This window comes from Chlorocebus sabaeus, chromosome 26 (genome assembly GCF_047675955.1).
Source record: "Chlorocebus sabaeus isolate Y175 chromosome 26, mChlSab1.0.hap1, whole genome shotgun sequence".
NCBI lineage: Eukaryota > Metazoa > Chordata > Mammalia > Primates > Cercopithecidae > Chlorocebus > Chlorocebus sabaeus.
In genome coordinates, this window is record NC_132929.1 from 33149033 (window position 1) to 33293211 (window position 144179).

The following is a 144179-nucleotide window of genomic DNA, read 5'->3' on the forward strand; positions in this document are numbered from 1 at the left end:
AATGGGCAGGCGGACCTCAACTCTGCGGGGGACAGAGAGAGTGTGGGGGTCCAGGCTGTCCAGGGCTCCTTCTTGCCCTGGGACTGACCCTGGGAGGGCGCAGCACCTTGGGAGAGGATGGTGCTCAACTTTAACCGGGTCGGCGCCCTCGGAAGAAAATGCAGCCTGACTGGTCGGGTGAGCGCGCTCGGCCCCGCCCCACCCCGGCCCGGCCCCGCCCCCGGCCCCACCCCCGGGTCTTCCCGGTGCAGCTGGAGCTGCAAGTAGCCGGCGCCGTCCCGCGTCGCCCCCGCGCAGGGCGGGCCCCGCACGCTTATTCGGCCCGCGAGGAACGCCGGCGTCCAGCCCGCTACCGACCGCCGCTGCGGGATGCTGCGCTCCACGTCCACGGTCACCCTGCTCTCGGGCGGCGCCGCCAGGACGCCCGGGGCGCCCAGCAGGAGGGTGAGTAGCTGGGGGCGGGAGCCGCCGCCGTCCAGTTCCCCCATCCCGGCCGCCCTCTCTAGAGGGGACTAGGGATGGGAAAACTCGGGAGCCAGCATCTGGCCCTGACGCCCCACCCTGGGCTCAACTCCCCGGTCCTGTGCCGGCTCTGGCAGTGACCTTCCCTGTTGAGGTTTCAGGGGGCCCACCAGCTGGTAGGAGACGGCTTAGGGGACTTTATGGAATTCCCAGAGATTTCCTCTCCTTCCTGCCTCTCTGTCAAGCCGAGTTTATTGGTGGCACCAGTTTAAAAATCAAGGAAGGCATTTGTGCAGTGTCCCTACCTTAAGACCGAAAATAAAGAATGTATTTAAAACTCAAACTTTCCTTCTTCCATTAATTAAAAGAAAGACGGCATCACTTGTGTCCACTAGTGACAGGGTAATTCTGGAGTGGGATTAGCCAAGCCGGGCACCACTGTGCAAACCAGAACAGCAGCCGGCCGTCCAGGAGCCCAACTGTGTGGCACTCTGGTTTATGTAAACCACTTCTTTCTGATTTAAATATTAGTACAGTGACAACAATGGCAGCACTGAAAGCCCGGGACAGCATCTCCAGGGAATGTTTCCCTTTGGAAGTGCTGTTTCTTTTTTATCTTTGTGCCATCTTTTCCCATCTCTCCAGATGCTCTATAAAAGAAATGCTCCATCTTTCTAACAGGGTCAACGCCTTCGAGCAACTGCCAGGGGCTTGGCTGGTGGCTTTTTAGTTCTTCCATTTATCATGATCTTCAGTACTTATCACTTGGTACCTCTTTACTCTGAGACTTCTGTAATCGTGTTTCCTCAAGATTTAAACAGGTAGTTAAGTCCAAAGCAAAACCCCCACTGGTCCTCCTGTCTGCGTGCAGGTCTTGGACCTGCTTATTTGCTTTTACATGTCTTAAGCGAGTGATGGTGGTCACCTTATAAACTGTCTTTCTTTAGCTCTAGAAGAAAGATGTGTTACTCTTGGGCATAGGCCAACTGATGGATTCTGAGGTGTGTGTGTGTGTGCACTCACCAGACACTTAGGTTGTGTACACACATGCATGCACGTGCACACACACACACACCCCTCAGAATCCATCAGTTGGCTCACGCCCAAGATTGACAGAACTCCAGTTGTCCAATCATTAGCATCATAGAATAAGATCCACATTGGGTCCAAGGGGTTTTCCAACCACAGTCCTGGCCTTACTCTAAGTTGGGTGTTTGTATTTTTCTATGGAAATCTTTCTCAATTTGAACACAATTGCAACTGAGAAAGAATGAAGTCACTGAAAAGCTAACCCTGAGCCCTGAGAGGATCATATGTGTAACCAGACTGCATGAATTGCATGAGATTCTCTGTAACTTCCCTTCCAGAGCTGGGGATTAGTTGGGGTACCTAACCTAATATGGTGGATTGATGCAAAAGTGACTAGTATACCAGATCACATTTCTGAAGATTTTTGGTCAAACGTTTCCTTTGGAGTATTTCTTTGGTGTCGGGCACATTGTGACACTCTTGAAAAGACTTTGCCTTTTGAATAAGATGGCAGACATATTTTGGACTGGAGAACTCAGGGCTCAGGTTCAGGCCATGCAGGGCTGTCCTGAGTACACTGGTACTTGTTTCTGGAAAGAAGCTATCTAAAGGGTGTAGGGTTCCCCCCAACTTTACGGTTTCTAGCTCTGCTCATGATTTGCAGATGTTACAGGTACTATCTGTGTGTGTGCTGGGGATTGTGTGTGTGATGGGAAGCTGTGAGATGTTGATTAATTGATTTATTGAACATTCATAAACCTTTTTCTATGTGGTAAAGGGCTGGCATTGGGGTCCACTCTACCTGTAGAGGCAGACATTGTCCCAAACTAACATCAAACAAAGTGGTGATGGTTATAGTGAGATGAAGAGTTTACAAAGTTCTGTAGAAGCTAAAATAAAGGTTCTTCCTGAGACATGTGGAGAAGGCTCTCACTACAGGTATGTTTTTTTGAGATGGAGTCTCACTCTGTCACCCAGGCTGGAGTGCAGTGGTGTGATCTCAGCTCACTGCAGCCTCTACCTCCCAGGTTCAAGCAGTCCTCTTGCCTCAGCTTCCTGAGTAGCTGGGACTACAGGTGCACACCACCATGCTCGGCTAATTTTTGTATTTTTAGTGGAGATGGGGTTTTGTCATGTTGGCCAGCCTGGTCTTGAACTCCTGACCTCAAGTGATCCAGCTGCGTCAGCCTCCCAAAGTGCTGGGATTACAGGCATGAGCCACCCCGCCCCGCCTACAGGTGATGTTTGAGTTTAATCTTGCAGGATGAGTAGAATTTGTAGGGGAATTGAAGTTATTGGGATACTGAAAGGAGGAAATAACCATCTCACTGGAATACTTGGCATTTATAGTAATGTACTGCATAACCACATTTCGGTCAACAACAGTCAGCATATATGATGGTGTTGGAATGGCAGGCTATATCATATCTCCTAGGTGTGTGGTAGGCTATACCATCTAGGTTTATATAAGTGCACTCTATGATGTTTATGCCACGACAAAAATCACATGATGCATTTCTCAGAATGCATCTCCATGGTTAAATGACACATGACTACTTTATGATGATGGCAAATTGGACCTGCTTTGGGACGAAATGCCTATTGTTTAGAAAAGCAGCAACAGGATGTCCTGAAAATAAAATTGTAGACCAAATAATAATTGGAAGTGTACCTGAAGTTGAAAGTTGTTCAGTAAATACTGTATTGTTCTGTTATTCCTCTCTGATGGTGGACAAGTGATGGACTTGAACATGTTAGCCATTAAAATTGTGTTTCTGGTTCATCCAAAGAGCTCATCAAGTTTGGGACCGCAGGGGAAACCAGCCTATGTGCGTCCAGATATTCAAGCCAACCAGAAGTGGTGGTGACAGCTGACACTGAGCAGGGACTCCTGCGAGCCAGCTGCCAAGGGTTATGTGGCTGACTGGACTGTCACCAGCTAGCCTTTGTTCAATGGCTGCCACCTGCAATTTGTATTTCCTTCTTATCTGAAATCATCTCTCAAGGAAAAAAAAACCAAACAGGTGGCGAGAGTAATTTCTGTCAGCTGATAAACAAAGCTGTGAAAGGCATTTATGGATGCCAACCAGCAGAAGTTGTGAAATTAAAAAAACTCCCTTCAAACCAGTTGTGCACTAAAAATAGTTTTATCTATGGCAACAGCAGGAAGACAAATTGACTGGAGAATAACCACAGCCGGAAGATGACCTTGGGGAATGGGGGGAAACAATTTTAAAAATATTGACTTTGCTTCATGCTTTTGAAAGGAATTTTATAAATTCCAGTTAGTCTTGCTAAATGGGCCTTTGAAATGGAAGGTTCGTTGTGTGGCTAGGTTGTGTGCTTTGTGGGGAAGGCATGTGTTGCTTTGTGGCTTCCCCGCAAAGCACACAACCCAGCCGCACAACCGACCTTTCGGCACGATACTTAGTGCTGAGTATTTTTGGCTAAGCTGTTCCGCTCCTGGGCGTGGAATGATAGACCTGTCAAGGATCTTCTCCAGCACCTTGCTCTCTTGATAATAAGAGACTTTTGACTGGTGTTGCTGGTATCATGACCCCTCACTGGCACAGAAAAAAACAAAACAAAACCCAACAAGGTCACAGGATAGGACTCTCTCCTAGCCTGCCCTTGCTGATATTTCTTTCTATTTGGCAAAGGCTTCCTCTGTTAAACACTGGAATGGGCCTGCTAGTCATTGTTCCTTGGCTAATGTGCCCCTCTCCTATGTCCCATTGCTGCCTGACTGGCTGAAAGTAAAGAATTCTCCTTAGCTGACTTCTGAATGATCAGACAGGTGTTTACCGCACTCCCCTTTCTCAGGAGACAGGAATGTCTGTGCACACAAGCTCTCTATCATCCCACAGGTTCTGAGGAAGGAACCCAGATGTTGTGGGACCCTTGGCATCTGGTGGAAGGAAGTTGGCTGCAGCATTCATTGGGGAAGGGGAGGTGGATCCTGCTGCACCCAGAAAACAGACTGGCTGCACACAGGGCCCTCCTGAGCCAGCCCCTGATGGGCTAAGTTGTGAGGGTTTGGAACCATGGCGTCCTCTGGGCTAAGGGCAGGGCTTAAACCTCTGCTGGTCAAAAATGACAGTTGTAGGCTCAGAAAAAAAGGTGCCCAGCTCTATGCTTTTTTTCTTTCACCTCGCCTTGTTTGATATAGGATGAACAGACGTGAATTCTGGAGACTCGTAAGGAAACTTGATTTCTCCTAGACATTTATGGAGATCCCATGGCTTTTCCACAAAAGATGTGGAATGTGATTTTGACCCATTTGTCTCTGGGGCGCTGATGAAGTGCTGTGTATGAGGTCCCTGTTGTAGTTTACCTATGCCGTGCATCCGTACGTGAACAAGAGACCTGGAGGCTGGTGTCACCAAGCCCTGGTCACTGGGGAAGCTTTCAAGTCAATTAGCCTCAAATGTTCTTGTCTAATTGAGTTCAAGGAGCTGTGGGCGCAGGGCTGACTAACTAGAGACCATGTTAAATATTTCAACCCAAGATACTTCTCAGCACTCATCATGCCTTATGGTCTTACGGAGTTCCAGTGCTTCTCCAGCACACAAAAGAGCAATACACTGGTGTCTACCTCTTTCCCTCTTTGGCGAGTGATAGTTCCTAAGTGTCAGCCACACTCCTGGCTCTTTTTCACTCTTAAAGGCCAGGGTGATCTTTCTAAGATGCTAAATCTAGTCTCCTGAGTCCTCTGCTTCAAGAGCCTCCTCGGTACTGCAAGGAAAAAGTTCACACTCCTTAGGGTAGCATCCAGGCCCTCTGGTTGGGCCCGTGCCTGTCCTGTTTCCCCTCCCTGTATGTACTCTTCTCAGATATTCCCAATTGTTTGCCATTCCCCCAAACTTTCGATGCTGTTGCTTGCCTCTTTGCTTTTCTTCATGTTTCTCCTCTGATAAGGGTTGTCTCCTCCAGGAAGCCTGCCCTGAACCCTGAACCCTCCTTCTTGTGTTCCTCTAGAGGCCTGTGCATGCCACCATTACTTGTGTCACCTATGATTACCTACTGGAAGACAGGGCTTAGGAACCACCCCTCCCCAGAGCTGGTGGAATAGGCACTTAAAAACAGAAATCTCACCAGGTCCTGCAGGAGCCACGGTTAACGTTGAATGGGCAAATGGAAAAACAGGAAGAGAAGCTTTGGGTTAAAGCCATCCCATCACCTCTGACCCACCTGGGCAGGAAATGGGTGACAAATACGTGGGAATGCTGGCCCAGGTGAGGAGTTTGACAGTTCTGGGAAGTCCTCCAAATATTCGAGTTGCCTCATCCTGCTGCACAGTTGGAGCTTCATCCCTTTGATTCAGTCAGTGGTTCTCAACTGGTTATACACAGAATCACTGGCAGGCTTAAAATAACCATGTCGAGACCTCATCCCAAACCAATTAACTGGGAACCTCTGGAAGTACAGAAAAGCTAGGAAGCTTCCCAGGCGATTCTAATATGCAGCAAGCTAAGAATATTTCTTCAAGCATTACTCTCTTCTATAGCTTTCTTGGAAATGCAGACACTCCTGGGACCGTGTTGCAGAAAGGACCCTTGGGCCTTGTGGGATGAAGGGCAGGGTGGTGGTGGGGCAGGGCGGGGGAGTCCTCACACTGCCAAGTCACACTGGTGTCTTTGTGTGCCTTCATCCACCTGTGTTTTCTCTCTGGATCTTGGCGTTTGGGGCACATTGTGTGCCTGATACAGGACACAGCTACAGAGAGCAGGAATGTTTTGTATGCCTCTGAGCTAAGAATGGTTTTTACAGGGGCCTGCAAAACCTAAATATTTACTGTCTGGCTCTCTACAGCAAAAGTTCGCCCCACCCTGATGTAGATAACTGGGCTGCAAGTTCAGGGCCACAGCAGAGCCAAGAGGTCTAATCTAGATGGAGCATGCTCCGTTCCGCATGCAGCCTGCTGCAGGCTCCTGGGATTTGCTACTTGTGCTGAGCAGAGAGGCTGGGGTCTGTTCCCCGCAGCCACACTTACAAGGGCCCCACCTTTTGTCATTAGGGGGAGCTGGGCAGGGATCCACAGTCACAAAGTGGAACAGGCCTGAGAGAAATGTAAATACACTCGGCTAATTTCCTCAGGGAAATCCATCACCGTAAACTGTTTAGCAAACCCCTGTCACCTCCCGGAGTCATCTTCTCCACCCCCTTTTTATTTGAGATGGATATTTTTCCCCTCGGTGAACCCAGGTGCCCGAAGTTGAGAGCATGATGATACTGGATCTGCAGAGTACCCCCTAAGTGAGACCCAGGCCATCCATTCTCCACAAAAGGGTCAGAAACAAGGCCCAAGGGGACCCATGTCCCTGGGGCACTGATGGAGCGCCCCCAGAGGCCCTGAGTTGCCAAAAAGGGTTTTGTTGTGCTTTTTCTTGTGGAGGAAACCTGAATGCTACCTGTCCCTCCCTTGCTATCCCTCCCAGGGGGGTTGGTTTCAAGAAAGTGCAAGGCACTCCAGGGAGTTTCAGCTATATTCTCACTTTGTTTTAGTTCAACCTAAAAAAACTACAAAACCCAGTGCTGAGCGAGTGCCCATCATGTGTAGATACTATGCTAAGCACGGTAGGGGCTATAAAAGTGGTGATGGTACAAAGCTTGCTTGATCACTCCCCCTGTGTTTTCCCTTCCATCCATTTTGTAGTGCATGGAACACAGGAGGCACTGAAAATGACCAGTTGGATTATTGAATGAACTCAGATATGAATATTAATCTCTTCCTCCAAAGATTTGAATGGCTCCTTATTGTCTTCTGACTACAGCCAGTGCTTCTCTATCATGCATTTGTAGATTGATAGCTCAGCCCCTACCTATTTGTTCATTTTCCTGTCCTACCCAGGCTTAGGTTCTTATTCTTGGAACTTGCCAGCTTCTGTGCACTTGCCACAGACTGGAACGCTTTGCCTGATAGCTGTTGTTGTTATGATGGTGGGTTCTCCAAACCTCACTGACCTGAGAAGTTCTTCCTGTCCTTCTATACCCAGCTCAAATGGTATCCCAAGGGACTTTCCCATGTACTCCCACCTCCCATTAAGATTAGTGTTCTTCTTCCTATATTCCTATATTCCCGTGATAATAAACAATGCTGACACAGTGCTTAATGCGTGCCAGAAATTGTCCTAAGCTCTTTACACACATTAGCTAATTTAATCCTCACAACTTTCCTAAGAGGGTGCAGTATTGTTAGCTCTGTTTTACAACTAGGGTAATGGAAGTACTGAAGACTAAGTGGCTTTCCAAAGGTCTCAAAGCTAGTAGGTGTCAGAACCAATATTGGAAGCCAGGAAGTGCATTTTCACTGTGCTTTAACCACAAAGCTATCCTGTCTCCATACACCTTGTATTGGTTATTCCAAGTGTTCTTGATTGCCTTGTTTGGGTATATTTCTAGATTATGTACTCCTTGGGGGCACAGCTATTTTTTTGCCATCGTGGTACCCTCATAGTCCCTAAAAAGTATTTTGCAAGTAGTGGGTGCTCATTAACTGAGTAATAAAGTACACTGAGCCCAGCTTCCTGCTTCGATTCCCTGGAAGAGACCCTTGCCCCCAGGGACAGCTGGTCAGGTAGCAGTGGTGTTCAAGGTAGGATGCAGTTCTTTGCATTGTTCATAACACAAGCCCTGAACCAGCTGCTTTGGGAACCCCTGGGAATAAAGTGCCCTACCTGCCCTTCAGGCACTGCCAAGCCTGGGGCAGCTCTGGAGATTGTGTATATGAGTTTCAGGAGACCATGGATATCAGCCTCGTAAAATGCTCGGAGGTAAGGAATGTTGCCTTGATGTTACTCAGGGGAAGATTTTCCCATGGGGAGATTGCTAAAAGTGAATGAATGGAGGGAGGTAGATTGTACTCAGTCAACTTTATGGGTGGTTCAGGGGTTACTGTCCTTAGTGCTTCTGTTAGGGATTCAGCATACCTTTTAGACCTTTAGAATGTGCCTCTTGCCGCTCCTGAAGCAGTCTTGTGGAAGGATTAGTCTCTTTCTGGATCTGTCTCTTTCTGACATATTTTCTCCCAGTCTTTATTATTACTATTACTACTATTAATATTTTAATTAAAAACTTACATATACTTAACATTGTTGCCACCAACACAGAAATGTGTTTCCTTAAGAATATTTTCCCCCTACATCTACACAAATTATCAGAGAATATTTAAAAAATAAAAATAGGATTATTCTTAATGTTTTGTTCTGCAACTTTCTTTTTTCCCCATGACCATACATTTGGCTGTCTTGTAAGGAGTATGTGTGATCCTGTTCTAAGCTGGGTTTAAATTGCTCCTGAACAGCCAGTCCGTCAGTGGGTCAGTATTTATTAAAGAAAAACCCGTTGTGCTCCTTAATGTTTTGATAAAGCACCTCTGTTGACAAGAGTAAACTTTAAACAGGGTGCTGCAGTAGCCTCAAGCACCTGCTGTAACTGCCAAGTGTCTTTGAAGTCGTGTGTTTTATTTTACAAGTTCATTTTATTTTATGCATTCTGTTTACCTTGTGGCTTTGTATACCTCAGGGTATTGCGCAGTGTGAGAGCTTCATATAAGGGTTGCCCAGCCCATCATAGGAAGCATGTTGAGGAATATAGATGGGCAGATGAAGAATGGGCTCAAGCCAGGGGAGGGACCATCTCACTTTGGAGTGATTGGACCCATGGGGTCCTCTTTCTGAAAATTATGGCCGTTAAGGACCCTAAATAATCAACCAACTGAAAGTCATCACTTACAGTGTTAATGTCTCTGATTCATTGACCAAATTGTTATTTTCATGGAAACAGGGCTGTGAGGCTAAGCAGGTCTGTTTCATTTTGAAGCATATAGTATGATGATAACATCTAGATAATAGTAAAAATATCTGGCTGTGTGCAGAGGCTCATGCCTGTAATCCCAACACATTTGGAGGCCGAGACAGGAGGATTGCTTGAGCCCAGGAGTCTGAGACCCACGTGGGCAACATAGTAAGACTCGTTATCTACCAAAATAAAAAATTAGCCAGGCATGGTGACGCATGCCTGTGGTCCCAGCTATTTGTGGGGCTGAGGTTGGAGAATCACTTGAGCCCAGGAAACTGAGGCTGCAGTGCTATGATTGCGCCACTGCACTCCAGCCTGGGCAACAGAGCAAGACCCAGTCTCAAAATAAATAAATAATCAAATCAAAATAAAAATATCTAATATTCATAGAGGCTTACTATGTGACACTCTCCTTTTATCCCATTTTACTCTTGAGATTCAGAGAGATTAAGTAACTTTCCCATAGACACACAGATAGTAGATGTTGGTGCCTGTGTATGTGTGTGTGTGTGTGTACATAGGATATATGTACATGTGTGCATACTTGTGTGTGTGTGTATGGGATGTGGTGCAGGAGAAAAGGACTTCCTTTTCCTTGCAGAATTATGCATGGACTAGACCCAGCCTAAGAGGAGATTGTTGAGCACCACATGTTTGGACTGTCTATATGGTCTGAGTTACACTTTGATGCTTGTGCAAATGGTTGAAACCAGTCTGAGGGGCCTGGAGCCAGAGGGTTGCCTTTCTCTGGAGAGATTCAAGATTCCCATCAGTGTTGTTGCCTATCAGGAAAGAGAGCTACCTGGTAGTATGGCTTGGTTTTTTTTGGCCAACATGACCGACGGTGAGCTTTGAAGGTTGCTTGCAAAGTTGGCCGCACAAGAGGCAATGATAACCGTGGGGGTCAGGCCACATCTGATTCCGGGGTCCCCTGGGGGATGATGCTTGCCAAAAGGAGGATGAGGATGGAGAGGGATCTTGAAACCAAGTCATGTGATTTAAAGAACTGGGGTTGTTTCATCCAGAAGAAAGGAGGTTCAAGGGACAGGAGGACTGTCTAGAGAAAGGGGAATTATTTTGTAGTCCAAGGACAACCCTGGGTCCATTAGGTAGAAATTCTGGTGTAAGCTCAGATCAGGAAGTTAGAGGTGCCTGGTAGCAAAGTGCAATGCCTTGGAGGGCGGCAATGGTATATGTGGAAGTGCTAACATGGGTCCCAAACCTGGGATCCCTAACCTGTTCATGGAAAATGAACAGGCTGGTGCCACCTGTCAGGTACATTTTTGGGTGTTGGGTTTCTTCATAGGTGGGCAGGTTGAACTCAAGAGGTGTTTCATGTTCCTGTAGCTCTGGGCTTCTAGGCTGCAGGTTAGTTTTGCTCAGAGGCCATCCTGTGGACCAGTGCAGATCTGTGACCCTGCCAACCAGACTGGGGCGGGGGTGGAAAGGGTTTGTTTGCTAGGGCTGCTGTGAAAACTACCACAACGCCAGTGGCTTAAATAACAGAAATTTCTTGTCTCACAGTTCTGGAGGTTAGTGGCCCAAAATTAAGGTATTGGCAAGGTTGGTTTCTTCTGAGGTCTATGAAGGAACTATCTATTCCAGGCCCTTCTCCTTGGCTGTTGACAGGTCATCTTAATGTTTATATGACGTTCACCCTGTATGTGTATCTGTCCCCAGATTTTGCGCTCTTATAAGGACACCAGTCATTTTGATTTAGGGCCACCGTTATGATCTCATTTTTACTTGATTACCTCTGTAAAGACCCTGTCTCTGAATAAGGTCACATTCTGAGATGCCAAGAAAGTGGTTAGGACTTTAATGGATGAATTTTAGGGGGATGCAATTCAATCCATACTAGGGCGCAAACAGCACTCCCATGGATCGAGCCCATATGGCATTTCAGGCATGTGATGGGGGCCATGAGTATAAGAGCTAAGAATGCAAGCCCCAGAGACTGCCTGGGTTCAAATCTCAGTTCTGCCATTTCCCAGTCATGTAACCCTTCAGAGGCTTAGCTTACTCATCTATAAAATGGGGCAGGTAAGAGAATCTATTACCATAGGTTTGTGGTGAGGGTTAAATGAATAAATACCTGTAAAGCACTTAGAAGGTTCCTATACATGGTTAGCTATTACTATTATTACTGTTATTGTCCCCTTGTACTACAGATTATAGTAGTCCATTTTTCATGCTGTTGAGTAGGGATATGACTTTGCTCCTAGTCACCCTTTGTCAACAGAATATGATAAATCACACAAGTTGTAGCTTCTCTCACTGAATGATGTAATGCTTTTTTATTTTTAACAGAAATGGTACAACTTAGACTTTAAAAAATCATTTAGGAACCTTTGTGCAATATTTCTGTGAACTTTGTTGGCAACCTTTAATAAACTGACATGAGGATCTCAGTGACTAGTGGCAAATGTTCATGCTGGTACAGCTAATTAAGGAGTCAGATGTCTTACCAACTCGTAAGCATTACATTTTCTTCTCCTATGCCTTTCCAGCTAACTGTCTTAATTTTAGTCTGTATTAAGCAAACAGGGACAGCTTTTTTTAAATTTTTAATTGTAGCAACGTACTTGTGAGATTTACCCATTTTGACCCTTTTTAAGTGTATAGTCCAGTAGCATTAAGTGCATCCACACTGTTGTGCAAATGGCACCACCATCTATCTCTAGGATTTTTTTCATCTTCCCAAACTGGGATTCCATGCGCTTTAAATACTAACTTTCCCTGTATTTTTACCCGCTGGCCACCACAGCTCCACTTTCTGTCTGTATGATTTTGAGTACTCCTGGTATCTCATCTAAGTAGAACCATACAGTATTTGTCTTTTTGCCACTGGCTTATTTCACTTAGCAAAGTGTCTTCAAGGGTTATCCATGTTATAGCATGTGTCAGAATTTCCTTCCTTTTTAATATTGGGTAATATTCCATTGTATGTATAAATCACATTTTGTTTATCCATTCATCTGTCAACAGACATTTGGGTTGCTCCCACCTTTTAGCTATTGTGAATAATGCTGCTATGAACATGGGTATGTGGACTTTTTTGAAAAAAAGTTGTGATTAAACATGTACATGTATAGTATAGAAAAATTAAATATATAGGCAAGTAGAAAGCACCCTCCCATCCCAATAGAGATATCCGCTGTGCATATTTTGGCTTCTGTCCCTCTAGCTATATTTTTGCCTATACTTGTGAAATGAGATCATTCTACACATATCGTTATGGAACCTGAGCCATTGGTAAAGAAATGTTTGAAATGGATCAAGTGATGTGGTAGTTTCCTTCTTTAAGCCCCAGGGTGGTGGTTACCTGTGCTGTACCAAGCTGGCCTGGTACTGTGAAGATAAGGCTGGCCTTATCTCCTGTATGGCTCCTGTATGATCAGGGCAATGATCCCCATTGGAAGTAGGGGAAACAGGCTGTGAGAAGCCCAAGGTCATCTGGCTCTTTCTGCCTCACATGCTGACTCCTAACTGGCTTCTCCTTTCCCTCTCTTCTAGGCAAATGTTTGCAGACTACGGCTGACCGTACCTCCTGAGAGTCCAGTTCCTGAGCAAAGTGAAAAGAAGATTGAGAGAAAAGAGCAGGTAAGGTATCTCTGAGGCAAAGCCCCGAAAAGTTCCAGTCTCTACCCTTAACCCACTCTCCCATCTCCTAACCAGGCCATTCCCAGAGGCTGAGTGTTTGCTCCAAGACCCTCTCAACCTTCCCACCTCATCTCCTGTCTTCCCAGAAGACAGAGAGCTCTCCCCAGCTGGCTCTGCCAGCGACGTGCCCTGCTCTTGTTTCTTGGTGAACACTGTGGCTTTGTGTTGCCTTGAAGCTGCAGGGACACTGGCCTTAGTGACAGGTGCTATGGCAGGGAATGTGGGTTTTTCTGAAACAGCCCAATCTAGTTGCGTCAAAGGGCCTATTGTGAGCTGCTGGCGGGGCTGGAACCTTTCTCAGCAGCTTGGAGCAGCAGCCGGGGGCCGTGCTCCCGCAGAAGAGAGGAAGGCCTGGCAGGCAGCATGGTGCAGGGAAAGGGCACTTTCTTGGCTGGGGGTAGGAGGCATTCCGCAAACATTTTTGTGCCAGCTCCTGTGCTAAGTCCTGAGGCCAAGAAGATAAGTATGTTCTTGCCTTGGAGGAATTTGCCGTTTTCTGGGTGAGACAATGATGATGCGATATTTCAGGTGTTAGGATCCATTCCTGTAAGATGGAATCTGGGAACACAGAGAAGGAAATAACTGACTGCTTCGGAGGTGACCGTGAAGTAGGAGGCTTGAAGGATAAAGAGGAGGTCCTGCGACCTCTAGGCCTGTGGTTCTGGCCAACCCATTGTACTCATTCATAATTATGGGGCACCTACTGCATTCCAGGCACTGTTCTAGACAGTAGGAGTATAGTAGTGAACAAAGCAGTCAACCAAATCTGTCATCCAGGGAACTTACATTCTAGTGGGACAAGAATGAAAGTAAACAAAATAATGAAGTACATTTTATAGAGGTTAGGAGGTGGTAAGTGCTGATGGAGACAAAGTAAAAGAAGGGGATGGGGTGTCAGGAAGTAGGCAGTACTTTTTTTTGTGCATGTATTTTATATGATTATAAAATAAAATAAAATGATATGATATAAATGTCATAAATGGAGTCATGACGTAGTGACCTCTTGAAATATAAGCCTTGCTTTGGGGTTAACCATGAATGTGGTCAACTATAAAAAAGAAAGCTTCTCATTGACGGCCAAGTGTTTGATACTGTCCCTAAGTTTACCGTAGGCCTCTGTCTGTCCTTGCCGTCTCCTCCCCACTTTCTACCAAGGACAGAGAGCTGCCTGTGTTGATGCAACTGATGAATGCCAGGGAAAGGAAGTAGGGAGAAAGGAAAATGAAGTTCTGACTAGAGAAAGTGAGAAGAAGTAAAATTGCTGATCTGCCTACAAAGAGTGGATGAGTTCTACTAAAAAGATCCGGAAAAACAGCTAGTTCTGGGTTGCAGCAGGGAAAAGATGAGGGGGATATGGGACCTCTGGAAAACAAGGTGCCACTCAGAGACAAATGGGGTCCTAGTATCCTAGTAAAGGACGAGCAGCCAGTTTGAACGGGCTTTCACTGGCCAAAAATGGGAACAACTGGAGCATCAAACAGAATAATGATAGTCATGGGTTATAACACAATGGATATTTTAAAAAATCCTTATGTTTATAGTAATAATTGGAGAAGAGGAGTAGAGGCACAAGATGAGAGGATAAAAAAGGGAAGCCCCCTTTTTTTAATAGAACACTAGCTAATCAGTTCAGAAAATCTCTGTTTTGTAACCTCCAGGTATACTCATCAATAGATGCAAAAATAAGTTGGTGAAAGATTATTGTAGGATACTCTCAAAGTATCACCCCAATGGATTACTGATTCTAAAGGGACAGTACCTTCACAGTGGAGTAGGCAGGCAACCAGCATTTCAACTGAGTGATTCAACCTAACTTCACCAATAGTGGGACGAGCTGATGTTACATGACTTCTGAGGTGATTCAGCTAAGAGGTGCACAACATCACATACGTAATATTCATGCCAAACTTGCTTAACTAATAATAAGGAAACAGAAAACCAGAATGTGGGACATTCTACAAAACAATTGGCCTGAATCCCTCAATAAATTCAATGTTATTTTTAAAAAAGATGAGAATTTGTTACAGATAACAGACTAAAGGGACTTAACATTAAATGTAACGAGTGAACCTGGATTAGATCTTGGCAAAAAAAAAAAAAAAAAATCCTATAGAAGATATGCTGGGATGGCTATACAATTTTGTATATGCACTGTATATTACATATTATTAAATAAATGTTAATTTTCTTGTGATAATGGTACTATGGTTATGTAGCTGAGTGGCTCTTTCAGCTTCTGTGTAGCTTCGAACATTCTCCAAAGACAAAGTTTGGGAGTAAAAGTCCTAAGCAGAGAGTAGAAGTGGTCAGGCTTCAGCCACTGCACGCCTGCTGATGAACAGGACTGAGTGGGGCCATCTGTCACTAGGCAGTGTCCCCTTCTGTCCTCACTGCTCCTCTCCCTGCCTATCCCTTTTAGAGCTGATGACTTGGTCCAAGACATGGGCCTGGGCTGTGTCCAGCTGCTCAGAGCTGCTTAGAACACTTTTTGAAGAAGTGGCCTAAGCTGGAGTGAGGGACAGGACAAGGGCCTGGTGGCTGTGCCTGTTGGTACGGATGGTAGAGGAACAGGGGAATATAGTCTTTTGGAGTTAGACCCAAGCTTCGTGCCTTGGGAGATGTTTGTGAAAGGTTTCTGAGTGCCAAAACTGGGGTATTAGGTGCTGGAGGACCCTGGAGGGTCTGTAACCACTGAGGAAGAATCAAGTAATGCCACGGAAGGAGCCTCGTGTGTTTAGCTGTGTTGAGTGGAGTCAACAAATTGTGTGCCAGTTTGCCTGTTTGTCTTGAATAGTGCTTTTCAAACTTGTCAATAGGACCCTCTTTGAAAAAAAAAAATCAAAATGTTTTACTGAACCCTCATATGCAAACCGAGCAAAAGTGGTGCTAATGGGGGCCCAAGTCCTCCCAGTCTCCCTTTACCCCTCAGCCCCCAGAAACCCTCCTGTGGATGCTTGAGAACTCCAAGGCCCTGAGGAGCACAGGACAGGCACTGCTGGGATAGCGTATGCACTAGGATACTTCTTACACCAGGTGGACCAGGCGTGTAGTCTAAGTGCCTGTGTGTGACACATTGGTGACTCATTGCAGAAGAACTGGGGTAGAGGGGAGGAGGGTGGGGTTGTTGTTTCCCTAGGGATGAAGTCCTTGGGTGGTGTCTGCCCTTGAAGTTTCTAGGGGTAACTGGGAGGTTGCTCTGAGTGATTTCATCACCATGTCCTGGCCAGGTTCCTGGCATGAGTCACTGAGGGCCAGGGCCATGCACTGGCGAGGAGACTCTGTAGGGACCACTTCCTTGGATGTGGTTTCGACATGGCTTTCCCTCCTTGGAACCCATGGAATTGCAAGATGCCAAAACTCTGGATGACCCTACGTGGTCACATGACTTTGGTTCCTTTGAAGAGGGATCGTCTGTGTGCAAAGGCCAGGGGATTGGAGCTGGCTCAGATATGTGAATAGAAAGTTGTAAATGGCCCGATTGACTTCTGTTGAAGTGAGACTTCTCAAGGATTTCCAGGGTCCTGTTAGAGCTGCAAATGACGTGGGCAGCCTGGGCCTTCCTCAGATTTTCACACTGTTGTGGGAGGTGTTTAATATTGCAGGGATGCCACAGTGTCATGAGACAGCTGGCCATGCATAGAGGCTGCTGCCATTTGGGCCATTCTTCCATCTGCTGTTCTTCAGTCATTGGAGAGAGGAATTACTCCCAATGTAGGTGTGTTGTGGATGGCGTATTTTGCCCATTTCCACAAAGGTGTGTTTGGAGGCTGTCAGATGCAATTACAACAGGGTCAGCACCTTCCGATGGAGTCAAGGGTTTGTGGGGGTGTATTTGGAGGTTTCCTACCCCTAAGGCAGATCCCCTGGCTGCCTGTTCCTTTTAGTCCTTCAGGAGACATCACCTGCCCCGAGACTGCTTTCTGCTGACCACAGATGAGCTCCCAAATGCACAGCTTCCTCATCCTTAAAGTAGACACAACGATGCCTGGTTTCAAAGAGTAAATGAGCTAATATATGCAAAATACTCACCACAGTGTCTGGTCTGTCTTATGGATTAAAGAGGTAATGACTAAACGCTGAATCTCTTCCCTTTGAATGCCAAACCCAGTGGCCCTGGGTCTTTGTTTTTACCCCCTTAGACCTTCTGGAGTTATTCTCCTGCCTGAAGCTGCCTGTCCTGCCTCTCCTCCTTCCTGACTTTATTTTCCATACACATAGCATCTCTTCCCTCCTCTTAACCCTTGCTGAGGCCCTAGCCATGCTTGGAGTCCCTTCCCTGCCATGTCTCAGTTTATCCAAGTCTTCCCTGTCCTTCAAGGCTCAGCTAAAGGCCCACTTCCCTTCTGGTAACTTCCCTGACTTCCATGTGCTGTGGTCACTCTTCCGTTAACCTACAGGACACCCAGGCTGCCCCTTTCATTTGGCACCTAGCTATGTACTGCTAAGAACTCCACGTAGGCATACATATATATTTTTTGCAAAATTTTTGTATAACGTATATGTAGGCACATACACACAGAGAAATTAGGTTGAGTCTTTTTATTCTCTCTTCCCAAAACCTAGGTCTCTGCCTTGCACATAGTCGGTGCTTAATGAATGCTTGTTGGTTATGATGGTTGAGTTTTATATTAGCTTCCTAGGGCTGCCACAACAAAGCATGAAAAACGAGATGGCTTCAGTAACCGAATGTATTCTGTCACAGTTCTGGAGTTCAGACGTCTGGGATCAGGGTGCTGGTGGTGCCCCCTCTGAAGGCTCTAGGGGGAGAGTTCTTCTTTGCCTCTTCCAGCTGCTGTTAGCTCTTGGTGATCCTTGGCTTGTGGCAGTATCACTCCAATCTTCACATGACATTTTCATGTTTCTGTGTCCAGATTTTCCCCTTTTTATAGGGACATCAATAGGGCCCAGTCTAATGGCTTTATCTTAACTTGACCTGCTCTCCATATAAGGTCAAATTCCTGGGTACTGGGGGTTAGGACTCCAACATATCTTTTGGGGGGACGCTATTCAACCCATAACTAGGTTCTTTGAGGAAATCACCTTGAATGATATTAACAACTCACATGAATTAGCCGTGGGCTTTTATTCGAATATTGAACATTAAAAATCATTAATAATATGGGAGGGTGCTGATTAGTTTATGGGCACAAATTACATGTTGAGAAATTGATAAATGTAGAACGTAATGTTTATAAACATGCCGAACCTTCAAATTAAAATTGGTAATAAATAGTTTTGAAATTAAGTACCTATTGTTTTCAAAAAACTCTGAATTTATGTATCCATATTCTTCTCCATAGTCATGTGCAACAGATTCCTGTGTGTATATGCAGGGACACACACCTGTACACACAGAGACAGAACCCACACCAGCTATTGCAGACTTAGCATATTGAATCAGGGCCTCACTGCACAGTTGAATTTTAGGGAATCTGATTTGAGTCGCTTCTGAGTCTTTATGATGGTAAAGTCCTGTGCGAATAGATAAAATAGCTTGAGGCAGATACTGTTTTAAATAGCTATTGACATCCTCGCTTTGGAGGTGTCCTTCAGTGACCTGTTGTTTTTAAAGAAGCTGTTTTCTCTCTAGACCTTTGAGAATGCTGAGTGAGAGAGAGCAGATGCATGAGTATGGATGTAGAATTGGGAATTTTCATAACCCAATAAAATGTTGAAAAGGAGGAAGTCTTTGCCAGTAGGTTTTATAGTCTTCTTTCCTTTAAAAGCCTTGGATGAATAAGCCTGCTGAGTTCTCGTCCTTGGTGTGACTGTTTATACAACCTCGCGGGTTGTTGCCAAGTGAGCGAGTGTGCTGCCATGATTCAGAGCTTCAGGTGGGGGCCGGGCTGCCCTTTGTGACAGCACACCAGGGACTCTGCGTGCCCCTCAGAGATAACAGCCCCTGGAGGATGGGGAGAGACCTAGGGTTTGAGTCCCGGCTTCCTCATGAACCCCTGTGGTGGTTGGGCCAGTCAGGTTATCTCTAGGGGTCTTCATTGCTTCTTCTAGCAAATAGAAGTGTTAGTCTAGAGCCAGTGTTTTTCCGCACATTCCTTTATTCACGTTGGTAAATGTGGAAGTGTTCTTGGTAAAGCAGTCAAGGTGCAGCGGGTGGAGCTGAAAAAAGATCAGGGCTATGTTGGCTGCCTCCAGCAGGCCCCCAACTCTTCACCTGACAACCTTGACAGACACGGAGGAGGAGCTGGGAATAGTGTCTGAAAACCCACTGGTCTCTACAACTCTTTTCCATTTTTTGTAACCTTCTGAGACTTTGTGATTCACTCCCCATGAGGAGAAACCAAGGACAGTTTGGGGGTGACTATTGCGCTGTCAAAGCCAATTTGACAACTGTGATGAGAATAGCAAAAAGACCAAGAAAAGGGTGGACAGACAAACAGACTCACTTAGATAGACATGTAGAGTTGAGTAGGAACCCAGATACTAAAAACTCACACCACTGATACTAGAAACTCCCGGTATCTACTAGTATGCTATCAGCACACTAGGTGTTTTGTGTATTTTATTCTGTATATTCCTTAGACTGCCCACTGAAATTGGTGGTATGATCCCCATTTTACTGTTAAGGACCCTGAAGCTCTTTAAAGTACAGAAAATAACTTTCTTAGGGGCACACAGCTAGTAGACAGTGGATTGGCAATTCCAGCTCAGGTCTGTGATGGGCCGTATTGCCATGGGAATATTGACTTGCATGCTTTCTCCTATCAGAGAAACTCTATTTAGGATATTTACATTGTATCAGTCAAGGTTACCTAAGGTGTGTACTATACCCATGGGTTCCAGAAAAGCAGTTCCTGATTTTTTTTTTTCTCCCATGTATTCTTCCCTTTTCTGCTGGGGTTATTAGGCCTAAGCAACTACTGTCTGCATTGAAGCTGTACACTAGCTGCACACTAGTCTGCATTGAAGCTGTACACTAGCTGTACACTAGCACTCCTGTCAGGGTGCTGTCATTACAAATGCCACTCTCTTTGGGACTTCTGCTTGGCTAGAAGCTTTCCTTTTCCTTCTCATCTTAAGCTTTGAAAGTGATCTTTTCTCCTGAGTTAACTTAGGAAGTGAGCACTATTCAGTCTTTGAGACTGTCAGAATTATCTAAATTAGTTTCATTTTTTAGAAACAGGGTCTCACTATGTCATCCAGGCTGGAGCGCAGTGGCTGTTCCCAGGTGCAATCATAGCACACGGTTGCCTTGAACACCTGGGCTCGAGTATTCCTCCTGTCTCAGCCTCTCGAGTAGCTGGGACTACAAGCATACACCACTGTGCCTGGTCAAGTATTTGATAAGCCGAAGGTTTCAGTTTTTCTGAGAATACGGGCCTGCCCATTTCTCCCTGTTTCTTTCCCAGGCTCTGGAAAGGCCCTTCAGGCTCAGAGGTGATATTTATTTTTGTCCAAGAAAGCAGAACAGTGTCAAGTATGAGTAATGAACTGGGCCAAATAATTTGCTGAGATAGATACACAGGTTGGACAAGTCAGAGCACATTCCTGAAGTGCCAGCCTCTGCCTGCAAGTTGGGCAGGGAACCCAGTGGCTCTGTGCTCAGCAGTCCTGGGTTAGCTGCTGCCCTCTGGCTGGAGAAAAGAGGTCTGAAGTCAGAAGTTTTGGAAATAACTTGGCTTCCAGTCTGGAAGTCACACGAGTCACGTTATGGCCCTTCTCAATCATTTTGGCAGCCAGGATGTGTGACCAGCTGCCCATCCTGGCCGGTGGGGCGGGGCAGGGAACTGGCTGTGTTAGTCTGCTCTTGTCAGTTTGATGTACGTTGAGCGGCGTTTCCGTTCTTATTTCCCCTAAGAACCCTGATTGACCAAGGGATTTTCTTGTTTTGCACAGATTAATCCTCAGTGTCAAGGATGACTATACTCCAAATATTTCATCTTTCTTTTTCGCCTCAAAATGTATTTATGAAGCATCTGTTTATGCTGGGTACCAGAGATAGAGCAGTGAATAAGGCAGATGTAGTCCCTGCCTTTGTGGAGCTTGTTGCATTGTAGGATCCTATATTCTCATTTAAGATTTGGACAATATCGTTGGCCTTGTTAACCCAGACTCTTCGATGGCCAGTAAATCCCTTAGAAGAGGAATTTAGGCTGAGTTAGTTTTCTGTAGCTGATCTTTCTTTCTAAGGCACTGGCTGCCAGATGTATCTTTAGGGAGGTCAGCCATAGTGTGGGTAGATTTTAAGCTGTGAACACTCACGGGGAACAGCTTAATCCAGAGATTTTGTGTATGTGTTGAGAGTAAGGAATGCCCTTTCAGTCAATTTTCCTTCTTTGTAATAACTTTCTTTTTATTCTACATATTTATTTGGCCTTTTATTTTCTTTTGTTTTTTGAGACAGAGTCTCGCTCTGTTGCCCAGGCTGGAGTGCAGTGGCATGATCTCAGCTCACTGCAAGCTCCGCCTCCTGGGTTCACACCATTCTCCTGCCTCAGCCTCCAGAGTAGCTGGGACTACAGATGCCCGCTACCACGCCTGGCTAATTTTTTTGTATTTTTAGTAGAGATGGGGTTTCACTGTATTAGCCAGGATGGTCTTGATCTCCTAACCTCGTGATCCACCCGCCTCGGCCTCCCAAAGTGCTGGGATTATAGGCATGAGCCACCGTGCCCGTCCAGGCCTTTTATTTTCAAGCAGATTTTATCTAGTATTGTTTCATGCCCAGGAGGCTTTTAATAGGTCTAGAGTACATTTTTAAAAATTTGATTTTTTAATACCAAGTAGAATTATAAGGAGGCTTTTGATTTTTAATTTAAATTAAATTAAATTAAATTTTCTTGAGATAGGGTCTTGCTCTGTCGCCCAGGCTGGAGTGTAGTGGTGTGATCATGGCTTACTGTAGCCTCAACCTCCTGGGCTCAAGCAATCTTCCCACCTTAGCCTCCCAAGTAGCTGGGACTACAGGCACACACCACCACATTCAGCTAATTTTTGCATTTTTTGCAGAGATGGATTTTCACCATGTTGCCCAGGCTGGTCTCAAAATGCTTGGGCTCAAGCAATCTGCCTGCCTTGGCCTCCCAAAGTGCTGGGATTGTAAGTATGAGCCACTGTGCCTGGCCATAAGGAGGTTTTAAAAAACGTAATTTGGGAGAGTTTCAAACATACAAAATGAGACTGGATCGTGTAATGAGTCACTAGCCCTTTCCCCAGCACCACCTACCTCAATACATGGCCAATCCTGCCTCATCTACATCCATGCTGTATAAGGAAATAAATATACATCATCTGTATCTCAGCATGTTTCTCTAAAAGAGACTGTTTCTTAATATCATCATAATGCTCTTCTGCCTAAAACGTAATACTTTTCTTATTGGGAGGTATTTTAAAGGATACAAGAGGAGAGAAATTTAGCCCCAAACATCTTGCGCAGCATATCAGCTTTTTTCTTTTTTTCCTATGTTCAGTTTTTGACCAAAAGCACGCTGACATTTTATAGAAATGATAGCCATCTCCGCTCCTAGCAGCTTTTCTTGGTATACATGTTGTGACTGGGGTAAACATCAACTGTCTGTTCCTCCATCTAAGAAGAATAACAGGTATTCACTTCATTTGGACCATATTTATGTACCCTGAGTAATTCCCAGACCTCTCTCAACTTCTAAAGTTCCCTATTCATTCAGCAAATAGTTATTGAGAGACCATTGCATGTCAGTCACTGTTAGATCTGGGAATTACAGTGGAAAAGAAGACAAACTGGGCCCTGGACTTGCTGGAATTTACAGTTGATGGGGAAGCAGGCCTTCCCCACACAAGGATACTGACATATCCCAGCAGTCGCTGGGCTGCAGCTGTGGCGAGTGTCATGGGGAAGCGCTGTGAGAGTGGACCGAGAAGACCTCAGGGGTCCGAAGGGTCAGGGAAGGCATTCTTGTTTCTTGAGGAAGCGACATTTCAGCCCAGCAGTGCAGATCGAGGGAACAGCACGTGTGATTACCTTGAAACAAGAAGGAGGTTGGCTCCTAAAGGAACAGAAGGGAGACAGTGAGGCAGGTGTGGGATTGGGGAAGGGTGGGGGAAGTGGAAAGAGCCCCCCACCCTGGACCTGCCTCTTCCAAATGGCCCTGAGACCTGAAGGCAGGCTCTTGGCTTCCCTATGACTGGAGACCCTGGGATGCCACGTGGAGACGTGAGTTCCAGTTGCTCTCCTGACTGTAGCACTGTAGTGAAAAAAGAGCTCCAATTTGGAAAGACATAGGCAGGAACTCGCAGGCTGTTACCCTGGAAGAAGAGAAGTCATACTATTTACACAGTAGGGTCACTGTGAGGATTAAAGAAAATATTATATATTGTATATAATGTAATATATGTTATATTATATACAATATGTTATATAACATATATGTTACAATGTATGTTATATGTTATATATAATAAAGTCACCTGACCACAAATTTCTTCCCCCTCCTCTTTCTTCAGTAACGTTCTTCTTCACTTTTCCTGTCAGGGCCCATCAGCTCCTTGGGCTGCCTCAGGAGTCCCCTCCCCTGGCGTGGAGAGGACTCCATCTCCACTGCGGGTAGAGTCCTGGGGCCGTGCCCTTCCCGGGGCCCTTTTATTTAGACCCTGACCTTTACACAAATGATCAATTCAAACATAATGCTTTTATCTTTTTGCCAAAAAACATTCAAAGTCCACAAAAGAACATGAAGGAAAAAGTGAAATCTCATTTTCCTGAGGAAACTGTCGTTAGAGATCTGGATTCCATCTTTCTAGAAGTGTTACATACACAAACACACAGTCTTAAAAAACAAAAATTTGAAATTTATGATTTTTCACTCAGTGTATCTTGATCTCTTTCTGTGTGTACAACTTTGAGACCTGGGCCGCTCAGGAGTGTTCTACAGACCTCAGTGTTCCTGGCATTGCTTGTGTTTTCCCCTCTCCGTGGCGGCCTCATCTCCCTGCCTAGGCCAGGGGCGGGATCCTCTGTGTCCAGCCACCTGAGTTTTCCTGCAAGCCAGTTCACCTCTGAAAGCCTTTGCTTTGCAGAAATGCGTTTCACCAAAGCTCTGTGTCGTAATCGGCTTGTTTTTGAGGAACTGCGTGGAGTCTGTGACTGAAAGATCTTGCTTTTGTTTCCTGGTATTTGGGGAGTTTCATTAGAGCTTTTCCTCTTCCTGGTTATATGTCCGGTAAACTGGGGATAACTTAATGCCAGCTCGTGACTCTGCTGCAAACTATTTAACAGCTCAGTTACCCAAACTTAAAGCACAAATGTCAGGGTAGCATCAGTGCTTTTGGGACCCAGCTGTAAGGGACTCAGGGGGAAGCGTTTACCAGAAGCAAGTACAAGGAATCACAGCCCCTTGCATCCATCTCTTTCCAAGTGTGGGAAGAAGGGCGAGAAGCAATGGTTGTTGTATTGTCTTACTTTTTAAAAAGCTTACATTGAAACGAAGCAAAACAAAACAAAAAACAAGCAAGATAGAAAGGTATAAAGCAAATGACAAAAGTCCATCCTGATCTCTAGCGCCACCACCCCATCCAAGGTTCCCTCCTTAGAGACCTGTAAGATTCATCATCATCACGTAGCTTTCTAGACCTTTCTTTGATTTTGCAAACTTTGAATGAATGGGATCATAAAGTACTTAGTGTCCTGCCACAATGAATGATTTCCAAATGCAAATTAAAGTTTTGTGTGTTAAAAAATATTTTGTGGGCCAGGTGCGGTGGCTTATGCTTGTAATCCCAGCACTTTGGGAGGCCAAAGCAGGCAGATCACTTGAGATCAGGAATTTGAGACCAATCTGGTCAAGATGGTGAAACCTTGTCTCTACTAAAAATATAAAAATTGGCCGGGTGCAGTGGCTTACGCCTGTAATCCCAGCACTTTGTGGGGCTGATGTGGGCGGATCACAAGGTCAAGAGATCAAGACCATCCTGGCCAACACGGTGAAACCCTGTCTCTACTGAAAATACAAAAATTAGTTGGGCGTGGTGGCACACACCTGTAGTCCCAGCTGCGCAGGAGGCTGAGGCAGGAGAATTGGTTGAACCCAGGAGGTGGAAGCTGCAGTGAGCGGAGATTGCGCCACTGCACTCCAGCCTGGCAACAGAGTGAGACTCTGTCTCAAAAACAAACAAACAAAATACAAAAATTAGCTAGTGTGGTGGTACACACTTGTAATTCCAGCTACTTGAAAGACTGCGGCAGGAGAATCACTTGAACCTGGGAGGTGGAGGTTGCAGTGAGCCAAGATCACGCCACTACACTCCAGCCTGGGTGACAGAGTGAGACTCCGTCTCAAAAAAAAAAAGCGTTTTTTTTTTGGTTTGTTTTTGTTTTTTTTTCAAGTACATGGCAAGAATCTCTGTGTAAAGGCAGTTGAAAAGTTAGCAGGGGAGCAGAATTACCCTTATGGAATTTGGGTTTCTGTGCTGTGGGATTGTCGAGGTACCTGGGTCCGCCCCAGGGAAAATTGAGAGAAGATCAGTTTGTCTGAAGTCTCAGTCCTTGATCTTGGATTTTTTCTTACTTCTCTCCCTTCCGTGTTGTGAAGACCCCTACTCTGTCCCCTGCATCTAAACATAACCTGCGGTATGGGGAGGTGCTTAATGTCAGACAGAATCACAGAGCCAGGCTTGAATGTAGATGTGTGTCTATAAGCAAGTTGCCTAACCTCTTTGAACTTCAGTTTTCTCAGCTATGAAGTGGAAAGTACAGAAAGGACAATTGCTGTGTCACAGAGTGGTTGCGAACATTAAATGTGCTTAGGAATATTTCTAGCTTATAGTAGGCGCTCAACAAATCTTAATATACCCCTTTCCTGCTTGCTAAGCCTTCATTCTATAAAAGTGTGTTAAGGCTTGGACGTGTTACTGTTTCTCAAGGGTATTTGCATTTCACCAATGACCAAAACTTTAACTGAAAGAATTAAGGACCAGCCAACAGGACCGGGAGGATCCTTTTGGGCTGCAGTCGCACCACCTCTTCCTGGCTTTTCAGAAATATTTCATGAATGATCACAACAGGTTACGTACTAACACTACCCCCTTTTCTCAGAACTTGGCCCCAGGACCAGCCCTATCCTCAGAGGACAGTTTGGCTGCTAGATGACCGCCAGCCTCAACCTTGTGCGTTGAAGGCCATGTATTTAGTGATGAGGTTGGAGTCATATGGAGAAGCTGGGAAAAGGGGAAAGATAGCATTATTAAGAGCATGAGGTTTCACATGCTTGCTTTTGTTACTAGGACAACACAAGTCCATCTGGTATCTTTGTGGGAATTACTGCTAAGTGAGTGGACGGGCCCTTATAGACATTAGCAAAGGGTGCTCTTCCTCCGGGATACATGCAGCCCAAGCCTTTGCCAAATCAACTTGGTGAACAGAGACCAGGTGGGATTTTTGCTCCCTCCATCTCCACTGCCAGGCAATGAGTGCTGGGCACAATTTGCATAATCATACACAGTGGGCCCATTATGACAACTGTTTGCATGAGGCTTAAAGAGTCATTATTCTTGTTCTCTTTTCCTACTTTCTTTTAGCATCTTGACCTGAGCAATGGAGAACCTACCAGGAAACTTCCTCAGGGTGTTGTTTATGGTGTGGTGCGAAGATCAGATCAAAATCAGCAGAAAGAAATGGTGGTGTATGGGTGGTCCACGAGTCAACTGAAAGAAGAGATGAACTACATCAAAGATGTGAGCCATTTAAGGGTTTTTGCCCCCATCTGCTTTCTTTTTGTAGCATGCAGGAGGATGGAGTTGGAAGCATTGAAGTGAATGTAATAAGGTATTTTGAAAGAATTCTTAATGTTATCATTTTGGCTGGAAATGTTTCTGTGTTTGGTTTCTGGAAATGGTAATGTTAAAGTACAGATGTAAATCTGCAAGGAAGGAAAGGTTGAACTTCTGCTGGATGGATGTTACTAGGTAAGTATACTTAGGAGAGCAGATGGCTTCCTCCTTCCGTGTAGGGTTTGGAGGCTCTTGAGTGGTTTTTCTTTATCACACTTACCAGTCCCAAATCCATCCCTGGCAAAAGGAATAGGAAGACTGTGGCTGACTCAGATCAATCAGTTGGGTTGAAACAAATGCTAGGAAGTCAACCACAATAGACTTTGTCCAACCAAGCCAATCAATGCCATTCACTTCCTTGTATTTAATAGTTTATTTCCTATCTTTTAAATTACATGTTCTTTTGAGAAAATTTGGGAAATACAAATGTGTATGAAGAAGAAAATAAAATCACTCATAATCTCACCATTCAACCAGAGCAACTGTTAACATTTTGGAGTATTTTCTTCTCTCTCTCCATTTCTTTTCATTCCATCCTGTGTTCCCCTAGATTGACTGATTCCCCTCTTGACCAAACCACCCAGCTTGTATGGAAGAGGAGATGGGCTGTTCTGACACTGATGGGCTCACATTATAGACCAGTGGCTTAGAAAGTGCTTGTAAGAGGCAGTGTGGGGCCAGGGAGTCACCCAGGCCTGTGAGCTCATAGTCCTTGCTTCGAGCTCCAGCTCTGTGTCTGGCCCAGCAAGTCACTTTTACTCTGTGCATACTTCAGTCCTCAGGCTGAGATTGTGGGGGTTGGCTGGGCTTTGATACCTAAGGTTAAAAACACAGCTCTGTGAGCCCTATTTTATTTTGTGGGTTTTCAGATAAGATGCAAACTCACGATGTCTTAGCTTTTGTGTGAGTTTTTAAAAGGAACAATTGTTGAATTTAAAAAATAATAAATGCTTAGCAGAAAGTATGAGGAAAAGCCAGAAAAATTAACATGCATATACATAATGTGTATGACAGCCACCAACCTCAAACTCCTAGTTATCCCAGCTTTCAAACATAATTTTAAAACTTTATTTTATTATATATTTTTGAGACAAGGTCTCACTCTGTCATCCAGGCTGGAGTGCAGTGGCACAATCACAGCTTACTGCAGCTTCTACCTCCCCAGCCTCAAGTGATCCTCTTGCCTCAGCTTCCCAAGCAGCTGGGACTGCAGGTGCGTGCTACTACCCCTAGATAATTTTTTGTAGAGTCGGGATTTTGCCATGATGCCCAGGCTGGTCTCAAACTCCTGGACTCCAGTGAACCTCCCACCTCAGCTTCCCAAAATGCTGGGATTACAGGTGTAAGCCACTGTGCCCGGCCTCCAGACATAATGTTTAACCTTTCAGAATATTCAATTCCTGAATTTCCTGTTAAGAATAGCTCAGACATTTTAACTTTCTTGTATTTTTTTCTCAAGGAAATATATAGACCTTCCTCATTTAAATGCTCCAGAGGCATGACTCCTCTCTTAATAACCTTCTAAACAGAGTCCTGAGTCCCAGATTGCCCAAGACAAAGACAGGAGGAGATGTTGGCTAATCCTGAGTCGTGGATGACTTGTGCCAAAGTCACATGACCTGGAATTACCACCCTCCACTGTGATCTGCAACTTAAAACTAACTTTCAGGTCCTTCCTGCCACAGGTGGCTTCGGTATCATCCCTGGCCTGGTCGTTGCAGTATTTGCCTTTAGTTCAAGATTCTACCCACTCAGCACTGGGAGCAGCGCAAGAGCCAGCTCAGGGCCACACATGAAAGCCGTTCTGCCTGCCTAGAATGAAAAGTTGTACTTTTAACCTCATTTTCCCAAAATGTTTGTAGTTAATGGCAAGAAAGTAGACTCTATTTTTAGAATTCATATCGGGAAGTCTTCGGGTCTTGACTCTCCTTTCCCCCAAATCTCCACCAATATCTAGTAACCCCTAATAAACATGTTGTCTAATTTAAAACAATGTGCTTCAAAATTAAACCTTCCAATACTATGTCCTAAACACTTCCATTCTAACCAAACTGCTGCCTTTAGGCCCTTCGTAAAAGAGAAATTCTGGAGTGTGCTGGAGAAAACTGCCTTGAGACTTCCTGCCCTATTTGAGGATTCCTGGTATTTCCCCCATCCTAGGGACACCAGAAGAAGAGAGGAGTCAGGGACTGTTTGTAAGGTCTTTTGTTGTGTTTTTAAAGTTTTTGAGGTCCTGCTAGGCCTCTGAAAGTAGTACTGTAGAGAAACTTGAACAGCGTTTGTGTAAACAAGTATTTTGGGGATCACTTGAACTTTTGTTATGTTTACTGCCTTGTGTGTTATTGGTGATTATTGAGGAACTGACTTTCCAATTTGTGGGCTCTCCAGGGTTCATATTTTACTTCCTTCCATTCCAGATATTTAATTGCTCTTTGGCAGTCAGAGCAGAGAGAGGGAAAATTAGAGGTTGCTTTTTGGTTTCTTTGGTCCTCTTAGCCATGAGTCTGTTAAAACACATTGTACTTGTAAAAATACCTGATGGGAAAAGGGCAAAACCTTGTCCAAATGTAATTTGAGGGTGATAGGTGAATTTCAACAAACTATTTTTTCTTCAGAGTTCATTTGGCTAATTAATATTTATTATTACATTTATGTGCAATTATATAGAATTATATGTAATTAATATATCATATTAACATATATTTTAATATATTCTATATTAATATAGGTCTATGTATTTTATTATGTATATAAATATAATACAATTATATATATAAATTATTTGAATAATTCCTTTCTAGTTTCTAACTAATTATTGGGGGTGACCTTCTCCCTTAATTTCCTGACTGTCTTGTTCTTAAGAGTATTTTTATGTGGGTTCCTTCTTTCTTTAGAGTTTCTTAAAAGTTTTGGAAAGCTTGTATGAAAATGTTATAGCTTGATCTCTCACTAGTATCTCTGTGGGCTACAGGTGAGAGCCACTTTGGAAAAAGTGAGAAAGCGAATGTATGGAGACTATGGTGAGATGAGGCAGAAGATTCGACAGCTCACCCAGGAACTATCAGTAAGTCACTATTTCAGTTGCTTGGAGATAGGGAGGCATGGCAGAGCTCAGAGTGGTCTCTCAGTTGCTAGTGTCTAAAGATATCAGAGTATCTAGTGTTCTTTATCAATAGAATTATATTTTAAATAAACTGAGGAAATTTTTATCACAGAATGAATTGTATTACCTAAAGGGACATTTTTGTGGCAAGAATAATCTTCTTCATGTTCAACGCATTCCCACCAAAGTCAGGAGCAAAACAAGGAAGCCAACTATCACTATTATTATTTAACATTGTTCTTGACATACTAGCCAAACAAGAGAAATAAACATATAGGTTTAAAAATGGCACAGATAGATGGAAAACTATCACTGTTTACAAACCATATGACTGTATACCTGGAAAGCCCAAGTGAACATGAGCTGATGAAAGAAAAATTACTATGAACAAATAAGGAATTCGTTATTTGTAGCAGGGTATAAAATTTTATATATACACACACACACAGAGGATATAGAATTAATATATACAAACAGGTTTCAATGTACAACAAATTTCCAAAATATCATCAACAGAAAAATACTACATACCTATGAGTCAACTATAATAAGTGGAAAGAAACACCAGGTGCTTAGAAAGGAAGACTCAGCATCATAAGATCCACGTTACTGTACCAATTTGATATGACCCAATAAAAAGACCAACAGGTTTTTTTTTTTTATAAGTGGAGTAGGTGATTCTAAGGTTTATATAGAAAATAAATAAAAAGTTGTGAAAATAATGAGAAAAAAGAGCAATGAGAGGGAGTAGCCTTATTAAATGTTGAAAGAAAGTGAAAAAGCCTCAGAGAGTGAAACAGTATCATAGTGGCACATAAATAGACAAACATCAATTAAAAATACTCCAGAAATGTACCCCAATATGTGATAAATGTAGCATCTCAAAAAAGGAAGGAAAATGGACTAGTCAATATGTGCTCTTAGGAAAACTTACGTGCTGTTGGAAGTCCTATACCTGGATAAATTCCAAATGTATCAAAGATTTAAATGTGAAAAATAAAATCCAAAAGTGCTAGAAGAAAAATATGTGTGAATTCATTTATACCCTTGGGGTAAGGGAATGCCTTTTCTTATTATGACATAAAATTTCAAAACCATGAAAGGAAAGGCTGATAACTTTGACAACTTTAAAATGAGAAACTCCTGCTGGTAAAAATGTCAAAGTCAAATGACCAGGAAAAATTATTTGTTCTTCATGTCATAGATAATAGGCTCATTTTCTGAATATTTTAAGATCCCCCAAGAATCAAGAAGAAAAAGGCTACAACTCATAAAAATAGACAGAAGATTTGTAACAGGTAATTATACTAAAGGAAAGATGGAGAGCTCTTACATGTATGACAGGATGCTCTGCCTCACCTGTCATTTAATGCAGGTTAAAACCATCCCATGATATAATTTTTATCTATTAGACCTGCCAAAGTACAAGAGGTGGGCAGGACATTGTTCACAGGCCTATGCGCAAACAAGCAAGTTGCTGATGAAAATGCAATTTGCTATTACTCTTATAGAGAACAATTCAGCATTATTGATCAAAATTACAGATGCTTAGATCCTTTGACCCAGAAATTCTATTCCTCTCACATATGAGGAAAGACATAAGGATAGACTTATTTATTGCAGCATTGTTTGTAATAGTAAAATCATTGGAAACCTAAATGTCTATCAAGAAGGGGAAAGTGGCCAGGCACGGTGGCTCATGCTTATGATCCCAGCACTTTGGGAGGCCAAGGCAGGTGGATCATTTGAGGTCAGGAGTTCGAGACCAGCCTGGCCAACATGGTGAAACCCTGTCTCTACCAAAAATGCAAAAATTAGCTGGGCGTGGTGGTGCAGGTAGTAATCCTAGCTCCTTGGTAGGCTGAGGCAGGAGAATCGCTTGAGCCTGGGAGGCGGAGGTTGCAGTGAGCCAAGATTGTGCCACTGCACTCCAGTCTGGGTGACAGAGTAAGACCCTGTTTCAAAAAAAAAAAAAAAAAAAAAAAGGGAAAGTAAGATAAATTATGTATCTCTACAATAGAATATATGCAGTTGTAAAAGAAAAAAGAAAAAAATACAAGTAAGCCCTTGAAGGGGAGATACAGAGAGAGATGTAGATGGTGAATAAAAGCAAGATGCAAGAAAATATGTAGGAAAATTTTGCTACCATTTGTATAAAACAGGAAGAGAAGATAAACATATCAGGATTGTTCTGTGTGTGCACAAAAAGTTACTAAAAGGATAATCCAGAAAGTAATGAACTACTGTTTCTAATTGGGAGGCAGGAAGGGGCAGGTGGTAACTGAGGAGGGTGGTAATTTTTTATAAAAATATAAAAGTAACTTTATACTTTTTAAATGTTTACACCATGTGAGTGTATTACCTACTCAAAAATTTAAGAAAAATAACCTTCCTCTAGTTTTGCCAAGCTAATGCTTGTGGACATTTTAAAAAATTTGTTATTAATATTCTCAAAGATAAAAGTCCCTGTCTATATGACATACTTTCCATAAGAGTTAATATCTGTGGGGAAGAAGGGCAGTTACAACAGTCATGCATTAGAGTTCAATTTATGACTGGGCTGTGAGATTAAGTGCTTAAGTAATACCTACTACCTTGATGATAGGAGTGGAGCTATGTAAATTTATCCACCCAGCTCATTCCCACTGGCATGTGGGAGGACATTTGTGAAATTCTCACCTGCTTGTGGAAAGTCATTCTGCCATGACTGTTGGACACCAATGACTGTCATCAAAGCCAAAGAATTGGATTTGCAATAGATGCGTAAACAAGACTCTGCTCTTCGCTTTCCATCACCGCCTCCTACACACCCTCATTTTCTCATGCTAGAATTGTCCCAGAAACCCTGTCTCTCTGCCTGCAGGTCTCCTCCTTCTCCAAGCCATCCTACATATTAGCCAGATTAAGGTTGCTAAATGATTGCCATTGAAACACACTGCTGAACACAAAGCTGCCACGTGCTCCTGGGCCTGGTCTGCTGCTTCAATTCTGTCTCCACTCTCCAGGGTGCACCTCCTGCTCTGCTGGGCCAGGGCTGCTTCCTGCAGCTCCCAGAGGACACATGGGGGGCCTTTCTGGAGACTTCTACCCTCAGTCCTAACTATATCTAGCCTCTTGCCAATATCTAGGTCAAGACTGGCCTCTGACTCAGACATGTTAAACACACACACCCAACAAAGACAGCAGCAACAACAGCAGCAACAGAACAACTCTTTTTTTGTTTGTTTGTTTTTTAAATGAGACAGAGTTTTGCTGTTGTCGCCCAGGCTGGAGTGCAATGGTGCCATCTCGGCTCACTGCAACCTTGGCTCACTGCAACCTCAGCCTCCAGGGTTCAAGCGATTCTCCTGCCTCAGCCTTCCACGTAGCTGGGATTACAAATGTGCACCACCACGCCTGGCTAATTTTTGTATTCTTAGTAGAGATGGAGTTTCACCACATTGGCCAGGCTGGTCTCGAACTCTTGACCTCAGGTGATCCGACTGCCTCGGCCTCCCAAAGTGCTGGGATTACAAAAACAACTCTTGAGAATTGAGTGAGACCAAAGCATATTCTCTCCAGGGTGACTACAAACAGCAAAGTGGCTGCAGAAGTTATTTCAACTGGGTTCTAGTTCTAGGAGTGCCGCTTCTGAGCTTTTTGACAATGAGCAAATCACATAACCTCTCTGATTATTTTCTTCCTTGCAAAAGACAATGTTGTGACTACTGCACAGTGTTGTTGAGAGGGCTCAGTGAGGGTCTGTGAGTAAACACTCTCCAAAGGAAGATGATTCTTGCCCTTCTACTCTCTGGGTCATGCAGATGTTGACTTTTAATTTAAAGCTTTACTTCAGATGTTGTTGAAGTAGATGTGGCTTCTAACTGAAGAAAGTTCCAGCCTAACTGAAGATTGTCATGAACGTGTAGGGATTGATTTTGTGTGACTGTCTCCTTGATCTGTCCAGGTTTCCCACGCCCAGCAGGAGTATCTGGAGAATCACGTCCAAACCCAGTCGTCTGCCCTGGATAGTTTTAATGCCATGAACTCAGCCTTGGCGTCGGATTCCATTGGCCTGCAGGTACTCATCTGGTTACTGCTATGACAGGGCAACCCAGCTGAATCAAGAGTGGGGCCTGTGCCTTTGTGGAAAAATAAGTCACAGAACATCCTCAGCTCATCATTCAGAATTCTTTAAGCAGAACCACTGTGAAGACTTATGTCCAGAAGACAGTGAAGGAAATTGAATGAAGCATTTCCAATCTGAGACTTTAAGGCTTTGCTTTTGCTCTCACTGAAAAGGGAATTTAGACCCTGAGTTTAGTGTGAGAGATGTCGCTTGCTCCACCAGATACCCGAGTAGTCCTCAGCATCAGTACCTAACCCCGCACATCAGCCCTCTTCCTCCAGCCCCAGTGCCACAAGAAGCACCACCTAATCACAGAATAACACAGACTTCACCAAAGACAATCTGTACTCTTTCATGGCAAGCAGTATAAAAAAGGCTTGTAAACACTTTTTTATAATTAGAAATTATTTTGTATCAGAAAGAATCATGGATATTCCACGTCTTGTTGTAGCAGACAGGGAAAGAGAAAGACCCAGTATCTTATATTTGTGAAAATGCATGTTGTTATCTCACTGTGAGGGATTCTTTTCTTGGCTGATTTGGTTTACTAGGAGCCAACCATTCAAGTGCTTCCCATTCTTACTCTTACAAATCCCTTAACATGCAAATTAACTTGAAAATGTTCAAAGCAAAGCATTATATGTGTTTGAAATAGCTTCCCTTGGTCTTCATTTCCAAATATGTGAACAATAGTTTTTACTTCTCCTCCAATTTTATTTGGCTCTTTTCTTTTTACCCTCCTCTCAGAAGTTCCAACAACTATTTCAAATCCTTTCTGGTTCTATATAAGTAATTTATCAGATAAACAAATTTTCATGTTGGGATTCTCCACTTCCCCTAATTCTCTGATAACAGTTGGTATGGGCAGCAGTGACAACAGCAAGGCTCAGCCACTGTCCTGGAGTGGGTCTGGGTGGCCTCGTGTTTGGGTTCGTCTGGGATGCCCATTTCTGGTGGGGCCTCTGAGTCCCACCCTTTTCCTGGCTCTCTTGAGTGTATGCCAGCTTTCCCCTGGCCTCAGGCCAAGCCCCACTGGTTCTGGTTTGCTCAGTAGCCTTTGTTTTCCCTTCCTCCTGTGATCAGGGGGCTTGCCAAGGCTCCCTTTCCTCCCCTGTCGGACGCCGTCTTATTCCCAGTCCACCAGCAAGGGCTTTATCTCACCTGAGTTCAGACTTAGTTGGTATTTTTACTACATCTCTGGTTTTTCTTCCCAGAAAAAAAAAAAAAAAAATATATATATATATGTATTTGCTAGTCTTTTCTGGCAATTCTTCTGCTTTGCCATCTGGCCAACACTCTGGCGTTTACTGCAGAGGCCAGCAGTTTGACTCTGACCCAGGCACCTTGACTGATTCCTAGTTATCGTGCAGGCTCTTAGTCCTGGACAGCCAAAGGAGCCTTATAGCTAAAACTGCTGAGAGAAAGTGACAGACAGAGAGACAGACAGACAGAGAGAGAGAAAGAGAAGGAGAAGGAGAAGGAGAAAGAGGTGCCATCTCACAGCAGAAAACTCAACCTGCTGGAGGAAGAGGGCTGATGTACGGTGTACTCCCACTGATGCTGAGGACCACTCAGGTACCTGGTGAACCAAGTCTGAAGGTAGCTGGCTTCTTCCTTATGCAAGATCCCAGCCTCTCCCACTGGCCCACTCTACCCACTTTCATTATTATTGACAGGGAGGCCAGACCCTTGGTTTGATTCCATAGAATGTCAGAGCTAGAAAGAACTGAGAGGATCTCTAATCCCTTTGTTTTATGAGTAAACAAACTGAGGCCAACAGAGAGAAATGACACGAGCAAGATGCCTACCTAGTGACAGAGCCAGGATTAGAAGAATCCTGGTCTCTTGGGCCAGAGTGTAGGTTTTTTTATGGATACAAGAGTAGCATCTGTGAAGCCAGTGGGGCTGGGGGAGTGGGTAGCTGGCCTAGGTGGTTTCTAAAGCCCCTTGAAGCTCAAATGTTCTGTGACTCCATGCTTCCAAATGGCTTCAGTATTTCCTTTAGTATCTAATCACCTCCTTCAGAAATTCTTTTTCTCGATTCAAGTAGGTTTAGGAGCGAAAGGCTTATATTGCCCAAAGTAGAGGCTGAGGAATTGAGGAAGCTTCAGAGACTGATCATCTAGACAAGAGCACAGAGGTGTTAGAAATAGTGCCCAACACCAGGGTTTTCACATCTTCTAATGTGAAGTTGTAGATGACTGGGGACATAGTACAAGATGCCTTTCCAATGGCAGGGATTCTATGGAGGTCATTTATCTCTAAGGAGAGTTAACCAAGTAGAAACCAAAGCAGTAAATAGCAACACCATTTTTTTTTTTCTTTTTCTTTTTTAATTATTTTTTTAGAGATGGGGTGTTGCTCTGTTGCCCAGGCTGGCATGCAGTGGTGTGATCATAGTTCACTGCAGCCCCCACCTCCTAGGCTCAAGTGATCTTCATGCCTCAGCCTCCTGGGTAGCTGGGGCTACAGGTACACACAACCATGTCTAGCTGGTTTTAAATTTTTTTTTGTAGTTGCCCAGTCTTGAACTCCCACCTCGGCCTCCCGAAGTGCTGGGATTATGGTCATAAGCTATCACGCATGGCCAACACTATTGATTTAAACATCCTTGCTTCAGTGTGGCCTGGAGCAAAAATCACTTGTCTGCATTACCAAATTCTGTTCCTTAGTACTTCTTTATTGCTACCCCTCCCTGCCTAAGGGAGGAAGGTGAAACGTTTGCAGGTATGCGAGTATTCTCAGTCATGTTGTCACTATCCTGGCAGGCAGTCTAGAAGCACAGAAGGGATAGCTCTTTTAAGAAAAAGAGGAGGCCGGGCGTGGTGGCTCACACCTGTAATCCCAGCACTTTGGGAGGCCGAGTCAGGTGGATCACAAGGTCAGGAGTTCGAGACCAGCCTGGCCAATATGGTGAAACCCCATCTCTACTAAAAATACAAAAATTAGCCAGGTGTGGTGGCAGGCACCTGTAGTCCCAGCTATTCAGGAGGCTGAGGCAGGAGAATCGCTTGAACCTAGGAGGCGGGGGTTGCAGTGAACGGAGATCACGCCATTGCACTCCAGTCTGGGTGACAGAGTGAGACTCTGTCTCAAAAACAAACAAGAAAGAAAAAAAAAAAGAGGGATGTCTCTATTCTGTAAAGCTCATATTTTGTTTTCTGATTTCATTGTGGCAATTTGGGAAATACAGAAAAAATAAATAAGAAAATAGATATCCATAGCCCTATCACATAGTGAAAACTATCATTCAGAGTTCTTCCTAGTCTTTTTCCCCCCAGTGCGTAAACATGTATTTGAACCAATGCTTATACATAGTTTTCAAAATGGGATTGTACTATACTATTTTCAAAAGCTGGTTTTTATTTTCCCATGTGAAATGATGTATTATAACACTTTTCCTTGGAAGGGCTCCATTTTAATCCATTTCCATCCATCCTAAGCAGTGGCAAGTCGTGTTGGCAGCAGCTATGGGATGGTATGGGAGAGGCTTTCAGTCCTACCAAGCTACAGGGGCAGACCTCTTGGCCACCATGGGAGACCCGCAGTCTCTCACAGCACAGGGTCCCAGACTGGCAGCTGCTGTAGCCTAGCACAGCTACCCCAGTGGTTAATGATAAGGGGATTTCCCAGAGCATGGTGCAGCCCATGTGTTTTCACGCCACCGGATCTGGTTTTGTTTTTGTTTTGATCCTCACAGAAAACCCTTGTGGATGTGACTTTGGAAAACAGCAACATTAAGGATCAAATCAGAAATCTGCAGCAGACGTATGAAGCATCGATGGACAAGTTGAGGGAAAAGCAGAGGCAGTTGGAGGTAGCGCAAGTTGAAAACCAGCTGCTGAAAATGAAGGTGGAGTATAAAAGCCTAGATTTATTTTCTATGCACCTTTCTCCTCTTCTCCCTTTTCTCTTCCCATCTTCAACTTTTCCATTTACTTTTTCCATTCTCTTCTTCATTGGATTTTTTTTTTTGAGACAGAGTCTTGCTCTGTCACCCAGGCTGGAGTACAGTGGCACAATCATGGCTCACTGCAACCTCTGCCTCCCCAGTTCAAGCAATTCTTGTGCCTCAGCCTCCCAAGTAGCTGGAATTACAGGTGTGTGCCACCATGCCCAGCTAATTTTTGTATTTTTAGTAGAGAAGGGGTTTCACCATGTTGGCCAGGCTGGTCTCGAACTCCTGACCTCAGGTGATCCACCTGCCTTGGCCTCCCAGAGTGCTGGGATTACAGGCATGAGCCACCATGCTTGGCCCAGATTGGGGGTGCTTCATAAATGTCCCCACTGGGCATGCCTTTCTTGGCCTCCAGTGGCCTCAAGGGCTATTTAGACACTCACCATGGTGCTGCTGTTATGTTACTGAGAAGACGCTTGGGATGCCCACAGATCTGGGACGTCAGAAGCCTTGGAGATCTCTCCCTTCACTGTTTAGATTTTCTTTGAGGTCCCAAGGCCTTTCTGTTTGGCTTGACAATAAAGAGCTGAGGGACACACAATTAGCTGGTACTTGGGCTGTGACCCCTTCTCAAGAAGAAACCTGGTGGGTGACTAGGGACACTGGGGGAGTGTCCCATTTGGCCCCCTGGGCTGGGAGCATTCCTTAGCTGGACTTCTAGTGCCCTAGAGGCATTAGTGCCCCTCCCAAATTTAAACCGTGGATAGACTTCCTACCCAGTGACAGGAGCAGATCCGTGAATGGCTTCTGGAGGGCACTTAATAAATTATGTCTTGGATGAATTCCTTTGTATGTAAGTCTGTGGTTTTAAAATTTTGCTCAGCACAGACTCAGGCTATAGTATGGGTAGTGTATCCACATTGTTTGTTGCTCAAAGTAGAATATGTGAGGGAGTGAAAGGTGGTACTATTGGTAATTTAGTTCACTTCACAGGGGTGGGCTGGGTGGGGAGGAGGGGCTGCTGGTGCGCCGCCCGGTCTCTGTATTGCCACCCTCAGGATCTGCTGCCAGTTCCTCTGGCCTGCCACAGCCATGGGGCAGATCATCTTCTCTCTATGTTCACTTCTAACAGGGCAGCTCTTCTTTTCCATATATTGCCTTTCTCAGTAAGAGTTAGTTTGCGGGGGTGGGGGGTTGTGGGGGGAGCTTATATTGCTAAAAAAGCCTGAAATTACTGATTTAAGTATTTTTTTTCAGCTGAGGGGATTTATTCAATCATTCACTCTACAAATACTTATTGAGTGTCTACTCTATGTGTGTGTCCTGTTCAGTCCTGTTGGTTCCAGAGGTGGCCTGTCACCAGGCATCTGGGGACATCATTAGGCTGCTTGGCAATCTGGCTGCTTCCCTGGAGTCCAGGCCTTTCACTCCAGCCCACAGTTGCCTGTTTTAGAGACTGATGCTTGTTTTCATCTTGACAGTGGAGTTAAAAAGGTTTTTCCTACTCCTCCTATTTTACTCCCCAAATTGGAAAAAAAAAAAAAAAAGGCTTCAGGAACTCATGGTATGTTACATGACCTGGAGGCAGAGTGAATGGGCCTCCAGGGACAGAGCCCTTCCAGCGAGCTGTGCGCGCACTGCAAATGGAGCACACAGCACACAGGGTCTCTTTCAGCTGGTGATAAGCTCTGTTCAGGATTTTCCACTTTGGGACTTTGTGGTGCCAACACTTGCCCAGTGATGAGAAGGGAGAAGTCAAGGGCATCAAGAGAGACTTGTCACATCTTGGAAATAAACATCATGTCACCTATTGAGGTTGTAGAATGCCTCCCTTTTCCAGAGTTTACGTATGCAGCAAACTCAGCTGTCTGCAATAGGCAATAACCTGGAAGGAGGGGATGAGAGCAAACCTTCTGCAGCATAAAATCAATGGCGGGAAGTCTGTGTGTGAGGACGTGGCCTGGCAAACGGGAGGCACCAGCCACCACCAACCTACACCCTGCCCACCTGCAACTCCACTGACTTTTTCTTACCTCCTAAGCCAGGCCTGCTTTAGCACTAGGGGTGCCAGCTTAGTGTTCCGCACGCTAGGCTGGAATGTTTCCAAAAGCAACATTTAGGAAAGCACAAAGGTGTGGAAAGGGTGAGTCCAGATTTCTCCTTTGAGCTTAGCTGGTCTTACCTAGAAACTGGCTTGGCCAATGCAACTAATGAGATTGCTTGGAGTTTCTACCTTTTGTAAGAGTCACTCATGTGGAGCATACCTTTGTCCTGAGCATGCCCCCAAAGTTCATGTGAAATGCCACTTTTTATTTTTCTGTGACTCTGCTCACCCCTCTTCCTCCCTTTCCCTGTTAGGTCTTGCTGCGTCTCTGCTGTCGAACTCAGTGGATGGGCTCATTGCCTCTGTGAGTCCCCACACGAAATGCACAGAGTGGAAGCCGCCGACTCCCCTGGGCCCTGCCAAAGCTGTCATTCTGAAATGAGTGTCTTTGTAGGTGGAATCGTCCCAAGAAGCCAATGCCGAGGTGATGCGAGAGATGACCAAGAAGCTGTACAGCCAGTATGAAGAGAAGCTGCAGGAAGAACAGAGGAAGCACAGTGCCGAGAAGGAGGCTCTTCTGGTGTGTGTGTTGTCGCTGCCGATGTAAACTAACCGGGAATTGTTGGTTCATTATTGGTGGTGATGTTTACTTAGTAGTGTTTATTCTTAGAGGTGGGTTAGTGGGCTCGTCCATGGGTAAGGGATCAAGGAATTATTCATCGGCTCATTCACTCCCCTCCCCTGTTCCCCTCTGCCTTTATTCATCCCTGTCCCTGCTCAGAATAGCCCCTTGTCTCTGTCTCTAAATACACACCTTTTTCTAGCTCATCTGACAATTTGCCAGCATCTGAGCAGATCCTGGGCTTGCCTGCAGCTGTGCCCGCCCGCCCTCCCTCCCTCCATCCCTCCATCCCTCCATCCCTCCATCCCTCCATTTGCTTCTCTCTACCTGAAATTTCCTCCTTCCCTGTCCTTGATCTTGCCTAAGTTCCCTAAAAGCCTTAAATGCCACCCTCTCCATGCATGGAGTCTCTCCCAGTCACGGAGCCAGAAGTGTTATCTGTCCTTAGGAAGCTCACTCTCTCTCTCTCTCTCTGCCTTCCACACAATTCTCTGTGGAATTCTTTTATACCTGCCATTAGAGTGGGGCTGTTTATCTCACATCTTGGCTTTTCCAGGAGATTTTAAGTTCCTGAAGGCAGGGACCCCATGTCTGGCTCATCTGTGTCCTAGAGGCTTAATACATGTTCTGATGATTCACTGGGTTTTCTTGTTAGTAATGAGCAGATGCATTGCATTATGGGAGAAGGATCTGGGAATTCTGCATTCAATTCCAGATCTGGTTCTAATTCCCTTTACACTTCTGGCAAATACAATGACATTCTGAGTACCTACTCAATGTTATTAAACATTTATAGGCCTTTTTCACACCTGTTGGACATAAAGACTCAAGTGAAAAAAGGGGGAAAAAAGTAGTGAGGCTCATTAACCAGCCACACCATATATCTTTATTCATAGGTAAGAACCAGAACCAGGAGGTTGGGTTCATGATCTGTGAGACACTTTCAGGTTCCAAGGTCATGTTTTAAAGAGAAATCATGATCTAGAAGGCCAGAGCTGCTTGGATTCTGATGAGTAGCCTCGGTACTCCATGCCTGTACTTAGGAGAGTGTATTTCTTTTGCAGGAAGAAACCAATAGTTTTCTGAAAGCGATTGAAGAAGCCAATAAAAAGATGCAAGCGGCAGAGATCAGCCTAGAGGAGAAAGACCAGAGGATCGGAGAGCTGGACAGGCTGATTGAGCGCATGGAAAAGGTAGGACACAGCGTTGGGCCTATTGCCTACTTGCCCAGACTTTTCCCTGCAGGTCCATCTGAGATACGAGAAGTCCTGGATATGGATTCCTCTCACCTCCCAAATTTGCGGATTTAAAAAAAAAAAAAAAAAAAGACAAAGCTATAAAATAAAGTATAAGAAAGTCCAACAAAGTTCTAATTTTTCGGCTGGGCGCGGTGGCTCATGCCTGTAATCCCAGCACTTTGGGAGGCCGAGGTGGGTGGATCACGAGGTCAGGAGTTCAAGACCAGCCTGGCCAAGATGGTGAAATCCCATCTCTACTAAAAAAATACAAAAAAATTAGCCGGGCTTGGCGGCAGGTGCCTGTAATCCCAGCTGCTCTGGAGGCTGAGGCAGAGAATTGCTTAAACCTGGAGGGGCGGAGGTTGCAGTGAGCCGAGATCACGCCACTGCACTCCAGCCTGGGCGACAGAGCAAGACAACGTCCGTCTCAAAAAAAAAAAAAGTCCTAATTTTTCACATGGTAACTATTTTGATGCTTTTAAAAAATTTTACTTGTGAAATTCTTTAGAAAAATTAATATTTTAGCAGCCTCATTTTGCTGTTGCCCCAGGCGTGAACTTAGTTTATCCATTGAATTATCAAGCCCTATTTAGGTGTTACATCAACATAGCAACCCTGTTGTTTCTGGGGCATGTGTCTCAAGGGTTGGCTTTTCCTTGACACGCTGGGGACTTGAGGGAGTGGGGAGGCCCCATTTCTCTAGGCATGGTCAGTAGGCTGATGAGTGGGGTGGGGGGACCTGAGGAAGGCGTGAGTTCAGCTGGGATAATGAAGCCTGTCTAGAGAAAGGGAGGAAGCCAGGAATTAAGCAGGAAGTGGAGGACAAGGAGGAAGTGGTGGGAGAAAGGAAAGAGGAAAGGAAGGAAGAGAAAGGATGGGCGACCTTTAGCAGGTGATGACTGACTTCTGGACCCAGGAGTTCAGGGCCGAGGCTGTGGCTGGTTTCTGGGAATGGCTCCCTGGCTGCTTATAAGCTTGCAGAGAGCAGTGACCTGCCAAGACCCTGACATTATTAGCACCCTGTGACTCATTTGGGATGCGAAGAATCTCCAATCTGATGATGGAGACAGAGGAGGGGCAGCAAGAGCAAGGTCACTGTCAGGCTTCATGTGATTCTGAGAAGAGGTCGCCTGACCTCATGGTGTTTGCAGCATAAGCCCCTCTACTGTTCCCTATCAAGGCGAGGTGTCGCCAGTATGGGAACTGCATTAAGTTCAGGACTTTGGAGCTTCAGAGCTCACTGGGTGCTTCTATTTAGCTCTTTAGCTTTTTACTTGGGAGAGACGGGCAAACTAAAGAGTCAATCACAAGCTTACTTTTACCCCCTGGGAAAACAGAATCCCATCTTTTATTGAAGAGTAGATGATTGGCTTAGTCAGGACTAACATTAGTATTGACCAGAGCGGGTAGTGGTGAAGATTGGGCAACAAGGGGGCTTTCTAGAACTTGGGTGAGCTTCCTCCCACATTACTGTCCTCCTACAACAGCAGAAGATGTCAGTTAACTCGGATGCTCTCTCTCTGGGTGGCAGGTTTTTCTGCAGCATAAAGAAGCAAGGTGAGCAGGCGGCATAGCTGGGTAGTCTGGGGAGAAGCTGTTATACAGAGAGACCACAGGTAGTGGTTATGAACATAGGTTTTAGAATCAGACAGCCTGGAGGTTTGAATCTTTCTAGTTTTTTTCTTTCTAGTTGTTTGCAGTTACTTGATTTTTCCAAACTCAGTCTCCATTTCTGTAAAATGCTGATAATGGTACTTCTTATTCTTAGGGCTTTTGTGAGCAACACATGGAAAAATCCACGCCAAGTGCTAAGCATGGTTCCTTGTCTATAGTAAGGGTTCAATCATTTGTGGCTGTGATTTTTACTTTGTTACAAGGTTGCCTAAGTGTCTGCCCACAGAGTCAGGTTGTTTTTAGCTCGACCCATTTTATGCTTATCTTCATCGTACTCTTGAGGTTCTGCAAGTTTCTTGCCTTTCCCCACTGATTTTCGCATGGAGCCCTCATGTGGGGTGAATGGGTAGAGCCAGGAAGCTGTTCAGGCCAGCCCTCCCTGCCAGCATTTAGGAAACACAAAACCTTCCTCAAGTGGTGTTGGCTTCTTCTTTAGTGACTGGAAATTTATTGTCCTTTCTCTAAATCTTCCTTTCCATTTAGGCCAGAGAAATGCTGTATTTATTGAGCTGAGATTAGATAGGCGAATTTATGCTGTTTCCTTTCCAGGGATAAATCTTTGAGAGCAGGAATCTGGCCAAATCCCTGTCTCACACTATGTGAACGGCATGTCCCTAGGCAGGGCTGTGGCAGTGTATGTATCCTGCTCTTGGTTTTGGATTTTGCTCAAGGACAAACCATGTGCTTTTGAATGGCTTCTCTGCCATATACCTTAGTTTACTGTTTCTCTTGTTGAGCATTGTATTTCAAACACCTTTTTTTCCTGATCAGTAAAAATCCTTTAAGGAGTGTTCTCTACCAGGGACCCTTCTGGGGAAGTGATAGTCTGGGCAGTGGTTTCACAGATGTTTACAAATGTAAGAAATAATTGTGCAGTGCACACTTAAGATTTGTTGTGCCTCAATTAAAAAAAAAACTGAATGTTGTAAGTGCGCTGTAAGTTAGACCTTGCTCTACTTTACGACAGCTTTTTTTTTTTTTTTTTTTTTTTTGGAGGGAGGCATTCACTTGTGAAAGCTTTTATCACTGTTATTTCAGGGCTAATGTAAAACTTCCAGCCACATGGGGGCAGGAGGAACGTTCTGCTCAGGTCAGGCCATAAGAATGTGCATTTGCTGTAGAGATTTAAAAACAGTAACAAAACCCCAGTCAAAGTTGATCTACCTTTGTTATTTTAAATATTTCAGTGATATACTCTTCCTGTTTGAGGTGGACTGTTTCCCCACCCCTTTGGCCTACCTCTTTGTATACCACTGCTTAGCTTCAAAGTTGTGGCAGTTAAATTTTCAAAGATTTGTGTTTAATAATTTGGTAGAAAAGAGGTTTGGAATTTATGTAACTAGTAAGAATTTGCAGGGTAGAATTTCTGAACATCAAGATGAGGACCATTAGTTCTCAGAGAAGGACCTAAAGTAAAATAATCTCCCAGTTAGTGAGTGGGATTTGATAAACTTCCATTTTAAGGACATTTGTTACACTAACATCTGTAATGTATTTTTAGTGCGATTTCAGTTATGACGGGCACCATGTCTTTATGAACATTTTTCAGCTTTGTCCAAAGAAATGACTCTAGACTCCTTTTTCTGGGCAAACTTCTAAATATACATAGATATAGCAAAGTGTACAAAGTGCACAGCATGGTGCATGTATGTTTCCTATTGCTACCATAGCAAATTTCCACAAGGTTAGTGGCTTAAAACAACACAAATGTATTATGTTACATTCCTAGAGGTCAGAAGTCCTAAAATCCAGGTGTTGGCAGAGCTGAATTCCTTTTGGAAGCTCTAGAAGGGAGTGCACTTCCCTGCCTTCTCTAACTTCTGGAGGCCACCTGTACTCCTCAGCTTGTGGCCCCCTCCTGCAGCTTCAGAGGCAGTAGCAGAGCATCTTCCAGGCTCCTTCCCTCTGATTCCAACCCTGCTGCCTCCTCCTTAGAAGGGCCCAACTGGATAACCCAGGATCTCCCCATTTTAAGATCCTTAACTTAACCACATCTGCAGAGTTCCTTTCTCCATGTCAGATAACACATAGGATTCAGGAATTAGGACATGCACATCTTTGGAGGGCCATTATTCTGACCACAACACATTTTTACAAGTGAATACACCTGTGTAAACACCACAGGTTAGAATATAGGATATTGCCAGAATTCCAGAGCCTCTTTTCTTGACGATTCAGAAAATAATAAAGAATTTTACAGTACGACAAGCCACCAATTTGAAGTATTGATTATCGTTATTTGGAGCTATAAATTTTCACTGAGCCTGGGCTGATGGAATACTTTTAGAAAATAAATCGTGAATGGTTTTATTTGGGATGTTTGTCTCTGACCCATAAATATATCTATACATACACAATAACTGACTTGGCAGTTTTGAGCCTTGTTTGGGCTTTGCTGAGCAGGTGTGTAAAACCCAGGGGGTATCATATAAACTTGGACTCCCTAGTGCTAGAATTGCTAAATAGAAATTCTCTGTTGAACTTGGGATCCATTGATTAAAATATCAGTTTCTGTTTGTTTTAGGAACGTCATCAACTGCAACTTCAACTCCTAGAACATGAAACAGAAATGTCTGGGGAGTTAACTGATTCTGACAAGGAAAGGTAAGACGTAATGCCTTTCGTCTTGTAATGGATTTAGGTTGTGGACATGCTGTGTTTTTATGGCCTCATTTGACTCTTGCATTTTCATTTTTGTGGTTGTCCCTTGTTACAGACTTAAGCATACGTGACATTGGGCTGATAGCTTCCAATATGGAACAAGTTTCTTTGGAAGCCTCCAGCCACATCTTGCAGACCATGACTGGTTATTAGTGTAGTAGAACATGTCAAATACTTTCACAAGTGCAGAAGTTCAGTCTATTAATGTTCTCCATCGCCTTGAACTCCACAGGATGCACCTTGTTGATGAGAAAACTCATCAACTGTGACTAATACCATTTGCTTTGGAAACTAATTTTAAAACATCTTTCTTTGTTTCCAAACTTTGCTTAGTAAAACCTTGCATTGTCCTCTGGCTGTGAGTATATAAAGCTCTGCATGAAAAGCATGGTATAGTACACTGTCTCTTCTAGAAATCAAAAGGCAGAGAGGCCATTCAGGGGTCTCTAGTGAAGGAAAACAAGGTTGAGATGATTTGAGTGTTTCGGGCAAGTGACTTAACCTCCCTGAGTCTTGCTTGTGCAGCATGGAAATTCATCTTTAAAGCAGGGAGACGGGTATGATGGTGCTAATGGTGCCCATCTCACTAGGTTACTATTGTTAAGAGAACTGTTGGACTTGCTGTCTGCCAGATGGTATGTGCTGAAAAAATATCCATTTTTCCTTCCTCAGCTGCAATTTGAGAGTTTTCAAAGTTGTATGAGGCTTGCTAGTCTTTAACATAGTGCTGAGGCAGAGATGGGGCACGGGAAATAGACCACCAGGCCCCTTCCTCCAGTGCTCAGCCCCGGCGACCCCAGAGAATTGAAGAGTCCAAGCAATGTTGGAGAATAATTTGTGCTGTTGTAAAACAAAAGTATGAAATGTCTTGTGATGTGGCTTGCTCTGTTTTGATGTAGAGAAGGTCTTTTAACTTGTCCCCCATTTGCCAAAAATAAAGGATATATAGAGCAAGTGTGATTCCAGACTTTTCGGTACTCTGCCATTGATTTCAGATATTTTATTGTGTTGCTGGACCCCTTCTTCCCTGTCCCCCCATCAGAGTAATTTACTGGATGTTCCGATATTTTATTAACCCCAAAACAGAGAGCTTCTCATATCTGTAAATGGTGCAAAAAAAATTATCTCTCAGTCCCTGGAAAATAATCGTCTTTATATGGGATAAAACTTGCAAATGGGAACTTGAAAAAGAATCCTGTGCCCCTCGGGTGTGGTAGTTTGTTGGTAATCACAGTACTTCGTGTGGCCATCACACAAAGTAAGAAGAATGGATCTTAGGGTTTGATTTTTTGTTCTTGGCAGTATTTTTAAATTTTTTTAAGTTTACATTTTTTTTTTTTTTAACCAAACCTGCCTCAAAAGATACATGTTTTCTATTTTTATTTTTTTTGTGGAGATGAGGGTCTCAGCATGTTGCCCAGGTTGGTCTCAAACTCCTGGCCTCAAGCAATCCTCCTGCCTTGGCCTCTTGAAGTGTTGGGATTCCAGGCATGAGCCGCCGTGCCTGGCCCTCTTGGCAATATTCTTTAAAGCTGTGACTGTTGCTACTACTGTTGCCACTTTGGTTTAGGACTCATTTGCTTTTTCCTCCTATTTGCGTTAGGTATCAGCAGTTGGAGGAGGCATCAGCCAGCCTCCGTGAGCGGATCAGACACCTAGATGACATGGTGCATTGCCAGCAGAAGAAAGTCAAGCAGATGGTTGAGGAGGTAAGCATCTGTAAAAGGTCACAGGCCTGGGATTGCTTCCTGTGGTGGGGAAGCATCCCCAGAACAAGTCTGCCTTGCCTTTCCGTTTCCTGTGGCTCACAAGCTGAGGTGCTCGGGCCACTGCCATCTAGGCCCAGAGTGGGATTTCCCCACATGTCCCCCATGGACTGGTGATGATGCCCCTAAAAGAGGGGTCTCCTCAGGTCAAAGGGTTACAGTTAAGAAAACTGGAAAGTGCAGTTCCTAAACTCACCCACTGTCAAAGGACAGTGATAGCCTGCGTGAGTACCCACAGCTCAGGGGACCCAAGGGGGTGATGGAAAGGGTCAGTTTAGCCCAGGTCCCTGCACTGCCTCCATAGCCATCCATCTCTCTCTCTCGGCTGCCATTCTTGTCCTTTATCCTTTTCTGGGTGTGTCTTTCATTCCCTTTCCTTGTCTGTTTCTCTCTTTTTTCTCCCTCTTTCCTCATTCTCTTCTCCCACTCCTGTTTGTTCTTCCTTTTCCTTTACCACCATCCTTTCTCTCCTGTCCCTGTAACAGGAAACCGAGCTATACATTTACTGTATGGACATAGTTTACTGTTCTCTTTTTTCTAAATAGAAAAAAATGGGTAAGTTGAACATTTGTATTTCTCTAAGAGGAACAATTTTTTTTAAACTTGTGTCAATGTAATCTGCCTCTCTTGTGGTGACGTTCCAAAGAAGAAAGTGCGTGCTGTGTAAAGCTAATCACATATTATTGTAGTTTTCTTCTTGCTCAACTGAAAAATCCGATGGAAAAATCTGATAGAAAAAGAGCAGTTAGTACTAATAGGGTTATAAGAATTCCCTTGAGTCTAATTTTCTAACTTGCAAAGAAAAGGTTTCAATTTAATTAAATATTTGGTTGGCAGTAGAAAAATGAAAAAACATTTTCTTTATATTAAGCACTACTTTAAAAAGTTATGTTTTATTAATGAATTATTAAAATTAAAAGCATATCTACTTCTAATAAATCATGTACATGACAGATAAATGGAAGATTAAAAATATATGTATTTTATTAATCTCTAATATATTGGAGATATTAATGTTGTGGAGTTAAGGTCAGAGAATCATGAGGATGGGAAGGGACATCTTTTTTTATTGTGTGTAGGATAGACATACACATTAGATAAAAGTTTGTCCGTAAATGAGAAGTGCAGTTATACTGTGTTGAATCATGTACATCTTATATTGGTTCACACACAAGTTTCGGGGGAGCAGTGGAATAGCAGAGGAAGCCATGCACGCACCTTTGCAATCCTTTTGTGCCTCCAGGCAGGAGCACTGCCCATGACAGTAAGGGGGAGGGAGATCCTGCCCTATCCTCAACGTTAGGTAGATGTCAGGAGTGTGTTTTCCAAGGAAAAGCATCGCTTTGCCACAATTAGCATCTCAGTGAGCCTTGGCTGTTGGCGCATAGTTTTTCTGCTTTCGAATTTCACACCCATGAAGCCTGGGGCAAGGGCATCCCTTATTTTCCCCCATGTGAGTCTCTAACTGTGGGTACTACATTTCTCCCACCTCACCACAGGGGGGTGTCGGTGTCGTTCTTGTATCTAATCATTAGAGAACTATTGAATAAAACCTCATACTGGTTGGCTTCTGATTCATTTAAACCCTTACCTGTAAGAGGTTAAGGCTGTACCGAATCAGAGGCACCTGTTTATTTAAAAGACACTTTCAAAGAAGTTTAGAAATTCTCCATTTCCTAACCTACTTCCAGAATATAACAAACATACCAATTTGAAAGGAGTAAAGGAGAACACACACACATAGAGATGTACATACACATACCAATGTGTGTGTGTATAGGGATGCATATAAAGATCACTGTCCATGCTTTGCTTTTTTCTACCTGTGATTTCATATCTTCCAGATAAGCTTCTGTAAGCTTTGATGTGGTCTGTGGTCTGGAAGGCCCAGTCATTGGAATGAAATCACCAGCTAAAATTTAGGATGCCATCAGAGTTAGCACCCCGTAGGGGCTGTTTAGCCACCAACACCAACATGAACAAAAAAAGAGAGAGACACTTTTTATTCCTAATAATTTTTATTGCCTGATTTAGAAAGTTTGTGTTTGCCCAGCATATGACATTAACTTATATAAGAAAAGGATAGCTTAAAAAATCTCAATTGCTATAGCCGTTTATGTGAATATATTTTTTAAAAAGTTAGAAACATGGTCAAGAGGGATGGACAGATGAGCACATTTAGAAGAGCAAGCCCAGGTTGGAAAAGAGTTGAGAACCTGAGTAATTCAGGGAACTGGGGAAGACATGCCCAAGGTGGGATGAGAGCTGAATTCACATCTTAGAAAACATAAGGGAATATGTTCTTGTTTTGTATTGTGAAAGAAGGCCAGGCCAGAACCACTGGGTGACGCTTTCAAAGAGGCAAAATGCAGCTCTTCATTCAAAGCAAAGAAAATATTTCTAGTCCGGGCTGCACTGGTAAGGCATTTAGCCCTTCATCATGAGTACATTCCTTACAAAGTAAGAAGCTGATTTAGAAGTTCTCTAGTGTTCCTCCACCAATTCTGTGTTCTATATAACCTTAAAGACTGTGTGGAGGAAGTCTGGTAACTTCAGTTAAGTGTTCATCATACAAAGAATTCTCTACTGTTTACTATGCTGTGCCTGTTTTTATGAGCTCAGCCTTATCATTATGTTGCATAATGAGCAAAATCAGCAAAGTCGTAACTAAATCACTTCAGCTCACTTGGAGCAAATTTTGAAAAATCCAGACTACTGAATTGGTCACTTGTGAAATTAATCTTGAAATCTGACTCTAGAAGAGAACTGTGTTTTCATCTGTGAACTCCGGCTCCCCAGGCATATAGGCAGCCTTTAAGTGTAGTGGATGTTAGCGACCCTTTTTCTTCCCTCACACGGGTCTGGAAGCTCGTCTTCATCATAGCCTCACTTTCCCCATGGATGGGTGTCTCGCTTTCATCCGTTGTTGGTATCATTTTCACCATAATGTCCATGAGGAAACTTAGTTGTTTTAGATGATGGGCTTCTTTTGTTTAGCTCAAAATGTCCAGGTATTACTACTGAGATCCTTGGGAATCCTTAAATGTTAAGCAACACGTTTCTTCTCACCTCAGTGGAGTATCTTTGTATCATAGTAATAATAAATAATAAGATGACAAATAATAAAAAGTAGCTGGCCCAGGTTTTGTCATCCTTAGCTCAATAATGACTTGATTTCTATGATGGGAGACAGTAGGACTCATACTATGTAGGAAGGGCTCATGGTGGGGGTGAGCCCTTTTGAAATGAAGGATTAGTACCTATCTTACTGGGTCAAGTTCATTGAGAAAAGACAACGCAAAGCATCTTCTGTAAAATGTGGGGCCAAGTACCTCTCACTAGGCTAGGTCTTTCTACTGAATTAAGTCTCCTTCTGTCATGGATGTCAGGGGGTTGGGGATCTCTCCGATTACTAGTTCTTCCAGCTGATTCTGACTTTGATAAAAATGAAAAAACAAAGCCAAAAAAGCCCCACGTGTGCCTCTTATAGTCAGAAAATACAGAGAAATGCCGAGGGATTGGAAAGAAAAAGCCCTCAAGGGGAAATTAATTCAGTCATCCATTCAGCAGATACCCACTAGCCCCCGCTTCGTGCTGGGGCTGGGTATACAGTGGGGAGTCATGCAGACATGGGCCCTGCTGGCACGGATCTTACCCACTGGTATCACCTGAGTTCCAGGGTAGTCTTGCCTTTGGGCTTTATTATCCTGTTGAAAAGCCTTGTTGGGATTGGTCTTTGGTCTCGAATCAAGCTGCATTCTTTAGATTGCCAGGAAAGGCACCGGGAGAGCTGAGAGGAGTAAAAAGTGAGAGAGCATCCTGAGGCCCCCACAATGCCCCTCTGCTCACACAGCTTGGAGTGTGACTTCTTCAGTCCACAGAGTCATTCACACCCTCTTTACCTGCTGTCACCATGGCTCACCTGCTGCCAACCAAAGCAACTCGCCTGCCAAGGGGAAAGTGATCTGGAGGAAAAAATAAATTATTTGCCTTCCAAGAGGGTGGGTTTACATTTTTGCCAATGGGCAGAGATATTATTCAACTGAATGAACAGTAATTTCTTAAGAGATTTTGTTTTTAGCTATTTCCCAGTACAGCCATTAGGCATCCTTTCATTTTATCATGTCTTTCTTTTGATTTCCCATTGCCACTTGTGATATAGGAAATGTTTCTTCCAACAGGGTCTGAAGGGAGTTTCTTTTCATTTGCAGAGGAGGCATTTTCTTTAGACTTCTTTTGCTGAAAGCAATCGCAGTCTACCCCACTTTGCTATAATTGAGATGTTTAATAAGTGCAAAGATGCAAGGAATTGATTTTCTCAGTGCTGCGCCACCCAAGCTGCACATTGGAATCACCTGGGGAGCTTTAAGACCTGCCTGAACCTGGCAGATGGGATGGAGGCAGACTGAGCACTGGGTTTTGTTTCGTTTTAAAAACTCTACAAGTGATTCTAATATGTAGCCAGGATTGAGAATTGCTGTCCTGGATTCTCAGAGCAGTGGCCTGGCTCTCCTTGCTGGGTTTCATGTTCGTGCATTTGGCCAGCATCCCTCAGAAGCTCCTATGCCTGAGGTGGGAAACTGCTGGTGAACTCAGCATAGGAAGGGCTCAACAGAAAGCAAACCAGGGAGACAGTCACCAGGGACCAGGAGCACAGAAGTGAGAAAGCTGGTCCAAGTCTGTGACTCTCTGGGCACTGTCAGGGGACCTTCACTTCTTGCCATCCCCTGGTCCTGGGAGGATTCTGTGACAGCTCACTCTTTTTTTATTTTTAATTTTGTTTTAGAGACAAAGTCTTGCCCTATTGCTCAGGCTGGAGTGCAGTGGTGCAGTCATACCTTTCTGCAGCCTCCAACACCTGGGCTCAAGTGATCCTCCCCACTCAACCTCCCAAGTAGGTGGGACTATAGGCACATGCACCCATGCCCAGCTGATTTTTGTATTATTATTATTATTTTTCATATAGAGACAGGGTTTTGCTATGTTGTTCAGCTGGTCTTCCAACTCCTGGCCTCTAGCAATCTTCCCATCTTGGCTTCTCAAAGTGTTGGGATTACAGGCGTGAGCCACTACACCTGGCCTGACAGCCTAATCTTAAAAGCTGTACTGGCCTGGTAGTATCCAGATAATACAAACTTCCAAAGGCTATTTAGACCCATCTACAGAGATGTTTCTAAGGTGGGATGAGGTACACTTGTTAAACAAATAATAGAAACTTAAAGGGACAGAATCCAATCCACCTAAGTCCTTGAAAGCTGGACTACCACGAACAGAGACTAAGAGTGATTCTCATGGATCCTGTTCCAACTGTGCATGTATGCACATGTCTGCCTCACCCTGGTTTAAATTATTCACTTCTGTCTATGCAGAAGACATTACACTTGGCCACATGGTATCCCTTTAGAAAGAGAAGAAAAAAAATCTTGGTAAAATAATTATATTAACAATGACCACTTCTCAAGTTTAAGGCAAAGCAGAATATTATTGTGTTCCTAAGGAATGATTTCGAAAGTATTTAATGGTCATCTCTTAGATGTTTTTAAAGAGTGATGCTATAGTCATAATGCAGCAGTTCCTTGGGGGAAACAAACTGGATCAGGGAGAATAGATGAGTAGTAACTCTTCAGAGAGTTGAGGCTTTGAGTATCTGGCTGTCTAGCCAGTTGGCCAAACAAGGCTTTACGTTACTAGTCCCTAAATGCACATGCACCTGCAGTTAGAGACCTTTATGTGTATATAACGAAAGATGGCCTAGAAAAATAGCAACAAGCATGGACTTTAGCATCAGACAAACCTGATTTATTTATAACTAATAAAGTTATTAGTTTCCTTGTCTATAAAATAGGGTTAATAATAGTATCTACCCAATTTTTTGTAAGAGTTCAATGAGATGACATGTATAAAATGCACAGCATGTTAATTGGATCATAAGAAATAATAAATATTAGTGGCTGTTATTATTACCACCAGTAAATGAGTTCCTGCTGTGCATACCTAAAGTTAAGTGAATTAAAAGCAAAGGTAGCTATGTTGATTTCCTGACCAATGCACAGGGCTGCCTTTCATCTTTCCCTTTGGGAGTTTTGTTGGCCACATTCAATCTTTGGGTATATTTCTCTCTGCTCTTTTGTGCTCTGTGCTGTTTTCTAGCTTAGCCATCAGTCTCTTCACAAGAATATTTATACAAAAAGCAATTTTTAAAATTTAAATTTTCTTCATGGCAAATATCTTCCATTTTTATGTGGTTCAGTCATTTGCTGGCACACAATTTTATTTAAAACTGTTGTATGGCATGCTGAAATGTGCCACACATGAAAGCACACTTTTGCTAAATGCCCTGTGTTTAGAGAATTTCAAGTACTTCTCATAATTTGTAATTAGCCAGATGGGGGTAGGGGAAAGGAGCCATAGCACTGAGCCCACAAACCTAATCCACTCAATTGAACTGTCTCCAGATCATGTCGCACGAACTCTTCTCCAGATTTAGTCTCCGGCTCTTTGGAAGATGATAAATTGGTAGCCTGCTCTGGGTTGGAAGCAATTCCTTTATTGTTCGTGATTAGAAGAACACTTGTACACTCTCTGCTGGGAAGAGGTGGTATTTATCTATGATGAGCCAATGAACAAAACAGGAAGGACGTATTATTGAAAGGAAAATTTGACCATGTGGGGCTCTTGTTTGTGAAAACACCCACATACTGTCACCCTGACTTGTACAGCCTCAAGCTGCAGAGTCAAGAGAACTCACAGATCCACAGAATATTTTTAGGAACTTGAGTAGACATCGAAGAAGGAACTGCAATGGAAAAGACTACTGTAAAACCTTTCAGAAAGTTCCAGGTGGAGGCTTGGAAGATGAATCCTTACTTACAGAAAAGCTGCCAAAGACATCTGCTAAGGAGATGGGAAGAGAGCTTGAAGAATGTTAGTGCTCTGGGAAGGAAGTGCTCCCACCAGATCACCCCCAGAAAGTACAGAAGCAGCCAGGTGTCCATGTGGTTTGGTTCTATTTGTATACAGGAGGTGGCCCTGAAGGTGTCCTTTCTGAATGGATATCAGTACTCATCTTAGGACTCTTCTAAGAGGAGTTTAGCTTGCTTCTATCACCATCAGCATTTTGCCTGAATTGGTGCAACCAACTTCACGAAAATGAGTGTATCTGATAAAGAGAAATCTATTTGACTGAAATATGTTGAACTGAAACATCCTTCATGTATGCTTTATTTTTACAGAGGTCTTTCTTGAGATTGCTGCAGGCATTGGTGTTTTATCAGAACATGACAGTTTTGCTGAGAACTAGCAGTAGTAGCTGCAGTCATAGCAATGAGTGGCATGAGTCTACATAAGCTGGGAGACTGGGCTCGTGGATTGAGTGCGTTCAGAGGCCCAGTGTCCCTCAGATGTTGGCTAGTTCTCCACTCTACCACTCCTTCATGGCAAAGCAGGCACGAAGATGCTTTCTTGCTAATATTTGCCTTTGCTTTCATTTAGATGCTCCTGCCCAGCGTAAGCAAGGAGGGAGGGATGGGAAAGAAGCAGATGAACACTTATCCACATTAGTAATTAACTGTTAATATTGTTCACCTGTGCACGGTGCTGTGTTTAGCCACAGATCCCCAGATACGATGCTGGGTATTCAGACTTCCACTAGAGAGACAGAGGCAGATTTGAGAATCTCATCTGGATGTTAGCTTAGTGTTGTTACCTACACTGCTTTTGGGGGATACCTTTATTGCTGTAATGTTTTTCTAAGTCACTGGCATTTGTTCTAGCAGCATTGATTCATTACCAAGTTTTTAAAAAGGAAATAATTAAGAAAATGCAATGACCTTTAGAGAAAATGGGTCACCCATGTGAGTCCCGCTTTCAGGGTGGTGTGCTTTCTTCTGCTTTCAGAGTTTCTTTTCTCTTTTGGGCTATGAACAGTACCTGGAGGCCAGGCAGGCCTTACTCTGGAGCAGATAGTGAGTGAGGTTCCTGGAGTACTGCATAGCCTGAGAGTGCCTCCTAAGTGGATGCCCTCCACGCCTCCTGCACTTGGCCCTGGCACTGGGTCCTAGACTCATTGTTGATCTTCTTAGATCTGGGTTCCTTGCATCGCAGGACCTACCTCAACCTGCTCTTGTCTGCCTTTGCTGTGTGACCCTCAATTCACCTGCCTGTACTGTGATATGGGTGAGCTTGACTTACTGCTTGTCAAACCTGAGTCATATGTTCAAATCCTGCCCCGCCACCGCTTTCCTCCCTTAACTGGATCCTTAGCCTTGGACTCCAAGGCTGCAGCTCTGTCTCATGGCCACTCACACCCCACCCAAAGGAGGTGCTACTCAAAAGTTTGAGGCAGGAATGATTGATCGTAAATGACAATGTTATAGTTCCTAATTCTAGTGTCGAACATGGTATTATTCACTTATTTATTTTAAAATCTTAGACACTTTATCTAAAATGTCAATTTTTAGAAGGTATCAGAGCACAATTGTGGCAGCCTTTTTTCTGTATGTATTGTATGTATGAAAAAAACAGGTTTACTTTATGAGAGGTGTTGTTACTGTATTCACAGTATAAATTGTCTTTTCAAGGGAAAAGATATTTTCTTCGGAAATGTTGTCGAACCTATGTTCTCTTTACTGAAATGGTTCTAATTGACCTTGAACTGTTTCTCAGACACCTGATGCCCAGTTTCTGGCCATAGACACTATGTGAGGCTAAGTAATTCATGTTTCAGGTCACTACCAGTCACGAATGCTTCTCTCATTCCAAGGCTATGCATATGGATGTCACACTCCCATGTCAATCATCTCTGGAAGGTATTATGTGCCCAGTTTTTTAAGCATGGGAAACTGAGGCTTAGAGTCTTTAAAAATAAGTAGCTGGCAGTCTCTCAGCAAATAATGACGGTGCTGCACTTCACACCCAGATTTGTGACTCTAGAACTAGCCTTTGTTCTTTTCTTCTTATTACTTTTTAATTGGAAAAAATTTTAAATTGCAAAAAGTTGTAGAGAATGATAAAAAACAAAAACCCATGTACCCTCTTCTAGGCTTAACAAATGTTGCCATTTTGGCACATTTGTTCCTGATTTTTTTTTTTTTTTTTTTTTGAGACGGAGTCTCGCTCTGTCACCCAGGCTGGAGTGCAGTGGCCAGATCTCGGCTCACTGCAAGCTCTGCCTCCCGGGTTCACGCCATTCTCCTGCCTCAGCCTCCCGAGTAGCTGGGACTACAGGCGCCCACCACCTCGCCCGGCTAGGTTTTTGTATTTTTTAGTAGAGACAGGGTTTCACCGGGTTAGCCAGGATGGTCTCAATCTCCTGACCTCGTGATCCGCCCGTCTCGGCCTCCCAAAGTGTGATTTTTTTGTTTGTTTGTTTGTTTTTTTGAGACAGAGTCTCACTCTGTCCCCCGGGCTGGAGTGCAGTGGCCGGATCTCAGCTCACTGCAATCTCGGCTTCCCTAGTTCATGCCATTCTCCTGCCTCAGCCTCGGAGTAGCTGGGACTACAGGCGCCGGCCACCACGCCCAGCTAATTTCTTTTTGTATTTTTAGTAGAGACGGGGTTTCACTGTGTTAGCCAGGATGGTCTTGATCTCCTGACTTCATGATCCGCCCGCCTCGGCCTCCCAAAGTGCTGGGATTACAGGCTTGAGCCACCGCGCCCGGCCGATTTTTGTTTTTAAATAAAAGAACACATCACAGATAAAGAAGAGGTTCTCTTTTTACCCCTCCCCGATTCTATTCCTTTTCCTTCTTTCACCCTCTCTTCTATTTCAGAGGCAATGTGGTCTCTAGCTGGGCCATGCCTTGATGATCTTACTGTGTGTATGTATATATAAAATTAGTATATGGCTTAGTTTGTGTTTTAAATTTTATATACATTTTAATTTATATATTAACAATAAATTTTATTGTACATATTTTGTGACTTATGTCTCCATTTTGTTTTTGCTGTTATTCCATATAGATCTAGATTATTCATTTCAATGGCTAATATCCTTTTGTTTGAATATATTGTAACTTATTTATCCTATTGATAGACATTTTTATTCTTTTACAAACAATACCAACATGTCTCCAGGCTTCTCTAATTAGGAAATATACTTAGAGGAGGCATTGCTAGGGCGTGGGATTGGCACAATTTCACCTTTTCTTGATATTGCCCAATCGCTGCCCACAGTGCCCATACATTTCCACCAGTCACATGTGAGAGGGCAGATTTTCCAAATGCTCACCACCACTTGGCACTGTGTGGACTATAATTTTGGCCAGTTAGGAAATGGCATCTCATTGTTTTCATCTTAATTTGTGCCAGCCTGATTGCTACTCATTGAAACTTGTGAGGTTGGGAAACTTTTCTTAAGCTTATTGGCCATTCAAGTTTCCTCTTTTATGAAATGGTTGTTCGTATCATTTGCTCATTTTTATGTTAAGTTGTTTTTCTTTTTTCCGGCTGACTTGTAGGAACTCTACCTTTTATCAACATTCATCATTTATCAAAAATTATTTGGGTGCCATTATGTTCTCCTAGTCAACGTTTTTTGTTTGTGGTATCTTTTATAATACATAAGTTTTTAATGTTGGCAGAAGTAAAGTTAATCTTTTTGGCTGTGTTGTGTGTCTTGTTTGATGTAAAGATAGTTTCTGTAATAGTTTTAAAGTTTGATTGTTCATCTTTAGGTCTTCAGTTACCACCTGCACATCCATCCTCTCTATCTTCTTTCTTACTCTGTTTTTCTCCATAGCACTTATCATCCAATAATATGTCATGCACTTTATTTATCTGTTTTGCATGTGTATTTTATCTGTTGCCTGTTTCTTTCCACTAGAATGTAAGTCCCATGAGGGCAGGGACTTGCATCTATTTTGTTTGTGGCTGTATCTCTAACACCTGGGATAGTCACTGGCAAATGATAGCTGCTCAATAAATATTTGTTGGACAAATAAATAATGATCCATGTAGAATTTATTTTTGTGTATCATATGAATAGGACTCCTTTTATTTTTGGCTCACAAAAAGCTTGTTTCTCTAATAGCATTGCCATACTGATTTTTTTCATGTCACTTTCATCAAGCTGGAGTTGTTTCCCCTGTGCCATTGTCTTTGAACAATCCTGTTTTCCTGCCCATCTGCTCAAGACTGAAGGAAACCCATTCCTTGGGCTTAAGAGTGGGAATAAGGATGAGGAGAAGCCAGGTACAATTTATGGGGAGCTTATGGGACAGTTGGTACACATTTAAGAAGAGCCTCTTATGAGCATGAGTGCAAAAATGGACATGAGTTCCTGCTCTCAGAGAACCTTCTGGCTGACATTTAAACTCATTAGAACTTGAGGCAGTATGTCATAGGTGCTGGGAACACAGAAGCTGGGAAACTTAGTGGTTAAGTTCATAGACTGAGTAAATTCAGTCTGCTTTTGCATCCTGCCTCTGCTACTGACTGGGCTTTGTATCTTGAGCAAATTATCCTCTCCAAGGTTCAGTTTCCTTATCAATAATATGGGAATGGTCATAACATTGCCTCCTCCAGAGGTAGTTATAACGATTGACTGATATGATGTGTGCTAAATGCTTAGCACAGTTCCTGCCAGTACAAACTAATTCTGATGTGGGTGGAGTCTTTAGGGAGGAGGTAGTGTTTGACCAGGCCTTGTAGCATGGGTTGGATTTTTTTAGGCAGGGATTGAATGGGTGGACGTGTCAGACAAGATATAGAATAAATAAAAGCAAAAACATGCAGACCAGAAAGTATAGGGTGAGTTCATAGAGCATTCATCTAGTTTGGATGGTATGAAGGAGTGAGAAATGAAGAGGCTAGAAATATAGGTCGACACCAATTGTGATGGTTTATTAGCACCAAGCCAAGAAGGATGTCCTTCATCACTCTGCTCATAATTCCTCAATGACTCCCCATTGCCTGATCAGATCTGAGCTCCAGAGTGGTGCCTCTGGCCAGTGAGTGCTGGGTGAATAGCAGGGGAGAGGAGCAGGGAGGACAGCAAGAAGGCTCCAAGGAGAGCCCTGGCTAGCACCAGAGAGTGTTCACTTTCCATGCACTTGAACTTTAGGAAGAGCTTTCAAAATGCAATTTTTTAGCATCATCTTTGTGCCAGATGTGGAGCTAGGGACTTCCATATATATGTATTACATGATTTTAAAACAGTTCTCTCCCTGGACACTCCTGTTCAGGATTTGGTGTTTTGTCTGAAACTGAATTCATCAAGGAAAGCACAGAGGTAAATAAGCTTCTTCCCTATCTCCATTCCACGAGCCTCCTCTTGAATCATAGAGGGAAAAAAAGAACAGCCTAAAGAATTAGGGCCCCAGAAGATCCTTTGTGACAGACATGTCACATATCAACCTTCTTCCCAGCCCTGCCAATTCTCCAGGACAGCTTGGCAGCCATAGGTTGTCATCACAGGGAGGATGGAAGCAAGCAAACCTCTGAACAGGGTGTGGTGTGAATAGCACAGCCTGGGCCTTGCCCTCACAGACACTTACTTGGGTCTTAATCTCAGCCTTATCAGCATCTGGATGATTGTGAAGGGAATGAATGAATGATGAAAGTCTTGGAACCTCAGTTTCCTGGTCTGAAGGGGATAACCACATAGGGTTGTTTCTGAGAATCATGAGCTAACCCAGCAAAGTTCCTGTAGCTTGCATGCTCCTTCTTTCTTCCTTCTCAGAGAATGTGCCCAGATTGGGAAGCAGTTTAACCGTCCTTCCCTGACATTTGTATAGCCAAGTCATATTTAGGTATCCGGGGGAGCCAGAGTGCTCCTCCTCTCCTTCAGGAGAAGTTGGGTTATCTTTAATATAAGATAGAAATCAAACCAAATTACATTATTTTACCTCAGAAGCCAGTTGCAACCGATCCTTTTGAATGGTATAGTTCTATTATTATATATTACTTCAAACTTAATAGGAAAAAATTGATTAAAATATGTGCCATGTTCATATCTAGCCTGGCTGAATGCCACAAGACACATTAATTGAAAATGAATTTCCACAAACCCAATCAAGCATCATGAAGATGAAAAATGTACCTTTTCCCCTCCATTCCTCCATTGATTTTTCATTTTCCCCACTCAGTGCTTCATTTAGCAATTTTTCAGTTTCGTTTTGTTGTGGCCTTAATTCATTTCCTTTACTCCCCCCCAAATGAGATAATGTACCATTTTCTTCATCCTTATTAAACTCTTCTTTCATGCTGCATTAGTGCAGGGCAGATTCTGATCTTGTCATATTTCTCTATGCATTTTTTTTTTTTTTGTTACAAAGAGGCTGAGCTTTGTTCTTTTTATTCTTACATTTTGTGGTGGCTTTTATCAAAGAGAATGCACTTTTAAAAATACAATAACTATGAAATTACAATGTTACAGGACTTCCAAAATAGAATTAAGGAATGCTAGGGCAAAACTAAAACACTTTTTTCAGAGGAAGAATGTAAAATATCAATTATTCTCATATTCACAGTGGGTGTGTGGAGATCAAACACAATTCCTCTTTTGTTAAGGGAAATGGAAATAATGGTTTGCCAGATCATAGAGGGATCAAGAGTTGGGTTAAAGACACTGCACTGTCAGGAAAAGAGCAGGCAGAGGGAGACAACGGCTGAAGCCTGAGTGAGCTCTAGAAGGTTCTGTCTCTGACCCAGTCAGTTCACCATTTCCCTGGATTTCTAGGGGTTTCGAAAACAATAACAGGGATCTTCAAGGTATTTCCTTGTAAAATTTTCAAATTTTCAAATAATGTATTGGCATAAATTTCCCTTGAAAAGGCTGTAAGAACTCACAATAAAGTATCGTATTGCTCTATTTTGACCTAGAATTCACAGCCCTAGTAATCTCATTTTGATTAGATGCTTTAATTGGCAGTTATACATCTTTGATAAAGTTTTCAGTGTGAAAATGAATTATTCTTTTGTTAAAGCTGTTTTAAGCAGAATGTCTATAAATGAGGGCCCGTGAGAAGGAATAACAAAGCAGGAGTGTTGGGGATGGTGGTTGGGGAGCTGTGGTGACCTGTTAACCTGTGGTTGAGTTTTGCGATGTGTGCAAGTACACACAGCCCCGACACTGATTTTGAAAACAATGAAATGAAAATGAAATGAAAACATTATAAACAAATTTCAAATAAAATAATTTAAAATGTTTATTTCAGGGGAAATTTATGCCATTACATTATTTGAAAATTTGAAAATTTCACAAGGAAATAGCTTTGAAGTTCTCCATAGAAATCCAGGGAAATGGTGAACTGACTGGGTCAGGGATGGAGTTTTCTAGAGCTCACTCAGACTTCATTCATTTAAAATGAAAACAAAATAAAACAAATTTTAAAATAAACAATAATGTCTAATGTTCAAATAAAATAAACTTAATGTGGATTTAAAATATTGAATTCCATTTTCCTTATAAGATTTAAGCAGTTTGATTAAATGTGACCATTTCAGTTTTGTTTTTCATTTTCTGTTTTTAAAGAGTTTATTTGAGCAGGCAGTACCAGGCCACAAGCAATTGAGGGCTTCACCTAGGGCGCTTGAGGGAAAAGCTTTTATAGGCGTTTATGGAAACAAGACAAGGGAAATATTTGATTGGTTAAAGCAGAAAGTCTGTACTTAGGCCACACCTGTAATCCCAGCACTTTGGGAGGCTGAGGCAAGAGGATTGATTGCTTGAGGCTGGGGGTTTCAGAACAGCCTAAGTAACATAGCGAGACCCTGTCTCTACAAGAAATTAAAAAATTAGCCAGGCACGGTTGATCACGCCTGTAATCCTAGCTACTTGGGAGGCTGAGGTGGGAGGACCTGTTGAGCCCAGGAGTTTGAGGTTGCATTGAGCTGTGATTGTACCACTATACTACAGCCTAGGTTACAGAGGGAGACACGGTGTTAAAGAAAAAAATCCCTATTTAAAGGTTAGTTGGTGTTTTCTGATTGGTTAAATTTTAAATTTCATCTTCCTAAGCCATGACCATTCACTCTGAGCTGGGTTTCAGTTTGCTTAGGTTAGAACCCAAGGCACTGGAGCCACCTCAGCCTAATGGACTCCCAATTAATTATTTTAATGGTTCCCCTCTTTTGGCTAGCCTTTCATTTGTGAGAGATTGATCAAGTTTTGGTGTGACATTTTCTGTTACCATCGTGGCTGGTTTTTCTTTGTCTCAGTGGGAAACTCTTAAGTATGCCGTCAGTTTTAACCTCCTCCTATTATCAGTAAGAGCGGACAGGAGGAGGAGTTGATTGTACACGTGACACTCCCAGTACATAATAAAAGTGATGTGCACCTTTTATATGCTCTGGTTTGGTGTGTGTCCTGTTTTACATAAGGCATTTTTCGTGTTTGTTATCCTTTGCCAGCTGGTGAAAGAAAATACCCCGAAGCACAATTTATTAACAGCCCATGTCAAGTGCTGTCCGGTATTTAAATTTGCTGCTGTGTTTTCTTCATTCATTTCTCTCCACAGTCCCCAAGTTCAATACTGAGTTATGTTTCATGAGTCTTGCACAATTGAGGGCTACTCACATAACTGCAATGCGAGAGCCATCTCATTTTCTGTCCTCTGATGTGAAATGGACTGTGTCCTCCATGTTACTAATGGAAAGAAATTCCCGGAAGTTGAGGAGCCTCACAGCTTCCAGCTGTGGATTCCTCACTGAATCCATACCAGAACCATACTACATTTTTGTACAATTTCACTTTGGTCTGGTTGACATATAAGCTCTTTTAAAACATTTAAAGATAGCAATCTGTTTCTAAAGCAGTTTTTGTTTAAATGTGTGGATTGGCAAGGGTGATTTCAGCTCCTGAGAGAAGTTATCTTTTATATGAGATAATTGATGCACTAAACACTTGTTCCCTGTGGGTTTGGGGTCTAGTACAAGGGAAAGAAGTCAATCGAGGATGGCAGTAACCGTGATGTGTCCTAACAGGGGTAGGTTCAAAGGCTGAGCCATCACAGAGGAGGGGGACACGAAGCCAGCCTGGAGGACTTGGAAAGCACTGGCCTGGGAGGTGACTGGGGATGGATTGTGACAGCAGCAGTTTTTCCGGTGGAAAAGGGGATGGAGGGTGGGGAGGCATTCCTAATGGAGACACCAGCCTGTGTGTCAAAGTCCTGGAGGCAGGACCATAGTGTGTTCATGCAGGGCTGAGACGATGGAGTGTCCTAAATATAGGGTTCATTGTAGGGACAGTACGGGCATGAAATGAAAGTGGGAAAATAGGGAGCACAGCGGAAGGGCCTCCCGTGCCATGCTAGTGAGTCTGAACATTAAAAATGTAGGGGGTTTTTAATTGAGAAAGTGAGATATTCTGCATTTCTGGTGCCAGAGCATCTGTATTTTGTAAAAGCTCCCGCCATGGGATTCCAGCATGTGACCATGGTTAAGGATGATTACTTAGCTCAAACCTCCTATGCAGGCAACTCGATTGTAGCTAATGGGTTGGGTGGGGGGGGGGGGGGGGGGAAGCCATGATCAGTTTTAAGAAATTAAAAGAACTTTTGTTTCCCTTCCCTCCTTAAATATCAAACTGGCCTGTATTCTTAGAGACTAACATCCTGCATGATTGATCGGGCTGCAAGGCACATATTCACACATTCAGTCTGAGTTACAAAGAAACATACTCATCAAAACAAAAATTAGAAAAAATTATTTTAATATCAGTTAAAAGGTCTCAGATTTTATGAAAATGTGTTTTTCCCCTTGTTCTGTAAGGGAGGCCTACTATTTCATGTTTAAATTTAGCTGTTGCAAGATTCTGTTCTTGCATAAATCAAATAGGTGAGGTCCAGAAAATCAGTGCTTCTAATTTCTCAGTTCTTAATGCCCTGATTGGAGCCTGGTGAGTTGCGTCATTTACCACCACCTGGTGACAGCTAGAACTAAATGCAGCTTTGTGAAGGGTAAATTGAAGGTCAAACTTAAACATATAATGCATCAAGAAGTGAGAGCAAAGGTGCCTAATGGATTTCTTGCATACCAGCTATATGGTACCCTGGATTTTGGAGTAACTCCTGATTTGGGGGTTGCTCTGGGGACGTGTGTTTAGCAAGATCATCTTGGTCCAACTGGGACTCCACGTGTCTGTTCCAGACAGTTTTTCCCCTGAAGTCTATGGGATGGATTGTTTAGGAGTAGCTGGATGGATTCATTGATTCATTCATTTGTTATCTGAGAATATAAAGATGATCAAGGTCTTTACTCTTGGGAAACTCACAGTCTAGGGAAGGAGAAACATGAGTAATCACATAATAGTAGGTACCTTTTGAGTGTTTTTCATGTGCTAGGTGCTACAAAAGACAATATTTCAAGGTTCTTTGAAGATAGTAGTCAGAAATAATACCAGCCACACAAGTGTGTGACTTAAAGATTGTGAAAAAAAGAACCAAAGGCTTGAGAGTCAGATGTTCCTGGGAGGCAATCAAACCCAGGAGCATGTGAGTCTACTTATTTTAGAAGCTGAGTGCATCACTTGGGAAAGGCATGGGAGGTTCTTCAGGGCAGACCACTGGGGAGACTAAGTTAGGATTCAAGGTTGGCACTCCTTGGGGCCAGCAGTGCACTGACTCTGCCAGCCGTAGCATCCTTTATGCTCTTATCTGAACAAGTCAATTCAGATCACAGAATATACTAGAAAAGATGTTTCTGTAAGAAATGTTCCAGGATAAAAGCTAATCTGCACAGAGCATTCATTTAGCACAATAGCATAATTGCTTCTTGGAGCACCATTGCTGAAAACCATGAGCGTTGTTGGAAGCTACAGCACCCTCAAATCCTACTCCTGTCCAGCTCCTTCTCCCCAGAACCAGGTGTCTCTCCAGGCTAGCATCAGCCCTCTGCTCTCTCATGAGAATTCCAGGGACCTTCTCCCTATAGCACTCTCTCTAGGTGATGTATTTGCCATTGATTTATTTTTTAAACTACAATCTAGGGGACAGTGACCAGTAGAATCCTCTCAATATCTTACTATGAGCTGCTCATTAAGATGTTTTGAAACCACCTTTCTTGCTTTCCTTGCCTCACAAGCCACTCTGATTTCTTCAGAGACAGTGAAATGAGTGTATTTAACATCACTTTTTACATCGTTTGATTAAATATTACCCTTGACTTTCTTGGAACCTTTTAGTTCCTTTCATTTAAAGATTTTAAAAGTCAATGTTAACAATCTTAATACTATAAAAAGGAAAGAAAAAGGCACACTATGAGAGTATTTTTGAGAAATTATTTCTACAAAAATGGAAGGAAGTTTACACAAAACAAACTTTAACCCTACCACAACCCCAGAAGTATTTCATTTATCCAACTTCTGTTCCAGCTTTTACTTTCATCATTGTAAACTTTTGCTTTTCTATCCCTTGAGGCTTTTTGCAAACTTTCCATTTTGCAGTGTATTTGTTTTTAGTGTTTGTGTAATATACTCCATCAAATTGATATTTTGTAATTTATTACCCATTCCTTTAGTGCTAGACATTAAGGTTATTTCCATTTTCTCTCTATTATAAATAATGGGAGCAAGAACATCTTTATATAGAGAGCTTTTTCCTATGTTTGAATTATATCCTTAGGATAAATTCCCAGGAGTGGGATTAGTGGATCAAAGGGTATGAACAGCTTTATGGCTCTTAATATTTATTGCTAAATTGCCTGAAGGGTCATACTAATTCACAAAGCCACCTGCAACACAGGAGACGAGCTGCCCCTCCCAGCCCTGCCAACACTCATTTCTTCAGTCAATAGTTTTGGGCAAATTTAATAGGTAGTCAAGGGTAACCCATTACTGTTTTTAATTGGTAATGTCTTTAATTATTATTAACATTGGACATTTTTTCTTATGGGTGTTTCTGTTCTACTTTGTATGGTTTACTTTTCATGTCAGAGGATTACATTTTTTTGACACCATGTGAAATTTAAAATATTTGATAATGAAAATGCCAAACGCACGCAGAACAGAGAGAATAATTGATGGAGCCCTCTACATTACCCAGGTTCAGCAAATAGCAAGATTTGGCCATACTTGCTTTATCTACTCCTTCCTCTTTTTTCCCCTCTTGTGCAGTATTTTAAAGCAAATCCCAGACATTCTGCATATGTTTCCTATACACTTCACCATGCATCTCTGAACATATGGACTTTTTCTTACATAATTATAACACCATCATCACACCTAACAAAATTAATAATTCCTTGCTATTATTTAATACCAACTTGCAATAACATTTTCCAAAGTGTCTTTTTTTTCTGATGCTTTGTTCCAATCAGCATACATTATGTTTATATTTAGTTATGTTTCTAAAGTCTCTTAAGCTAGAGCATTGCTGCCCCCATCTCTCCCAACTAGTTTTATTCCTACCTAAGAACTGAGTCAGTTGTCTTGTAAAAATGTTCACATTCTGGATACAACTTTTTGTGTTCTTATTAGCTCTAGAAGCTTGATTAGATCAAGTCTCAACTTTTCGGATAGGCAAGAACACTTCATGGGTGATGTGTGTGTTTCATCGTATGTCACTTCTGGGGTGTAGAATGTCTGGTTGTTCCACCTTGGGTGATGCCAAGGCTGATAATGGAGTCAAGAAGTGACAACCCAAAACATGGTTGAATGTTTCTTCATCAGCTTTTACCATCACTGTTTAATCTACTGATGATGAATGCTTAAAGCCATTATTTCATAGAAATTGCAAAATTGTGATTTTCTAATTCTGTCGTTCCTTGGCCATTGATTAACTGGAATTATTCTGTCAAGTAAAACTTTTCCTTATAAACTAGGGCTTTTTAGAATCTCAAAATGCAGTTTAAACAAAGAAGGCAAGATAGATGCTTTATTTTTTCCTCCAAACTGCTTTCCAAGTAAGGAGTTGATGCCTTTTTTACATCCATTGGAGTTCAGTGAGCTGTTACTGTTTTTTTTTTTTTTTTAAAGAAATGTAATACTTATGTTCTTTGATATCTGTATATTTCATGTGTTTTACTCAATTACACTCATTATTATTTTTGATGTTCAGAATGTTCCATCCTTGGCCCAAGGGGAGATACCTCATGTCCTTGTTTTCAGGCATAACAGGGTATCTCAGGTTCATCTAGTTTATTTTTTGTCCCCTGAAATGAGCCATTTCACCAAGATGTCCTGTGTTTTTTCAGTGGGGAATGCTATTTAGAGACCACAATCTGGACATACTATGTTCTTATTGTTTCCAAGTTTTCTCAGTAGATAGAGTAGGGATATGTATTTTACAAAAGAAAATAAAAATTATGAATTCATACTGATATTGTCATTTTAAATTGAATAAAACTTTGTTTACTTCTTTGATTTCATACTTGTATTGCTTTCTCTTACGGTAAAAATCTTGGTTCCAAACATGATGATACTACAATATATATCAAATGGTTTCTAAATAACTTCAGTGTTACTACTAACAATCTTCCCAGTGAATGAGAGATTACTTTGCAGCTCTATTTATCTTTGATAATCCACTAAGCACTAAGAATATTGAGTCAAATTACTGTATTCTAACAACACTTGAATTAATACTTCTTACCAATTGGTGATACACATCGTTTCTTCAATTCAGTTTGTTCTCAGATTTTAAGGTTCACTTTTTTCTTTTTGGCTTCATTGTATTTTTTGAATCTATAAAATAATGCTTTCAAAGTTAAACCTATGTAACTAGGCTTATGTTTATTACATAAACCTATGTAATAACTTACTCTTTCTCCTTCACCTAAGTTCTTCCCTTTCCCTATTGGTAACTGTTTATTAATAATTAGGGTTTATTTTGTTTTTGCCGTGTTTCTTTTGCAAATAAATATGCATTCATGTGTCCCCGCCTGTTTTACATCAAAGCGAGTATACTGTCTACCTTGAAATACACTTCGTCAGTGTTTTCGAGATCTGCATTTTTTGGAAGGTTACATAGAACTCCATCATACCATGGTTTATATAACCAGTCGCTTATTGATGGAGTTCTGTTTTGTGTTTCCTAAAATAACAAAAATCCTTTGTTCATATCATTTCATATTTTGGCCGGTGTATCTTTGGGATCTATTCCTAAAAATGGAATTACTGAGTCAAAGGTTAATGCATATGTACTTTTTCTAGATACTGCTAGATTCACTTCCATAGGGATGTTGTCATTTTGCACTGAGAAGGATTTTAAAATTTGTTTTGTTTTGATACAGGGTCTCACTTTGTCACCCAGGCTAGTGTACAGTGGCACCATCATAGCTGACTTCCACCTTGACCTCTTGGGCTCACGCAATCCTTCCACCTCAGCCTCCCAAGCAGCTGACAGTACAGGGACACACCACCACACCCAGCTAATTTTTTGATTTTTTGTAGAGACAGGGTCTTACTATGTTGCCCAGGCTGGTCTCGAACTCCTAGGCTCAAGCAATCCTCCTCCCTTGGCCTCCCAAAGTGCTGGGATCATAGGAGTGAACTACTGTGCCTGGCCTGAGAGTGCTTTTTTAAAATTATTTTATGAGCACAAAAATTTAATATACAAGAGTTTTGGAAAGTTAATGTGTTATTAATGACCCTACATACTGTTCCCATTATTATGCATAACATGGCCTGGTATAGAGTACTCTGCTTCCTGCCTTCAGGGAAGCTACGGTTTTTCTAGGGAGATATGACTGGAAAGCAAAGAGTAATCTAAGATACAATATATTATAAAAACAAAGATGGGTCTTTTTAGGAAGCCTTTCTTGCTTACTCCAGGCCACACGAGTCTTCGGTCCTCTGAATTTCAACACTTTTAATGAGACTTCTAATGATCCTTTTTTCAAACCAACTTTTGACACTTGGTTGAATGTATGAATGTATTGAATAACACAGCCAAATGTTTGAAATGCAGCCTGCTCTATAAATTCAAGCTGAATAATCATTTTTTGGAGAGTTGTATCTATATTTCCCAAAGCACATTCTCTGGAAGATCGACTGGATGTTTTAAAGGGTTACACAGCAAAATCAGTGTGGAGATGTTGGATTAATCAAAGCTAATTAGCTGTGACTCCAGAATCATGTCTGCTGCCCCAACCTCGCCTGTTCACAAAATCCCTGTCATGGAGCGTCTCGTGTTAATACTGTTCCGCGAAACACAGAGAATCAGCACGGAGGCTGTTTCAATGAAAACCATCCAGCCCCACTGGAAATGAGGAAAAATAGAAATACAAATAAGAATAAATGAAAACTAAAGGCATCTATTCCAGTTGATAAACTTGTAGTTGTACAATTATATATTTTTGGTTAACAATTTTCCATCCCTTTCTTTCTAGATTGAATCATTAAAGAAAAAGTTGCAACAGAAACAGCTCTTAATACTGCAGCTTTTAGAAAAGATATCTTTCTTAGAAGGAGAGGTAAGAATCTGTGTTTCTTTTAAGTTGATGTCTTCCCTACCATTACATTTTATGTTGCTAAGCCTACCACCAACACTTAATTAAAAATATGGCTATTTCCCGGCCTTGTAAAATTGATTGAGGGTTAAGTGCCAGCCTTGAAAATGAGGTTCTGACAGCTGTTTTTGCTTTACCGTCAGACTCTCCTCATTCCAGTTGCTGCTCACTTCTGCTTTTTCGTTCTACTTTTTCTTATTAAAGACTCATCCTAGCGAGCCTGATAAGCTGTTGATTAGCACTGATAATTCCCTACATTTGTCCAGTGCTTTATAAATTGTGAGATATGTTCATGTACATTCCTCACATGATTCTCTCTGCAACTTTCAGAAAGGCAAGACTAAGATTATTATCTCTGTACTAATAAATGAGAAAACAGAGGCACAGAGACAACAGGTGGTTTTGCTGAAGGTTGCCCAGCTTAATAAATGTCAGAGCCAGGCTAAAAGACTCCTAAATGCAGTGCTCTCCTATCACATCGAGTGAAGATGTTTTAGAGGGGACTTAATTTTACCTGAAACTTTCAGATGCTTAGTATTCTTGACCTTCTGGCTTTTTGAAAGTCATTTGGGGATTTTGTAAAAGTTCCAGAGAAGAAAATTATGGGGTTGGAAGAACCTTACAAGGTTAGGTATTAATAGAAGGAGAAGTCAAAATCTATTTGCTCTAAAGGTTCTTTATTAAGAGCTTGGCATTGAGCCTTTGCCTTTTGAGACTTTGTGAAAAGCTGGTTTGCCAAGCACCTGTCCTTGTCTGTGTTCCTCGTTATAGTCCTTCCCCAGTGAGAGAGCCCGGCAGACAATGATGAAGTAAGAAAAAAGAGAAGAGAGAACTTCGATTAAGCCTGGGTGTGTGTTGGGCACTGTTAGTTACTTTGGATATGTTCTGTATAACACAGAAGTTAAGAGTGGAATCCAGCTTACCCAGTGTGAACCCTGGATCTGCTTCTTATCAGCTGGGTGATTTGGGGGAAGTTTCTTATCATTATAAAGGAGGGATCATAACTGTGCTACGTGTGGGTGACAGTGAAATCAGAATGTATAGAAGGTGCCTGGCATGTACTAAGCACTCAATAATTTTAAAAGTATTATTGTTGTTCTCTCTTTATTAAAAGGGATGCCCTCTGAGTTAGATGATATTTTCCCCCTTTTATAGATAGTGAAACTGAGGTTTGGGGACATTAGGAAGTCTGCCCAAAGTTACAGCAGAGATGGGTAAGCCTGGATCCAGAGCCTGAGCTCTGAACCACCATGTTTGAGTGGGTAGTGAGCTGGGCCTTCATTCACTCTGTTTTTGAGGGGTTGTCTTACAGCAGTCATAACCAGAAGTCCCTCGTGGCCCATAGGGGCCTGGTACCAGATTCAAAGCCCAAGAGTCTCTGTCTTTTGAAGTTGAGTAAATGGGTGTTTTCCCCATTTCCACTCTTGTCTTCCCCTCCACAGTCATTGGCTCAGCACCAGCCTTGTGAATGAACATTTCTGTTTCTGAGATTCCTTCCTGAAATTGCAGCTCCCTGTGGGAGGAAGCACACCTTCCCCAGTAAGAGTCAGAAAATGAGTGCCCTAGTGGAAGCCCATGTAAGCCCATGTATCCAAAGAGAGGGCAGTCACAGGAGAGAGGAAAGACGTGCTGGCAGGAGAGGCAGAAGGTCCCCCAAGACTGTCCCCCACGCCCACCTCTGGCTGTGCTGCTAAAGCAAGCTCTCCTACTGGTAGATTCTTAAACATCCAAGGGAATATTGCACATGGGGAGTAGTCTTAGAAATAGCTATGTTTGTTCATGCTCAGTGTATTAAACTCATCTCTTACCTTAGTTTGGGTTGCTCCTGACCTTGAAATGTGGAGTCCAGATAGTTTATCTTGGAGGTGATCTCAGGAAGCCCCACTAGGGGAATGGGGAAATGAGACAGGGAAGGGAAGAAAGCCAATAGCGGTGCCATATCAAGGAGGTTGCCCTAGGGACAGCTGAGGCTCACTCCTGCTGGGGATCTCTGGGAGATGGTGTGGAAGTGACCCTGAGCTTTCCTTACTAAAAGACCAGAAAGCTGGGGCATTTATCCACTAACTCCCATCAGTCATTGGCTGAGGCCCACTCCAGAGGGTTGTGGCAGTTCCGGCCTGCCCTCGGCAGAGCCAGTTAGACTCTGGTGGTCAAAGGAAGCCCCCACATGAAGAATCACCAGTGGCCTGTTAGGAAACAGGAATGCCCAGAGGATGTTGCGGGGGTGGGTGGCAGTGTCAGTTATGTCTATCTAATAAGCAAGACTTTGAAAACCAGTTTTTTTGAGCATATCAATAATGATTATCAATTTGATTGATTAAATTCGCTGAAACTATTTAAATTCTAATACAAATTTAGTATGGCTAATTGCTTTTGGCCACTTCAGACATCCACCTTTACAGCAGACAATATATACAAAATAAGTTATATAATGACAGGATTTAATAATACATTTAGACTTAAACCTATTCTAAAATACTAGATATCATGGGTTTTAATTTATTTTGTCATTGTTTCTGTTCTTGTTTTTTTTTTTTTTTTTTTTTTTTTTTTAACTTTCCTGAGGCCATTGTTTTACTTCTTTCAATATTTTCTGAGGGTAACATCATTTTGACACCTTCCAGACAGGTGCCATCATCTTTGAGATCCAAAAGAGAAAGGATGCCTTCTCCAAATTGCTAAGATTAGAGGATGTGGGTTACATAAGTTCTTGGTTGGGTCACAGGACCCTCAGTGGCTTCTTCCAAGGTGATTCAAACTCAGGACTCCTTATCACTGTCTTTAGCACTATTAAAAATACATGCATTCTTTATCACTATTTCATCATACATAGCTAGGCCATGTAGAGATCTCCTCTCCTAGGAGATCAGAGGTGACATTCAAATACTTGGTTTTCCTCTTTGACTCTCAGACTAGTTGATAATTTACACACACTCTGCTGACGCTATTCCTTGCTAATTGTGGATGATCGCTAATGCTGACACGTTGCTGCTCAACTCTCCACCTGATTGTTCTACAGCATGGATGCTGAGCAGTCCTTCTCCAGGCCCTGAAGTCCGGGGGTGACCTAACTTACATATTCTTTTGTTATTCTTTCTAACGTAACACAGAAAACTTTTAAATAGATATCTAATTAATACCTCCTAAAAGTAACCACAAAAGTTTTGGTAGATAAATCTGGTAACTCCCCTTCTTATTAGTAAGTAGCTACGTTTGTTAAGGGCACAACTGCAGACTCCATACTCATACTACCTGAGTACAAATCTCAGCTTTGCCACTTAGTAGTGATGTGATATTGAGCAAGTTAATTAACTGTCCTATGCCTCAGTTGGCTTATTGATAAATAGGAACTCTCTGTGAAATGGCTTCCTCTCCATAGAGTTGTTAGGACGATTAAATGTGTTAATACTTAAGTGATTAGAAAGGTACCTGGCTCATGGTACATGCTGTATGTGTTACTGTTTCTTTAATTGCCTGGTTCCCAGCGACTCTTTCATTATCATTGATAAATATTTTAGATTGATAGCTATGTCCCATAATGAATCACTCTTTCTCTTTTGCTCATCCTCAAAGTTGGAGACTGGCATCAAACTCAGTTGTGTGATAATTTAAAAAAGAGAATTTCACCTTTAGGTGAAGAAGAGCAGGGCTTGGACAGGCCAGGTCCTACTAGCAGGCCATAGGGCCCAGAAGTCCTTTGTCTGCAGCAACCTGAAAGGTGCATCCCGGGAAGGTGAGGCTGGATGTGAGTCTTATAGGCTGGCAATATTGCAGCTTCTTTTAGCAGTTGGCCCCAGTATTTGTAGAATTCATAGGTGTTTGGGATTCATATCAGGTCTTAGAGTTTGAGTGTCATAAGCTGATGGTCTTGTATGATGTCATTGCTCCTATTATTTGTTCTGGCTCCATGCCCTGGCAGTATTTGGGGATTTGTTGATCATGCCTGTGCTTCTCTTAGCCACAATGCTGTTGGTTTTAAAGACGCAACCCTTACTTTCAGACTGAAGAGCCTTAGTTCTTACACGTGTCCTCAGTCCAGTTCCTAGCTGTTCCCCAAGAATGTTTTGGCTGTTCTCCTTCTTGAGCTACGGGTTCAGGACTGCACAGCATATCCAGCGCTGTGCTGGAGCTGCTTCATACCGGTTAATGAAAGTGGAAGGCATGCATCGCTTCTTAGGTCTCCATTCGGGGGTGTCATGTTGGTCACTTGAAATTAGCTATGGAGGAGGTCTTTACATCACAGAAATTGACATATGTCACAATCAGAGCTTTTTAACCTAGGGATTTTATTTTCAAAAATTTCCTAGTGCACCATTAGTATTACATAACTCTGCAGTTAGATCTAAGGGCTTTGTGTTTTTACCCTGACACCTCTGCTTACAAGCAGAGTGACTCTGGGCGGGTAATTCTACCCCTCTGAGCATCAGTTTCGGCGTTTGTGAAATGGGGATAATCACTCCCACTTGAAAGAAATTTTTTATGATTAAATAATATATACAAAACACTTAGAATTGTGCTTGGCACAGTACAAATGTTAATTCTTTCTTAATTACTCAGCCTTTTGGAGACTTTGGTTCTGACTCACATTCTGCCATTATCTGTGCATGACCTTGGGCAAATCATGCCACCAACAGTCTGGGCTCAGGTACTTCATCTTTAAAAAAGGGAAAAGGCTAAGATCAACTCTGAGATTATTACCATTTTTAATGTTTGAAAACTTTGTTGAAATGTTGAAATCACATTAGGCTCCTCGACAAACAGTGAAGGGAGGACCCTCTACCTCATCCTGGGCTCGGAGAAAAGGACAGGCCCTTTCCTAGGTCACAGTTGACACTCTAGAACCTTTCTTCTTTTCTTTTAAAACAGAGAATATGGATCATTTTAGTCCCTGGATTGATCATTTGTGCTTAACTGTGTTTAAACTCATTAGATTTGGAACTCCCTCCTCCCTCTGCCCCAAACCCAAATGACACAGCAGGCTCCTAAAAGCTTGCTCTAGCCTGGCCCTGTCAGACTACATTTTCATCAACCAATTTAAAATCTTCTTGATCCCGCTGATAAGTGAGAACATGCGGTGTTCGGTGGACATAAACATGGGAACAATAAACACTGGGGATTACTAGAAGCGGGAGAGAGGGAGGGGGAAACGGTCTGAAAAACTACCTACCAGGTGCTCTGCTTATTACCTGGGCGATGGGCTCGGTCATACCCCAAACCTCAGCATCCCGCAATATACCTTTGTCACCAACCTGCACATGCGCCCTCTGATTCTAAACTAAAGGTGAAAAAGAAAATCTTCCTGATAACAAAAATATGCCTATTCTTTTTTCTTTCTCTTTTTTTCCAAACAATTTTTTTATTAGCTCAACTTCTAGAGAAGAAATATTCTCCATTTCCAATATAGAAAATGTTCTTAAAATATCATTGCAAGCATTTATCTTCATAAGCTTTTTGAAACTCTGAACAGATTTCGTTCCACTTTTCTCTGCTGGAAATCCTACACTTACAGCTCAATTCAAAAGTCAGAGGAAAGGAGTCAAATGTCTTGGTTTTGTCCATCCTGCATTTAATGTGTGTTGTGTAACACCTGAGCCTCTCAGTGTGTCTGTTGTGCATTCTTGGGAACTATTATTAATTTTTCTGTGTAATGTTGGAGTGGCAGCACCAGGCACTGGGCTCCCCACGTGCATCTTATGGAACACACATTCTGTGTATGTGCTACAGCCCCCGAGCTGCCCACACCCCTGGACCTGAGGGAAATGGTGGGGGAGGTGACTGCCAAACATTCGTGACATAATTTCCAAAAAATGTTCAGAAGTGCTACACATTTTCTCCCTTCGCGGAGGGCACATGCGCCTCCCAAGCCATCGGGTTGGTATCCGTTACACATATAAACACAAGGGGGTGGTGTTTGAAAGCAGGAAAGCCATGCAATTTGCTTCTCAGTCCCAGAAGCAATCTTTTCTGTAGCACAGTCCAGGCAACAGTTTGAGGCTATTCTTTGTCGTTCCACTGTAGTCATATTCTGCAAGACTAAGAAGCAGATAGTCTTGTTTTATTGTATCAAGTCCGTTAATTTAATTTTTAAAAGTATTTCTTAAATCTGTCCCACACTCTCTAACTCTCCTCCTATTGCCCATGTTCAGGCTTTCATCATCTTTTATTTTTTACCTTGTCAACTTAGTTATTTATTAACTTACATAAATAAGTTTCCGTTATTAACTTACATAAATAATTGTTTCTGTTTAAGCGTATAATCCACTGAGTTTTGACAGTGTGTATACCCGTGAAATAACCACTGCCATCAAGATATAGAGCATTTCTATCACCCCACCAAAGATTCTCTGTTTCACTTTGCAACCCAGCTTTCCATTCATCCCTAGGCAATTCCTGATCTTTTTTTTTTTGTTTTGGAGGTGGCGAGTCACTTTTTATCACTTTTGGTCACTATAGATTCCCATTTAGTGGGAATCCACTGTATGATTTCCATTTCTAGAAATGGAATCCTATAGCATGCACTCTTCTGTGTCGAGCTTCTTTCACTCAGCATAATGATTTGAGACGCATCTAAGTTGTATGCATTCCCTTTTGTTGCAGAGTGGTATTCCGTTGTATGAATATATCACAGTTTATTCATTCACCTGACAAAATACTTTTAAGTTGTTTCTAGCTCAGGGCTATTGTGAATAAAGCAGAAGTGAGCATTACAGTACAACTCATTATGTGAACATTGTTTCAATTCCTCTTGGGTAAATTCCTGGTAGTGGAATAGCTGGGTTGTAAGAGGAGGCATAAGTTTAACTTTCTGAGAGACCGTCAGTTTTTCAAAGGGGTTGTAGTAGTTTAATTTCCTACAGTTTGAGTGTACCAGTGTCTCCATATCCTAACCCAGACCTAGTATTGCCAACCTTTTAAATGTAGCCATTCAGTTTTATAGCTCTTTTAGAATTTGTCTAGCAGGTTTTCTGGCTTTGAAAGCCCCCAAAACAAAAATAAAAACAAAAGAAAATAAATTGAGCCGTGCTAGGGGATATAGAGTGCTGTCTCATTGTGGTTTTAATGTGTATTTCCTTGTCAACTGGTGATGCTGAGCTTCTTTTCTTCTTTTTGAGAATCTTTTCGTATGCTTTTTGCCATTTGTAAGTTTCATCTTTCAAAGTGTTTGTTCCAATCTTTAGTTCATTATTTTATTGAGCTTTTAGTTTTTTTACTGTTGAGTTGGAAGAGCTCTTTATATATTCTGGATTTGAGTCCTTTGTCAGATATATGTACTATGAACATTTTCTCCCATCCCGTGACTTGCTTTTTTGTTTTCTTAAGGCTAGCTGAAGATACATATATATCTATTTTTTGCAGTGGGGTCTTGTGCAGTCACCCAAGCTGGAGTACAGTGGTGCAGTCTTGGCTCAATGCAGCCTCGACCTCCTGGGCTTAAGCTATCCTCCTACCTCTCAGCCTCCTGAGTAGCTGTGACTACAAGTGCATGCCACCACGACGCTTGGCTAATTTTTGTACTTATAATAGAGATGGGTTTCACCACGTTGCCTGGGCTGGTCTCGAATTCCTGAGCTCAAGTGATCTGCCCACCTCGGGCTCCTAAAGTGCTGGGATTATAGGCATGAGGCACCATGCCAGGCCCTGTTGAAGAGATTTTTTTATTTTTGGTTTTAAATTAACCATTTATTTCTGTTATGATTTGTGTGTTTTGTGTCCTAAGAAATATTCTTCTACTACAACGTCACAAATATTTTCTCGCGTGGTTTCCCCTAAGAATTTTATAGTTTTTACTTTTTTATTTAGATGATCCATTTTAAGTTGATCTTTGGGTTTTGTGTGAAGTAAAGGAATTAATACTCCTTTTTTTCTACACAGATGTCCAGTTCTTTACTTTTAATGTTTCTTTAATTTCTGATATTGATTATTTGTACCCTGTTGATCTCCCTATCTTATGCACTCTGTCTCTGTCTCTCTTTCTCTTTCTCTTCTTTGACCAAACAGTGGATTATCAATTTTTGTTGATTTTTAAAAATAATTAAAATAGCTTTTGGCTTTGGTGATTTTCTCCATTGCGTGTCTGCTTTCTATTTTATTGACTTTTGCCCTGATGTTCATTACTTACTTCCTTCTAATTATTTTGGGATTACTTTGCTTTTCTTTTTCTAGCTTCTTGAGGTAGAACTTAGGTCATTGATTTTAGACCTTTCTTCTTTTTTAATATAAACCTTTAAAGCTATAAATGTTCTTCTAATCTCTGCTTCACCTGCATCCCACGAGCTTTGATATACTGTAATTTTATTATCATTCAGTTCGAAGTATTTCCTAATTTCCCTTGAGATTTTTCTTTGATTTATGGATTATTTAGAAGCAGGTTATTTGATTTCCAAATAGTTGAAATTTTTGTTGATATCTTATTTTTATTTCTAATTGAATACTGTTGTAGTCAGAGAACACAGCTTGTATGGTTTTAACTTTTATTTTATTGGGACTTACTTTATGGCCCAGCATATATTTTCAATTAAATTTTTGTGAAAAAATATATATTTTGCTGTTGTGTATATTCTACAAATATCAATCGGGTTTAGGTGGTTGATAGTATTGTTTAGATAACTGACATTTTTCTTGGATTTTGGATAATTGCCGAGAGAAAGGTGTTATAATCCCTTACCATGGTTTTTTACACTGTCTCTTTCTTTCTTTGTTAGTTTTTACTTTATGTATTTTGAAACTCTGTTACTAGGTACATACACATTTTTGTTATGTCTTGATGATGAATTGATCTTTACGATATGAAATGTTGGTCCCTACCTTTGTTAATACTCTTTGTCTTGATACCTATTTTAACTGATATTAACGTAGCCATTTTTACCCTGTTATATTTACTGTTCACATGATATATATTATTCCAGTCATTTACTTTCAACTGATTTGTATCGCTGTATTTAAAGTACATCTCTTATACACAATAGTCGGGACTTGCTTTTTTATACATTGTTATAGTTTTTCCTGTTTAATTGGAGTATGTAGTTTACTAATATTTAATTATATTGATATGATTGGATTTAGATCTACATTTCATTATTTGTTTTCTGTTTGTTGCTTCTGGTTTGTTTTGCTTATTTTGCTTGCTTGTTTGTTTTGTTCTTCCTTTTTGCCTTTTGGATTGTTTCAGTTTTTTTAAAATAACATTTTAATTTATCCATTGGCATTTTTGCTATATCTCTTTTCTCTAATATGTTGGTGGTTACTCTGGGTATTGCAGTATACATCATTAGCTGTTCACTGTCTACCTAGAGATAATATTGTACCATTTCTTGTAAAATGTAGAAATCTTGCAATGATATAGGTTCATTTACTGCTGTGCCTGTGCCTATAATTTTTATATGTATTATATCTACATACAATATAAAACCATGATACATTATTATTTTTGCTTTAACGATCATATGCACTTTAAAGAAATTAAGAGAAACTAGATTCTTTCATATATACTCTATTTCTGAAGGTCTGATTTTTCTCTCTGATGTCATCTCTCTTCAGCCTGAAGACCTTTTATTTAGAATTTTGTGTAGTGCAGGCCAGGTGGTAAAACATTCTCTGAGTTTTTCTTCTCTGAAAGGCAGGTCTTTATTTTGCCTTCATTATTGAGAGATATAGAGCTCTAAGTTGCCAGTTTATTTCTCTTGGTACTCATTGTTTCTGGTTTCCATGGTTTTTAATGAGATATCTGTAGTAATTCAAATGATGATGCCCCTGTATGTAACAGGTTGCTTTCAAGATTTTTCTTCATTTGTGGTTTTCAGAAGTTTGACTGTAATGTGTTTCTCTTTGAATTTATCCTGTTTGGGGGTTTACTGAGCTTCTTGAATTTGTAAATTTATGTCTTTCACTGAATGTGGGGAGTTTTCAGCTATTATGTTGTACAGTGATTTTTCTGCTTTAATTTTCCTCTCTTTTTCTGTGATTAAAAAATCCATACGTTAGGCTTTTCAAATTGCTTCACAGTTCTGCAGTGCTCCATTTATTGTTTTCAGTCTTTTATTTATCTACTTTCAATTGGGTAATTTCTATTAATGTATCTTGAAGTTTACTGACTTTTTCCTTTATCATCTTCAGTCTTAAGTCAATCTGGTGACTTAAAAAAAAAATTCAGGTATTATACTTTCCTGTTCTAAAATTTCATTTAGTTCTTTTTTTTTTTATATTTTCTATTGATTTTTTTTACTACTTCATTAATCGTTAGCATATTTTTCTTTGTCTCGCTGATCATTGTTATGATGGCTGCATTAAAGTCTTTGTCTGAAAATTCCAACATCGGAGTTATATCAGGATTGGTGTCTGTTGATTCTCTTTTCCCTTAGGAATGGGTAATATTTTCCTGACTCTTTATATGTCACATAATTTTGGATCATAAGCTGGACATTGTGAGTGCTTTGTTGGGTTTTTGTTGTAAAAGGCAATGAATTTAGCCAGACCCAACTACATCCTGCTTGTCTGTGATGGTGATGGCAGATCTCAGTTCAGTTCTTTAAACATTAACTGCAAACTTCTTTCAGTTTTCTCCAGACATGCATGGTTCAGTGGTCTACCAGTGACTTGAGCTGAGTCTATATACAAGAGTTTAGTGTTTCCCCCCTACTCTGACTCTTCTCTTTTGCCTTCTCCCCTACTGTTAGTAGCCCTGGCATCCTTCTCCTGGTTTCTTCCACCAGAAAGATGATCTTTCTGTTAATATTTTACTATATCTGTACTACCACCACCATGACTGTGCTGCTCTCAGGGCAAAGCTGCCAGCAAAAAGAAAAATAATAAAACACAGAGAATACGGAGGACTACTTGCCACGTGCTTCAAGTTTCACCTCATCTCCAAAACTTGCCAGTCTTTGTTGACTTCTCTAGAGACCTCATTAGTTGTTTTTAATCTGTTATTCAGAATGTATAGCTGTGACTTGCAGCAGGATCAGTTTGTTGAGTGCATACTCCTTTCTACTGCAAATGCAACCCCCACTCTTTAGCTGAATAGTTGCAGTGGACTTCCTGCTGCCTTTAGTCTTATTTTCCTCCAATCCAACTTTCACTTGGGAACCAGGTGATTAAAAGAAATTCTGGTGCTGACCTTGCGATTGTAAGATTGGTTTCTAACTTCTTGTAATGGCATACGTAGCCTTTCGTAACTAACTTCTGCACACCTGTGTAATGCAATAAGGTGCCTTTTCTCAACCCTGTGTGTTTCCACAGTTCTGGAATACTCATCTCCTTTGCTTTTTCTTACTCTCTTTCTCTTGCCTAACTCCAGAAACTCCACCCCTGTCTGCATTTTGAGTCAGATGTTCCCTCTGAGTTCCCTTTTAATATTCTGTGGGTCCCCCTATAATGTTACTTAGCACATTGTTCTCTTATTTGCTGCTGAGTTATCTGTATCCCCGCAAGACCAAGCTCCTCAAGGGTTGCAAATCATGCCATATTTCTTTAACTTCTAACTCTTCCCTCACCTAATTTCACTGCCTGATATATAGTAGATATACAATAATTTTTCCAATGATTGCATTATATTCTCATGGGTATACATTTTTTATTTCAATTTCTATGGGTGTCTGTCATGCACACACAGAGTTCCCATGAAATAGAACAAAGGATTTGGGGTCACTTGTCCACTATTCACTGTGTATCAGTTGTGGCATATTTGCTAACCTTGTCTTTTAGGCCCCCTACCTACAGGTATTAGACCCAGCATGCTGTGAAATCCTCACGATTAAAGTCTTTACACTAAGAAGGGATAAGGCTATGGGGTTACTGGAGCATCCAGCAAAGGCAGGCCTCTTCTGCCCTTCTCTTTCCTTATAAATTAGAGAGTTCAGACATTGTTGCAGAAGCGCTCTCTCTCTCGCTGTCTCTCTGTGTGGGCGTGTGTGTGTGTGTGTGTGTGTATGAATATGAATGCTGATGACTCTCTGGGAATAAGCCAGCACCATTCTTCCATACTGGGGATGAGGTGATAGATTCAGAGCCTATGGATCTGTCATAGCGTGTCATCTGCTAAGGAATCTGGAGGGCATTCTCTTCCTTTACACCATTTCTTATTTATCAGAAGGGATTCATTGACCTTTACATTGTACAGAACATGGATTTTCACAAGAACTGATACTTTGCTCCTTGGTATCGACCTTTCAGAGCGGGAGCTACTGAATAACCCACATTCTTTCTTTCAAAACAAATGAGCTTCTGTCTCCATAGAACTTTTAAACTTCCTTGTGTTATCTAGTGTCTTAGAATAGTGCCTCAGCTTTAGCTCCAACTTAAGAAAAGAGCAAACAATTTCATTTCTAGTTATGCAAATAAAATGCTCATTGTAAAATCAATTATAAATTTATTTATTCATCAAATATTTATCTTGTATCTGCTGCATGCCATGCTTTGAGAATACAACCAGGAAGATAGATATGATCACTGCTTCCTGAACATTTAATCTGGTGTTAATGAAAAATATATAGAAGGACTTTTTAAAAAGCATCCCCAAATCTCATACGCAGAGATAACCACTGTTCCCTTCTTTCTGAACTTTTTTGTTTCTTTTGGTGTTTTTGCCCTTTAGATTTCAGGCACCAGCACTTCATCTATTTTCATTTCAGTATCTTCAACTTCTTTGTCTATTTTCATGTCTGTATCTCTTGCTTCTTTGTCCTTCATTTCCCCCATGAGGCAAATTTCCAATTGCTGAGCATCTAATCTTTAACTTATGTAATGTTTGGCTCTGGCCCGAAAGAAAAAAAGTTTTCAGAATGTGCATTTTAATCCCAAGGAGCTTGTTCTACTTTATATGTGTGAGATTCTGAATTTTCCACACCTATGAAATACTAATTAAGTTATAGAGGTATTTCCTACTGTTAAATTAACAGACTTGCTCATTTTATAGTTTAATGAGAAGGTGTTAAAAGTTGGGCTGCACCTTATTTACAATGGCAAAAACGTGATAAATATCTAAATGCCCATCAATAAGGGACTAGTTAAATAAATAATGTATCCATACAATGGAATACTATTAATGAATTAAAATAGTTTGTTGACACAAAAAGAAAACTAATAAAGATAGAAAGATAGCTGCAACAAATTGGTGGCTGAAAAAGCAGATTATAATATAGATTACAATATTTTGTTTTCGTTTGTGTAAAATTGGCTGCCCATGTCTGTACATGCATAGAAAGCCATTTCTATGGATTCAATCAATCTGTTTCTTCAACACCTATTGTGTAAGTGATGCTCTGTAAATACATTGTGATAGTTGCCCATGTTATGGGGCAAAGTCAGATAATACATATCAATTGTATTATGCATATCTGGGGGGGAACATATTTGACTTACTGAAAATACCTTTTTTCTCGTCTCCAGAATAATGAACTACAAAGCAGGTTGGACTATTTACTAGAAACCCAGGCCAAGACCGAAGTGGAAACCAGAGAGATTGGAGTGGGCTGTGATCTTCTACCCAGGTATTTAGGAATTTCCTGATTTTTTTTTTTTTTTTAATTCAGATTCCTCTTTGGCTGAAGAAAATACTTTACTGGGCTGTTCTTAGCAGAATTGCATTCTCTCTATCAAAAATATTTCTGCAAAGCCAAGTGGCGGCTGCTGAGGGGCTTGACTGGTTTCTGTAGGAACAGGGGCATTGTGCAGGGTGGAGGGGTAGGCGACGGAGAGACCTGGGGAAGCCATTTAGAGAGAGATGGGCCCTGTCAGTGAATGCATGCATTTCTTCCTTCCTTCATTCATTCAGCTAATGCTGTTAGTATCTTCCCTATGTCAGACAGTTTGACACAGAGAGGAACGAGATTTGGTTCCTGCCCCAGAGTACAGTCTGGAGGGAGAGACAGGTGTGTAGGTAGACATATATAACAGTGTGAGAGGGGCATCGAAGGTGCTTTAGTGATATACAAGAGGGAGGATCTAAACCTTGAACAAAATTCATCTATTCCTCAGTACTGTAACAGGGTATTGTCAAGCACTGGATCCAGTTCATAAATGCCTGCTCTGGTTGAGTCATCAGCAGATATGTGATAACTATAACCTGGTTTGTTCAGTTACATTCCTGAGCTAGAGGACTGACCTGTTCATTGTTAAGCTGCTTCCACGCTTGTGTCTCTTCCTGGTGACATTAGAGCCTGTAACACAGTAACCTGCCTCTGATAACTAACTCACCATTTCTAGGTGCTCACAACTGTGCCTGGCCTAAAGAGGACATAAAACAAGTTTACAGCAAAGATGCTAATGACATGTGACTTGTGATTTAGGTAATCAAGGTCACAAAATGCCTGGTATCCTGTGTGCAGGAGGGTGGATTCTTGTGTGGACTGGGACACTTGTGTGTGCTTTGCTGGACATAATAGTCTAGAAAAATGTCGAATCCTGGAATCTTGAGTGGTTATAGCTGGTGGAAAATAGTGACAAGCCGATCACCAAGCTGGGGTGTGGAATACCTGGTTCTTGTCCTAGCAGCCAGCAGCAGGATGCCTTCAGACAGGTTCTTCACTGGGGCCTCAGTTTCTCGACTTGTAAAGTCAGTGATTTGACTAGGTGATTTCTCAGATCTCCAGAAGCTCTAACATTGCATAATAAGGCCTCCTTTCCTTACTTTATTAATTTGTATTTATTACTGGTATTATCATTTTTGTTAATTAAAATGAATCACTTGCCATTCTAAAAGAATTTACCAAAAGCAGAATTAGGTTATTTCTTTGACAATGTCCTCAATTACATTGCTTGCCTTCTAGTAAAAAGGCATTTTTTATCATTGTGATATAATTAACAGAAAATGTTGAATATCTATATCTATATACATCTATCTATCTATCTATCTATCTATCTATCTATATTAGACTCTTGATCTCATCATCGTGTGGTACAAAGTACATGGTGAAAATATAACCAAAAAGAATGATCAATTGTGTTCAGAGACCTTTTTGAAATATAAATAATTTGGCCATTTCCCCACTTTTTGTATTTTTCAAAAGCCAAGTGGCCTAGTCCACTCTAATTGCCCACATAATAAATCTTGTTTGGCTAAGACGGGTACAAAACTATGTCTGAAACCAATAAATTGTTTGTTTTCTAATTCCCACATTTTGGCTTAAAACAAGCTTTTCAATTTGTATGCCCAAGTATAGCCTGAAGCAAACTTTTATGGCTAAGTTATGAAACCACAAAGCGGTTTTCATAATGGAAGTGCTGACAGACCCTTAACTTATGGCCATGGTAAACTTGGAAGCCACTTCAGTATCTAAAAGCAGCTTTTCCATAAATGTAACATTTGGTTTCCCCCAGGATCCATCTTAGCAGTTTAACTACCTAGGTCAATCAGCAGAGGAAATGAAAACTACATATCCGTGTTTCCGAAAAGGCAGAATAATATTTCATTCGTTTCCTCGCAAATATTTATTAAGTGCCTACTATGTGAAAGGCGCCAGGCAAGTCTGGGTGGGGAGGAGCCCGGAATCTTTAGGTAACTCAGGGCAGGGCAGCGGCCTTCCACCTGCACTTCTTGGAACTGCCTTACTCTGAGCTGGGGCTCCTGGAGAGGCCTCGGGATGCCCGGGGGGATGAGGAGGGTTAGTGAGGGGCTGGCCCGTGGGACCCTCCTTCCTCCCCAAAACAACCTGAGAAAGTCAGCTTTTAGTGTGTTTTGTCTGTTGGATTCCAAGTAAGATTCTATTTGAATAAATAGCTCTATGGGCAGAAACATATTGGAACTCCTGGTCTAGTTAATCCCCATGTTTTATGGATACCAGAATCAAGGCTCAGAGAGATCAAGTGATTCACTGGAAGCCACATAGCCAGAATTAGAACCAGGCCTTCTTGAGTCTTGGTGCAGTACATGAGTAGTTTGAAAGTATGTAATAAACAGAGAGCTACTAAATGGTGGTGTGTATGTTCTAACAAAATTCCTGGTTCATACTTGGACTTCAAATTTGCATCTAACTAATAAAATATTCCACGGTATTGTCCAGAATATTTTTTAGATTTTTTTCTCTGGAATATTTTAGACCGGTACAAGCATTGAATTAAGCCTGAGTTATGCAGAAGTGTTTTGTTCTTACTCCCTGTTCTTCTCCTACGAGGAATTCATCAGTGTGGGACAGTCAGGGAGGCTCAGGCTGTCCAGTTCCCTGCCCAGCCAGCTGCTAGCTGAGCTCAGCCTTGGGCAAGTTACTTTATCTCTCTAAAGCCTCAACTCTTTCATCTTTAAAATAAGAATGAAGAGGATAATATCAAACCTCATTGGGTTGCTTTGAAGATTAAATGAAAACGTGTACATAAAGCATTTAGAGACGGGGCATGGTGGGTCACGCCTGTGTTCCCAGCACTTGGGGAGGCCAAGGCGGGAGGATCCTTTGAAGCTAGGAGTTCAAGACCAGCCTAAGCCACATAGCAAGACCTTATCTCTACAATAAATAAATAAATAAATAAATAAATAAAAAATAGGCCGGGCATGGTGGCTCACACCTGTAATCCTAGCACTTTGGGAGGCTGAGGCAGTGGCTTGCCTGATCTCTGGAGTTCAAGATCAGCCTGGGCAACTTGGTGAAACTCTGTCTCTACTAAAATACAAAAAAGTAGCTGGGTGTGGTGGTGTGCAGCTGTAATCCCAGCTACTAGGGAGGCTGAGACAGGAGAGTAGTTTGAACCCGGGAGGTGGAGGTTGCAGTAAGCTGAGATCACGCCACTGCATTCCAGCCTGGGCCTGGATGACAGAATGAGACCCTGTCTCAAATAAATAAATAAAAATAAAAATGAAAGCATTTTAGCATAGTAACTGGACCAGAGTTCAGCACTTAATAGCTATTACTATTAATATTAACTAAACCCAAACTCTGATTTTCCGTGTAGAACATTGTATAAAATATAAATAAATTTGAGTATGCTAAGATGATTTCATTAACTTTTTATTGGTGGTAATTATTGATTTTATGAAGTGGATTGATAGCCTGATCAAGTATATAGTGCTTCGGTATGCATTGGACTTTTCAGTTAAACTCTCTAGACACCCCCTCTAGACACTGTGTAAAGCTCTGGAAGGCCCAGTGATTGATAAGGCCTCTGTCAGCTAAGACCTGAGAGTGGCCCTGCATGCTGCAGGCATGGGACACTTGTCTCATAGAATAGCATGGCCTCTCCTACCCAGTCATCTGTACAACTGCAAGTGTTACATGCTGTGCTACTGCTAGTAGCATTTTTAGAGCTGCTCTACTTTTCTTTGGTCTTGTGTGAAAAAAAAAAAAATTGGCATTTAGTTGCCGGGTACCGTGGCTCACATCTGTAATCCCAGCACTTTGGGAGGCCGAGGCGGGCAGATCACCTGAGGTCAGGAGTTTGAGACCAGCCTGACCAACATGGAGAAACCCCGTCTCTACTAAAAATACAAAATTAGCCGGGTGTGGTGGCACATGCCTGTCATCCCAGCTACTCAGGAAGCTGAGGCAGCAGAATCGCTTGAACCCAAGAGGTGGAGGTTGTGGTGAGCTGAGATTGCACCATTGTATTCCATCATGGGCAACAAGAGTGAAACTCTGTCTCAAAAAAAAAAAAAAAAAATTACATTTAGTTGATGCTCAAAAACATTTGTTGGGTGAATAAGTGAAAGATACATACCAAGTGAGGAATGTAGGCAGGGGATCAGTATTATCACATGATTTATTTATTTAATAAAGGCCTTGGATGAAGTGATTCCTGCTTATGTTTTACCTCTTTCTTTTCTCTCTCTCTCTCTCTCTCTCTCTCCTCACTAGAATATGAGCTCCATGAGGCAGGGATTTTCATCTATTTCGCTAATTGCATTCTCCCTGGGACCTCCTTAGAGCAATGCTTGGCACATACTAGGCACTTAATATTTGTTGAATGGAGCCATCTCCCTGTAGCATTTGACAGTCCTTGCTAAGAAGAAAGGAAGGATTCCTCAGCCTGTTTCTTACCCTTGCAGGAGTTTTCTCTCCTGGTTCTCCAGCTATCTCGGTGGTCTGTCCTTCTCCAGCTTCTTTGATGGCTTCTTTTCCTCCTCCAAGACGCTCGCCGTGGTAGTCCACATGGCCGTATCTTGGTTCCAGTACTTCCTACAAAGATTGCATCCTGCTAGCTGAGCTCAGCCTTGGGCAAGTTACTTTATCTCTCTAAAGCCTCAACTCTTTCATCTTTAAAATAAGAACCAAGAGGATAATATCAAACCTCATTGGGTTGCTTCACCTCTTCTCTCTGTGGCTGAGCCACAGGAAGTGTGCACCCTTCTCTTGAATACAAGTCCTTGTTCCTCACAGCCTTCTGGGCACTCCCACCTGGTGTCCACTTGGTCTTCATACTTGCCGTTGCATGGCCGAGTGTGCCATCTCTTTCTTCAAAGTCACTCCTCTTAGGAGTGAGTAAGAATACTGGCTTGGAAGTTAGTCCTGGGTTTGAGTTCTGAGTCTGCCTCCTGCTGTATCTGCAGCTTTGGCAAATTCCTGCCCTCCTTGATTCTCATCTTGAAAAGGATGATTTTGGTGGCAATCCCTTTGGAAGCTTGTTGAGAGGATTAAGTGAAGTAACAGGCATAGAATGTCCAGTGGGAGTGCCCCGCATTTTCGTATTTCTGTGGCTATAGCCACTGCTTTCCCAGACACCTAAACTCAGTATATTGCAGTCACTTCTGAGTCAGAGAATTACTTTGCTCCTTGACTCACTCACTTATACTGTGCTGTTCTTTCCTTCATGACTTGCCTCTTTCTTTCCTGTTCCTCCTGCTGCCAGTCTGCCTGAGACTGTCTAATCTACTCAGTACCATCTCTCTGCCTCACTTTCTCCTCCTCAAATGCTTCCCCTCCTTCATCTAATCTTTGTTTTCCATAAATTTCTAGTGACAAAGGATCTCTTCATAAAGAGAGAGGGAAAGGGAAAGGGTGAGAGGAGACTCACTGTGGGTTCAGGAGTTTTCACATGCTCTCACACACACACACACACATAAGTGTATGTGTGTATTTAAAGACTCAGAAGTTTGGTTTGAAAACTTTGATATATGTTAATGAAAGCCATTGAGAACAAGTCCCGGTCATCTAGCCTTCATTTACAAAGAAAAATGAAAAAAACGAAAACCAAAACAAAAGTGACTTTTCTTTCTCTTGCCCTGTAGTGAAACTTGGTTTCCAGCAAACTCATCAATTATGTCTTAATAGGTGCAATTTGATGAAAAATATTCCCCATGGTCATAAGTGCTCAGCACGTAGTAAGTGCTTTAAAATGCTTATGTTTTCGTATTTCTGTTGCAAAGACCAGAACACAAAGTAGCTTTTTGTCAAAGCTTTATTTGCTGATTCTGCTATTGTTTTCCCCAGGGGAACTGCCCCTTTATTGATTAATAAAAGGTTAACAATAGCCTAAATGTGTTAAGGCAAATGGTTGGGTTTCAGTTTTGTGGTTGAGATTATTTCTGTTCTTGAAATCCTGTTGTTTCCTAGTGATCAACAAAATAAAATACCCCACTTCTTTTTTAAAAGATCGGGATATGAGAGCCCGTTTTTGAACCCTAGAAGGTTCACCTTTATAAATATTTCTGCATTTTATGGGCTTTCAGGATATTGTCACTGGAGACTGTTTCTGTTTTGTGGAATTTTCACAGGAGTTGGCACAAATAGCCTTCTGGCTTCTGCTGCTGGCACTCCACTAAACTGCCTGGTTGGGTCCCTGGGGCCTCCTGGATCACCACGTCCCAGGGATTGCTCTCTGTGGCAGGTGACACTGGGACCCCTTACTTCTTGAAACTCCTCCAACCTTTGGTTTCCTTTGTAATTCATATTTGGGTAATAGCTCTGTGGCTGGCTTCCGTGAGCTGCTGGATTCATGGAGATGATGGAGATGTGGCTTTCACCCTTACAGAAATTATACCTAGCCGTGGACACAAATGTGTAGACCAACAAGTGCAGGAAGATGCTATAGAGGCTTGGCGCGCTGACCCATGCCTGTAATCCCAGCACTTTGGGAGGCTGAGTTGGGTGGATCATTTGAGGTCAGGAGTTCAAGACCAGCCTGGCCATCATGGTGAAACTCCGTCTCTACTAAAAATACAAAAATTATCCAGGTGGTGGTGGCACGCGCCTGTCATCCCAGCTACATGGGAGGCTGAGGCAGGAGAATTGCTTGAGCCTGGGAGGCAGAGGTTGCAATGAGCTGAGATCATGCCACTGCACTCCAGCCTGGGCAAGAGAGAGAGATTTGGTCTCAAAAAAAAAAAAAAAAAAAAAAAAAAAAAAAAAAAAAAAAAGCTATGGAGGTGTCAGAAGCCTCCATAATAGGTGTATATGGGGATTGGGTGGAGAACATGGAGAACCTCCTTGGGGGAGACATGCAAAGTTTAAAATACACCCCCTGCCATGCTTTTAATACATCCTCTATCACCTGGTGAATGACTGGATGTGGGAAGTTAGGGGAAAGGGATTCGACTCCTAGGCTTCATGTACACATTTTGTCATCGCGTTGGTTGGGATAAAGAACGTAGCTGTGTGAAAGAACCCATAGGTCTCGGTGGCTTAGCATGGTAAAGATTAATTTCCTATGTCACAGTTTAAGGCAGTTTGATACAGGTTTCACTCCACGCAGTCTTTCAGGAACGCAGGAATTCCTCCATCTAGCGACCCTGCCTGCACTTAGGAGTCCTTCTGGATTCTCCAACTGTATGCTGTACATAAAACGGAAGAGACAGAGTGTGGGGGATTTACGTGGAAGATTTTTATGGGTTAAACATGGAAGTAGTAGAAGTCATTTCTGCCTGTTTAGTCACAAGGCCCACCTAATTGCAGGAGAAGCTGGGAAATGTAGTTACGTGTCCAGGATGAAAAGAAATGGGATGTCTTAGTCACCCAATCCTGTTAACTATAACTCCCAAATATCTCCCTAAAATCTCCCTGCCACTTCCCATCCAGTGCTTCTGTCAGAATTCAAGCTCTCATGATCTCTCTGTCACCTCCTGAACAAGAATTTTCTAACTGACCTGCCTTCAGAATAATCCTTCCCTAGTCAACCCTCGATAGTACCAGAGAAATCTCGCTAGAATAAAAATATGAGCAGACCATGGCCCTCCTTAAAAACATGCTGTAGTTCCCTGCCCCCTTCTGAACTCTTAGCCAGGGACATGGGACCCTTCTCCAGCAGGCCTGATCTTCTGCCACTCTCCCGCATTGTGAACTCTTTGTTCCAGTCGTTCCAAAGGAGCACATGGTTTGCAGTTCCGCATGCGCAAACTGTGTGCTCACCCATCTCTGCCTTGCACATACTGCCCCTTCTTCCTGGAGTTCCCATCCCTGCTTTGCCCACTTGGTGAATGCTAGGCATCCTTCAAGAATCGCCTTCTCTGTGTGAATTTCCAGATGTGAATTTCCTGGTGGTACTAAATTGTTCTGCCCTCAATTTTCCCATCATGTCTTCATGCTTATTTTGTTCAGGTCATGGCGGGAAGGGAGGCTTGAGAGTTAAATGAAGGGACTGTTGTGGATGTTTGGGCAACGTTAAGGGAAATAAACAAGGGACAGTGGCAAGCTCTGGAGCTAGCGACAGTGGAAGCTGTTACCACCCTTGCCTGAGGAGGCAGGGGAGAAAGCCAGGGGACAAGAACAAGTTGGGGAACTATAGCTATGGGCCCTGGTAGAGGGATGCTGCCAACTACCAACCTGCAGCCTGGCTGGGAAGGGACAAATGTCCTGACCTCTTTGTCCTCTCATTCCCTGATCCCCTGCTACCACCTTGCAGTAGGCCAAAAGGAACTGAATTTCAAGGGCAAGGGAACCCCTTGATGCTGACCTTTCCGGGCCACAGAGTAGGGTGGAGAAGGGGGAGAGCAGGGCTGAATGGCAAAAGAAGAATGCCCAGCACAGCTGTTATGTCTCTGTTATAGTTCCTAACACAGTACATGAAAATTTTGTATGTATATATCTTTCTCACCAGGTGACAAGTCCCTTGAATGCATGTTTCATATTTTTCTGAACCATGGATGCCTAGTACAACCTTTACAGGTTGCTAAAAATAACTTTTTTATTTTTAACCTGTCATAGTCTGTTCAGGCTGCCATAAGAAAGTACCAGAAACTAGTTAGCTTATAAACAATAGAGATGTATTTCTCACAGTTCTGAAGGTTGGGATGTCTAAGACCAAGGTGCCAGCAGCTCCAGTTTCTGGCGAGGGCTTGCTTTCTGGTTCATGGATAGTGTCTTCTTGCTATGTCCTCACATAGCAGAAGGGATGATGAATATTTCTGGGGCCTCTTTTTTTTTTTTTTTTTTGAGATGGAGTTTCGCTCTTGTTGCCCAGGCTGGAGTGCAATGGCATGAACTTGGCTCATTACAACCTCTGCCTCCTAGGTTCAAGCGATTCTCCTGCTCAACCTCCTGAGTAGCTGGGATTACAGGCATGTGCCACCACGCCCGGCTAATTTTGTATTTTTAGTAGAGACAGAGTTTCTCCATGTTGGTCAGGCTGGTCACGAACTCCCGACTTCAGGTGATCTGCCTGCCTCAGCCTTCCAAAGTGAGCCATGACACTGGGCCTGGGGCCTCTCTTATAAGGCCACTAATCCCATTCATGAGGGCTCCACCCTCATGACCTAATCACCTTCCAACCCACCTCCTAATACATCGCCTTAGGGGTTAGGATTTCAACATATGAATTTGGGAAAACATCAACATTAAGTCCATTGCAGGGCCCGTTTGTAATATTTAAATGAAATATTAAGTTGCATTATCGTCTTTTTATTTTTATGTGCGTAAACACCATTTTCTAGAGTTGTCTTAACATCTGAAGCATATAGGGGGGTTTGTTTTGTTTTCCTGACCTGCCTTTTCTCATTTCTCAGTCAAACAGGCAGGACTCGTGAAATCGTGATGCCTTCTAGGAACTACACCCCATACACAAGAGTCCTGGAGTTAACCATGAAGAAAACTCTGACTTAGGCACTCAGAGGCACACACCTTTTGTAGATGGACAAAGGCTCTGGAACCCTGTGGCTTGAAATCCTTTGGGAAGGGTGACTCTTGTTTCCCTTATACACAGTGTAAGCCGAAATGGAAATCGCTGAGGCTCTGATCCACTTCTAAGACAGGAAGGAAAGTGAAGGTGGAGTGGGCAGGTAAGAGAGGGATATACAAGGTCACGTTTCAGACACTCACCCGGCATACCCTGCTGTACTGCGCCATCATTTGTTTTCTTTGTAGATACTGAAATCCTATTAGGAGGATTCCCTCACAATGTATTTTATTTGCTAGACTTTGGTTGGGAGGGAAAAGGACATTAATTTGAAGTTTCATGTCATTCATGCCAGGATCGTTTGATAGAGCATGAACGTTTTGATTACCCATAAAAGTATTAGAGGCAGCGTTTCTCTGGTACAGAGAGGCCTGTCCACAAGCAGCATGGGCATCCAGCCAAACTTGAACCTGGAAGGGAGGGTTCCTAGCCTGCAGGTGCTCTTTCCTGTTGGTCCCAAGCATCTGTGCAGGGTCATGGGAGCCGCAGTTAGAGACGTGTGGGCCAATCGAGCTTCATTCCGATGCGCTAGTCCCTTGGTTTAATTTGTGCCTTATGCTTTCATTGGGCCAGCTGAAATCACTGTATTTATTCAACTTGTGATTTTTTTTTCTTTCTCACTTTAACTTAAAGAGAATTTTATATGTCATGGAAATTTAATCATTAAATGTTTTCAGTATCAATTGGTGTTTTTGTTAAACGAATAAATAATCTGTTCATGCATGCTGTACTTTGATATTATAACCTATGTCACATATGTTTAATAAATACCATATATTTTCTACTAATGTTGTCTCTGTGTTTCATCCATGACCATGCAGAAGGGGCAGAGAGCAGATCAGGCTCTGAAATGAGTGTCAAAGTCAGATCACGTGATCTTCCAGACAGTACAATCCACAGAAGCATCTGTAAGCCATAAGATTGACTCTCTGTGTCAGGGGGCCTCTCTGTCTTTTTAATTCCTGAAATTTAGTTAATACACAGTGTGGAAAAAGCAAGATACATTAATGATCACAAAGTACAAAAATGGATTTTACTTTTAAACTTTTCCTCAAATCTCCCACCCCTTACTGTCTCCACTTCCAAAAAAACAAAGATATAAAAAAGTAAGAAAGCAAAGCAACTCAGTTAGATAAATCACTGTGAGTCAGAACCATGCTAAGAGGAAAAAGTGCATTTGGGAGCCAAATTTGTATTTAAACAATGTCTGTGGGACCTTGGGCGAGTCATCAAAGCTCTCTGAATATTAGTTTCATCCTTTAAAAACCTGGGATCATCACACCTACTTGATACGCTGATGTGAGTGCCACATGAGGTCATTCCCACATAGGGACTGGGCACTGCCAGGCACATAGGCAGTGATTGCTGTCATTCTGGAGGTTTTAGAGCACTGCTGACTGCTGGTTGAGTCTCACCACTGGAGCTATTCTAGCAGCAAAAAACCATGCTCTGTGGCAGCCACCAAGGAGGAGCACTTAGGGAAAAAGCTGTCCTTAGGACAGGAGATATGGAAGCTGGACTCAGAGAGAGGCAGAGGGTCCTGGGAGCCCATCCCCCTGGAGAAACTGATCTGGAAGCAGTTTCTAAGTGAAATGCAATGACTTAAAAATGTCAATTTTAATGAGACCAAGGTAGAAATGAAAACTACTCTGCCTACACTTCCACATTCACTTCTTTCATTCTCTCTTACAACAAGCAAGGAAAAGAAAAACATAACTTTATTTTTTTATTTTTATTTTTTATTATTATTATACTTTAAGTTCTAGGGTACATGTGCACAATGTGCAGGTTTGTTACATATGTATACACGTGCCATGTTGGTGTGCTGTACCCATTAACTCGTCATTTACATTAGGTATATCACCTAATCCTACCCCTCCCCACTACCCCCTCCCCACAATAGGACCCGGTGTGTGATGTTCCGCTTCCTGTGTCCAAGTGATCTCATTGTTCAGTTCCCACATATGAGTGAGAACATGTGATATTTGGTTTTCTGTTCTTGCGATAGTTTGCTGAGAATGATGGTTTCCAGCTGCATCCATGTCCCTACAAAGGACACGAACTCATCCTTTTTTATGGCTGCATAGTATTCCATGGTGTATATGTGCCACATTTTCTTAATCCAGTCTGTCATGGATGGACATTTGGGTTGATTCCAAGTCTTTGCTATTGTGAATAGTGCCGCAATAAACATACAGGTGCATGTGCCTTTATAGTAGCATGACTTATAATCCTTTGGGTATATCCCCAGTAATGGGATGGCTGGGTCAAATGGTATTTCTAGTTCTAGATCCTTGAGGAATCTCCACACTGTTTTCCACAATGGTTGAACCAGTTTACAGTCCCACCAACAGTGTAAAAGTGTTCCTATTTCTCCACATCCTCTCCAGCACCTGTTGTTTCCTGCCATTCTAACTGGTGTGAGATGGTATCTCATTGTGGTTTTGATTTGCATTTCTCTGATGGCAAGTGATGATGAGCATTTTTTCATGTGTCTGTTGGCTGTTTGAATGTCTTCTTTTGAGAACTGTCTGTTCATATCCTTTGCCCACTTTTTGATGGGGTTGTTTGCTTTTTTCTTGTAAATTTGAGTTCTTTATAGGTTCTGGATATTAGCCCTTTGTCAGATGAGTAGATTGCAAAAATTTTCTCCCATTCTATAGGTTGCCTGTTTACTCTGATGGTAGTTTCTTTTGCTGTGGAGAAGCTCTTTAGTTTAATTAGATCCCATTTATCAATTTTGGCTTTTGTTGCCATTGCTTTTGGTGTTTTAGACATGAAGTCCTTGCCCATGCCTATGTCCTGAATGGTATTACCTAGGTTTTCTTCTAGGGTTTTTATGGTTTTAGGTCTAACATTTAAGTCTCTAATCCATCTTGAATTAATTTTCGTATAAGGAGTAAGGAAAGGATCCAGTTTCAGCTTTCTACTTATGGGTAGCCAATTTTCCCAGCACCATTTATTAAATAGGAATCCTTTCCCCATTTCTTGTTTTTGTCAGGTCTGTCAAAGATCAGATGGCTGTAGATGTGTGGTATTATTTCTGAGGGCTCTGTTCTGTTCCATTGGTCTATATCTCTGTTTTGGTACCAGTACCATCCTGTTTTGGTTACTGTAGCCTTGTAGTATAGTTTGAAGTCAGGTAATGTGATGCCAAGAATTCCAGGGACCATTCTACAGCTCGGGCCTTTGTATTTTAAAATATATCTTCAACATATGGAAAATTCTAAACATGATTTGAACTACTCAAGAAGACTATTATAGAGATTTCCTAAATTGTGCAGACTGAAACTGAAAGAAACTAAGAGATAATCCTTCCAGATCCTTTGTCAACATTAACTCTAGTGCCCCTCAACCTTCCATCTAAAGGACTGACATTCATCAGCCTCTTCATGAGAAGGGTATTATGTAAAATTGGGAGAATGAACTCTAACATTTCATACTAAATTTATCTCACTGAAATGGAAAGCAGCAGTGTATGTAAAGGGTTTTTAAAAAATAAAAACAACATCCTATAATAATGCTTCCAATTAATATTTTCGTTCCAGTCCTTCCAGACTTTTAAAACAGACACACACACCCCCCACTGTACTTTGTTTTTAAAACAAATATGACCCTATACTGAGAAGCAGAATCGTGTGATTTTTAAGAACATGGGAACACTCAAGTCAACTACCTGAGCTGAATCATTAGTGTGCACATGGGTAAGTCACAAACCTGTCTGAGGGATGTAAAATTAGAACTGGGAGAGTTTTTTCCTAATGGGGCTGGTGTGAAGAGTAAATGAGGTAATGCCTGCATGGTTCTTAGAATAGTGCTTGGCACATAATAAGCATTTAATAGATGCTACCTATTATCATTACATACTTTTGTAGTCCCTTTTTGCTTACTTGATATACATAAATATATATATATACACACACACACACTTTATATAGTTTATATATATAGTAAGTTTGCTTACTTTATATACTTTATATATAGTAAGTTTGCTTACTTTATATATATATACTTTATATATAAAGTTTGCTTACTTTATATATACAGACATATAAAGTAAGCAAAAAGTATATATATGTATTATATATAGAAATATACACATATACATAAAGTAAGCAAAAAGCATATGTATACTATATATATAATCTACACCATTGCTTCTTATAGGTAATTGGATTCCATTTTTTGATGTGCCATAATTTATTTGACCCATCCCTTAGTGTTGGAATTTTGGATGTTGTCTTTACTTTTCTTCAGGAGTCGTCTGATGAACCATCTTGTGCACACATTTTTGCACACTTGCCTGATTATTTTCTCAAGATCAATTCCTAGAGGAATTGTCTGGTCAAAAGGTATGCACATTTTAAGTCTTTTGGTGCATATGGCCTGATATGGCCTATGGAAATTTGAATCCATTGAAATTCTCACTAACAGGCTGAGAATGTGACTTCCTGACCCTTTTGCCAATATGAGGAATGAGAAACAGAGTGTATAACATTGCTTTCTTTAGGGAGACCTGCCCCCAAAACAGGTGGTGAACAAAGTTCCTTCAGCATATTGCCTGTGGATATCAGAACTCAGGGACATGCAGGTGTAAGCTGTGGGCCTGGAGGTTCCCTAAGGCCCAGAGAGTGCCTGGGCAGCCCATAGGAAACAGGATGAACTCAGAAGGAGCAAGTGTCCCTCAGGATCCAGGAATCAGAGAAGTCCTGCTGCTTAGTGAGCCAGCATCAACAGTCTGTCACTCAGGCCACATGCCTAAGATGTGGTTTGACTCTGAGTGGGGCATGCCCCCTATTTCAGGGATAGCCTGGGACAGAGGATCAACATTTGCGAAGTAGTTGGAGGGTGCACCAACCAAGGCTGAATCCTGAGCTGGTCCATGTGTCCACTCTGAGCACCCACTTTCTCCCCAGTGAATGCCATCTGCCTGTTCCAGGAATTCTAGGGTGGTCACCAGGGCAAGAAGTGGGGGTGACAGGAATGGGTCCTGGCTGAGGCTCCATTGGGCCATGGTGCTCTTGTTGACAGCCAAACTGAGAGGGCCAGTTCAGTTCACGTAGCACATGCCAGGTGCTTGGAAGACAAAGACATGCGCCTCGAGACCCTTGCTCTCTCCAAAATCTTTTCCAGCGAGTCCCGGCCCTCCTGATCATTCCCATGTCTGAATCCCAGAGGAACTTATTTTCAGCCCCTTCTTTATTCTTACATCTCATGACCAATCTTCGTGTCCATTTATTATCTCTCCAGTGACATAAACTCCTCAGGGGCAGTGTCCCATAAAGGGTACACTAGTCATTTGGAGGGAACCCATTGCGAATCTTGATAAGCATGAAGAAATCTACAAATGAGGAGTATTCCAGAAAAAAGGGTCGGCTTGGGGGAAGTAAAGGATACCAGGAGTTACTGAGCTGGACGCAGCACACATATACTGAGTCTTTATAACAGTCCTGCCTGGAAGATGTTATTACCACCATTTCATGGATAAGGAAATTGAAGCTCAAAAATATGTGAAAATTGTCTGAAACCACCCAGACCTGTCTGATTTCAGAACACAGGTGGGAGGCCTGGAGTCAGTCCCAGGTCTGCCGTAAAATCACAATACCTCCTTGGTCAGGTCACTGCAGCACTCTGCGGCTCTGTGCCCAGGATGCAGATTTGTAATGAATTAAATGGAACTGCATCGCCCACCCAGGCTTGCTGCACAGATCACGGGATAGCATTGACAAATTTCCTAGCAGTGCATCAGAGACATGCCAATAACTGACTCCTGCTACTATTACTAATAATTATTGGGAAGCCAGTATTGGCACCAAGAATATTTGCAAACCCAAGGATTTCTTCTTATTGGACATAGAGATTTAATGAATGCTAGTGAATGGGATTGTGCAGAAGACAAATAGGAGGTGGGGAAATGCCACTGGATAAACAGGAGGTTAAATAAACTGTATCTCCTTTTCTTTGGATGTGAATTTAAGAATAATTTATTTTACTTCGTCAGGGAAAGAAAGGCCTAAAAGGGAGACTAAAGATGAGTTTCTAAAAAAGAGAGAACAGAAGCAAAGAGACCAGAAGGCAAGTGCTGCTAAACCTTGGGGTAATTCATTAGGCAGGATTAGATAACTAATATATGGTGTGAAAAATATAGTTGCTTTTTGTTTTTGCATGAGGATGTCTAATTGTTTTAGCACTATTTATTGAAAAGACTACCCATTTTCCACTGGTCATATATGCATAAATCTATTTCTATACACTCTAAACTGGTACATTGATCTAGTTGCTTATCTTGACACTAATACTACACTGTCTTGTTTGCTATAGCTTTATCCTTGGTCATAAAGTCAGGTAGCATAGTCTCTCTAATTATGTTTTTCTAAGTTGATTGGGCTATTCTAGGCCCTTTGCATTTCTATATGAATTTTACAGTCTGTCAGTTTCTACAAAAGGGCTATTGGGATTTTCCTTGGGACTGCATTGAATAGACAGGTCACCAAGGATAACATCAAGCCCTTGCTGTGTCAGGCCAGCTCCTAGCAACACTGCAGCCCAAGTTGGGAGCACTAGACTGGCTCCTGGATGTCAGTGACTGCTCTTCTCTTCCTTAGCTGGAAAGGTACTGGGAAAAATCTCCATAGTGTATTTTGGAAAAGGTATAGTATAATCTTTGTGGGATTCCGAACAAAATATTATAAGAAACATTCATTTATGCCCAAGGGCCATAAACTTGATATAATCTGAATGCAGTAAATTATAAATAAATGGCAAACAGTTCTCAATGGTTTTCTCTTAATTTTTCAAGTTTTAACATAGAGCGTTTACAGGATTCACCTTCCTGATTTAGGGGTAGGAGGGGGGTTGAGAAATAATTAGCAGGCAATTTTTTAGCCCTGGGATTTTCTTGTAAATGTTTTCTTTGGCAGCCATACTCTTGAGAACAGGAAGTTACTCTCTTGTTACAGATTTAAGACTTTTCTGAGCCAAATAACAGAAAGCTGGATTAGTTCTGAAATGAAGTGGGGGGAAAAAACAACAACTCTAGGCTCTTGCTGGAGATTAATGACATCTTGCAAATATTTTAATTCTCCCCTTTCCTCTTAACTTGCTACCTCCTAAACAAAACACACTCAGACTCAAAAAAAAAAAAAAAAAAAAAAAAAAAAAAAAAAAAAACTTAACAACTTAACTGATCACTTTGTAGCCCAATCTTAAAATAAAATATCTTTACGGTGCCCACAAATTTATATAAACATTTTTGGGGTGTTAAAGGGAAGGGCAAATAGGGCTGTCTTAAGTTGATCCTTTTTTTGGTTACAAAATTCCCAATATGAAATTTAGAGCATAAAATGTAGTAGTAAAGATGCTAATTTTTCTATGATAATCATAAAGATTCATAATTTTATTTGATCTTTTTAAAATGGCTTTTTAAAAATAGGTAAGAGTGTTTAATCAAGCTTTGAAAACTATGCCTATATGTTGTTTGAGTTGGTTGCAAACAATTCTTTAGGAATTATTCCAAATGACAGGATTATATCCTTTGACTAGAGTACCTATTCATCTGACTATAAAACAAAGGAATTATTTCCTCCAAAAAGACTGAGTCCTCATAGAAGGGTGTACTAAGGTAGAAATAAAAATAAAATTCAATTTTTACACTTGATTCTAAAAAAAAAGTTGTAATCTTGATGAAGTTTATAATCTGGAGGAACATTAATTCTTTGAATTATCTGAGAACCATTTTTGAGGATTCTTTTTAAAATTGCTTTAAATGTAAAAGTTCTTATTTTTTGCAAGGATTCTTAAAACACAGAAGGCCTTATAAAAACTTTGAGATTCAGAGGTAAAGAACACTTTCCTGTAACAAGTATATATCTTCTACCAGTAATCTAGGAAGTTTCCATGGTATTAATTGTAGCCTCAGAAAATAAAAGAGTCAGGTTAAGTGTTTTATTTACACTTGCCTCCCGTGCCCAAATTCAAACGCCCTGGTACCCAAGAAGTTTGCCTGCAGGTGAGAAGGGTAGGATAACGGGGCCAGTAACTGATGGGAGAAGGGGAGGATACTTCCCTGGGCTATAAGAACATGCCTATCCTAAAGTCACTCAAATTCCTAAGTCTGAAAAACACTGTGATGCCAAACACACCCATCTGTAGTTTGAATGTGGCCAAAGACCGACAATTTGCCACCCCTGACTTACATTATCTAATGTTTTTCTTGCTGTATATTATGAAGAGGATATTTATTCCTTCATACTAACTTTCTTCAGTCTGCTTGAGGTGATGCCCTTCCACATCATTCATAACAGTTTGCTTGTCTTCTACTATTTTGACAACTTCACTTTTTTAACCTTATAAACAATTTTAAGTTACTCAGAGCTGTCATCCATTAGATATAAAAATTAAATGAAGTCCAAGAATTCTAGGTGATGGGAAACATTATCCAGCACTGCAAGACATGCACAACTACGGGAGTCCAGCAAAGGCTGATAAGCCTGGAGCTCCAGCAGTGTTGGGTGAGCATTTATTTAAAGGGAGCTACTTGCTTCCTGGTTTGACTGCATACCAAATATTTCTTCTCAACATTTATGAGCTTAAATAGATGCAGATGTTGCCAGAGAATGTATTATAACATTCATCATACTAGAATCATATACTTTAAGTGCTGAGAGGCATCTTGGACTTTGGTTCAATACTCGCATTTTAAGTAGGAGGAAGCTGAGGTTCAGAAGTGTTAACTGACTTGCCACAAAGTTAGTGATCCACAAACCCTGACCCATAAAAACATTGTTGAGGGTTGACAAATTTTACTACCACCACCTTCATTCTCTCATCTGGATTACCTTTATTGCCCTATACACTATGATTGACTATTCTCTCCTCCCAATTTTCAGGAAGAAAATTACTGAGGATTTTTTTTTCCTGAATAATTCTTCTATGTATTTCATGGGCATCCCTTACTCTTCTCCAGGTCCCCGCTGCTGCTGATTTTCAGAGCTGTGTTCTTTCTCAGGTAAGATGGAAATGAAAGGTGACCAGACACTGACTCTGGTCAGGTCTAGTGAGAGGAGAGGGGTTAGCTGGTTTTCTCTAACTCTAGCCTGCTGCTGATCACTGGTTTATTTATTTCATGGCCTCTGATGTACCTCAGACTTCAAAGAGTGAGAGCCATGGTATGCTCACACTGTAGCAGAAACTGGTTCTTTCCATTCACTAAAAAGACAACTATCTCCCTGTTGAAACCTGAAAGGATCTTATGAAATCTCATCCTGCAGTGACTTTGCAAATTACCTCCTTCACTCCTTTTCTGTTTTCTCATAAATATATGTGCAGACTATTTTTCCTCAATCACAAAGGAAGTATAAACATAGTTTATCTGATATTTTATGAATTAAATAATTTTTATAGCCAGACTTATATGATGTACTGGATGTTTTATGAAAAATCTTCAGTGAGGCCCACTTAAGTGTAGGACACTCTGCCCTCCACCATAGAATATGAACCAATTCTAAGCAAAGTTTAGCTTTGAGATCCTCCTACTTTACTGCCCTACATACTCTCCAAATTCTGGAGATGAGTACTTTGGAGTCTTCCTATTATCCTAAACTCACTGATGTAATAGTCTCTCTGGTGTGTTCTTCTTCTCAGATTACTCAAAATTCTCTCCATTTTCTCCCTTTCCCTTCTAAACAAATTTCACTCGTTGAGTGTAGGTCACCACCTCAACCAGGCTGTTATGAGGAAGCCTTTTAGAACTAATTAATACTCACATGTAAATTACTAATAGATCATTTGTCTTCTCAAAGGAAGATATTTGTTCACTATATAATCTTCTTATTGGTGGAATTTCACTCAATGTGTCAAAGGGAAGGAAAATAAGTCAAGGAGAGGGGAAGGTATTTTTAATCTTGTTTAAGATTCTATGTCTTAAACTGAGAGGAGGGGGCTTAGCTACAATGTCTACATAGTCTGTGTCAAAGATTATGTGCTCCTTCAAGGATTTTGTTTTCACAGTTTGTGAGTTTTTTCATACTAAAAAGTCTTACAAAGTTTTATTATTCAATTACAATTCAGTTGGTCACATATCTAACCAGCAATCTTCATTACATTTGCTTATTAGAAAGTAAACTTACATGAAATTTCAGAGTACCAAACTTTTAATAATTTTAAAAATTATGTCTTCCCACACTACCAAGATCATAAAACACAGTGGTGATCTGAAATGGAAGATTCGTCACTAAACAATACTTTAGCCATGTGACAGTATTAAGAGAAAAGGGTTCTTTTCCTCCAACTTGAACCTTACTTGGCTGAGATTTTCTCACCACAGTCTTTGTATTTTTTTTTTTTCCCCATGGGCAACTGCCCCCTTGATTAATCCCATTTCCCTTAGTCCTAGTTTTTCCAGGCAGCTGAGCAAACAAAGACGCAGGCAGCCATTTTAACGTGCTTCCTCCCTCAAGCCCTCTGGGATGGGCCGTCTGTTCATCCTGTTCATAAACCAATGGCCTAAATGGGGTTGGAGAAAGCAGCAAAGATCTTCTGTCAGGATTAATTTTAATAGGCCATAGTCTGTCACCCGGGAGCCACAGCCCAGGCAAATGGCTTTAAATTACTATTTGCTGATAAAAAGGGAGATACGAGCTGAAAATTTGGTTCGTCATTTCAAACAACTTGGGTAACTAATGCAAGAATTTACTTTTAGTGTGGAGTGCAGGCACTTTACAGCCTAAACCCTTGGGTAGCTGAGGAAAATCATTTGTTGCCATGGGATCACAGTGGAATATAAAGAGGGGAAATGTGGCATTTTGTAGAAGTATAGAATTTTAGAGCTGGAAGGGAAACAAAAAATGTATCTGTGAATTCCTAAGGACTTATGTTTAGAGCTTTATATTTCTGATTTCTTTGCAGAGAAACGTGATTCCTTTTATTGCCCCTTCCACTTTTTCGTCTCCCTCTTTACCAGTTCCTTTCTCTTTCCTTTTTTCACTGTTTTTCTCATACCCAATTCCAATTCCTTGTTCCTTCCCTTGGTTCCTCATCCCTCACCAGCCAGGCTCCTGTCATTTCTCTGTGAAGCTCTGCACTGAGGGATACATGGGGTAGTGTGGTGAATGTAGCCCCTAGGCAAATAAGTCAGGAGGTCCTAGCTCTTGTCTCCTCCCCTGTAAAGTGTGAGAAAGCAGTCTGGGCGACTGGCTGGAAGGGATGGTTTTGTAAAATGACACACAGATGTCAGTCATTATTGTTCAATAAAGTCTTCTGTGTACCATTCCTAAGTAAGTTTTCATTAGCTATGACCATTGTTTTGATTTGTTTAAAAATTCAGAATGTGACTGGGCATGGAGGCTTATATCTATAATCTCAGAACTTTGGGAGGCCAAGATGGGCGGATTACATGAGCCCAGGAGTTCCAGACCAGCCCTGGGCAATACAGCCAGGCCCCGTCTCTCTACACACACATACACACAAATCAGCTGGGTATGGTGGTGTGTACCAGTAGTCCCAGCTACTTGGGAGGTTGAAGTAGAAGTGACCTTTGAGCCCAGGAGTTTGAGACTGCAGTGAGCTATGATTGTGCCACTGCACTTCAGCCTGGGTGAGTGACAGGGAGACCCTGTCTCAAAAAAGAGAAAAAAATCAGTGTGTTCCATTCTCAAATGCATGATTCCAAGATAAACCATGAAAGAAAATAGAATTTGCTTCATACTTATTTATGACCCTTGGTTCCCATCTCTTCCCTTCCAGTCAACTCTCCTCAACTCTCATGGATCATATCACTTGTTCATGGAGAAAACGTTCTCCACATTCCTTTACAAACATGTTTGATACCATAAAAAATGTTTGGTGCAAGTTCTGTAATCTTTCTTAAATAGCCCAGCCTGAGCACTTGAGCAAGAAGGCTGGTGGCTAAAATTAAACAAAACATAACAAAACCAAAAACAGGATGGGCGCAGTGGCTCACGCCTGTAATCTCAGGACTTTGAGAGCCTGAGGCGGGCAGATCCCTTGAGGCCAGGAGTTCAAGACCAGCCTGACCAACATGGCAAAATCCTGTCTCTACTAAAAATACAAAAAAATTAGCCGGGGTGGTGGTGCGTGCCTGTAGTCCTAGCTACTCAGAAGGCTGAGGCAGAAGAATCACTTAAATCCGGGAGGCGGAGGTTGCATTGAGCCAGGATCATGCCACTGCACTTCAGACTGGGTGACAGAGCAAGGCTACACCTCAAAAAAAAAAAAAAAAAATGCAAAGAACAAAAACAAAAACGAAGTGTCAATGAAGATGTTGAGCAACTGGAACCCTGAGACATTGCTGGTGGAGTGCAAAATGGTACAGACACTTTGTAAACAATTTGGTAGATTCTTAGAAACATTCATTTACCAATGACCTAGTTATGCCACTCCCAAGTAAAATGGAAGCTTATGTTCATGCAAAAACCTATACACAAGGTTTATAGTGACTTGATTTATAATCAGCAATAACTTAAAGCAACTAAAATACCCTTCAATTGTTAAATGTATAAACAAACTTATACAATGGAATACTATACCCATAGAATACAATACTACTTAGCAATAAAAAGGATCAGGTTACAGATACCTGCAGTGGCATAGATGAATCTCAAAACCACTATGCTAAGTGAAAGAAGCCAGATTCAAAAGGCTACTGTATGGTTCTACTTACATGACATTCTGGAAAAGGCAAAACTCTAGGACAGAAGACAAACCAGTAGTTGCCAGGGGTAGGGGTTCAGTGGAGAGGCTGACTACATTTTGGGGGGATGATAGAACTGTTCTATATCATGATTATGGTGGTCGTCGCAGAACTGTATGCATTTGTCAAAACGCAGAGTTGTACACTAAAAAGGGGGGTTTTACTACATGTAAACTATATCAATAAATCTGACAAAGAAAAGAAATATACAGTATTCATTTGCATGTTATTCATCTTAAAATAAATGGTATTGTTCTGCAACTTGCTTTTTTCACTTAACCTTAAGTTTTGGAGATTAAACCTTGTTGATATCTATAGATTTAGTTCCTTCATTTTAATTGATGTAGTTTTCAATTTTTGCTACCACTATAAACAACGTGGCAATGAATGTTCTGACACACTTCTTCTTTTGTACATACACAGTTTCCTTAGGAAGGCTAGTACATAAAGGCTGTGTGATGAATTGCAGAGTAGGCATGTCTTCCAATTTACTAGATGTGACTGCATATCTTTCCTAAGTGTTTCTGCCAGTTCAGTCTCTGTAACACATGCGCTCCTACTTCTCCAATCAGAAAGAGTTTGGAATTTTAGATATTTTTTTTTCTGCTGACTTGTTTTGCTTATTGATGTATAAGAATTCTTTTTGTAAAGTACGAGTTTTTGTATTCTGGATGCCAGCTTGCTGTTTATATGTATAATAGCCTTTATCCTTCTGTACTACAAAAGTTTTTGCCTTAATATAGTTAATTTACAAATTATTTCCTGTAAAGTTTGTAAAATGTGTCTTAAGAAATCCTTCCTAAACTTGTGATCATTAAAATGCTTTTCTGTAAACATTATTTTTCAGTTTTTAATAGTAGTTTGTTAATTCCTCTGGAATTAATCCTCATGTCTATTGGAAGAAGGAAACTATTAATATTAATACTTTTTCCCATATATACAACCAACCTCTCTAGCACCATTTATGAGAACTCACTCGTTCTTCACTAATCTTAAATCTTGAATCAAGTTTCCACATATGCATGGGTCCATTTTGGTGTTCTCTATTCTGTTCCATTGGTCTATTTGTTGCAAAAATTATATAAAATTAATAAAATGTAATCAAAAGGCCAGGCACACAGTAGGGGCAAAGCAAAAGCTAGCTTCGCCCCCTCCTCAGTCAGCTCTCTAACCCTAAAGTCTGGTCATCAATGAAGTCTCCATTTTTCTAAAAGAATAATGCTCCCTTGTTGGTGATCTTTATTCCCAGTGACCTCATCTGGTCCAAATCTCTGGCTATCCTCTCCTTTAAATTCCCTTTTGGTAGTAACTCCCCACTAATCATCACTCCGCTGCCTGCATACCCGCCACTTGGCCCACTGTCACTGTGGCCAAGTCTAGGCATAGAGGCTGGACATGCTTCTGCATTGCCCCATGACACCCCTACCCCCTCATTCTCCAGCAATCCACATGTGGGGGTCGGGCCATCTCTCATGCTGAGAGGCCCAACAAGTGTGAAATTGAACACTTTCAGTCTTTGCTACATTGACACAAATGTCTCCCGCATTAGTAATCCAAGTGAAGGAAGCAAAATTAAATTTCTTAAAGAAAAAAAGGCTGGGCATGGTGGCTCATTCCTGCAATCTCAGCACTTTGGGAGGCCAAGGCGGGCAGATCTCTTGAACCCAAGAGTTCAAGACTAGCATCAGCAACATGGCAAAACCCTGTCTTTACAAAAAAATTAAAAAAAAATTTAGCTGGGTGTGGTGGCACACACCTGTAGTCCCAGCTACTTGGGAGGGAGGCTGAGGTGGGAGGATTGTTTGAGCCGAGAAGGCTGAAGTTGCAGTGTGCTGACATCATACCACTGCACTCCAGCCTGTGCAACAGAGCAAGACCCGTCTCAAAAGAGAAAAAAAGTAAGTCAGAATTTAAGAGAGGAAGAGTGGGTTGAAGGAGGGAAATGCAAATTCAGTTTTGGACAGGTTGAGACTGAGAAAACTTTGAGACGAATCAGGTGGTAAGGCGTCTACCCTGACTCTAATTCTAGTCCCAGAGCAAAACCCCAAAAGACTTCTGTGCTTAAAAGCCTGGAGAGATTGGTACCTTGGAATTTATGGTAAGAGAGAGTTTTAAGAAGGAGAAAGTGCTCAACAGGGTCAGAGGCTGTGAGAAGGGGAAAGACTAAGACACATTCCTTGAATCTGACAGCAATGAAGGGATCCATGGTGCTTGCAAGATGGTGAAGAAATGGAGTCAGAGAATGTGGACAATTCTTTTAGGAAGCGTCTCTCTGAAAAAAGAAGGCAGGTGGAAGCTGGGGGAGCTTTTAACTGCTTTATTGGAGTATAACTGACATGCTATACACTTGACATATTTAATGTATACCGTGCAATAAGATTTTCTAAAAAATTTTCTCTTTTTACCTCTAGAATAAGTAAGTTTTGACTTAGCAGATGAATACACCCATATAACTATCACCACAATTAAGGTACTGAGCATCCCTGTCACTCCCAAATGTTTCCTCATGCCCCTTTGTCATCCTTCCTGCCAGCCTCTCCCTGCCACCCTAAAACATCAGATAATCACTGATCTGCTTTCTGTCACTATAGATGAGTTCGTATACTTTCCAATTTTATATAAATGGAGTCATACAGTGTGTACTTTTTTCCTGGCCTCTTTCTCAGTATAATTGAGATTCATCAGAGTTGTTGCATGTACCAGAGTATTCGATTATATGGACAAACTACAACGTGTTTATCCACTTACCTACTAATGAATCGTGTCTAGTTTTGGGCTATTACAAATAAAGCTGTAATGACACTTACGTGCAAGCCTTTGTATTAATATATGGTTTCACTTACCTGTTTCTCTTAGGTAAAAACCTAGCAGAAGAATGGCTGGGTCAAATGGTATATTTTAAGAAACTGCCAAACTGGTTTCCAAAGTGGTTGTACTATTTTGCATTCCCATTAGCAGTGTATCAAAGTTCCAATTGCTCTACGTCCTTTACAGTCTTTACTACATCCTTTTCAGTCTTTCTGGTAGGCATGTACTAATATCTCATTGTGATTTTATTATTTCTTTTTTTCTTGGATATGGAGTCTTGCTATGTTGCCCAGGCTGCTCTTGAACTTCTGGACTGAAGCAATCCTCCCTCCTGAGTAGCTGGGATTACAGGCATGAATCACCATGCCTAGCTTCTCCATGTATTTTAAATTTGCATTTTCCTAATGGCTAATAACACTGGTCCTCTTTCGCGTGGTTATTTTTCACTTATATATCTTCTCTGGTAAATTGTCTGTTCAAACCTTTTATTCCCTAATCTGGGAAGTGGTACCCATCACTTCTACCATATTTTTTAGAAGTGAATCAGTTAAGTCCAGTCAACATTCCATGGGAGAGGATTACATTGGAGTGGGACACTGGGGGCCATCCTAGAGGCTGTTTACCACGTGTGGCTTCCCATTTCTTTTAGGGTAAAATCCAAACTCCATATCCTGGTCTACAAAGCCCTGCTAGATTTAGCCCCAGTCTTCCACATTGCCTTTTTTTGTTATTTGAACATACTGAGCTCCTTCTCCTTTTATAGTCTTAGTATTTTCTCTTCCCTCTCTACTTGGGATGTTTTTCCATCAGATTTTCCCATAGTTGATCATCTGTCATTCAAGTCCCAGCTTAAAAGTGACCTCCTCAGAAAATCCAACCTCAGTCACCCAGTCAGAGTAGTCTACCAGTCACTCCTTATCACATCACTCTGTACTAGTTCTCTATGTGGCTCATAGTGCTGATAGAATAAAAGTTTCAATGTAACAGCAAATTTCTTTGCCTTATTCATCGTTATAGCACCAAATCCTAGAATAGTATTTCGCTTATGATAGATGCTTAATAAATATTTACTTGCTGAACAAATGAATGAGATCTCCAAGGAAGCAAGAACAGATGGGATCCATAGTATAGCTGAAGGGATTAACCTTGGATAAAGTTCCTGTTGCTACTGCTGTTTAATAAACCACCCCAAATTTGGAAAAGGCATAGTGAAGACGTCTCTGCTCCACAATGTCTAAGGATTCAATTTGGAAGTCTTGAAGGCTGGAAGTGACTGGACAGATGGGGCTGAAATTATCCAAAGTTTTGCTCACTTACATGTCTGGTGATTGATGCTACCTGTTGGCTGAACCTTCAGCTTAGGCTGACAGCCAAAATATCTACACACATGCAGGCTTCTTCATGGTTTGCTTACTGAGTTCCAAGAGTAAGCACTTTAAGAAAGCTAGGTAGAAGTTGCATCACCTTTTGTCATCTAGACTAGAAAAATCACTTTTGCTCTAGTTATAAGCATGCCCAGATTCAAGGATAGAGAAGACCAACCCCATTTCTTGATAGAAGGAGTGTTAAACTCACATAGTAAGAAGAACATTTAGGATGTGAAATATTGTTGCTGTCATTCTGGTCAACTCCAAATATATCATGGCCAGTTTTGTGGTCATTCATGCCCCAACAATGACAATCAATGCAAGAAAACAGAGGAGAACAGCCTGGAAATTCTAAAGGTTTATGTTTATCAATTTTACAATTGATCTGTCAGTTTTTATCTTCAACTAGGTAAGGACAAGTGGAAATCATTCCCAGGTCTTGTTTTTGTTCGAACAATGTTCTTGTGTAGCTTTGTGGTAATGGGATGTCTATAGGTCATCTTGGCAGCACCTCGTGTGACTAATGAAAATTTGCTTTATTCTGTTTTGAATTTTCCTTCCTTTCAAATGCAGCCAAATTCATTAGTTTACTCTGAGAGCAACATTCAGGAGATTAATCCAAGTACCACTGGAAAAGTGATTCAGTTTTTTTTAAAATGAGCACTGAAAAACACAAACAAAACCCCAAAACACTTGCCCAGATTCATTTTTATAACAGATGGGCTCTTTGACAGGCAACTGGAATTCTTTAGCAGAGATCAGCTGTCTGTGGTTTGTGGGCTCCATTTCCTTTCAAGTGTTTGGTTCAGCTGCAAACAGGTATAACCTGTAGCATTCGTTGTTTCTCTTTAGTCTTCATTTCTCCATTGTTATTTATATCTTTTTCTCTAGACACTGCTGTGAAAATTTGTGTTCTAGACACTTATTTTTTGTTTGTTTGATAAATTATAAAAGAATACTTTGCCTATTTTCATTCTGAAGTGTGAATAGCCTGCAAGTAACCTGCTTCTGTTGTAGAGTGATGTTTTCCACTTGCCATGCTTCTTGGTTACTGACAAAATTAGACAGTTTGTGCTTGGATGCTGGTAGGAATTCAGATTTGTATTATGATATCTTGAAGCCCTAAGCCATACTGTATAAAAGATTCTATCCCAAAGCACTGAAAATATCTACACAGTAATTATGATTAATTATGTAAAAAGTCTAAGATTTGTATTTAAGAAACATTTCATTAAGAGAAAGAGGAATATGAGGGAAAGGTAGAGAAAAAAATATGAGAGAAGGAGATTGTGTCAATTAGTACCTGCTATGTTCCTGAGGGTAGAAAGAAAAAGTACAATTATAGCTCCCTCACAGAAAGGACTTTACTTTTGTTAGGCAAGGAAAAAGAAATCTTGATGCATAACACAATTAGAGAACTATAATATGCTTCATGCAGTGAGGTTCCAACTTTAAGCCCTATAGTTGTGCTCAAAAGAAAGAGAAATTTAGTTTGGAATAACCTAGGAAAGTTCAGGGAGGAGGTGAGACTTGAGCCAAGACTAATAATTGGCAAGGGGAGGAGAGACAGCCTTCCAAAAAAGGGTAACAGTAGGGGACAAAATTCTGAGGCCTGAAAGAAAGGCATCCTTGCTTTGGGGACACCTGTGGCCCACAATGAGCGCCTGGGGAGTTCACTACTGTGGGGGAAATAAAGGCCTCCAGCTGGGGTCCAGAGTGGGGTGAAGGAGGCTTGTGGGGCTCTTACCACTGTAAACCAAAAATAAAATTTGAAGGCCCCCCTCAACCGTCTGAATGAACTTACTCCTCTAGTCCAGGGTCCTCCAAATTTAACCTAAAAGACTGGCTTAGGCCATGATGGGAAGGGGAGGTCAGACATGCCTCATTATGCCCTTCTTTCTTTTAGAATCCAGGAAAAGCTGCACAGCATTTAATATCAACATATACCTTAAGTCTGATAAGAAACACTTAAAATTTACTTTCTCTGAAGCCTGCTAACTGGAGGCTTCATCTACATGATAAAACTTCGGTCTCCACCACTTCTTATGGTAACCTAGATGTTCCTTTAAATCAATTGCCAATCAGAAAAAAATTTAAATCTACCTATAACTTGGAAGCCCATCTTCCCCCACACCTGCTCTGCTTTGAGTTGTCTCACCCTTCTGGATTAAGCCAATGTTTATCTTAAATGTATTTGATTGATGTCTCATGTCTCCCTAAAATGTATAAAACCAAGCTGTGCACCGACCGCCTTGGGCATGTGTTCTCAGCATCTCCTGAGGGCTGTGTGAAGGGCCATGGTCACTCATATTTAGCACAGAATACATCTCTTCAATATTTTATGGAGTTTTTTTTTTTTGTTTTTGTTTTTGTTTTTTTGTCGACACCACAGACAGCCACCTGACTCGAGGAGCTTACCTATTTCTCATTCAGCCAATGCTGGAGCAGGTTATTAACGTCCTTGAAAGCAAGTCTTATACAGAGAAAACTTATTTTGATATATTAATGAATCTGATCTGAATGGACTAGATTGGGGGGATAAAGAAATGGTTGCAATTGTGCTCCCTGGAATAGCTTTGGAGTTTACCTAGATCTTCTGTCTCTTTGGGACGGAGCTGCTTGTGTTAACATAGCATCTTACATAGGATTGAGACAACTTCAATTTCCTATATAAAAAAATCGGGGGAGGGCAGTGGTTTTGGAGGTTATGGGGGTGTTCAAACCTACCAAGAGATATCTGCTGTGACTGCATGTCTTCCTACTCTTTCCACTGGGATGCATCTCTGGTAGGTGAACTATAACAAGAAACTAAAAGCTGTGTCCAATACTAAACTGCCTTCTTCTCAACAGCTGGGGGAAAAAATAAAAAAAAAGTCTTTTCAACAATTTTGCACGTTTGGAGATAGGCCTAAAGTGAAGAAGGGAATTTTCAAATCGGTGTGTTGGAAAAGCGGCTGGGCTTTTGGGTTTGAAATCTGGTGCTGTCACTTACTGGTTTTGTGCCCTGGGAATATTTATTTCAGTTTTCATGCCTCTGTTTTTCTACAGGCAAAGTAGAAAATTATAAAAGGTCCTCAACCAGTTTGTACAGCTGCTCCCATTCCCTCATCACCTCTTGTGGGCCTATGGAAATGTATGTTGGAGACATTTTGAATTTTTGCAATTACTTGGGAGTGCCATGGCACCTAGAAGGCAGAAGCCAGAAACACCAAATGTCTTAACAATGCCTGAGGCAGTGCCACAAATGAAGTCCTGCTCCAAATGCAATGAGCCCCGAAAAGAATCGCTGATTCTAAGGAACCTTCCAACTTTAACATTTCAGGACGTCCCTAAGCTGAGCTAGGAGGCACCACACACAGGCCGGAGTCTCCCAAATCCTGTGCCGCACTCTCCTCTATCTTATTAACGGCCAACTCATCTTTCAGGTTTCAACTTGTATTTCACTTCTCAGAGATACCTTCCCATGTGCCCATCCCAACGTCAGTATTATATTATTATTTGATTCTGCGTCCCTCCGTCCCCCGCGCCAACTCTGTAAACCCCAACTACAACAGAGGACGTGGCTATTTGTTGACTAACACATAGTGCTTGGTGAGGTCACGCTGTCGCCAAATACTTTTCGTATAAACCTACGAACAGCTGACAACCGGATGAACGCTCACACGAGGGGTAAGAGCGCCAGGCCGAGGCGCCGGCCTCCTCCGACGTAATTTCCGCCCTTTAGCGCTCCCCCGGACGCCCCCTTCTCCCGGTCCGTGTTTGTTTCCGGCATTTCAATAAAGCTCGATTCGGCTCGAGGAAGACCCCGTTCTTCCGGGAAAATGGCGACTCCCGCTCGAGCCCCGGAGTCACCGCAGTCCGCGGATCCGGCGCTAGCAGCGGGGCCTGCCGAGGAAGCCGAGTGCCCGCCGCCGCGCCAGCCTCAGCCTGTGCAGAATGTCCTCGCTGCCCCGCGGCTTCGAGCCCCAAGCTCCCGAGGACTTGGGGCAGCGGAGTTTGGTGGAGCTGCGGGAAATGTTGAAGCGCCAGGAGAGACTTTTGCGCAACGAGTAAGCTGGGGTCCCGCGGAGTCTCCGCCAGGCTCCTTCAGCTCGAGCTCCCTGGGCGCTCCCCTCCCCTCCCCCACTCTGTTTCCTTCCCTGGAAGGTGACCTTGCCTCAGTCACATTCGCCTCAGTCCTATGGGCGAGTGGACGGAGGGCTTGCTGCCCGCAGAGCCGTGCCTCTTCCTGGCCAGGCAAGTATGCCTGCGAGGATGGCTCGGACTGAACGGCTACTTAGCGTTGCAGGCAGTTAGTAGCCCCTCGTTGGTTTTATTTACCCGGGGACTGTGTTGGTTCCATGAAGCAAGAGTCTTCATTCTAAACCCTTTTGCCGCCCGCACCCCTAACCCATAACAAATTGTCACCTTCATCTCTGGATTCTGCGCTTACAGGAACCGTAGGAAATGGGAACAGTGGGATATGAAGAGGCGTTTATTAGGCCGGGAAAGTTCGACCCTCATTCAGCTGGTTGATTTAACGGATTTTAGCAAGGGAGCCACGTGATAAAAGTGGTTTTGTTTTTTAGGCAGCTTTGTTTAGCAGCTTGCTGCAAAAGATGGTTCGAAGGAATAAAAAGCGGGAGACAGTAGATGGCTATTTTCAGAGAGGCTCCCCACGAGACAGTTGTAAGAAAGTGAACTAGGAAGGGATTGGGAGAACTTTTAAGCATAGAGTCATTTAAATGTAGTTGACAGAGATGGCTGAGTTTTCCAATTTGTATGGAAGACCACTAGCAAAAACAGGAATATTCAGGGAGAGGAATAGATCCATGGTTGATTTTACGTAGGGTGTGCAGAGTTGAGGGGAGAGCGGGACAGACATTTGACTAATTGAAAACCAAACACTTAAAAGCTGGAGAAGTTGTCATTAGGCTCAAGAAAGAGAGAACTCTGGAAAAATATAGAAAACATAGGAATTTCAGCTGTAGAGTGTTGTTAATAGTTGAAATTGTGGGAATGAATGTAGTGTCAAAAAGAACAAAGGACCTAAGATTTTTCTCTCCATTTATTGTATAATTAAAGAGAATCAAAAAAGGAACTCTTGTCATCCAGCAAAAGGGACAAATAAATAATTGGGATCAAGACAGGTGTTTTGACCTTGTGAGAATAGGTTTTTAATGTATAGCAGTGAATTAACTTTTTGGTCTGAGGATCCTTTATACTTTAAGAATTTTTCACATCCCAAAGAGCTATTTTATGTGTTCTGTCTAGTGAAGTTTATTTACTTATCAGAAATACAGCTGAAGTCTTTAAAACATAAGCATACACAAGCACACATTCTATTCTAGAACAATGATGTCATCACATGTCATGTAGCCTCTGGAAAACTCCGCCGTACCCATGTGAGAAAATGAGAGGGAAATAACATCTTAGTATTATTATGAAAGTAGTTTTAACCTAATAGGCCCATCCCCACACTCCACCCCATCCCCAAATTGTGGGGATTGCACTTTAATGACTGCTGGTTCTTGGAATGTCTTATGTGATTATTACATGCTTTTGCTGAAATTCTAATTTGCTGAGACAAATGAGGCATATATTCCCTATTCTTCCTGCATTCCCTTGTTTTTTGTGCTATTTGGATAATGACCGTTTTATTTGTTTTATTCCTGTTTTGGGGCAGTTAGAAATCAGATATTTGACTTAAAAATCAGCTTTTCTTTCTTTGAAGATAGTGCTTTGCCTTTTTAATGTTATATGTCAAGTTAAAAACATGGCTGTAATGTATATGTATTCTTTTCCATTTGACAGAAAATTCATTTGCAAATTGCCCGACAAAGGTAAAAAGATCTTTGACTCTGTTGCCAAACTGAAAGCTGCTGTTGCAGAACATGAAGAAGTTAGAAGAAAAAGTGAACTGTTTCACCCTGTTAGTTTAGACTGTAAGCTAAGGCAAAAAGCAATTGCAGAAGTTGATGTGGGTACAGATAAGGCCCAGAATTCTGACCCGATACTTGATACTTCATCACTAGTTCCTGGGTGTTCCTCTGTAGATAATATCAAGTCATCTAAAACAACCTCACAAAACCAGGGACTTGGACATCCTACTCATGAAGGTGATGGAGAGACTCCAGAGGTTGAGTACACAGTGATTAAGGGCCCAGCTTCCAGCAACAGAGACAGGGTACCGTCTTCATCTGAAGCTAGTGAGCATCACCCGCAGCATCGTGTTTCAAGTCAAGCAGAAGATACTTCCAGCAGCTTTGACAACCTGTTTATTGACAGGTTACAGAGGATCACCATTGCAGACCAAGGTGAACAACAGTCAGAAGAAAACGCAAGTACTAAGAACTTGACAGACCTTTCTAGTGGGACTCAGAAGAAGCCTCATTACATGGAAGTGCTAGAAATGCGAGCCAAAAATCCAGTGCCCCAGCTGCATAAATTTAAAACCAATGTGTAAGTACCATCGGAAACAGGCCTATAACAGGAACATGATATTTGTTAAACTCAAAAAGTTAAGAGAAACTGGGTGTCGTGGTGCTTGCCTGTAGTCCTAGGCTACTCAGGAGGCTGAGGTGGGAAGACAGCTTGAGTCCAGGAGTTGTAGACCAGCTTGGGCAACTTACAATAAGATCTTTTCTCTTAAATAAGGAGAACGCTCTAAGTTCCATGGGCTTTGTATGAGAACCACTTGTAGTTAGGAAAGAACATACTGTGGAAACACTGAGACCAGCCTGGCTGGAGTGGAAGGTTCATGTTGAAAAATATTTAGTTTTGAAACCAAATAATTGACAGGGTCTTAAATAGCACTTGGGGGAATATTACATTTCAGGATGCTTAGCCAATATTTCATAATAAACACAGAGTTGGAGAGAATTTATTATGACGTCTTTTTTTCAGAACTATTTGTTAGTGTACAGCTCTGATTAGTGTACTATCAAAGTGTACTCTCTTTGATTAGTCTGTGAACTAAGGGTAAAGCAATTGCAGGAGCTGATCGGCTTTCCAGCAAAAATTATTTGTATGCTCACTAAATGTAAGCAAGCAGCAGGTGTTGTGGGGACACAGTGAAGTCAAGATTCTTAAACTTCTTTGCCTTTTTGATGTTCTACCTCAAGTTTAAAAACATGGCTGTAATGTATACATGTATAATGTAATACAACACCGCGTTCTTCAAGGAGTTTCAGAGCTAGATGAGGACGCAAGGTTTACACCCTTGGAAAAGAGTTAAGGTACATAATAACAGTTTCGGGGGAAGGAAGCTGAGGAGAGTTTGAAAAACTGAAAATAGATTCAGGCAGGATAGGCAAAAGCTCTCCTTATCAGTTCCTTGCCATAAATTTGTTTCTGAAATTTCAGGAAAAGTAAAGTCTTTTTGAAAATAATTGCTATTTACTTGCAGCAAATGTAACATTCAACTCAAAAGGTACCTTCCTATACTGTATTTACAAGTATGTGACATCAAATACAAAGTTAAATTACTACTGCCTTTCTTTGAAAAATAGAAAATCTCTAGTGAAAAGTGCCTAACACATGCTTCTTTTTTGTTAGACTTTAACTCTACCCCAGCATTCATTTTAACTGCAAAACATTTTATTTCTGCTGTATAGAAAATCAGGATTATACTGCATTAATGTGATCAAGTCATCTCTTGTGTACAGTGAGGTGTCTTTCTTCACTTCCAGGATGACATTTTGGAAAACTAGAACCATCATCTAGTCAATAAATACAACAAAGAATACATTAATCCCAGTTCTGTATTATGGTCATTTAGCTGGGAGTGGGAGAGAGGTAAGGGAATAGTGATGAGGGCTACCAAGAATTCAGGAAGTTTAAGAGACAGGGAGCCTTCTGTATAGTTAGAGGAGAACAGGAAAGACAGGGCTTTGAGGAGTCCTTAGGCCATAGACAGGGATTTAGAGGGTTCCATGTGAGAAGTGGCTTGGAGGTTGGAAGGTGGGGTCATTTAGTGTCCTTGGGTCCTTTCTGCTCTTCCTTCTGCATACTCTTCTGGTTTCCTGTATCACCTGGATGCTGGAGGCTGACCCCTGTCCACCTCTATCCCAGATCTTCCCAGAACTTTAGGTTTGCATAGCCAATTAACCATGAAACTTGACCACTTGGGTGTTCCTAGGCACCTCAGCTTAATCATGTACAAAGTGGAACTTCTGTTTCTTTCCAAGGTAATTTCCATATTTCCTAATAGGACCACCATGTTCTTTGTTTTCTTCCCCTAAGGTATCTTCCATTTTTCTCATCTCCATATCTGCTAGCCATGAAGACCTACTTATTTCTTTGATCTTCATCTCTATAATTGTTCTCCATCTTCTGTCGAAGTGAAGACTCTCATCTCTCTCGGGCTATAATTGTGGCCTCTTCTACCTCTAGTCTTAACTACCAGTCAGTCTCCACTGCTGCCAGAGTGAAATTTGTAAGATGGAAATCTGAATTTGTTACGGAGAACTCTTCATTGCAGTCTGGGCCCAGCCTACTTCCCACCCTTCTTTCTGGCTGTCTTTTCTGTGTAGCCAGAAAAGCTGAGTCTCTCTACCTTCTGTACTTTCTCTCACTCTCCTTGCTGGGATGCACTTCTCTCCTTATTTAAATGGTAAGCAGTTATTCCAAGACTGTTCAAAGCTTTTTAGAAGCTTTTCTTACAGCCTCCCTGTCTCCCACTAGAACTGGCCATTTCCTTATGTTCCAATGTATCTTGTTGAGATATCTGTCATAGTACCTCTGGTATTATATTGCACTGAAACTTTACATGTTTCTTTCTTTCTACTGGGCAATAAGCCCTTTTGCAAATGTTCTTTGAATGAATACATGGGAAAAAAAAAAAGCTCCAGATGAAATACAAAGTTTGAATAAGGAAGGAAAAGGCAGAGAGCCTGTGTGCACACAAACACACCCCTGTTTGTTAGAGCAATAAATACTGGTAAACTGCTTACTATTACCTTTGGAGGAGAGTTAATTGCTGAGGTAAAGGTCATTTGTGTGAATGTTTTAAATGTGTCTACAAATAAAATAGTCTGATTATATAGCACAAGTTTTCCTTTCATCAGGTTACCTTTTCGACAAAATGATGCGTCTAGTCATTGTCAGAAGAGCGGGTCTCCTGTTTCCTCAGAAGAACGGCGGCGCAGGGATAAGCAGCATCTTGATGACATCACAGCAGCTCGGCTTCTACCGCTTCACCATATGCCCACGCAGCTGCTCTCCATAGAAGAATCTTTGGCACTTCAGAAACAACAGAAACAGAATTATGAGGTATTTAGAGTATTATTTTTTTTCTTGTCTGTTTGGTGCCTCTTACATAAGCCAGAATTTACTTCAGGTTCAAGGAGGAAGGAATGGAATAGAGGGGATTAGGTGCTTCCATGAGCTCAGACCTATGCCATTAGTTTTCAGAGAGTCATAAAGTTGCTAGAACTGCAGGAAATGGCTAGAGATGATCACAGCTGCCTTCAACATGAAAGTGGTGATTTGCCAGGAAATGTGGGGAGACTGCTGTAGAATTTCATGTCTTGAAGCTCATGTACCTGCCTGTTCCTGTTAGGATAGTAGTAGCATCGCATCTCTCCCTTTCACCTGTAAAATCCATGTGGCAGCTTCTCAATGGTGGACTGTAACCCAGACCCCTTGTTAGAGAATGAGGAAAATGTAGTTCCCAGGCTTCCATCTCCTGCAGTACAGGGGAGGGCATAGAAGGAGTGGGAGGATAATGTTGTATAGCCAGCAGACAGTGAGACACTGCTTCAGAGCATAATCCGCAGGCCCATGTGAAGAGAAAAAATCTCCTGCTTTTGGCAACTTAATCAATTTTGCGTAGCACTTTGTTTCCATGTGTTTTACATTGGACTTTAAACTTGTATGTTGAGAGTTTGTATACAGAGTAATGGGATGGGAGAAAATAAGTGTGAAGGACCACAGGGGAATAGAAAAGTTTAGAAGTATTTAGTAACAATTTTAGCCTCCAGGAGAACAGTATCCTGTCTCACTTCCTAGGTGTTGCTTAGCTAGATTTTAGTCAGGTACTAGTGTACCAGCCAGTATCACACCAGGCTGTTCAGGAGTTCGAGACCAACCTGGGCAACATAGCTAGACTCCATCTTTACCAAAAAATTAGCCGGGCATTGTGGCACGCAGCTGTGGTCCCAGCTACCCGTGAGACTGAAGTGGGAGGATTGCTTGAGCCCAGGAGGTGGAGGCTGCAGTGAGCTGCAATTGCACCACTGCACTCTGTACAGTCTGGGTGACAGAGTGAGACCCTGTCTCAAAAAAACCCAGCAAAACAGGCTGTTAATCTGCCTTGGCTTTTCATAAAAGCCTTGGCATAGATTGGCATTTTCAAGGTGCTCTTTTTCAAAAAACCCAACTTCTTTCTCTCAGTGCATTAAAATTACTGCCTAGTTATGACCGTAGCATTGAGGAAGTGTTTATTGTCTCTGGGCTCTTAAATGCCCATCCTAAGATATTTTTAGGTTGAATTAAACCCTTCATCTTTAAATCGGTTTTCTTGGCAGAGGTAGTAGCTCCCACTTTTACTTACCCATATTCATGGCTTGAAGAGGAAGACATCAAGAAACTCAAGAAAGCATGAGAAAAGGGAAGAACGGAATTAGGAATGACATTGCCATCTACCATGAGTTGGTGGTGAAGTCCTTAGCAGTTTTTAAGTACTTTGCTAGTGTCTGAAATTTACTTGGACTTTTTATTAGATACTAGTTGCTGTAGGACTTTATTTGGAGAGGAATAGTCAGCTTTTTAGTATTAGTTTCTTAATTTTCATTTTGCCATTGAAATGTAATTCCCAAGTCTAGAAGTCATGTTTTTTATTAGGGAAGAAGGTCTGTCGTAGAAATCTAGACAATATTAGTCATTTTTGACATTTGATAGGTCAAATTGTTATGTGAGCGTGTATATATGTGCATGTGCCCACATATTTAATGCATCTGCAATTATAACTGTTGTAGTGCTAAGCTGATTACTCAGTTTCTTATATAGAGGAATGTATTTCAATGCAGTGTTGTATATTAATGGAGATCAGTAACTTCAACTGTAGCAGGCTGGTGGCTGTCAGAAGCATTACCCAGTTGTGTCTGATAGGGCACAGCCAACAGGCTTGTATTGCCCAAGGGAGTACTCAGTGAGGTGTCAGTACCCCTCTTACCGCTGATTCTAGATAACTTCCCACTGAAAAATTCAAAGGAAGAGATGTGAACGTGTAACTTTTTGCTTTGCTCTTTGTTTTAAAGGAGATGCAAGCAAAGCTCGCAGCGCAAAAATTAGCTGAAAGACTGAATATTAAAATGCGGAGTTATAATCCAGAAGGGGAGTCTTCAGGGAGATACCGAGAAGTAAGGGATGAAGATGACGATTGGTCCTCTGATGAATTCTGAAGATAATCTCCTAAATCACTGACGTTGAGGTGTCATCATCTTACATCAGACTTTCTAACTAGTATCAAGATCAGTGTCAGATATTGTTGAGGGAAGTAATTTTATAAAGTTACACAAAGGTAGTTATTAAAAAAAAAACCTAGTTTGTCTTTCAGAAGATGACTTTCATGTGCTTGAAAAGTTTAATTTTTGAATATTGTGTTTAACCACATGGTATTAAAATTTTGCAATATATTGTGTATTGGTCTGATATTTTAGTATATAGTAGAACATACTTTTTTTCTTTAAGCCAAATGAAAAGAGAGAACTTCGCTTTTTTCCTTATTCTTAACTATCAAATAGCATTTATTACGTGTCTTTCAGTGAAATACTTAGTTCCAGGCACCCAAAATCAATTAGGAAGACATAGTTCCCTTCTCTTTTGGGTAATGAAGGGAGCAGTCTAAAGAATTGTATGCATGTTTGCATGGGGTTATTGAGACATTGGATGTGAAATACTTAGGAAGACATGCACGGAGAATGCTTAACAAATGCTCTTCTCCTTTTTCTGTCTTCCCTTAGGAAGAATGTTCTCTCTCTTCTGATTAGGAAGGAATTCCCTTTTGAGTAGATGCTGGAAGTTGGAGGTTTTTTTTTGTTTGTTTGTTTGTTTGGTTTGGGTTTTTGTTTTTTTTTTTTTAGAGTCTTGCTCTGTCGCCCAGGCTGGAGTGCAATGGGGCACTATCTTGGCTCACTGCAACCTAGGTGGAGGTCTTTTTAAATAACCTCATGTTACTTCAGGCAAATCTGGTACAGGAAAAGTCCAAGCTAACTGAGCTAGGTGAAGGCTTGTGCATCACCTGGCTTGAGTTCCTTGCTGTCACAGATGATAGGTTCATGTACAGAACATTAATGTTTGGTAAGGAAAACATTTTTGTTGTTGTTGTTACAATTGTCAGTACTTTACTTTTTCTCCCCCAAAGAGGCAGATATAGACTGCAGAAACTTCAGTCTCATATATAAATGTTCATGTCATTTTAGAGGATTATATGGTTGTCTCCAGAGAAATTAACTTACATTATCAAAAAATTCTTTGTCTAATATATTGGAGTCTTTAAAAGTGTTGAAGAATAAAATATTAATTAGAACAACTTCAAATGCTAATGGTGATGTTTTACTGGGACTTAATTAAATACAACTTTTACTTTTGAAAAAGACTGTTCACATTTTCTTCCAGGTGTAGTTATTGCTTTCAGTCCTCACCCACCTCAAGCAAATGTGAAAAGTATACTGACTTAAGACTCTCATTAGTTTTAGTTCTTAAAACTAATAGTAAATGATTTCGCAGCATAAAATTTGATGTTATTTGTGGAAAACTGGATGATATGGAAGAGTTCATGTGCCTGGACACACAGTTCCCTGTAATCCTGCCACCTAGGGAGATAACCTCTGTTAACATTTTGATGTTGTGGTTTTACTTATTTTTCTATTCATAGTTATACATTTATTTTCCCAAAAATGCAATCATAATGTACATTGCTTTGTAGTCTGCTCTATGTATTGTCAACATTTTCCCATATTAAATATCTTGCTTTTTAGATAGCTGTAGGATATTTTATTTCATGGGTATACCATAACTTTAAGACTGATTTCCTATTCAGCAATTTGATTATTTATTATAATGTAATCTGTAAATAGTGATGTGATTAACATCTTAAAATAATCACATCTATACAAAATGACTTATTTCCAGAAGAGACCACTCTAGAAATGAAATTGTTAGGTGAACGTGTTTTTGAGAATCTTTATGTATCACTCACTGCAGAGATTATGTTCATTTACATTCCCATTAGCAATATATCCAATGCTCAGAATTGAAAATTACTACTTAAAATCTTTGGAAATTGAATAATTACAGAAAAGGGCTACATTTAAAATTTGTATTTTTTTTTTTATTACTTAGTGAAGGTTGTGTTTTTTTTCATGTTCATTGGCTATTCTGTATTCATTCTTTTGAGAATTGCTCATTCATATTTTTTCTGTTACCGGGTGAATTTGCTCTTTTTTTGGCTTATAAGGTCTTAAGAATGTCCGTCCTTTGTCATGTATTGTAACTTTTTTTTAGCCTTGTCATTTAACATAGTTTGTGATATTTTAGTGTAGAAGTTGTTTTCTTTAGGAGTCTACCTTTGTATATGTGCTTGAAACTATTTTTGTAATCCAAGAATGGATAAATGTCCTTATCTTCTTCTAGTATTTTCTTATTTCACTTTTACACCTGTCTTTAAAAGGAATTTCAATTTTGTTTATATATATTAACTAAATCAGTACAAGTTTGGGGTGAAAATTTTTAATCCATCTCAAATGTATTTGGGTATATTATATAAGGTAGGGATTTGATTTTATTTCAAAGAGTTTACCTATTGGTTCAGTATCTGAAACCACCATTTCCCCTCTGATTCGTAATGCTATTTTTATAGAATATTAAATTCTTATGTCTTTTGTATCTTAGGCCAATTTCTGGGCCTTCTGGGTTTTTTCCACACTGTCAATAATTATCGCTTTAATTGGTGTTAATATTTGGAAGTACAGGTTCTCCCTTGTTCTTTTAAATTTTGTGAAATATAACCTACAAATAAGTACTTAAAACAGAGTTTAATGGGTAAAGCAACAGCTGTGTAATCACAAACCAGATGCAGAGGAGGTCCTGCCAGCACTCCAAAATCTCCTTTTGTCCCCTCTTGACACTCACTCTTTCCCCCAGAGGTAACTATCCTGACTTAAATTCTCCCTTTGTCCTTTTAAGAATTATTTTACCAGTTATGTGTGTAACAATATGGTTTACGTTTTGCTCACTTTTGACTTACATAAAAATAGAATAATATTATATGTTGTGTTTGGTGTCTTTCAACATTGCATGTAAGATTCATGTCACATGGTGTGTTTCATTCATTTTCATTGCTGTGTAATGTGCCATTTCATTAGTACCACTATTATTCCACTTTGATGAGTACTTTGAGATTTTCAGTTTTTGTCTATTATAAGTAATGCTTCAGTGAGCATCTTTGTGCACATAAACATGTTTCCATAGAATGTGTACCTAGGAGTGGAATTGCTCAGTTACAAGGTATGCATACCCTTAAAATTTTATATTCCCACCTCTGCTTCCATGATGTATGAGTGCTTGTTCATCAACACTTGGTGTTGCCAGATTTTAATTTTAGCCAATATGATGCTTATATAGTAGGCGTTCATTGTGTGTGTGTGTGTTTCTCTCTTCTGAGATGGAGTCTCGCTCTGTCACCCAGGCTGGAGTTCAGTGGTGTGATCTTGGCTCACTGCAACCTCCACCTCCTGGGTTCAAATGATTCTCCTGCTTCAGCCTCCCGAGTAGCTGGGACTATAGGCGCATGCCACCACGCCCAGCTAATTTTTTGTATTTTTAGTAGAGACGGGGTTTCACTGTGTTGGCCAGGATGGTCTTGATCTCCTGACCTCATGATCTGCCTGCCTTCGCCTCCCAAAGTGCTGAGATTACAGGTGTGTGCCACCACCCCCGTCCTCATTGTGGTTTTATTTTACCTTTCCCTGATTAGAAATGGCATATGAGCATTTCTTATGTTTATTGGGCACTGGATTTCTTCTTTTGAAAAGTGCCCATTCAAGTCTTTTTTTTTTTTTTTTTTTTTTTTAAAAGAGAGAGTTGTTCTGTTGCCCAGGCTGGGTTGGGGTGCAGTGGCATGGTCACAGCTGACTGTAACCTCTAACTCCTGGGCTCAAGGGATACTTCTGCCTCAGCCTCCTGGGTAGCTGACGTTACAGGCAGGAGCCACCGCACTGACCTCCATTCGAGTTTTTTGTTTTTCCATTGTGTTGTGTCAGCTGTTTTTTTTTTCTCATTGATTTGTAGGATATATTCTGGATACTAATCCTTGGTATTCAATCAAATTTGGTATTTGGTTGGCTATATTTGTTGGAAATGTCTTCTCCTTTTGGGGGATTATTTTTCATTCTCTCTCTCTTTTTTTTTTTTTCCCCCAGAGATGGGGTCTCACTCTATTGCTCAGGCTGGTCTTAAACTCCTGAGCTCAAGTGATCCACCTCAGTCTCCGGAAGTGCTGGGATTATAGGCGTGATCCACCACATTCCAGCCCTTATTCTCTTCTTGATGACTGATAAATTCTTAATTTTAATGGCAAATCTATCTTTTATGTTTAGTACCTTTTGTGGCTTGTTTTAAGGACTTTTCCTGTCCTGAAGTCATGAAGATAATCTTTTATCTTTAAAAATCTTTATAGTTAAAAGATGGTTTATAATGTTGCCTTTCACGTTAGGTCTTTGATTCCACCTGGAAGATATTCATGACTGTGTGAGGAAGGGGTCCTTCTGGACAGCCCTGGTGCTAGCATTACAGAGTGCAAACACGGTCATTCCCAGCTGCTCCTCCTTGCTCTCCTGTCATAGATCAAGCATCTGTATATGTCTGTGTTACCTTCTGGATTCGCTCTTCAGTTCCATTAACCCATTTGTGCTAATATTCCATTGCCTTGTTTATGATAGCTTAATGATAAGGCTGGAACAAGACCCACCATCTTATTCAAAGTGCCTTGGGAATTTTTAGCCCTTTGCCTTTTCATATAAATTTTAGAATCAGCTTGTCATGTTCCATACACACAAAATCCTTGGTAGTGCAAATTCTTTCTCGTTCATTTTCAAAAATACGTTTGATATTCTGTCATTAACTTTTCTAACAATTTATATATTGAAATTTAGGAGATAGGGGATTTGGACCTTGGCCCTTGATTAAAGTAAAGTACACTTACTCTCTATGCTGATGACTATTTTTAGTTTCTTTGAGTTGAATAGAAAATTCAAAATGCTGTTTTATGTGAATACCTGATGTATTGTGTAGTTCTGACTGAGGAAAAGTGGAAGAGAGAGAATTTTTTTAAAAGTCACATTTAGGTTTAAACTGGGAAGATGGAATGAATGCAGTAGTTGTGAACTCTTGCCTTCAATTTTCAAGTGACTATGTCTAGGGAAGGAAGGAAGCCCTAAAGCTTGGGGCTTAACCTGAGTTGTGGAAGACATTATGAGGATTAATCTCATTATATAATAGTCATCTATAGGAGTGATAACTCTTCATTTTCACAGGACCTGTCTGTAATCCACATCGCATTTTCTGGGGAGCCAGGCTGTGAGCTAATGCGGAAGGTAGTTTGTGGGATTATCTCAGTTTCCTATAACTGGGAGGTTGAGATGATTTGCTCAAGGTCACTTAGAGCCAGCCAAGAAAAGAACCCAGCACTCAAGATTTTAGGCCCTTGACTGCATGGCCTTGCAGGTGAATACCACAAATCAAGGCTGCATTGAGGCTTTAACACGTGCTAACTCCAGACAAGAGCTCAAATTACTCTGGGGTGTTTGTCAGGTCTCCATGACATTTTACAAGAGAGCTTTTTTCTTCTGATTTTTTTTATTTGCAATGTTTTGTTTTTAATCATCTTACGGCTGTGTGATCATTTCAGTCACGGCTGGAATCTTCACTCCTCCTTCCTTGATGGTCAGCTGCATACAACTTTTCAGGAGAAGAGATACAAGGAAAAGTAAAGTGTCATAGGCTTTACTCAGAGGACCAGGTCTGTTTTGGCAGTTTAGCCTTCCCAGGCTTAATGACATAGTTTGTAACACTAAAAGTAAAGTTGTTAGGACAAAAATAATTCTGTCTTTGCACACAAAAAGTTGGGAATGCCTGTGCCAAATAAATAAAAGGATTATATATCCAGCTTTTATGGGGAGCATATAGTCATTTAAAAAATATGGCAAATCACATTATTGGCTAGCTGCTTGCTAAAGGGGGATGGGGTGGAGGAGTTTCTTAAAGCTATTATTTTAATTTCTGGCTAAAGTGAGGAAGCTTTGATACTGGGCTGATGAAATAAACCTAGTGTTGGATAATACTGAACCAGAGCCAGACCACAAATCAGACGCGATTCTGAAAGTACAGCATAAAAGCCTGAACAATTAAATATGATCTATTACTTCCCAGATGGTTTTAGAAAACTTGGAATTTAAAAAAGGCAAAAAAAATTTAAAAAAGAGGGTAAGCCACTGGAATAGCATTAGATTATTAGATTTAGGATTTAAATACCACTATTTCCTTTGAATCCAGTGGGAAGTTATGTACTCTCTTGACTATTAAGTCTGTAAGATGAGGTCAGTGACCCCTTATCTAATGTATGGGGTATGTTTTAAGAGAACAAAATTTCAAAGTGTGGTCTTTATAGAGCATTTTGAGGTTTAAAAGAGATTCTATATGAAAACCTTATTGTAACGATGGTAACAATTATGATTGAAGTAGTTTAGGAGGTACCTTTGGCCATATGAAGTAAAATGTTTTAAAATCACCACCATATGAAACTTTTAATTTAGTGTTAAAATTAACTGAGAACAATAGGGACTCCCTAAAAAAGCTATTTTGACAAGGGGAAATTAGGACATTGAACTAAGGAGAGATCCAACATCATATGGAAAAATTTCACATTATTAAGGCAAAAGAATGAGAGTTGTAAATCAAGTCCTTATTTAGAGCATACAGAAATACTCCTTAAAAGAGGGAGACTCAGCTCAGTGTTTATAAATTTTGTCCAAAAATATTGCTAGTAAATATATCAGTTTTCCTAATCAGTACCACATATATTTGTATTGAATTAAATAGCTTTTCTAGTGATTGTGTTGTAAAAATGAAAGCATATCTTCTATGAATTATTTAGATTTTCAATAAAGAAGATTTTTTCTCCCCTTTAGTTACTCTTAGTGGGGTAAAAATAAAGCACCATTAGAAACACCGTAACTGGCAACAGAAAACAAATCTTATATTGAATTAACATCTTCAGTTTTTAGGGAAGGAAGGAAGCTTAGTTATTTTTTCCAAACCCTATAAATTAAGAAACCAAGGCACAGAGAAGCATGGAGACTTGCTATGGTTGGGCAGCTGGTTCTGACACGGCCAATTTTTTCCTTTCCTAGGCCAATGCTCTTTGATTAATATGGAGTCATCTCATAATTAACACATTTTTATAAAATTACTGAAAAAGTGCAGTGCCAGCAATCTAGTTTCTAATTTTAAAATTATGGATGTTTTTAAAGATAGTCATAACTATTGCAGCTGGGTCCGGTACTATAATTTTCTTGAACCAGGGTAATGTGCTGCCCATTATTTATAAGCATGACCCCCTTTTTCCTTTTCACTCCTGACTTGGTCTATTTCGAATGTGCCCATTTTCACACCTCTTCCTTTCCGTCTTCAGTAGTTCCACTTCCGTCAGCCTACAGAAACTTCTCACCCGTCCTTCTGAGACCTCTTAGTCTTTTATCAGCATCCAAGGGTAACAAGGGTCTTGGGGTCTGAACAGTATAGCTGACTAATTGGCATCAATCAGCTCTTATCAATATCTCGGTGAATATCAGTTTATTAGATGATTTTTTTCATGAAGGAAGATAGGGCTTAAAGCAATGGTAATGGGACAGGCAAGTTTTTTGAGGGGTGGAGGATGGTGGGAGAGAAGAGAGAAAACGGAAAATGAAAGAGGAGAAGGACAAGGATAGGAAGCAGCCTGGAGGTGCCCTGAACAGCCAAAGGGTAGCAAGAAAGCATAATTTGGAAGAGTTGTCTATCACACTATCAACTTCTCCCTTCCCATTTTCTCTCAAATCCACTTAAATTTTAAGTATTTGCTCCAAACATTCTCCTGAAAAAGCTTTTGTCAAGGTCACCAGTGACCTTCATGCTGCTAAGTTCAATAATCAATTTCCAGTCCTTTTTCTTGACCCCTCAGCAGTTTTTTGACATAGGTGATCTCTCCCTCTTTCATGAAACATTTTATTTTATTTTATTTTTTTCTGGTTTCTGGAAAACCACTTCTGGGAGGTACAGGCATACTTCATTTTATTGTATTTCCCTTGATTGTGCTTCTCAGATAAGGCATTTTTTTTTTTTTTTTTTTTTTTTTTTTTTTTTTTAACCAATTGAAGGTTTGTGGCAACCCTGGGTCGAGCAAGTATATTGGCACCAGTTCTTCCAACAATATGTGCTCACTTCATGTATTGTATCACACTGTCACATTTTGGTAATTGTTGCAGTATTTCAAATGTTTTCATTATTATTATGTCTCTCCATGATCTTTGATGTTACCTTTGTAATTGTTTTGAGGTGCCATGAACCATTCCCCTATTAGATGGTGAATTTAATTGAGAAATAAATACTTGTGTATGTTCTGACTGCCCCACTCAGTGGCCATTCCCCCAACTCTCTCACTCTCCATTGGTCTTCCTATTCCCTGAGACACAACAATACTGAATTTAGGTCAATTAATAACCCTACAGTGGCCTCTTAAGTGTTCAGGTGAGGGGAAGAGTTGTACATCTCTCACTTTACATCAAAAGCTAGAAGTGATTAAGCTGGCCGGGCGCGGTGGCTCACGCCTGTAATCCCAGCACTTTGGGAGGCCGAGGTGGGCAGATCACCTGAGGTCAGGAGTTTGAGACCGGCTTGGCCAACATGGTGAAACCCCGTCTGTACTAAAAATACAAAAATTAGCCAGGCGTGGTCAGGTGCCTGTAATCCCAGGTACTTGGGAGGCTGAGGCAGGAGAATCACTTGAACCGGGGAGGCAAAGGTTGCAGTGAGCCGAGATCCTACCACTGCATTCCAGCCTGGATGACAGAGTGAGACTCCATCTCAAAAAAAAAAGGAAAAAAAAAGAAATGATTAAGTTTAGTGAGGAAGACATGTTGAAAGCTAGATAGGCCCAAACTAGGCCCCTTGCAAAAAACTGTTAGCCAAAGTGTGAATGCAAAGGAAAAATTCTTGATGGGAAATTAAAAGTGCTACTCTAGTGTACACATAAATGATAAGAAAGTGAAACAGTCTTACCGCTAATATGGAGAAAGTTTTAGTGGTCTGGATAGAAGATCAAACTAGCCACAATATTTCCTTAAACCAAAGCCTAATCCAGAGCAAGGCCCTAATTCTTTTCAACTCTGTGAAAGCTGAGAGAGGTAAGGAAGCTGCAGGAGAAAAGTTTGAAGCTAGGAGAGGTTGCTTCATGAGGTTTAAGGAAAGAAGCCATCTCCATTAATATAAAAGTGCAAGGTGAAGCAGCAAGTGCCAGTGTAGAAGATGTAGCTAGTTATCCACAAGATCTAGCTAAGGTCTTTGATGAAGGTGGCTACACTAAACAGATTTTCAGTGTAGACAAAACAGCCTTCCATTGGAAGAAGATGCCATCTAGGACTTCCACAGCAAGAGAGGTGAAGTCAATGCCTGGCTTCTAAGCTTTAAAGGACAGGCTGACTTTGTTCCACCTAGGAGTTAATGCAGAGTGACTTTAAGTTGAAACCATTGCTCATTTACCATTCTGAAAATCCTAGGGTTCTGAAGGATTATGCTAATTGTACTTTGCTTGTGTTCTATAAATGGAAAAACAAAGCCTAGATGATAGCACACCTGTTTACAACATAGTTTACTGAATATTTTAATCATACTGTTAAGACCCACTACTCAGAATAAAAGATTGTTTTCAAACTATTACTGCTCAGTGACAATGCACCTAGTCACTCAAGAGGTCTGATGGAGATGTATAAAGAGATTAATGTTTTCATGCCTGCTAACACAACATTCATTCAGCAGCTCATGGATCAAGGTGTAATTTCTGCTTTCAAGTCTTACAATTTAAGAAATACATGTCATAAGGCTATATAGATAGTGCCACATGTAGTAATTCCTCTGATGAATTTAGGCAAAGTAAATAGAAAATCTTCTGGAAAGGACTCACCATTGTAGATGCCATTAAAAATATTCGTGATTCATGGGAAGAGGTCAAAAATCAACATTAATGGGAGTTTGGAAGAAGTTGATTCCAACTCTCATGCATGACTTTGAGGGGTTCAAGACTTTAGTGGAGGAATAAACTGCAGATGTGATGGAAATTGCAAGAACTAATTCTATTAGAAGTAATTCTAGTTCTAGAATTAGAAGTGGAACCTGAAGATGGTACTGAATTGCTGCTATGTCATGAAGCAATTGTTTTCATTTGCTATTATTTCAGAACTTGAAATGATGAAGAGTTGCTTCCTGTGGCGGAACAAAGAAAGTGATGTTTTGAGATAGAATCTACTCCTGGTGCATATGCTGTGAATATTGTTGAAATGACAACAAAGGATTTAGAAATTTTTTTCAGGGGGGGGTCTCGCTCTGTCACACAGGCTGGAGTGCAGTGACAGGATCATAGCTCACTGAAGCCTTGACCTCCCAGGCTCAAGCAATCCTCCCACCTCAGCACCCCCTGAGTAGCTTGGATTACAGGTGCACATCACCATGCCTGGCTAATTTTCTTGTATTTAGTAGAGATGGGGTTTTGCCATGTTGCCCACTCTGGTCTTGAACTCCTGGACTCAAGTGATCCACCGGGCCTTGGCCTCTCATAGTGTTGGGTTTACAGGTATGAGCCACCATGTCCAGCAGGATTTAGAATATTTCATAAACTTAGTTGATTAAGAGGTGGCAGGGTTTTAGAAGATTGATCCCAATGTGGAAAGAAGTTCTGTGGGTAAAATACTGTCAAACAATGTCACATGCTACAGGGAAATCTTTGGTGAAAGGAAGAGTCAATTGATGTGGTGATCTTCATTGTTGTGTTGTTTTAAGAAGTTGTCACAGTCACCCCACCCTTCAGCGATCATAACCCTGATGAGTCAGCAGCCATCAACATTGAGGCAAGACCCTCCACCAGCAAAAAGATTGTAATTCACTGAAGGCTAAATTATACTTGCTAGTTCTTTTTAGCAATAAAGTATTTAAAAATTAAGGTATATACATTTTTAGACATAATGCTATTACAGAGTTAATAGACTACAGTGTAGTGTAAAGATAACTTTTATATGCACTGGGAAACAAATTGTGTGACTTGCCTTATTGTGATATTTGCTTTATATCAGGAATTGAATCCATGTTATCTCCAAGACATGCCTGTACTCAATGGCCACTTCCTGTTAGTCTCCTTTGCAGATTCCTTCTCATCTTCACAATCACTAAACATTGAAATCCTCAGGATTCTCGCCCTTCTCTACCATGCTCACTCCTTGGGTGACCTCATCTGGCCTCTTGGTTTTAAATACCATTTATATTTAATGACTCCCAAACTTTTATCTCTAGTTAGACCTTGTCTCTGAACTCAACTGCAACAAAAGTGCTCTGAGGAGAGTTGGAAGCTCTTGGATTAGGAACCAGGGGATAGAATGGGGTGGTGGTGGCAGTGGTGGTGGTGGTGAAGATGGTGGCAGAGTTCTTCCTTTAGTATTAGCCAAGTCACTTCACTTCTTGGGATTTGAGTGTTTCACTTTCTAAAACAAATGATTGGACCTAGTCAGTATCTCCCAAAATATGTATCTTAAAACAGAAATCCTGAGAAAAATGGAATTTGATGTTCAAATGAACTACCATGCTCTGTTGCCTGGACCAATTGCAGGGGCTTCTGATCTGGTCTCCCTGTTCCAGCCCTTGTCCACATGACAGTGAGGTCTCATCACAGCAGCCAGCATGTGTTGTAAAGCCAGAAGTCAGATCAGGTCATTTTTCTGCCCTGAGCCCTTCACTGACTTTCATCTGACTCAGAATCAAAGCTAAAGTCATTATGGTAACTTACAAGACTCCACATGCCCCTGCTTCCAGCACCTCTGACAGTATCACTTGGCTCCAGCCACATGGGCCTCCTCGATACTGCCAGAACGTGGCAAGAGTGTTCCTGCCTAAGGGCTTGTGCACAGCTGGCACAGCTTCTTCCAAACTTCTGTTAATGTTGATATTTTGATCTCTTCCCATGAATCATGAATATTCTTAAAGGCATCTAGAATGGTGAGTCCTTTCCAGAAGGTTTTCAATTTACCTTGCTCACGTTCATCAGAAGAATCACTATGTATGGCATGATCTATGGTTTTATGACATGTATTTCTTAAATGCAGCTGCCTTGAACATTCCCTCCCCAAATATCAGGGGGGCTGGTTTCCTACAAGTATTGGTTCAAATGTCACCTTATCAGGGATGACAATGCATACAACATAGCCCCCTACTGCTTTGTCTTCATAGAATTGTGTGTTTTTCTGTTTATTGTCTAAGATCCCCCATTAGAATGTGAGTGCGGGGATGTTTATGTGTTTATTGCTACATGTCCGAGCTAGAATAGTGCTAGACACATAGCATTCAATAACATTTTGATAACTGAATGAATGAACGAATGAGTGAATGAATGAAATGAAAGGAGACAATGAGCGGATGGATTGGAAGAAGGGGAGGCTTGGAGGGCCACATTTGCATGTCCCTGAGGGCCTGTTTGCTTCCATGTGGAGTAACCCCCTTCCATGTACCTGGCAATTTGTTGTCAAGGGGATGACTTTGCATCTGTGGTTTCTCTTGGTTCTTATGCCTGCCCTGAGGTAGGTATTTTATCCCAGCATTCTCCAGAGAAGGAAATTCAGGGCCAACAAGGCAGGGGCTTTCTCGAAGTCACGCCCTCTTAAGGCCTGGGCCTAAGTCAAGCACCCTTTTTCATTTCCTGAGCAGCCTTTGCTGTTGTGCTGTTTGTCTGAATTCCAGGCAGTTAGTGCCTGGCTTTCACAGAGGGCTGGCGAGGATGGGGTGGGGAAGAACCCTGGAGCATGTCACCAAGGCCATCACACTGGCCTCTAGGTGGACCCTTCCTTTGCTCCTGACAGCAGCACTTTCACAGATATTCTCCTTCATGATCAGGGAGAACAGGGCAAACAGAAGGCAAGAAGCACAGAAACAGCCCTCTGTAGCTCACCTTTCCAGATCTTAGACTGTGCCTTCCGCCACCACTGCCTCACCCGTAGCACCAGCCCTGCACTTAAGCAACTGCCTGTACCAGCAGCTCAGACCCACCCCTTACTCCCAGGGCGATGCTGAGCAAGTTCCTTAACTGCTCTAAACCTCCTCTGTCTGAAAGGTGGGAATAATCATCATAGTATCGCCTTCGTAGGCTTGTTGCAAGGATGAGACAGTCTTGACATAGACAGCTGTTACTCCTCCGGCTTCCAGCCCGTGAGGCTGGTTTCATCTTAACATCTTCCCGCCTGGCCCCTGACTCGGATTCACTGCTTTATGGGAGAGAACAGAAGAGTCAGGTTGCCCATCTAGAACCCCTCCAGGAGGCACAGCTTTGCCCTTTGGTCTTCAAGACTGATCCCAATTCATATGTCACAGAAGCCACAGCATTCACAGACGAAAAGCTGGACATTCCTTTAGTAATAAGTGTCGTCCTGTCACACTGCAGTTCCTAAGTCTGGAAGCTAGAGTTCCTAAGTTTGGAAGAAATGGATTTCATAGGACAAGAATATGCCTGAGGGGATGACATGGGCACTCAGCTTTGGTGTACCTGTGAGGATTCCTCCAGGAGATCTTGCAGGCAGGTCTAGGGGGCCACTAGCAAGGCAAGCCTGACTTGTGGGAGAAAGGTGGTGACTGGTGACCGAGGATGAGGCTCCTTCATAAAAGAAGGTGGTGAAGCCCATCGATGAGATGCGCAGGGAGGCCTGGCACAGTGGCTCACACCTATAATCCCAGCACTTTGGGAGGCCGAGGCGGGTGGATCACCTGAGGTCAGGAGTTTTGAGACCAGCCTGGCCAACATGGTGAAACCCCATCTCTACTAAAAATACACAAAATTAGCTGGGTGTGGTGGCACACACCTATAGTCGTAGTTACTTGCGATGCTGAGACAGGAGAATCACTTGAACCCAGGAGGCAGAGGTTGCAGGGAGCTGAGACTCCTTGTTAAAAAAGCTGCCCAGGGAGAGCACAGAGCAGAAAGAGAAAAGGACAAGCAACACAGCCCTGGAAGGCACCATGGCAGGTGAACAGGACGGGCCTCACGTGCAGCAGACTCACACTGGACTCAAATCCTGCCCTCACACACCTTCCAGAGCTGCCACACGCACACAGCATCCTTGCCCAAAGTAGACAGGACCACAGGACAGAGAGAGCACCAACGGCGTCACTTGCAAGCATGGGACCAGGAAGACGCCATGAAAGAGGGGGTCAAAACCATGTCTTGAACCAGAAGTAGGATATGGATGGATGATGGAGAGATGGGTAGACACAGCATTTGCAAAGGAAGGAAGCAGGGAAATTCAGGACATCTGGGAAACAGAGAAATTGGTAGTATCTGGCCAGAGGTACCTATAGAATAATGCAGACTTGAATTAGAATACAGAAGAATTTAAAAAGTATATGGGTCACAGATTGAAGCTTAGGGGGATTTTGAAATGTATGCGATGACGGCAGACACGGAGATGGATATTAGTATGCAAGACACTTATCAGGCAGAGCTCCTGAAAGAAGCACTTGTGAAAGGGAAGAAAAAGCAGCAGAATTGGGCATGGGAGAAGCTGGGGTGCCTCACTGGGCTGTGATGAGATCTCAACAAAGGACTCAGGCGACTTCACAGGGAGGTCTGGAGCTTGGGAAGCCCTTCAGCTCTGTTTCCCTGCCAGGGGTGTAGTGGGCTGAACATAGGCCCCAAAAAGGTACATCCTAGTCCCAACCCTCAGTACCTGAGGATGTGACCTTACCTGGTGTTTGCAAATGTAATTAAATGAAGGAGGTTAAGATCATTATCCTGTACTTAAGAGTGAGCTCTAAATCCAATAAATGGTGTCCTCATAAAAGAAAGGAGAGATTGGACACTCAGACACGCAGGGGAGAAGCCCAGGAAAGACAGGAGCAGAGATGGGAGCTATGTATGTAACACACGCCAAAGAACGCGAAGAATTGCCTGCAGCCGCCAAATGCTAGGAGAAAATCGTAGAACTGACCTCCCCTCAGAGCCTCAGCAAGGAGCCAACCAGGTTCCTGCTGACACCTTGATTTCAGCCTTCTAGTCACCACAACTTCAAGGGAACACATTTCTGTTTTATTTATGTGAGACAGAGTCTTGCTCTGCCCAGGCTGGAGTGCAGCAGCATGATCTCGGCTCACTGCAAGCCATGCCTCCCAGATTCACACCATTCTCCTGTCTCAGCCTCCCGCGTAGCTGGTGTGTCCGGAATTGGTGCGTTCGTGGTCTCACTGACTTGAAGAATGAAGCCGCGGACCCAGGTGAGTGTTACAGTTCTTAAAGATGGTGTGTCCAGAGTTTATTCCTTCTGATAGTCACACGTGTTCAGAGTTTCCTCCTCCTGGTGGGTTTGTGGTCTCACTGGCTTCAGGAGTGAACCGGCAGACTTTCAGGTGAGTGTTACAGCTCTTAAAGGCAGCCTGAGGGTGCATGTGGAGTTGTTCATTCCTCCCGGCGGGTTCCTGATCTTGCTGGCTTCAGGAGTGAAGCTGCCAACCTTTGCAATGAGTGTTACAGTTCATAAAGGTAGTGTGAACCCAAAGAGTCAGCAACGACAAGATTTATTGCAAAGAGCAAAAGAACACACCCTCCACAGCATGGAAAGGGACCAGAGTGGGTTGCCACTGCTGGGTCTGGCAGCCTGCTTTTATTGCCTTATCTGACCCCACCCACATCCTGTTGATTGGTCCATTTCACAGAGAGCTGATTGGTCCGTTTTGACAGGGTGCTGATTGGTGCGTTTACAAACCTTGAGCTAGACACAGAGCACTGATTGCTGCATTTACAATCCTTCAGCTAGACATAAAAGTTCTCCAAGTCCCCACCAGGTTAGCTAGCTACAGAGTGCTGATTGGTGCGTATACAATCCTCCAGCTAGACATAAAAGTTCTCCAAGTCCTCACCCGGCTGGCTTCGCCCAGTGGATCTCGGGCAGGGCCTGTGGGCAGAGGTGCCCGCCAGTTCCACACCAGGCGCCCACACTCCTCAGCCCTTGGGTGGTCGATGGGACCAGTTGCTGGCGGAGCAGGGGGCTGTGCCTGTACGGGAGGCTCAGGCCGCGTGGGACCTGACGGTGGGTGGGAGGGGGGCTCGGGCATGACGGGCTGCAGGTCCCCAGCCCTGCCCCACAGGAAGGTGGCGGAGGCCCTGAGGCCCTGCGAGAATTTGAGCACGTCCCGGGTGGGCCTGCAGTGCTGGGAAACCCAGCGCACCCTCTGCAGCCTGGGTGCTAAGCCCCTTACTGCCCGGGGCCAGCGGCATCAGCCGGCTGCTCAGAGTGTGGGGCCCACTGATCCTGCGCTCACCCAGAACTCACGCTGGCCTGGCCCTCGAGCAGCCCGCGCAGCCCCAGTTTCTGCCCGCGCCCCTCCCTCCACGCCTCCCTGCAAGCAGAGGGAGTCGGCTCTAGCCTCGGCCAGCCCAGAGAGGGGCTCCCACAGTGCAGCGGTGGGCTGAAGTGCTCCTCAAGCATGGGCAGAACGGCCGCCGAGGCCGAGAAGGTGCCGAGAGCAAGCGAGGGCTGCCGGCACATTGTCACCTATCATGGGGACTACAGGTGCCTGCCACAATGCCCAGCTAATTTTTTTTTTTTTTTTTTTGTATTTTTAGTGGAGAGGGCGTTTCCCCGTGTTAGCCAGGATGGTCTTGATCTCTTGACCTTGTGATCCACCCACCTCTGCCTCCCAAAGTGCTGGGATTACAATCGTGAGTCACTCCACCCAGCCTATTGTTTTAAGTCAACCAGTTTGTGGTAATTTGTTGTGGCAGCCCAACGAAATGAATACAGGAAGCCAGGCCTTTCTACCATGCATGATCTGTCACTGGCTGTGGACTGCCCAGTTGCAGCCGGCAGGATGGGTGTCCTCTGGTGAGCCAGCTTTCTTGAGCCGAAGCAATCCTCAAAGAGGACTGACAGCTGAGGGCCGTTCTCTGGCAGCACTCCCAGCAGCTGGGGGATTAGATTCTTTAGTCCTGAAGGGGATCTGGGTGGCACATAGGAGCAGCCACTTTCCTTACCCTCAGTTTTCCCATCTACATAGTGGGAATAACAGTAAGACCTGTCTCATAAGGTTTATTAGGGTATTAAATTAGATGATCATACTAATAGTGAACATTTACTGAGCACTCACTGTATACATGCCAGACACATCAAATATGTGAGTTCATACTCATCTGTTGCCCAACATATTGTAAGCCCCCAGCAAACAGTACTTATTATTAGTGGATGTGTCCAAGGTCACCCAGCTGCCACGACCAGCACCGAACCCAGATTTCCTGACTCTTGGGCAAATGCTTCTTCTGTAATAGGTCCCCTCTCTGCATGTACCTAATTATGTCTTCTTTTCATGATGGCGATAGTAATTTTATGCAATGAAACAAAATTTGTGCTGCACAAAAGAAATGCTATTTTGCCTCATCATCTGAAGGGAAGAGCTGTGAGTTGTCTGAAATTCATTCACACTCTCTCAGGCAGACCCTGTGTGACCAAAGACATTAATTTGTGGGACAGGCTGGGGCAGGAGGGGCTGGGCACAGCTCCCTGCAGCCTACAGCTAATTGGCCTCTGCGGCCCCACGTTCCACTCCCAGCATCTGCTGACTTGGCATTCCTAAGAAGAGGGGAGAGGCCAGATACTATCATTTTAAAGAGGACAAAGTGAAGGACAGAGAGATTAGCCGATCTGCCCCCTTAATTATGCGGTGAGCTCGCGATGGAGCCAAGAATTGAATCCAGATTTCTCAAGTCCCAGATGGGTTTTTTCATCAGGAGGTCCTGCCACATTCCTTCTCTTGGAACCGCCCCCTCTCTGGATCCCAGAAACACATACCTGGGTTAAGTTCATGAGTGTGTGTGTCTCTCTTCCCTTCATGTTATCTTAATTCTTTAAAAGAAAGGAAAAAAATGTGCTTCCCCTTAGAAAATGATCACTTAATTGAGATTAGTAGGGATGATGCACAAACCTCTTAAATGCTTTTTTTTTTTTTTTTTTTTTTTTTTTTTTTTTTTTTTTTTGAGACAGGGTCTTCTGCTCTGTGGCCCAGACTGGAGTGCAGTGGTGTGATCGTAGCTCACTGCATTCTGAAAGTCCTGGGCTCAAGCAATCTTTCTGCCTCAGCTTTTTTTTTTTTTTTGGTAGAGACAGGTTCTTGCTCTGTTGTGCAGGCTGGTGTTGAACTCCTGGGCTCAAGTGATCTTTCTACCACAGCCTCCCAAAGTGCTGGGATGATGGTCCTAAGCCACTGCATCTGGCCTGACTACTTTTAACCACCTTTATTTTTCAAGAATTTTGGCTTGACACATCCAGAGCCCAGATAAAAGAGGTCTTCAGATTTGACCCACGCCATTTCTTGCCAGAATAATTTATATATGGAGGCACTGTGCAAGTTATTAATGTTAAAAGAACTTTCCTCTTCTAGTCAAAAATCTGAAATAAAATTAATATTGGCACAATCTGGGACTAAGAAGGGACAGTGGCTATCCAGGAATTTCCATAAGCCACGCGCCACTGCGGGCTTTCACCACTAGAGGGCGCGATCTGAATCGTGCACTCAACGTTTCTTCCAAGAGTAGTCGTTCCAAACAAGGTAATTTACCAAAGAATTACTTACTGTTAACTTCAGATACATATCCCAGTTATGTCTCCCCTCCCAACTAAATTCTAAATGTAAAAAGTATGGACAATATAAGAAACAAAGCAATTTGCAAACTTTTATCTAACTGACCACATTGTTTCTATTTTCATTACTTTTTTTGGGAAACCGCCAAAGTAAATACCCTCCTGTGAGCTGGCTTGGGGGTTAGCCAGCTGGGGCTCCTCTGCCCAGCCCCTTTATCTCAGCCTGGATCTTCTTTGGAAACAGAAATCATTTTGTCTTCTATCTTCTGGTGTTGATGTTTAGTCATTCTTTCCTTCAAAGAACTGAGAAATCCTTTAAAAGCAAGACACAGATTGTTGGTTGGTTCATTTGGTCATTCATTTATTCCATGGAAGTTCACCAACATGAACATGCCATGTGACAGACTGTAAAGCTAATTCCTTAACCTCTTAAAATGAACAGTGTAGGGGGGGAACCCTAATAGTTAAAAATGGGGAAGTGTAATGGAAGGGTGCTATGGAAACATGAATTCTACTTGCCCCTGCTCACCTCCACAAAGGTAACTGATCTTCCATACTCAACAGGGACCACACAGTGCTAGAATTACCATGGCACATCACCAGGTAATGCTGCATTACCTCCAATGTTGCGTTTAAAAGTGTATTCCCTTTAGGCTAGACTTGAAGTACAAGTAAATCTATTAGCAGGAAAGCAACAAAAGTGCTCTGAAGAGAAGAGTCCTGGGCTATCAGGCTAGGAATCAAGATATATTGAGTGGTGGGGACGGGGGTGGGAGGGGAGGTGACAGGTTGAGGGGGTGGGGCAGAATTCTTGCTTTGCTGTTAACAAGTTGAGTGCTTGGCCAAGTCACTTGACTTCTTGAGATTTGAATTGTCCAGTATCTAAAATGAAGGAGTAGAACCTGGTCAATGTGTTCCAAAATGTGTCTCTTAAAACAGAAATCTTGAGAAAAATGGAATTTGGAGATCAGATGGGTTTGGGAAATACAGCATAATATCTGCCCCCTTTCACCCACTCTCCCATGATAATTCTGCATCACCTTAGCCTTTTAAAGGTTTGAGAGGTCCTAGAGTAAAAAGCCTGCTTAACTTTAGCCCAGTATTTCCCAAATGTATTTGCCTGGAGATTCAGTTTTATGTGATAGCTATTAATGTAGAAATGCTGGACTAGATATTCATTGAAAAGCTGATAAACATTTATTCAATGACTACTCTGTGCTAGGAAGCCACCTCTCTGACTGTATCACATGAGTCTGTGAATTTTATGATTTAATCAAGTAAACAGCATAGGTGGAGATTTTCCTGTAGGTTACATCTTCTAATTAATCTGTTCACAGTTTCCAGAAGATACTGTGTAGTGTCATTAGTGGTTTTTCACGTCTGTAGCAAACTTTTTCTTCACTTTATATTGGAGTTCAAAACAGATTTAATTCTTTTAAATGAACATGGCGAACAGCAGAGGATAAATAGTGTTGACCCCTTGATGGTCTTAACTCCCCGTCTGATCATAGCTTGGACCAACCTTCAGATGCACTGGGCTCTTTTGAATATTTATGCAAATTTCATTTATTCATGTCCCCCCTTTTTTGGGGGGTTTTAGGTACTTTAACAATTTGGGTAAAATTCAGTTAGTTTTAGAAAGGAGAAACTTTTAGTACATGTTTTCTTTTGTGCAGCTGATGAAAAAAATCCCCATCTGGTTAGCTAAAAAATAGAATCGTGTTGTCTTTTGCCACTTTCAAACAAAGGAAAAGGACATCATACAATCTATCTTTAGAATGTTCTCCCAGGTGTCTTACTCTGCAGAAACTTCAGGAAGTGAGTTTTGACAGAGGGCCTGGTTTCCTTTATTTTAAAGTCATTTTACTTTAGGTTTTCAGAAGAAGACAGGGTGCATGAGAGGGAGGGAGGGAAGACAATGCACACGGGCTATGGTGAAAAATCCCATTGCCGATTCTAACTTTGCCTTACATAATATTAGGAGAAAAGAATAGGCAGGAAGTTGGAATCTGCAAGTAAGACATTCTAAAATCTGGATTCTGTGTTCTTTTTTATTCTCTTAAATTGACTCAATGCTGCTGGTTGTAATGTCTAAGTGATAGCTGCTGATAAATATTATCTTTGTGAACACATAGGGCATCATCAAATGTCAGGTCTGCAGACTCATTTTTTATGCAAGCCCAGCAGATTTTTGTGGATATGGGCCAGGAATTTTAATGAAAGAAAACATCAAAGATGCAAAAGAAATGAGAATATTAGTCAAGGAAGATACACAGCGATGCTCTCTGATAACCCCTGGTATTGACATTAGAACTCTGTGGGAGCAACTTAAATAAACATCTGGACACCGAGTTTAGACATTTTCAGTGACAAACCCCAGACAGATCTTTTCGACTTGCAATAATAAATATTTCAGAGGCTATATGAATCAACTGAAAATCCTGTTTTCAATTATTCTAGTTTTATAAATAGAACATAATTATTCAAGTATAGAATTTCTTTTGAAGATTAGGTGAATTTTATATTTCCTTTGTCCATATTATACTTCAGTTTTATTATTCATATCAAATTTATGTCTGTGTGTTCAAAAATAATATAGTTAGCTTGCCAGATACTATTAAATCAGAATCCAGCTGAGCTTGATTTTTTGTTACTTTATTTTCAGGAAAGACCCTTTTACAGCCCTCCAGTACCACAGTTCCGTGAACTTGTCTCCAGTACCACAGTTCCATGAACTTGTTCAGCTTGGCAGCCCAGCTAAGGACACCCGTGGTAGTAAAAAAAAAAAGCCGGAAGATTGGCTCCCTGGCTCTTCTTACGAAACTCTGATTGTTTGGAGCAGTTTGACCATCATTTAGCCAGCAAGGCACCAGAAGGATGGCGTGCTGGTAATGCTTCAAGAGAGCCAAACTTTATAAAAAACCTGGAGGAAGTAAATAGAGCTAGGCAGTCAGTGACCAAAGCTACTCGGATGGGCCTGTTGATTGCTATTGTAAATTTAAAAATATGAATACAGGCTTTTCTCTAGAAATTGAAAATAAGAAAGGAAAGGGAACTGTGATCAATTGCGTATATTACCTCCAGAGAGCCTAAACGCCCACATGTTAAAAGTTAGCATCTGCGGCAGATAGTCCTTAATATTTATGATCTGCTCTGGCATTGAGAATGGGATGTGAGAGGGACATACTGGTTAGTGGCTGGCTTGATAACTCTTGGAGGCTTGTTACCTGGTGCTTGCCAGGGTATGCTTTGTGAAATAGTTATGTACACTTGTGCTCTTCCACCCAGTCCCTGAACAGAGTGATACTCATGGGCCGGGACTGCCTCATTCTTGGGTCTGACACAGATGCCCTTTTAATATGCTTTGAATGAAGAAGCCCTAGTTCTGCTTCTGACAGTTTCAGGGGAAGGAAGCTTTAGGCAAGCCACAATGTTTCTATTTGTCCAGATCAAATCTATAATTTGATAATAGTAGCTAGTGTTCATTGAGCCCCTACTAAATGCAAAACACTTATTAGGACCCACATTAAGGAAATATATGTATATAATATAAAAAGTCTAATAGAACTAGAAAGCTTATAATGAAAAACAGAAATCCTTTTCTTAGTCTCATTCCATCCCTAAAGCAACTACTTTAGTTGTTTCTCAGTTATTTATCTCCAGATTTATAAATAATATGCTTATAGTGCTATTGTTTCATTTCTAAGATAGGCATTATCTACTGACTGAAGAGTGTGGTTTCGCTCTTATACTTCATCCACTCACATTCCCGTACACTTCTGCTCCCTTCATCCTTTCTATTTTAAATTAAATATCCAGTATTTATATTATAATGACTATAAATAATATTTCTATGAATATTCTCAAAGTGTAGTGAGTGTCCTTCTTTACATGACTTGAGTTTACTTTGGAATCTATAGTCCCTTTGTTTAATTTTCTATGTGTCTAAAAATGAAGTCTCAAACTTTCCAACAGAAGCATAGAGCTCCTTTCTGTATTGTCAAATGAGTCAAACAAACTATTATTCCATTCTCTTTGACTTGGAGGCATCCCTGCTGGAGTTCTCTGTCCTGCACTCTGGCCTGATGGGTCTAGTGATCTACCACACTCTGTCATTCTGAGACTTCGCTTCACTCTCACCCAGGGAATTCTCTTTACCTCATTCCT

The 144179-nt window shown here is 41.8% G+C and overlaps 2 protein-coding genes and 1 pseudogene across 3 annotated transcripts; all 3 read left to right on the plus strand.

Moving 5' to 3' along the window:
- The first annotated feature begins 236 nt into the window (after window positions 1-236).
- MYZAP (myocardial zonula adherens protein) lies at window positions 237-94025 on the plus strand. 2 transcript variants are annotated; one of them, XM_008016467.3, is made up of 13 exons: window positions 238-444; window positions 12808-12894; window positions 26464-26619; window positions 29687-29779; window positions 33765-33878; window positions 37627-37779; window positions 40323-40448; window positions 41555-41683; window positions 45927-46006; window positions 47667-47772; window positions 70096-70179; window positions 83599-83699; window positions 93068-94025. In XM_008016467.3, the coding sequence occupies exons 1-13, from the start codon at window positions 370-372 to the stop codon at window positions 93162-93164; spliced, it is 1401 nt and encodes a 466-aa protein (XP_008014658.3). In that variant the 5' UTR covers window positions 238-369; the 3' UTR covers window positions 93165-94025. The 2 variants fall into 2 exon arrangements, with proteins under 2 accessions (XP_008014659.3, XP_008014658.3); XM_008016468.3 differs by lacking the exons at window positions 70096-70179; window positions 83599-83699; window positions 93068-94025 and adding an exon at window positions 54285-58775 and having other exon boundaries at window positions 237-444.
- On the plus strand, window positions 77142-77198 carry LOC119628179 (U7 small nuclear RNA; annotated as a pseudogene).
- Window positions 94026-113928: 19903 nt separating the features above from the next.
- POLR2M (RNA polymerase II subunit M) lies at window positions 113929-124371 on the plus strand. The gene is made up of 4 exons (XM_008016465.3): window positions 113929-114170; window positions 115915-116562; window positions 119169-119373; window positions 121362-124371. The coding sequence occupies exons 1-4, from the start codon at window positions 114058-114060 to the stop codon at window positions 121503-121505; spliced, it is 1110 nt and encodes a 369-aa protein (XP_008014656.3). The 5' UTR covers window positions 113929-114057; the 3' UTR covers window positions 121506-124371.
- The last annotated feature ends 19808 nt before the right edge of the window (window positions 124372-144179 follow it).

Coding starts and splice junctions, on each gene's coding strand:
- MYZAP (XM_008016467.3), top strand. CDS start 370: ATGCTGCGCTCCACGTCCACGGTCACCCTGCTCTCGGGCGGCGCCGCC. Junction 33,879..37,626: donor CGGATTCCATTGGCCTGCAG/GTACTCATCTGG, acceptor TGATCCTCACAG/AAAACCCTTGTGGATGTGAC. Junction 47,773..70,095: donor TCAAGCAGATGGTTGAGGAG/GTAAGCATCTGT, acceptor CTTTCTTTCTAG/ATTGAATCATTAAAGAAAAA.
- POLR2M (XM_008016465.3), top strand. CDS start 114,058: ATGTCCTCGCTGCCCCGCGGCTTCGAGCCCCAAGCTCCCGAGGACTTG. Junction 116,563..119,168: donor CATAAATTTAAAACCAATGT/GTAAGTACCATC, acceptor TCCTTTCATCAG/GTTACCTTTTCGACAAAATG. Junction 119,374..121,361: donor AACAGAAACAGAATTATGAG/GTATTTAGAGTA, acceptor TTTGTTTTAAAG/GAGATGCAAGCAAAGCTCGC.